Source organism: Trachinotus anak, unplaced genomic scaffold (genome assembly GCF_046630095.1).
Source record: "Trachinotus anak isolate AG129_WGS33_773 ecotype Australia unplaced genomic scaffold, CSIRO_AGI_Tana_v1 ptg000015l, whole genome shotgun sequence".
Classification (NCBI taxonomy): Eukaryota; Metazoa; Chordata; class Actinopteri; order Carangiformes; family Carangidae; genus Trachinotus; species Trachinotus anak.
In genome coordinates this window covers 12,311,834-12,431,000 of record NW_027273866.1, presented here as the reverse complement: position 1 = coordinate 12,431,000, position 119,167 = coordinate 12,311,834, and the positions used below count along the sequence as shown (strand labels likewise).

At 39.5% G+C, this 119,167-nt stretch overlaps 9 protein-coding genes and 1 long non-coding RNA gene across 25 annotated transcripts; 6 read left to right on the top strand and 4 right to left on the bottom strand.

The window, feature by feature from the left end:
- Nucleotides 1–331: 331 nt before the first annotated feature.
- On the bottom strand, nt 332–7,255 carry cdca4 (cell division cycle associated 4). 2 transcript variants are annotated; one of them, XM_071497649.1, is made up of 3 exons: nt 7,019–7,255; nt 3,308–3,445; nt 332–2,956 (listed from the first exon to the last, which is right to left on the bottom strand). In XM_071497649.1, the coding sequence occupies exon 3, from the start codon at nt 2,945–2,947 to the stop codon at nt 2,027–2,029; it is 921 nt and encodes a 306-aa protein (XP_071353750.1). In that variant the 5' UTR covers nt 2,948–2,956; nt 3,308–3,445; nt 7,019–7,255; the 3' UTR covers nt 332–2,026. The 2 variants fall into 2 exon arrangements, with proteins under 2 accessions (XP_071353750.1, XP_071353749.1); XM_071497648.1 differs by lacking the exon at nt 3,308–3,445 and having other exon boundaries at nt 7,019–7,250.
- A 3,932-nt stretch (nt 7,256–11,187) lies between these two features.
- ahsa1b (AHA1, activator of heat shock protein ATPase homolog 1b) lies at nt 11,188–17,370 on the top strand. Its single transcript, XM_071497644.1, has 9 exons — nt 11,188–11,419; nt 12,899–13,089; nt 13,422–13,504; nt 13,605–13,722; nt 14,735–14,826; nt 14,966–15,094; nt 15,264–15,365; nt 15,484–15,535; nt 16,233–17,370. The coding sequence occupies exons 1-9, from the start codon at nt 11,340–11,342 to the stop codon at nt 16,403–16,405; spliced, it is 1,020 nt and encodes a 339-aa protein (XP_071353745.1). The 5' UTR covers nt 11,188–11,339; the 3' UTR covers nt 16,406–17,370.
- LOC139632615 (dr1-associated corepressor) lies at nt 17,365–21,943 on the bottom strand. Its single transcript, XM_071497660.1, has 6 exons — nt 21,803–21,943; nt 21,123–21,195; nt 20,190–20,283; nt 19,382–19,498; nt 18,660–18,759; nt 17,365–18,143 (listed from the first exon to the last, which is right to left on the bottom strand). The coding sequence occupies exons 1-6, from the start codon at nt 21,842–21,844 to the stop codon at nt 18,117–18,119; spliced, it is 453 nt and encodes a 150-aa protein (XP_071353761.1). The 5' UTR covers nt 21,845–21,943; the 3' UTR covers nt 17,365–18,116.
- Nucleotides 21,814–31,698, top strand: LOC139632604 (phospholipase B1, membrane-associated-like). Of its 2 annotated transcripts, none has more exons than XM_071497637.1 (16): nt 21,814–21,948; nt 23,852–23,889; nt 24,858–24,948; nt 25,361–25,419; nt 26,041–26,108; nt 26,585–26,628; nt 27,057–27,177; nt 27,533–27,584; nt 27,684–27,764; nt 28,378–28,443; nt 28,747–28,838; nt 29,536–29,617; nt 29,855–29,956; nt 30,057–30,152; nt 30,557–30,628; nt 30,716–31,698. In XM_071497637.1, the coding sequence occupies exons 3-16, from the start codon at nt 24,918–24,920 to the stop codon at nt 30,830–30,832; spliced, it is 1,083 nt and encodes a 360-aa protein (XP_071353738.1). In that variant the 5' UTR covers nt 21,814–21,948; nt 23,852–23,889; nt 24,858–24,917; the 3' UTR covers nt 30,833–31,698. The 2 variants fall into 2 exon arrangements, with proteins under 2 accessions (XP_071353738.1, XP_071353737.1); XM_071497636.1 differs by lacking the exon at nt 21,814–21,948 and adding an exon at nt 23,229–23,681.
- Nucleotides 31,699–32,397: 699 nt separating this feature from the next.
- On the top strand, nt 32,398–65,613 carry larp1b (La ribonucleoprotein 1B). Of its 8 annotated transcripts, none has more exons than XM_071497592.1 (20): nt 32,398–33,183; nt 35,705–35,766; nt 38,673–38,729; nt 39,860–40,091; nt 42,203–42,376; nt 43,767–43,892; nt 44,237–44,405; nt 47,237–47,381; nt 47,902–48,079; nt 48,831–49,012; nt 50,349–50,423; nt 51,888–52,247; nt 55,747–55,861; nt 56,214–56,383; nt 57,622–57,728; nt 58,537–58,697; nt 58,944–59,088; nt 61,214–61,323; nt 62,712–62,839; nt 64,094–65,613. In XM_071497592.1, the coding sequence occupies exons 1-20, from the start codon at nt 32,823–32,825 to the stop codon at nt 64,367–64,369; spliced, it is 3,333 nt and encodes a 1,110-aa protein (XP_071353693.1). In that variant the 5' UTR covers nt 32,398–32,822; the 3' UTR covers nt 64,370–65,613. The 8 variants fall into 8 exon arrangements, with proteins under 8 accessions (XP_071353693.1, XP_071353699.1, XP_071353694.1 ...); XM_071497593.1 differs by having other exon boundaries at nt 32,399–33,183; nt 55,750–55,861; XM_071497594.1 differs by having other exon boundaries at nt 32,400–33,183; nt 39,860–40,085.
- A 954-nt stretch (nt 65,614–66,567) lies between these two features.
- Nucleotides 66,568–75,033, top strand: pgrmc2 (progesterone receptor membrane component 2). The gene is made up of 3 exons (XM_071497658.1): nt 66,568–66,954; nt 70,370–70,525; nt 73,287–75,033. Exons 1-3 carry the CDS (start codon nt 66,612–66,614, stop codon nt 73,382–73,384), a joined length of 597 nt encoding a protein of 198 aa, XP_071353759.1. The 5' UTR covers nt 66,568–66,611; the 3' UTR covers nt 73,385–75,033.
- Nucleotides 74,682–78,380, bottom strand: LOC139632619 (uncharacterized). The gene is made up of 3 exons (XR_011693600.1): nt 78,226–78,380; nt 77,760–77,948; nt 74,682–77,007 (listed from the first exon to the last, which is right to left on the bottom strand). It is a non-coding gene; the product is annotated as an uncharacterized lncRNA (long non-coding RNA).
- asmt2 (acetylserotonin O-methyltransferase 2) lies at nt 76,766–83,012 on the top strand. Its single transcript, XM_071497642.1, has 8 exons — nt 76,766–76,893; nt 77,802–77,976; nt 78,295–78,424; nt 78,711–78,779; nt 78,883–79,001; nt 79,933–80,070; nt 80,387–80,509; nt 80,797–83,012. The coding sequence occupies exons 1-8, from the start codon at nt 76,813–76,815 to the stop codon at nt 81,006–81,008; spliced, it is 1,047 nt and encodes a 348-aa protein (XP_071353743.1). The 5' UTR covers nt 76,766–76,812; the 3' UTR covers nt 81,009–83,012.
- A 679-nt stretch (nt 83,013–83,691) lies between these two features.
- jade1 (jade family PHD finger 1) lies at nt 83,692–97,119 on the top strand. Of its 4 annotated transcripts, none has more exons than XM_071497602.1 (12): nt 83,692–83,709; nt 86,131–86,213; nt 86,620–86,757; nt 87,635–87,702; nt 88,752–88,909; nt 89,702–89,886; nt 89,996–90,207; nt 90,781–90,948; nt 91,627–91,743; nt 92,707–93,309; nt 94,562–94,679; nt 95,126–97,119. In XM_071497602.1, the coding sequence occupies exons 2-12, from the start codon at nt 86,165–86,167 to the stop codon at nt 96,244–96,246; spliced, it is 2,937 nt and encodes a 978-aa protein (XP_071353703.1). In that variant the 5' UTR covers nt 83,692–83,709; nt 86,131–86,164; the 3' UTR covers nt 96,247–97,119. The 4 variants fall into 4 exon arrangements, with proteins under 4 accessions (XP_071353703.1, XP_071353705.1, XP_071353702.1 ...); XM_071497601.1 differs by having other exon boundaries at nt 83,697–83,837; XM_071497604.1 differs by lacking the exon at nt 86,620–86,757.
- A 2,657-nt stretch (nt 97,120–99,776) lies between these two features.
- Nucleotides 99,777–118,445, bottom strand: nsd2 (nuclear receptor binding SET domain protein 2). 4 transcript variants are annotated; one of them, XM_071497589.1, is made up of 23 exons: nt 118,217–118,445; nt 116,090–116,737; nt 115,366–115,534; nt 115,004–115,167; nt 114,293–114,526; nt 112,460–112,679; nt 111,815–111,874; nt 111,385–111,494; nt 111,018–111,126; nt 110,768–110,883; nt 110,428–110,517; nt 110,076–110,202; nt 109,523–109,723; nt 108,325–108,504; nt 107,250–107,406; nt 106,913–107,115; nt 106,587–106,690; nt 106,180–106,449; nt 105,271–105,387; nt 104,634–104,775; nt 104,401–104,507; nt 103,892–104,090; nt 99,777–103,721 (listed from the first exon to the last, which is right to left on the bottom strand). In XM_071497589.1, the coding sequence occupies exons 1-23, from the start codon at nt 118,259–118,261 to the stop codon at nt 103,405–103,407; spliced, it is 4,089 nt and encodes a 1,362-aa protein (XP_071353690.1). In that variant the 5' UTR covers nt 118,262–118,445; the 3' UTR covers nt 99,777–103,404. The 4 variants fall into 4 exon arrangements, with proteins under 4 accessions (XP_071353690.1, XP_071353688.1, XP_071353692.1 ...); XM_071497587.1 differs by having other exon boundaries at nt 115,004–115,170; nt 118,217–118,444; XM_071497591.1 differs by lacking the exon at nt 118,217–118,445 and adding an exon at nt 116,903–118,190 and having other exon boundaries at nt 115,004–115,170.
- Between the last annotated feature and the right edge of the window lie 722 nt (nt 118,446–119,167).

Below are 119,167 nucleotides of genomic sequence, written 5' to 3'. Positions count from 1 at the left end.
CCCTTTATCCTTATAGACATGTGTTAAATTATGTCATAATTAGTGTATCAATTCCTGATTTATGTCCAAAAATATGTTTTGTGATGTAACCTTGACATTTGACCACCAAGATCTAATGAGTTCATCCATGAGTTAGAGTTAGTAATTTTAAGGTATTACTGAGATAGTGTGCTCACGGGAATGGGATGGAAAACCTGAAAACATAATACCTAGAGCCAAAGCTGTCGCCCAGGTGGAGGCATAAAAAATAAAATCGAGATTTATTGCAGAAAAGTAAACTGTTTATGTCTATAAAGCAAAATAAGTGATTGAAATCACACACAACAAAATCAATAGTTGCACCTTTTATTATAAAAAATATTTACAAAGATGCTACAATGTTTTTTCCTTAATATAAAAAATGCATACATTTTACAACGGTAATTAGTCTTTGAAGTTCTAGCTCCCATTCAGACCAGAGTGACATCCTTCAGGAGTGTTGCGGTAAGGTATCAAGCGTGTCGTAATACTGTATTTTAGTCAATACATTTTGTTTGCCTGAGTTAATTTCTTCATCATGATGATAAGGAACAATTTCGAAAAATGCATTTGATTTTCCACATCTTTAGGAGAAAGGCAACTGTTTGCATAAAGGAATTAAAGGACATTTGAGTCATATACAATCATTTTGAAACACGTATGACAGAGCTGCATAGTGATTTGAATAGTAACCCGGTTATTATTATTACTAATAATAAAAAATGTGAGGAATAAATAGGTACTGCATTCAAAACGGAGGGCAAAATTTGGATAAATACAGTTTCATCGGGCCAATGAAGTCAATATGGCATGTCTGTACCTAGATATAATAAATACAATAAATAAAAACAACAATAAATTAGATGGGTTAACACAAAGAGTTCTTCATTTGTAGTTCTAACAAATGACAGAAAGAAATATGGCTTCTTGATGCAGTTATCACCCCGGGGTTTCTCCAAATGCTTCAGGAAAAAAGCTGCTATTATTATTATTGTTATTAGATCTGTAAAGAAGAGGGGCAGGAAACTTATTTCGAAATTTGTCAGCTGGCTCCTGTTAACTTACCAGAAACAGACAAATCTTAACCAGCGTTTGGATGGTGGCTGGCGGTAGTTTCACTGCCCTGCGTAAAGCTTTAGAGAAAATGAAAGAACAGCGCCTATAAAGTGTGACGGTGCCAGACTTGACACCTGTTACAGTCGACTTGTTATACCAAACCATGGGAAGACACTGTCTCGAGTCTGGCTACATTAAAATTTTAAAAATCGCCTGGTAGGGAAAAAAAATAATAATAATATCAAATGATACTTGCAAAATCCCCCAGCTGTATAATGCAAAAAATATATTTCTATATACACATACGTACATATACATATATTCCATTCATAATTGCTCAAATCTTTAGGAAAATATGCATTGATTCATAGATTTGGATTTACAATTTGTTCTGGTTTCTGATGCATGTAGTGTGAAGAATTGTTCCTCAGTCCATGTAACAATAAATAGAAATGGACAAAATGGCAGAGAGTATGACCAGGAGCTAGTATGACAGAATGAATGACAGACGTAAACATGGAAAGTACGTAAATAAGAATGCATCATGGTATAGGTAATTATCTTTGCCTTCTCACAGATATTGTTGAGTTTTGGATTTCATCAACAAAGTAGGAAACTAACTGCTTTGCCCACAGGCCTGCATGGCTTGTGAATCCCCAAATTTATTGATTTCACCCTCAATACTTCGACTGCCAATTACATTTTCTGAATAAAAGATGAAGGTCCAAACTACAGCTGCCGACTTGCCTAAGTGACTGTTAGAGGAGACTAACTACATCTCTAACAGCCAATCCCAAAATCTACTTGGCTGTGCTGTTAATTTCCCAAATTGTCCCAAAACCTCCAACAATTTCCATGTGTAACAATACCACATACAGAACATGCACATGTACTGTGCATAGTCTGGAAAGAGTCTGTGGGATCAGTACAGGCCAGAGGAATGTTCTGAGTTTCAGGATCCCACTATGATCTCCATGATGTGGTCCAGTTCATTCAGGTCTGACCTGCAGCTCGAGCTGGAGCTCAGGGCCGTCGGCCCGTGAGAAGAAAGGCTCTCCAGCAGATCGTAAGGCCCCATCTTGGGGGCGCTCTGCATGCCTGTCAGCACCGTATCGAGGTCATAGTAGGAGGGGTCCACATCTGAAAACAGTTCCTCGAGCGCAGGGTCAGGGGGCGGCGCTGGGTGCTTGATCTCAAAAGTCCCAAAAACCTGCTCCCCTGTCCTGGAGTCTGCGCTCAGGTGGTCCCGGTCTCCCTCCTCTCCCTCCGACACACACTCCTCGCTGTCCTCCTCATCATCCTCCTCGCACTCGCCATCTTCCTCTTCCTCCTCCCAGCAGGGCCCCATGCCAAAGGGTCCAGCCAGGTAAGAGGCAGAGGACAGCTGGGGGGAGACAGGCGACAAGGTGGACATTGTGACCTCTGTCTCAACGTCTCCCTCCATCACCACCTCCTCAGAGTGGTAGCCTTCCTCCAGACCAACCACTGAGAAGGGTTTAGGGCTCTGCCCAGCCTGAGCTGCTGCATCCGTCTGCCGGCACAGCACCTCAGTGGCCACCAGGCGGTCGGCGGGACATTGGGCAGCTGCCAGGGCCTGGGTCATTATCTGCCAGGTGCCATCCTGGGTCATCTCCTCCTGGATCTGCCGCACTGTGTTAGCGATGAGCACTGAGCGGCACAGGTTGGGCTCCACCAGCATGTGGCAGAGCTGCAGCTTGATCAGTGACATGTCAAGCAGCGACTGCCGCTGCAGGCTGTAAGAGGACGACAGCGTCCGAACCGCTGCAGATGATCCCGCCTGGCCCTGGTCGCCGCTGGTGACCGGCTCCTCCCCGGAGTCTGAGAACTTGCGCTTGGTGCCCTTCGGGAACATGTTGTCTCTCTGTGATGATGGTGAGGAGACAAAAACAGTCAGACATCCAACAGCAAAACACTTCTGAGCATCAAAAAATGTATCACACTGACAAACACACAAAATGCCTACTGTTCTGAATTTCACTAGCTAGAGTCATAGTGAAAAGAATAAGTGCCATGTAATTATTAATGTATATGTGTGATGTAATGAGGCTATGTGGTGTAATATGTGTGTATGGACATGAGGGAGCTAGCGCTATAATCTGCTGCACAGCAGCTGTGACTTTATAAATAAACACTACAGGCTTAAACTCTTTGTGAATTAAGGTAAACAGTAAATTGTTTGTTGTAGTTGTTTTTTTCTTAAAGTTTGCTATACCTTTCCTGTTGAGAGGCACAGGCAATAGCAATGCAGCTTGGTCCCGGCTGCAACGCTTCAAGTACTTTTGTACGAGCGACAAGCAGCTTTTGTTCAGCACCATTTCTGCCCATTTTAGGCCAGTCTGAGGCAAGACTCCTGCTGGGCGGAACAACCACACTTTTAACAGACCACTGAGCCACCGAAAATAGCATGGTTACCAACTAAATGCGGACGCTGCATCAAAGTAAGCACAGACTAGAGAGACCTTTGTCAGAAAACAAAAACAGCACTCAAGTTACATGATCAGTGCACTTATATTCTTTCCAACTGCCACCTGTGATCAAGAAAATCAAAAAGATATCCTAATGAATAAGGTGCTTTTAAGGAGTAAAAGTGATAAGAATATGAAAAACAATAGCATTCACAATATTCACAATACAGTATACCACCATGAACCACTAGTATTTACAAGAGATATCAGGTTTCCGGGTCTACACACGCCACGCTTCAAAACTAGAAGAACAAGATTTTCACTTTCTCTTCACTGAGGAGGGGAAGAAAAGTAGAGTCAACTTCCTTATCACACACCACTTCGAATACACAGATGTCTTACAGGAACAAAACAACACTCCTGCTAACATTAAAGGCCCTCTGACTGCTCAAAATGAATGGGGTGAAAGTAAAGAGGAGACTGAGCTCTAAACAGAAGCCTGTGGCATTTAATTTTCCATCAGACAGAAAAATAGTGCGCAGTGTCCAGCTGTGTCTCCTCTGTGTAAAACCTGTGGGCAGGGCATTTGGGTGAATGATTCCACTTGCTTCAAATTTCTATTTGTGATACAGTTTTTAAAAAAACAATCACAAAAACTTAAACCAAGAGTACAATGAAAATAATATTCATACATGTTGCACTCCAAAGCACAGCATTAGGGTTTACAAAATGGACATGAACAGCAAAGAGTTGTTAACAATTTTACTGCCCTCTTTCTTTGGAAACCAAAATGAAACTAGATGCACAAGACACTGCGGTTTTTGTCACAAATCATCTGCAAACAAGAAGTCAGAATTTTTTTTTCTTTAAATTTTCATTTACAGTGCCAGGCAAAACTAAGGCCCTATAACCTGTGCAAATTACATAGTATATTTATGATAAACACAGTCACAGTCAGGGATGTAATGCAAGATTTTATTGCCAGAAACTGTGATGACAAACCACCACATACTTTTAACATTTAATCAAAATGTAATCAAAAACAAAATCAAAAAAATGAGTGATTTCTAATCAAGTAGAGCCTGATTATACACTCTTTCATCATCCTTCAAGAGAAGGAGTTATTGTGTTTCTTTTCACACATAAAACCTGACATTAAATGAGAAAGAATGATTAAATTAGAGCTATTGTCTTCACCTGATGAGTGAACTAAATCAGCACCACATTTTAAGAAGTTACCATCCATACCAAAAAAGAAGTGTATCTAATGGACACTGAAATGGCTTGGGAGTCTGGAGGTCTTTGAGTCCTCGCTTGCATAGAATAACATTTCCTGACAGTGGACAGAATAGGAAAAAAGTCATTTATGAAGGTGCCCGGAGATCTAAAATACAAAAAGTGAGAAAACAATTATGGACATATGTTGTCTTCTGACATATGTTGTCCCCTGTTAAATAAGAGACACTAGAGAGCACTATCTCCCTGAAGGAAAAACAACAACTTGTAAAAATTCAAATTGAAATACAACCAGGAAGACCTACAATCTGAGAGAAAGCACACGGTACAGAGAAGAGAAAACAGTTTGGGATGTGAGAAAGTTTTTTTTTTTTTTTTTACAGGTATAGTGATAAATATGTTTTTTGAACACCCAATAGTTTAGCATTTTGGGGTTAAATCTCAAGGATTTAACTTGAATTAGGTTAATTGTAAATACCATAAATCTACAGATTAATGGTCAATAATTACTTTCTTTAAAAGATCAAATTCAGACTGGAAATGGCTTATATCTTCATCACTGTGATCAGGCACCTGTAGCAGACAAATGTCACATCCTACAACAGTGTGCACCGTGTTTTTCACATCCTGTAGGTCTATCAATTCTCAGACCAACAGGATGTTATTATAACCAAAATCTCAGATACTAATATAGCTACATTATTTTCTTAATGAATGCCTTTAAATGTATTTTTAGGGTTTGAAACAAGTAGTTCATTGACAAAAAAAAACAAAACAGCAACATTAGCAATATTTTCATAATCAATCAATTTCTCTCCAGTTAAGACAATTGAAAACTGAAATTCTTTGGGTTTTTGAGTGGTGGACGGTAAAAACAAGATATCTGTCGTACTCACTTTGGTAGTTTTCGATGGGAATTTATTTGTTGACATTTAATAGACTAACAAATACTCAAAGAAAATCATCAGGTTCATCAATAATGAAAATGATTAGTTGCAGTCCTTTATTTTACAGCATGTTCCCGAAAACCATAACTGATGGACACAATAGTATGAAACACAGCAGATTTACACCAAATATCAACACCTCAACAACAAACAAAATGCCATTTAAAATGTTTTACACATTAGAAACTTCATTTTGTATGGTTATTGTGCTATTTCATGCACCTATGGAGTTTAACATTAATACGTACTAACATAAGACCTATCTTGTCTGCTGAAGATGCTTAATTGTAGTGATTGAGCTCTAGATCATTTCCAGTACAAGTGAACCATACGCACAACTTTCATTTAAACCCTACTGTCTTGTCATGCCCTCAATAGCAGATTTAGTCACAAGATTTAACGAGAAAATGCTGACATATATGGTGTTCAATAACTTCTGTCTAGCAGATATCAGGAAATGAGTAATAAAGTGCAAAGAAAATTAATATGGTTGAACAGCACTTCAATCAAACACTACTGTTAAACGATTATATATAAGTGTATATGTCAGACAAAGCTGCTAAATACAGTGTTTGGTATAAAACATTATTACCACGCCGAGCACTTGCCTTGTTCTATGCTAGGAGCCAGAAGCCAAACAAAATGCAGCCTCGCTTTACGTCAATGGCTCCTAGCATGGCCCATCCCCCACTGCACACCGAGAGCCCAGCTCTTCCAAAGCTCGCCGTACTAAATTAATAATTAAACTTAAAAACACGGCAGCATTAACATTCCCATTTTTTCCCCCCAGCAACCTCGTTCTGGAAACACTGCCGGTCGGCAAATTAAAGCCGGTAGAGCCGGTTGTGAGGAGCGGGTGGGAGCCGCTGGCCGTGACTGCCGCATGCTTTGTCTTTTCAGCATCGGAGCCACCGAGCGACAATGAGGCCATTTTGCGCTAGTAGCTAACAGTTAGCCGGCTAGCTATGCTTCGGAGCTGACTTACGAGCTGCCGCTGGCTAACTAGGCTAAAGATGTTCAGTGAAACGGAAAAACGATGCCTCCGTGGGGCAACAAAACGCTTGGCATTCGTTTCACTTTGGCCTTCTTTGGCAATTTCCTCTAACTCCCCCCCACCATCACCAAAAAAAAAAAAAAAGAAAGAATGCTAGCAAGCTAATTAGCTAAAAAAGCGCCCACCCACCACCACCCATCCTCCGCGGTCCTTCCTCCTTTTCTAGCCAAAAACAAGAGTTTTCGCCGCGGCTCGGCTGTTAAGTTCCCAAAAACAACAAACCGCCGCCCGGATGCCCGGTAAAAGCGACTATCGCCGGGCGGCTGGGTGGCCGTACTCACCTCTTGTTTGTGTTATTTTACTCCCGTCTCGCTCATAGGATCGACGGCAGGGAAAGCGGAGATCAGGTTCAGATGAGATCATTCATGCCACGGCTTCAAAAACTGAACTACCTCTGTCCTGCTGCTGCTGCGGAGCGGACGGCAGGAGGGAAGGAAGGGAGGGGGAGGGGAGCCGACAAAAGCCAGCCATATGCCTGGGATTCCTCTCTAATGATTTCTGCCTGCTTTTCTCTCCTACTAGCGCTTTAATGTGGCAAACTAGTGAAAGCTTTGCGATCGGCATCAAGAACAAGAATAAAAAAATAAAAACAATAAAAAGATTTTTGGCTAGGCGTTCCGCGCATCACATTTACATTTACTTACATCCTTATCAGAAATTAAACTACTACAAAAATAAATAAATAAATAAATAAATAAAAAAGTGGTGGGGGAGTTATTTATCTTTAAGTAAAAGCGGTGGTAAAAAAAAACAACTAGGTCTTAAACGTAAATAAAAGTAGTTGTATAAGTGTAAAGAAGCTTAAAATGGGAATAATCAAGTAATCCTACAAGTATACAGCTTGAATAAATGTATTTAGTTAGTTTCTGTCATGAGTAAAAGTTGTAATACCCAGTGTGGAAAGTAACTAAGTACAATAAGTACTCTACTTAAGCACAATTTTGAGGTAATTGTACTATATTTCACACTGAAATATTACATTCCCATACTCCATTACATTTATCGAACAAATATAGTTACCAGTGCCTTCCTGCTTTATAATCTTTCATTAAAAACATTATAATAAGCTTTTAAGAGATAATGCATTGATGAATTAAACCACTGGTTCTAGACCATTTTTGTAAAAGTCGTAATACTAGAGTGTAGAAATACTCTGTTTGAAGTAAAAGTCCTGCATTCAAAACTTTACTTGAGTAAAAGTACAAACGCATTAGCATCAAAATATACTGAAAGTACCAAAATAAAGACTACGCTTTGAACAGGATGGCCCATTTCAGAATAATTTATATTAAGACTGTTATATTTCAATGGATTTATGTTGGTATCGTTTAACGTTGCAGCAGGTAAATAACAAAGACATCTCACAATAGCCCGAAACTCAGTACATCTACACCAGAACACTACATCCTCAAAGTGAACAAATACAGTTTAAAGCATTATTAACTTTATTGTGTCTGCTTATCATGTTGTTCTGTGCACCCACAGTGCCACTATTACAGCTGTTTAATAGATATATTTAGATTTTAAGATGTATGTTATCTGCTACAGATGCTTTTGTTGTAGTAGTGATTGAGATTTAGATCATTTCCGATACAATAAAATCATAAACATTAATTAATACAACATACTCCTATTATGTTCGTATTTAAGAGCCTTAACAGTAAATTTAGTCAAACTGTTTTAACACGATTTAACAAGAAAGTGCCAACATCCTGTATGTACGGTTCAAAAATGTCTCTCTAGCAGACATCAGGAAATGAGTAATCAAGTGTCCCTGACTGCATCATGTAAAGGTGCAGCTAATTTTAGCTACTCTATGTACTGTGTGATAGTTCAACCTGTAATAATACATTAATATAAATGTACCACTAGTATGTTAGTTTCTGTCATTGAGTGAAAGTAGCAATACCAAGTAGTGAAAAGTAAGTACAATTACTCAAATACTGTACTCTAGCACAATTTTGAGGTAATTTCTTTACTTAAGTATTTCAGTTTCTGCTACTTTATACTTCTACTACTTTTTATTCCATTACATTTATCTAATAGATATAGCTACAAGTACCACCCCACATAAGGATGTGTTTGTGGCCCCTTGTCACATTTCAGATGTCTATGCCTTGTCAACAGTTCCAGTGAAGAGAGATTTCCCCTCTAAACTTCTCAGATGGTTTCATTTAAATAACTGTTTGAGGCCCAAACAGGCAGAATTTTCCACTGTTCCACAAAAAATCAAGGATTAGAGAAAAGACCATTTGTTTCTTCTGCTTTCCTCTTCTACCCTCAGTCTAGGAACCACTGGACTAAATCAACTGACTGTATGTAACATAAAATATCCATTATTTAGATATTTTATCCAAACAAGGTAAAGCAGGTAAAGCAGTACACACGTTTTTAAGAATATGGGTCAGTGCTACCAGACCACATCAGGGTTATCTGAGTTCACATCATGTTCAGATCTCAGTCATCGTCAGCAGGTGTAAGTGTGGTTCATGCAGTATGTTCTCATTCATGAAACCACAATTACAAAACAGCCAAAATCCCCAACGTAACAAGTCATATGTTTGACTGAGAGCTTTTCTAAGAGCTTTATCTCAAAAGTTTTTGGTAATAATTTGTATCAGTGACAAGGTCAATAATCTCACCACACTGGCAAATTTTAATGTGAAATAACAAATGAATGTACATATGAAGATTTATGCAGTGAATTATGGACCTTCCTTATATACTTACATGCAATTGATAGATACAGATTACAAATTGCAGAAAATGGGAACATGCAAGTTGGTTTTATTTGTGCATCTTGATACAGATTATGTTTTTAATGCCAAGTGTCAATGGGGTCTTTGTTTTCCTTTATAGTTGGGTTCGAAAGCTTCTAAATTGCAGTTTGAATAAGGATTAAAAACACTGCTTTTCTCCCACTAAATTTTCCCTTTACACAATTTAATCACTGCCATCAGCCACCCTCAGTCTTTTCAGTTGTCTTTTTTCTCTGTCTAGATGACCACACATGCCACACTTTGAATCTGATTGGTGTAATTACCAGTAATTAGCAGTGCTGGTGATGCTCATTACCTCTGCCATGGAGGTTTTTAGTTTTTGCTCCTGGTAATTAGTTTAATCTGCCTTCTTATTTACGATGTAGCTCAGAAACCTAACAGCAGATTATAAAATTTGTTTGAAAAAACTGCTGATTAGGTTTCTTCACTGCTCTGGAATCTCACAGGTACAGTAATTATGCTTGACCAGCCCTGGAGGGGGTGTCGTGGAGGGTCATACAATTAATTTCACTCAGTTTAAGTGGTAGAAATTATGTCATCCAAGTCCTTTCTCCTTAACATACCACTTGTTTTCACCTCACACCCAGATTGTACCACCCCTCCATGAGCTCTGACCAGTAGTAGGCATTAATACAACGTCATGGACATGATCCCTTACTGACGTCCCACCTGTGAACACCGTAAAAACAATAGAGATAGTAAAATATTTTTTCCCATGTCAGCAGTAGAGTTTCCAGTGACTTGGACTGCAGCTCAAGGGGAACTGGCTTTTTGAAACTAGAGTAAAACAGCACTTCCCTAACTGTCTAATATGTAAATTCTGCTTACCGGAGGAATTTGTTTACTGTGAGTCATGTAAATGTGAGGGAATATCATTGTAAGGGTTTAACTAACAGTTATTTTCATTATTGATTTATCTGCCAGTGATGTTCATGTCACTGCTGTAGCGCCTCCCTTTATCTGTAAAGGCCCCAACACGAAAACATTCTCATTACCTCTACTCTCCGGTCTCATAAAAACACAGCACTTACAGGGTCAGGTCGCAGGACACTGTGTGTGTGTGTGTGTGTGTGTGTGTGTGATCTGAGATAGGTCTGTTTAGATAAAGGACTAAATCAATAAATAAAATTTCTAATACAATATTCCTGCAATAAATCCACCTTCATGAAGGTTATAATGTTCAGTTTTTATTAAACCTGTTTTAGAGAGTTGTTTATTCAACTATATGATCATTTTGAGGGATGTGCACAGCATTATCCAGAGATTTGTCTTTTTTGTTATTTAGCTCGGGTTGGACAAAATACTTGAAACACCTGTCACTGCACATACTCTTACCTTTCACATAGATCAGTGTCCACATAAAACTTCAGACTGAATCAATTTCTGTTTGTACATGAACCATTATGGAAAAATCTATTGGTGGAGTTACAAACCATGAACAGCCCGCATAAAAACTGTTTGAATAGTGTTCAAATAGTGGATTCTTCTTATTTTTATTCAAAGTAACAACAAAAATACTCTCCTTTTTGAATTTGTTACTTTCCCAAACTGTGTTTATCACGTTTGTAACGTCTGCAGATTTTCCAGCAGTCTTCCTTCTCGACGCGGAACTGTTCTTCAGAATAGGAACCCTTCTTCCACAAGGTTCTGTTTCCAGCATTTTCTGTGCACGGCGAATAAACGGAGGAGCACCGCTACAGCGAGCCAGCAGCAGCCAGAGGCTTCTAGAAACAACGTGCACCGGGACAGTCACCGGCAAACACACTTGCTCTCCGCACAAAACCGTACACTTCATAACTTTTTATCGTCATTTTGCTGGCTAATGGCTAAGTGGGGAGAAGGAGACCCTCGCTGGATTGTAGAGGAGAGAGCCGATGCGACTAATGTCAACAACTGGCACTGGTAAGATGTGATGAAAGGACATTGACTGCTAGTTAGCCTGCTAATGCTAACATCACACACTCAGCTCGTATTACTATGAAACTACAGCTGTTATTTTTTGATTTTGTTCCTCCGTGCATGTTAGTTAGTTTTACCAGCTCGTCCACAGGGAGCAGTGAGTGTTATATCTTAAGGATCAGTAAAGCAAAGTGTCACATTAGCCGAGCTAATCTTATGATCATTTTCAAATTAGCTTCGCCTGTGGCTAGCGACTGTAGCTTCAGATGCGTCTGTTGAGATTGTTAGCCATTTGTAGTGATTTCACAACACCCTGGCCCACTCTCTGTCAATACACCAGTATATCTGTGTAATAACATGTTAAACAGATCGATTTTATGGTTTGTAAGTTTCCATCTACTGCTGTTAGACCAGTATGAAACACGTGTAGTGACCCCCATTTACATAGAGACTATAGATTTGATCTTGTAGTTTGCATCTCCCTGAAAATGAAGGATGAGATTTTGGTGTTTTGACAGTTGTTTCTGTCTTGTAGTAGGCACACAGTGTTAAAAATGACTTTGAATATTGAGGTTGCATCACATACTCAATACTGAACTGTAGATGGAGAGAAATTGTAAAAGTGCTGCAGCAGCCACTTACATCACTACAACAGTAGGGTAGGTACAGACCACCAACAATGCAAGTCAAGGCTATATTATATGTTGTTTATGCAGGTCTTTAAAAGCATTTCACTTGCGAATGCGTTAGGAAATAATGTCAGTTATAAAATGTGTCCGTGTCCTCAGTACCATTGTTACAAACCTCAGAAATTCATGTATCAACCTTAAATAAATGATCTGTTCATCCATTCATTTCCTGCTTTACATCCAGGAGCAGGTCTTCTTTAATGATTAATTAGTGATATTATTAGCATTTTTTGTTACAAACAAAAGGGTAGGGGTGACAAAAACATAATATGTTTGTTAATACAATTGGCATCCACGATCCATCTTTGGTCAGGATATAACTTTGTTTTTCCATGTTTCTGTTTTTAGATTGTTGATTATGCTCCTTCTTGCCTCCAGGCAGCTGTTAGTTTGTTTGTTTTGCGCTCAGTGTAACAATTAACTTTAAGGATGCCTGAGATGAGTGATTCATCACATCATTTTAATTGTGTAGTTAATGAAACAAATTCCCAGCTGTAAACTCGGCCAATGTAACTGTGACAAATAAGAAGGAGTGGACATGATGTTCACTGGTTAGGCTGTTGCCAAACCACAATGAAAATGTATAAAAACCACCAGCAGCATAAAAAGAGATACCACTGCTGATTAAGTCATCTAGTATAAAGGTATTGTAATAAATTAATTAATGTGAAGAATAGATTGTGGAATTGATTTTACCATTGATTCCCTTTTCCAAGCAGCTTGCTGTTCAACTGTAAAGCTTTAGTGTCAACTTGTGTGCAGATGACTCACTCTGAGTTCTTTTTTTCCCCAGGACTGAACGAGATGCAACAAACTGGTCTTCAGACAAATTAAAATCACTGCTCATTGGGTTGAGCGTGGAGAGCGAAGAAGGGATGTGCGAGGTGACCGAAGTCAGCAAGGTGGAAGGAGAGGCCTCGATTAACAACCGCAAAGGGAAACTTATATTCTTTTATGAATGGAACCTGAAAGCTACTTGGACTGGTGAGTAGAAGACTGTTTGTTTTGTTTAGGGAGAAATGTGGTTTAAATTATATTTATAAAACTGAGGATTTGCCTGCTAATGATGACGGTCCACCTCGTTGCTAAGATATTGTGCCACTGCTGATTAAATACTGAGGAAACAAACAGGAAACTAAGCTCATTACCAGTGTTTGTTTTTATATTTCATGACGTTGTTCTCTTTTTTTTTTTTTTTTTTTAAATAGGACAGATCATGACTAAAAATTCATCAGCAGCATCTTTGTCATGAGCAGTATCAAAATAAAGAAACATATATGAATCTTTACTGACACTTATTCCCCTTGTTTTACCAGGAAAGTCAAAATCAGGAGTCAAATATAACGGAACAATTGAAGTTCCAAACCTGTCTGATGAAAACGACATGGAGGACCTCGATGTGAGTTTCACCACATAACTCCACACATGTAGTGATTTTAACTGACGGGGTGGAGTAGGGACAGAGTGGTGGTGATGCCTCTCCTGTGATGTTTGTCTAGATTTCTGTATCGTTGAACAAAGATGAACCCGACACGCCGCTGAGCAAGCTGATGAAAACGAAAGGAGCGGAGAAAGTGCGTGAAGCCCTGGGAAGCTACGTGGGGTTCTTAAAAACAGGCGAGTGACACCAGACTCATGGAGGAGTTCTTAGATTTTAAAGTTCAATCAGACAAAGACAAAACATAAATAACAAAATGGGGTCAGCTACCAGCTCCTTGTCAAGGTTTGTGTGGATGTACTGTATATACCTGATACCTGATTAATATGATCAGAAGAATTACTGATTAGGCCTTTAACTGAATCTTGGTTAAGTTATGGTCACAAGTTGTTTTAATGGTTTATGACCCATAAAAGCCTGGATAGTATTTTTCATGTGTTACAAACGGTTGTACGGACAAATAAACACATTTCTAGATTAAAAAAACAAAACAGAAATGTCAAATATAAATAAGCTAAACATCAACATTTTCATTTTAAACAAAAAGAACTATCATTTGAAGATGTTAAAGTAATGTATTTATAAACTGAAGATGTTAACATAATATCTTATAAAGTGACGTGAAAATTAAGAAAAGCACAGAAAGTGTCACCTGTGTGATTTAGATGCAGCATTTTACATCCTCCTGTCTGTTTTATCGTGACCTTACAGTTAAACTTTTTTTTAAATGTCGGCCAGGCAGCTCAGACAGAGGAGCGTAGACTACAGTACATGTTTACATATAAGACTTTTTACGTAGCTCAGTTTTTGTTAAATGCTTATCATCAGTGTATGAGAGCATTGTATGTTTAATATGTTCAGTTTCTATCTGATATAATGTGTTTGACACATAAATGAAGCACGTATTGATATCCTTTCTGTTTGTCAGCTCTTCTCTCTCTTAAGCTCATGTAGCAGTGTTTTCTAAGCCTTTATAATGAGACCATTGAACATTGTTCTGTCTTTCCAGACAGTAGAAATTAATTTCACAGTATTTAGTATCAGTATTCTCAACAGTTTCCTGCATGATGCAGAGTTTTATAATGGAATTCTTTGTATTTGCTTAAAGTGCACTGTTAAAAATTCTTAAAGTTGAGGAATAATGAAGATAACATTGCTCTCAAGCTCAAGTTTTTCCCCTTTTAATTGCAGAGTTCACACAGGGAATGATCCTGCCCACAGCCAACGGAATGGCCAAGCTGCAGTCCACATCGCAGTCCAAAGCCAAGCTGAATAAAACTCAGGTTTGTGCTGACACACAAGATCTTCAGCCATCAGACAAAACTCTGGTCCCTAAATAATTAACTGTAACAGAGACATTTTTCTTGCAGCAGTGCAGCAGATCTTCCCTAACCAGACTTTTGTTCTTGTTGTGTTGAACAGATTTCCTCCTCAGGCAGCACGGCTGCTCCAGTCAACACTGGAGTCAAGATCCCCACCTGTAAATTCAGCATGAAGGAAACGTTCCTCACCTCACCAGCTGATCTCTACAGGGTGTTCCTCAACCAGGAGGTGAGCTTCACCTGCTGATCCTCAGCATCGCAGCTGATGCAGCTGGAAGGACGGGGTCAACAAACACAAACTTTTTCAAGCACTTAACAGAAATTTGATCGGACTTGATCTCAGTGTTTGATTCCAGCTTCGTGACTGAAGTGTTTATATCGTGTGTGTGTGTGTGCAGATGGTTCAGGCGTTCACACATGCTCCAGCCACGGTGGATGGAGAGAGGGGCGGAAAGTTTCGTCTGTTAGAAGGAAATGTTTTTGGGGAATTCACAGAGCTGGTGAGACAAACTTTCATCATCAACACTGTAGTGTCATAGATTATTTAGTGATGTAGGTTTGTATTCATATTAGTTATTGTTTATTCTGAATGAAAACAATACTGTCCTTTGCCACCAGGTCCCTGATGAGAAAATAGTTATGAAGTGGAGGTATAACAACTGGCCCTGTGGTATGTTGACTTCTTGTTTTTACATTTTAAGAATAATTTTCTCGTGCAAACTGTGCATAACTAGCAGCAACAGAAAAACTTTTTACATGACATGTTGACTTTATTTTATTCAAACTGAAATTAACTGATCTTTTGAAGTGACTCGTGCTGAAACAACAAATTAAAATATTAATTGATAATTTTAATTATTTACTAAAGAAATTTAACCAGTAAAAGCAAATATTTGCAGGTTTTTTCCTGCCTGAATTGTCTCATATTCTCATTATAGATTTGAATATATTGTGTTTTCTTTTTTGACTGTTTGTTTAGACAGAGTGTATAGTTTAAAGACATGAGTTGAGGTTATTTACAAAGCACATTGACCATTATTTTGACATTTTATATTTGATGATTAATCAGAAAAGTTCTGTCAATCAGACACAACATAACTGCAGTTTACCGGACAGAAAATAAATGTCATTGACGGCAAAATCGTATTCATCATTGGTCTGAAAAAATGTAGAATTAATTGCATTAAACTAAAATAACTGAAACTGAAATGAGAAACATCTTCTGCCTCAGTGCTGCGTGTCAATAAATCCTTTCGTTGGATATTTTATATTTACTATACTGTGTTCTTTTCTAATAAAGTTTATAGTAAACTTTGCCGTCCAGCCTCAGACACTGATGGTAACGCATCTGTTCTCCTGCTCCACAGAGCATTACGCAACAATCACGATGACCTTCTTGGACCGGAGCAGCGAGACGGAGCTGAAGGTGGAGTGTCGAGGCGTCCCGGACAGCGAGGAGGAGCGGACGAAAGAGGGCTGGAAGAGATACTACTTTGAAGCTATTAAACAGACTTTTGGCTACGGAGCGCGACTCTTCTGAAGGCGACGTACTGTAGTACTGTTTCTCTTTTTTCTGTTTTTTGGATTTTTAAACTTTTTGTCCGTTAATATCTCTGGCACAAAGCGTCCCATTGTGAGCTCATAGCACGAGTTAATGAAAGAGATGAAATAGGTGAGGCCAACCTGTCACCTGTCTGTGTCTGTGTAAATGTTTTAATTTCTGAACATATTTAAATCTAGTTTCTCCCCTTCAGTATTTGGGTCAGTTGTTCAAAGGAGCGTAAATGAACTGTGCCTCTGGGACTCTGGATGAAAAACGCATTGAATAAAGCAAAGGAGAATTTATTGAACCACTAATGCAAATTGGCCTTTACTTCTATAAATATGTAATTATTGCAAGAGTTAAAAATAAATGTCGGTTTTCTTTTATTTGAAAAATATTGTTGCTTTGAAAAATGAATGTTTATTTTTTACTTATTTTACTCTTTTCAAGTGTAACTGTAGTGAAGACGCTTTCAGCCAAGATGCATGTTCCATTTCAAACTTTCAGATGGAGGAACGACCACTGGACTTGAACCTTACTCGTGTTAAAGCCTAGCACCACTGTACTTTCAGTTGTTTCACTGAGACTTGATTTCATGCACATTACGAGCCAAGCGTCTGTCTGGGGCATCAGTTCAGCTCGGACCTTCAGCGGGAGCGTTAACGCAAATGTTGTCAGTGCTGGAACATGAAAACAGTTTAAATCTCTTATGCAGGTAGCTAGCGTAGCAACTAAAGAGAGATGTTTTGCTATATTTGGCTTCAACATGTAAATTTCCAGTTAAAAAAGCTTTTAGAACAAAATTGCATCTATTTATTCCTCATTTCATCCCTTCACAATGTAAAAAGATTAGTTTCTTGGAATAAACCAATCCCTATATGTATGCTCTCAATTTGTTTTTATTTATGTGAGCTCATCTATTCACTTCCTCTCATTAAACTTCTCAATCAGAAACGTGGAAATGAACTTATTTATTTATTTATATATTATTTATTTTCACATTTCATTTGCAAGTGTTTTCTGCATTTAAAACATTAATTTACAAGTGCTTTAAAATTGAAACAATAGAACCCACAGAGGCCACTGTTCAGCTCAATAAGCACTTAGTTTGGTTTTACAGATCAGTGCAGGTCACATTTTTACATCTCTTCTTAATGGAAAACAAAATTTAATAAGCAAAGTTGAAAAAAACTTTTCACTACGACGTCAAATTACAGTGAAAAAAGATGCAGAGTCAGAAAATCTCGTTTCTAATTGATATATGCAAAAACCACAGATGTAGTAGAAACAGAAATGTGCTGTACAAATGAAGTTAAACAAAACATTGCTGATTAATAATAAAGTCATAAACTTTATAATTTCAATTATTTTCTTCAGTGCAAACTAAGACACATCATTCAAGTTCTTCATGTCCTCCTAAAACACATCTGCTACAACTTAAAGGTGAAGAGCTTCATAACAAAACGCCACGTCTTTTTTTTTCCAAGAAAAAAAAGTATATCCAGAAACTGTATATTAGCAGGCGAAGCTCTAACACAGCACAAAACTTAAATGCTTTTCCCCCAAAACTATTAACTTGTAATAGTGAATCACTTTTTTCTGACTGAAGTGATGAAATAAAGCTTAAATAAAGATAAAGATAAACAGAAACGACATGATGGAATGACTGTTAAGTTCACAGCAGTTTCCTGTGGTTGTAGACTCACAGTTATAAGCAGATGTAGAGCTCCGACTCCTGGGGGAGGGAGGGAGAGAGAGCGCGAGTCATTATCAATTAAAAAATGTATACATATATATATATATATATATATATATAATAAAAATGGAGACACAACATTATCCTTCCCTCAAAATCTTGTGAAGTTAATAAACTAAGCTCAGTCAAAGGAACAACTTTAAATTTACACAACAACATCATTTTTCTCTGGTGCCACAGGACAAACTTAACATTTCTGAGCCCACCTGATGTAAAAATGTAAGAACAGTAAAGTTGTCTATGAATTTAATGTAATCTACATCTCAGCCCCATGGGGCCGCTGTTGTAACCATCACCCACCAACAGAACCTTACACTGCTGAGGTGCCACTGAGCAAGAACCTCCTTATATCTAACCTGATGTTACAGTGGCTACAAACAACAAAGACAAGCAAAAGAAGGTCCTTGTTGTATCTTTGGAATAAAAACATAAGCTGCTTTGTTTGCATCTCACAGGATGAGTGTGAGTGAGTGTTTTCAGTCTCGGGATACGTACACCAGAGCTGGAGTCGTTGTCGAAAGAGTCCAGGCTCCTTCGCGGCAGCGTTTCACTCACATCAGTGGTTTTTTTAACTGAAATTTCATGACGTTTGGTCCTGGAAAACACAACATGTAAAATACAGATTAGAAAAACAGAAAATGAATCTGTCATTTTCATATGTGACTATTCATTTTGGGCTTTTTTCAAGGGAAAAAAAGCTTCTCAAATGTAAAGATTAGCTGCTTAACCTGGTCTCATGATATTAATTGAACAAAATAAACGATTTTAATATGTGATATTGAGCTCTGATAAATATTTTTACAATTTCTTTTTTATATAAAATAATGCAAATAAACATCGGAACCCTAATATAGACAGTAGATACAAGACAAAGATCACTGTTAGTTTCAGACTGAAGGGAACTTGTAATTTAGAGCAAAGTTTCAATGAAAGATAAAATGAGCCTTTATTGATCCCTAGAGGAGAAATTCAGGTGTTGCAGCAGCACAACAGAAGTTCAGATCAGAAAGATATAATAATAAAAATCAAAATTAAATAAATACGTTTTCAATATTTTTACATTCTGTAAATTAAAAAAATCACTAATTGAGAAAAAAAAGCCACAGATTAATTGATAATGAAAATAATTCTTATTTACGGCGACAAAACCGTGCATGGTGTTAAAAGTGAAACCCTTCAAACACTGTAACACTAATACTGTGCAGTCCAGTCTCTACCTGTATAACGGCCATATACTCATGCCTCTGTTGTCCTTCTGGGCTGCCGTAGATGTCGCTCGCTCTGCCAGGTCTTTCAAGAAGTGGAAAAGCTTCTCTGACTCAATGCACTGCTTCCTAAAAGATAACACACACACACACACAAAAAAATCATTTTCCACTCTTCATATAACATTTAACATTTTCATTTTAAAAATCTATGTTACATCCTAAATATTTTGGGAATGTCACACCAAAAAAATTGACGTAAGTAAGTTTATTCAAACTTGTCAGTACGCAGACTTAATTTTTTAAATTTTGAGTGTACTGTAAAATTGAGACTGCAGGTGGTAAAGAAAATGTAATTATTAAATCTAAAGTCTGTTGTTTTTGTGAGGTTTGTTTGTAGCAGCCAACAAAAGTCACAGTTTGATTAATATCCACTAGTAAAATTTAAAAAAAGAGCAAAGTACAATGATTTACTGTGTACCAATACCAAATAATAACTACACTATGAAGATAAGTATGTAGTACATACTGCATACTATTGGTTTGGCATATAGACAGTGAACACACCACAGCTAAATTAGTCCTGATTCGTTCTTTAATTCAAATTGACATAAAAATATCCAGTCAGCACAACTACAAAAGACAAACTGCATTACCTGGAAACAGTCAATAAGTGGATGTATATGAACTGACTGACGGACATACACTCATCATGCTAAATAAGGCAAAGATACAGTAGTTATATCTTGGGTGTAGCGTCATGAAGTGAGGAAACATAACCGTCATGCCTCTGTGAAGGTGGAGCAGCAGCCTTACTTACATGTGAGCTACAGACACGACTGTGCTGAGCTTCGACTGAGTGATCAGACAGGTTTTGGTCAACAGAGACTTCAGGAACATCTCCAACGCCCGGGCTGATCTCTGCGGTTCAGGACCTCACAGCTCCACAAAACCACACACTTCACTACATCACTTCGGTTTAAACACATCTCTGCACGTCTGCTCTGAGAACACACGTACTGTTAAATTAAAATACAGTCGCTGTCTTCCACCAGTTTGACAGTTTCCCCTATGACAGCAGGAAACAGATTTTAGGTACATTTCTCAAATCATTTATTGCTGCAGGACTGGTTCTTGTTTATTGATGCCTCATTTAAAAATAAATGGTGTATTAAACCGAGTAGGTGGTGGCTTTCACTGCCTCAGAGTGCTGCAAAACTTGAAAAAATACATCAGTTCGAGTTTCAGTCCACAGTTTTAGTGTCCAATAATAGTCTCAATGCAGTTTCAGAGACTTCTCCAACCTGACAATAACATACTTTATACAATAATGCATACTTAGCATAATTTGTTTGACATTTTTCAATTCTCTTCCCATAATATCCCTGAGTTTCAGTAACTAAAACACTAAAAACAGCAAAACTATAGCACATTCTCAAGTAAATGCAAATTAAAATTACCATTAGAAACTGGTTATGCATTCAGTATCAATGTTAAGAACAGATTTTGATTTGGTCTGTATTCAAGAGGTGTTGCATGTCATGTATTAAGAAGGTTCAGCTAAATAGGAGGGACTACAGTTCCCAGCATGCCGAGCAGTAATTCAGGAAGAGCTGGAGGAAGAGAGGAGGAGAGGGCAGCTGCAAAACAGATGGATGAAAGCTGAATTAAAACCTGGTCTCAGCAGTGATCAGAGCTGCACTACACTGCACTTCTCAGCCAGTCCTGCACAGCTGCAGGTGTCAAAGGATACAGATGATCACAGGAACCGCCATCGCAATCCTCCCCACCTCTGTGTCCTTCTGCATGATCTTTTTGACACGACTCTGGGAGCAAAAACAAAAAGATTTCACTACAGTAAACCACTGAAGTTAAGATGCTGCATTCAAGTGCTCCTCGTAAGCTCTTGTTCCCTGGATCTCAGGTCGTGGATTCAGTTTCAGATGAGTTGATGAATCGCTCAACATCTATTTAAAGACACAAAAATTCATATTGCATGATTTTAATCTAGAAATGGGGAACGTGTATGTGCATGTGGACTCCAAGATGAGCACTAAGATAGTCCAAAATATCTGGAGAACAACATGAGAAAAGTGTGGGAGGAAAAGAAAATATCCGATAAGCCATGTTGGTCACCCCGCATACACTTTAGAGACCGTCCCTAACTTCATCTTGTCTTCCCTGAAAGATAAAATATTACCTGTGCAGGTGAATGTCTGAATAACATAAAACTATCCTAAACCCACTGTTGACAAAGCGCCGTGTTTACGCAAGGCGATAACCAAAATCTCCGACAGCCCCTGAACGCAGCGGGTGCCCCCACACTCCTTGCTAACGTGAGCGGAGTTAGCTGTTAGCTGTTAGCTGTTAGCATGTAGCCCGTGATGTGGCTTCTAAACAGCTTTAAATCCCCAGAACAGAGTTCGTACTCACAGGAGGGAACCGTACACTATATCTTCTCTTCTGTCCGGGCATTTTACTCGCTTCAATCGGCGCGAATCGGTCACATTTTTCATGTTTTGACCGCAAAGCGCCGCTGAGTCCATTTGTTTACCTCCAGCAGGAAGACACCTGAAAAAGTGATGGAGAAAAACACACACACACACACACACCTGAGGTCAACCCCCGTGACCCCGACAATCACACCATGACCTTTGATGATCAACACAAATATATTTGGTTCAAACTAAGGGCTTTTGAGGTTTGGTAAATGCCTTATTTTACATTTAAAGAAATCCTGTTTCATTATCAGCTATTCATTTTGTTGGGGGGTTAAATAAAGTGTCTGTTTAAACACATAAAATCAGGAGAAGTTCACATAAAACTACAAAATGATCCCAGGCAATTGTTGATTTGAGTTGAAGATGCTCCTTTTGTTTATCTGAACTCTTTCCCATGTTATTTCTAATTCTTGCCAGTACACTCTCACGTTCACATAAATATGACTTTGACACATAAAAGCATTTGTATTAGTCTGTTTTATTTCGGTGTAATAATTGGTGTTATTTTATTTATCAGGAAAACCAAACACATCACTGTGCTTTAAAAGTGGTAAAATGTTAATTGTCAGTTGAAGTCCATGGAGAGGTTGATGTTAAGAATAAAAACAAGCAGCACAAAAAATTACAGCAGGTTTAAAGTGGCAGCAGAAAACTAAATGAAACCTGTTAACAGCAAACACCAAAAACAGTGGTGGAGACTGAACATAACAAATGACACAAATGTACCATAACAAGCAAATACTCAGGAAGAATGACACACACTCAGAAACACAAAATGATAATAGCACAAAACATAAAAAAATATTTGCCAATTTATGGAACCGTATTTCACATGACCCTTTCAGTTGCGTCTGACCCTGAGTCAGTTCAGCTCAGCTGAAGATTTGATTCCTTATTTTAAGAGTTGGTCTCATATAAATACATTACAACTAATAATATACATGAGAAGATGTAGCTTTCACCATAGTCCCTTTAAAATGAGACAAGAACTTGACTTAGACCTGACTTGGTGTTAGACTTGGTATTATTTTTATTATTTTATCCTGAGTGTTATTTCAGCAAAGTTTAACTGGTTATCTTAAATATGTACGATGTCAGTGCTGAGATTCAAATAATCACTTTACTTTGAGTCCTTTTGTTTAGCATTTATAAGCAGTAAACAAAGGTGTAACAGATGGTTTATAACACACTATAATGTCGCTATCAGCAGATTTTAAAGAGTTAATTAATGTACAGTGTTTGCCAACAATAACACATTCTCCCATGAAAACATATTTTATATCATTACAATTTAATTATCTGTTTATACTCCAGCCTCCACTTCTGGCTGTCAACAGGAGGAGTTATGGTTGACTAATACATAGATACATACATACTTAATTATATAACTTAGCTGTTTACGACTATATTATAGTGTTTAATAAACCCTGTATTATATATTTATATAGTGCTTATAGATACTAAATAGGAGGATTTAGAATAAAAAGTTGCCAAACAATCTGCTGGTCAGATGTTGGAGAACTGAAGACCACACAAAGCAGACCTTTTAATTTGGTCTTGACATGTTTATTATCAACACTTATCTACAGTATATTACTGTTTCTGGAACACTCTGGCTTTGCTAATGGCTACAAAGGTCAAAGATAAGACTCATCATTATTCATTTCAAAGGTTGCACCACTCTAATGAAGCTTCCGACCTGCAGGACAAAACTCTGCATTATTAATTCTCGGTTTCTTTATTGGAGAACGGAAACATGCTGCACTCTGTGCTGTTTGCAGTTTGTGTATTTGCCACATGTCATGTCAGCGGTAGGTGATAAAATAAATGTGATTCTGTCCTGGTATTTTCTTGTTCTGTTTGTACTTACTGTGAAACTCATCAATCTCAACTCTTTTATTCTGATCTTTTGCAGCTTCTACAGTTTAGATTTAAACAGGATCTGAAATAAAATATGTTTATTTTTTCTTCTCTCTTGCAGGCTACACATTGAGAGGAGAGGAAGATGCTTTCGACCAGGTATTGTCTCTAAGACATTCAACACTGCACAACCTGATGAGATTACATTACATTACATTGCAACAAAACAATTTAAATTCTGATTTAGATCTGTGTGGTTTATCTTTCAGCAGAGAGCAGCTGTAATCAGTCTGAATATGTTAAATACATGTTTGAAATATAAAGAATATTTTCACAATGCAAAGATATCTGCAGAGATATTTTTTTATTAAATCTCAAGCAAGCCACATAAATTAGTTGCCAGATGATGCAGCAAATTAGATTTTTACTACCATAAACATATAATATATTATGAACTATTATTTTACAAATTTAATTGTTTGATAATGCATTTTGTAAATTAATTCATGTAAAGGTCAAATAAAGAGGTTTCATAGCAAGACGCATGCACAGTCTGCTGCTTTAGACATAATAAAGAAGCACAGTAAAACCTCTGACTGTAACCACTCAGTAGTGATAGGTTGCTCTTCTTTTAACCCTAAATAAGGTTAATTTAAGGCCACCTAAGAGTGTGTTGCTGCATCAATTTGCATATTAATGAGGTAAAACTGAATTAAAAAAAAAAAAAAGAGTTGATGATAAACTATTTGTACCATGAGAATACATGCTCTTGAGTCACAGAGATCATAATGGGACATAATCTAATTCAAGTACCTTGTGTGTCTCACCTTTATCTAAGCAGGAAAAGCCTCATGCGATTAAAAATTTCTTTTTCAAAGCAAGGATTCACAGTGAGCTACATTATTAAATATGTGTTAACATAAGTGTCCACAGGCTGGTTTCACATTCAAACCCTGAATGAATAAACACATCAGTCACACTATCACAGTTCATGTAACACTAAAGAAAGTTTACCCTGAAGCCATTCCAGCCCGATTCAGATCAAATGAAACGACTTTAATGCCATCATCGCTCAGCGCTCTAAAGGCCACATTAACAGTGAATGTGTCTGTGTGGTTTTCCTGCAGGGTGTCTTTGGAGCAGATTTTCTCCAGCGTGATCTGCATCCTCTGTTTCACTGCCCTGATATGAGTCCGTCTCCAGACGTCCCCACCTCAGGTGACTATCACTCACACTAATATTAATTAGTGTTGGTGGTCCTGCATAGCAGTACACCTGCACTGAAGTGGTTTATACATAAGAAAAATGAGTCCTTTACTTTATTTGTGTCTTTTTAAATCCTTGATCCTGATAAAGTTTAAAGTCTGAATGTTACATAGGTCATCTGTGTGCACGTGAAAGCTGCAGGGCATCTCAGAAATTCAGATAACAGTAAGAAATAAAGCATTGTTTTTATGCCTAACACAGATACTATTTTGATTGTGCTTTTAATATTGCACAAACAAGGCATGAAGGGAAATTTACCAGAAGAATAACGCACACAGATTTATTTGTATTATTTATTTTATAATGTTTATTGGTGTCTTTGATTTTTGTTTTTCTATTTCTCCTGGTTTTTCTTCTGTTTTAGTTGAATATGTCAAAGCTGCAGACGTCAAAGTCATCGCTGCACTGGGAGACTCTTTAACTGTGAGTCAAATGGTGCTAAAAAACAAGCATTGTAATAAACTTTAATTTGGGCTTTTGATGATTTAATTGGGAACTTGTACTGGTTTGTACTGGCGGGGGGAATCATTTCAAGTTTGGGTGTTTTATTGGATGCAGTGGATGAAATAATAATCCCATCAGCTCATTACTTTGAAATGTTGATTCATCCTGCGTCTTTTCACAAGGTTATTGGTCGGGTTTTATTTTAAACCCTTTCACTAAGATATGTTTGTATTTCATGACATTTTATGCAATGGCATTTTTTATGATGCCACTTTTCCTCATAAAATCTTTATCCATCAGTCAGGACAAACAGGGCAGAGCCTCTGTGGTTATGTTCATGATTGTTGACTGGTTCAGACCAAAGCAACAGTCAGTCCCATAACGGACTGTGCCTTGTTTGAATGTACAAACCGTTAGATAACAGATAATAATGTCCTGCATTAGAATCATCAGTCAGGATCTTCATATACTTTGTGTTTCCAGGAAGTCAAAGTATTGTTTTGGTCTGGGAATGATCTTTTTTTTCTTTTAAAAGAACATTACTTTTGTAACTGTATTCCTGTATTGTCAGAGAATTGTCTGTATGTGTTTTTATTGCAGACAGCTATTGGTGCCAATGGATCAACAATTTTCTCAATACCTTTTGAATTTCGTCAAGTGTCGTGGAGGTAAATCAGGACCCCAGCTAAGCCCATGCTTCATTTGATTTAATCTTTTTACTCTATTTTATCATTATCTTTGTTTTCTTGTCTTTGGTGTTTTCTCATTGCAAATTTATGACATTCACAGTAGCTTGTTTTATTTTTATTTGATTTTTTATGATAGTCATTTATTGTTCTGTGTGTGGATTTATTGTATGGAAAGTGCTTTAGAAATAAAGTCTGATTGATTGATTGATTCTCATCTCATCAGGATCTCCAACTCTCACTTGACTCAGTTTCCTGTCAGAGATCATTACGTCATTTATACTCAACCATCCCCTGCTTAAAACGCTGTTTGTTCTTTATCTTATCTAACAAGTGACATTATGACTGATTATATGGACTTGTTATATAGAATTTTGATATGATGAGTTAATTATCACGGTATGTTTTTATTGGTTTGTTTATTAGAAGCTGTGTTCCTTCTCTTTCTTCCTCTGTAGCATCGGAGGTTATGGGACTTATCAAAATGTCATTACACTGGCAAGTAAGTTCATTTATACTTTATCCAGTTTAATGAACACAAACATAAAGTATCACCAACACAGAAATAGTCTAAGTGGCTGCATTGAGTTTAAGACCCCAGCTATCTGGTTTAGCAAGTTAGCTTTGTAGATCTAAACTAGTTAATGAATGAAAAAAGCAATATCCATAGATTTCAATCTTTTCTCCAGTTTCTTATGCAAGTTTGTGGGAAAGTGATTCTGTGTCTGAGATTATTTCTGACTCCAAAGAAACTAAATCTAAAATTAAAACCTCCCAGGATGACTTTGCTTGTTTGTGCAACAACAATCTAGGTCAACATTTTAACAATGCTTTTTTTTAAGTTCAAAATCAGAGGCTCATTTCTGGTTTTTTGGGGGTTTTTTTTCAGATGAGCATCTCTAACTAATTCATTGACTCCTCTGTTTCTAGATATTTTTAAACTCTTCAATCCCAAACTGCTGGGTCCATCCCCGGTGATGACGCTCCACGGTCACCCCACAACTGTCAACGAGACCGGCTTCAACTTCGCCGTCACCGGCCACAACACACTGTGAGACTGTGACTCTGTTTTACTTTGTCTCTCTGGTTTTTCAGTCTTGGATTTTCTCTGGTGATTTTCCATTTTCTTTGTCTGTTCATCCTCCAGTGACCCTCACTGTTGATATTTTAGAAACTCAGCTGTGATTGGAGGGAATATTAATACTTTATAAGTGAGCTGGGAGGAAAACTTGTGATTTTGTGGAGCTGCTGTATTACTCAAATCAGGGAGAGTATATTTCCAATAAGTTAATGTTCGTACCACAGCTATAGTCCTAAAGCTCCAATATTAACACAATTAAAACTGCAAATTGTTTGATATATATATGATTGTTGATTTGAATGCAGACTGTACTGTTTTCCTACAGGAACGTCTCGGATCAGATAAGACACATGATTGATACGTTCAAGTCTTATCCAGTAAGTCTCTGGGTTCAACCTTTATTTTCTATGAGATGAATTTTCCTCTTTGTGCACCAGCTTCAGTTCCACCATAGTGACCCAGAGTTTCTTCTTCAGGGTCTGAATTTCCAGGAGGACTGGAAGGTGGTGACGATGCTGATCGGGATGAACGACATCTGTGATTACTGTAAAAACAAGGTGAGGAGGGGCCGGTGTTTTTAGCTTTTACAAGAAACTGCAAATGAATTGTTTCATTTCAAATTGAGGCACTTAAATATAAAGTTAACACCAGATGAAAACCTTGGTTTTTGTTGACATCCAGTGTTTTTGAACGTCTCACTTTGCTTCAGTGATGTGACGTCACGCTCCAGGGTGTGTCAGTTCACGAGGACATCACTGCTGGGTGTGGTTACCGGTGTAACAATGGACACTTTGACCACACCCATCGGCTGTGCCAGGTGTGGTGAGAGATGAAACTCTGAACCAGAGAGAGCTGAGAAACACTGCAGACCAGTTTGGTGTTAAACTCATCTTTAAATCTGATAAATATCCTGCTGAAAATGTCAAACACTGAAGGTTTTCTCACCACAGTTTTATTCTTGTCAGGATGGAAAATCATAAGATTTTTGTTATCATTTATAGACGATTCTCTAACTTGTCAGAGACAGAGGAAAGAATATAATATATATTCATTTTATTAAAATAAAATGAATGAAATACTCAACATTTAGATATTTTTAAAATGAAAAAAAATGAAACGATGATAAGAATAAAACTACATGTGATCCTCTTCCTTTCAAACTTTCCACAGACTTTGTTTTCCCCCGACAGCTTCATCCACTACATGACAGAAGCTCTCGACATGATGATGAATGAGGTAAAAAAAAAAAAAAAAAGAATCAGAGATTAAATGTCTACAGCTGCAGGCTTCATGGGGCTGTAATCCTCATTAGTGCCCAGTCACATCTGGAAATGACAGTCGCAAAGAAGGTGGTTCTTGTTTCATCTGGTCAAACTGATCACGACGACTCCACTGAGAAGAACTGAATTCAGTCAGAGGATTTCTTCAGAGTTTGTAGAATAACAGTTATAAATGCTGTCTTACATTCATCCAAATTCAGAACAACCTTTTCTTTGTGGCTATAATAGACATTTCAGCATTAAGGTCGTCTGGTTTCAGATCCCCAGGACCATCGTGAACGTGGTGCAGATTCTTCCCATGAAGCCTCTCAGAGAAGTTCAGAGGCCAACTCTGGGCTGTCAGCTCCAAAAGTTTGCTAAAACATTTTCTTATTTGTTCAAGTTTAAACTGTTAATTAATAAAACATCAGGATCTACCTTTAACACTACATTTTATTCAAGATAAAGTGTACTACTATTTTTAGATAAGAACGTCTTTGTTACACTCTGCAGAATGAGCTTTTTTTTATCATTGTAAACCTAAAAAATCCAGAACAGGGACCAACTAGCTTACTTGATTTCCATTTTCAGGAAGTTAGTACATCTTCTTAATATATAATTGAGCTTTAAAATATGATTAGACAAAGAAGTGGCCAAAACTTTATCAGTAAACAGTGACAAATTATATTTATATTTATTTACTTATTGTTTCTATTAATATTATGAACTGTTGAGTATTTATTAATTAAATTATAATAAGAAAATATATACTGTAGTATATTATGATATATATATATTGCAGTATTACATCATATACACTGCAGTATTACATCATATATATATACTGCAGTATTTCATCATATGTACATACTGTAGTATATCATCACATATACCGTGGTGTTTCGTCAGTGCTGTAGTGACTAAACCAGTGGATCCATATCTCACCTGTCTGACTTCAGTGTCCAGATCTGATGAGATTACAAGTCATAACAGATCTAATAATCTTATTATGTTTTAACCAGATTAAATGATAATCCAGTGGTGTGATAATCTGATAATCTGCTCACAGGAGATTCTGCTCTTGTCTGGTTCAACCTGAAGAAAACTCCCCAGAGCTGAAGGAGCTGGTTGAGATTAACTACGAGTTCCAGGTGTGTGTGTGTGTCTGTGTGTCTGTGTGTATGTCCAGTGAAGCGTGTAGTGTTACTGTAATTGCGTTCAAAAAAAGTTGTGGTGGGCAGTTTTTAAACCAGGCTCAACTACAAGCAGAGCCCTAAACTATAACCTGGATGTTATTAATTGTTACTATTAACCCTTTTAACGCACTATTTGACACAGTGATAGTCTTGACTTGTTGTCTTTTTAACGTTTATTTATCTTGTTTATAGAGAAGATTAGAGAAGCTTCTGCACAGCGACCGGTTCTTCAAAAAGGACTTTGCTGTTGTTCTGCAACCTTATTTAAAGAACGCAGGACCCCCGAGACTTCCTGTAAGTCAAACACACACACACACACGCACGCGCACACACACAATCTTATATCTTAAGTTTTACATTTTTCACTGTCTGACATCCTCTCTCTTAACTGCAGGATGGGACACTTGACTTGAGCTTCTTCACGGCAGATTGTTTCCACTTCACAGTTAAAGGACACGAGGAGCTGGCAAAGGGGCTGTGGAACAACATGGTAAAGGTTTAGATTTTTAAGTTGTTATAACTATGTTTATGCAACTGTCACAGATAGTTATACTCAGGTAAGGGTTTGGTTTAGATAAAGTTAGGATCTCGGCCTGTAAACACCATGTAAGGATGAGATCACAGCAGGTGGTTAAGATGAATATATTGTTATTTCTGTCAAAAGTTTGAGTAAAAGTGAACTAATTGGGTTGCAGACAGATGACAGTTTCTGTATGATCCATTTGGAGCTGTCAGAGCTGTAATTACAGACAACTCTGTAACAGTGCTGATCATTTTGGGACAGAAAAGGCTCAGAAATGCTGTTCTTTTCTCAACATGGAACTACCACAGACTGTCCCTCAAAATAAATGATTATGATACTGAACCCGTAAATTAATCAGGATGTTTCTTTAGTTCCAGCCTGAAGGAGGGAAAGAAATGATAAAGACATTTGAAGAGCCAATAAAACTGATCTGCCCTCCAAAGGTAAAACATGACACTTTTTAAATGTGATCTCTCTTCATGAAACTGCACGAAAGTGGTTTTGAGCACATTGTCCTCACTTTTCTGCAGGAGCATCCTTACATCTACACCAAACCTCGAGCTGCATCGTCTGCAGCGGCACCGAAATGTTTCTCCTTCATGCTGATGTCTCTGATTTCTGTTTTTGTCCCGTTTCATTCACTATAATCCAACACAACAGTGCCTGGGCTGAAGATCTGAGTCCTGCAAGAGCCACAAATCCTAAAACATAAACACCAAGGGAAGTCTAAAAGTATAAAACAAAACTTATAGTATTTATAATTCTCATCACAGATCATTGGGCAAAAGATATTTTAAATCATTCTGTTATTATTATTGTTTTTGCTTTTGTCTTCTATCAGTTTTTATCTGACTGTAAATTATTATAAATTGTAGATTTTTTCTAGATTTTAATTTGCTGTTATGTGTGAAGCACTTTGTCAAACTTGGTCCTGAATAAAAAAAAAGATGACTGTATATTACACATGCTGTTTCCCTCATTTGAATATGATTATATCGCAATTTTACGATCTCAGTTTGTGCTGTCGTATTTTCTTTGGCACATTTGTCGTCATGTCATCAGGAAGGTTTTAATGTTCAGTTTGTTTTGAAACGTTTACAGTGTTTGTTGATTCAACTGTGTGATCATTTTGGATGATGTAGATGTGGTGCTGTTGAACTGAACTGCATTATACAGAGTTTCCGTTATTTAGCCGGCCCTTAGTCGTGTAAACAGGTACAAAATAATAGAAACACCTGTCAGTGTAACACAGTACAGTTCACCAACACCGCAAACAGCATCCTCCAAAACAGTTTCAACAAAAACCTAACATTATAACCTTCATGAAGGCAGGATTAACCTAATAACCTGGCAACTGAGTGTACCCTTCAGTTTATTCAATTCAATTCAATTTTATTTGTATAGCGCCAAATCATAATATAAAAACCCAACAGTTCCCACAAAGAGCAAGCGCTTGGCGACAGGGGGGAGGAAGAAACCTCCAACAGAACCGGGCTCAGGGTGGGCGGCCGTCTGCCTCGACTGGTTGGGTTTAGGAGGAGAAAAAAAAGGGGGGGTGGGGGGAGGAGAGAGGAGAAAAGAGAGAGAGAGAGAGACCAGGAACAGCTGTGCAGGTAATGGTGTTATCAATAATAATGACAGGTAACAGTGGTTAATAGTAATGATGAGTAGTGGTGGATCTGGATCCTGCTGCTCCAGAGGCAGAGAGACCTGCAGAATGAGGAGAGAGAGAGGGAGAGAGAGCCCAGTGCATCATGGGAATCCCCCAGCAGTCTGGCTCTATAGCAGCATCACTAAGGGATGGTCCAGGACATACCTGAGCGAGCCCTAACTAAAGGTAGAGAGGGGGTCTGCCTCCCGCTGGTTCCACAGGAGAGGAGCCTTAATATACTAACACTGCAATATGTTGATATTAATCATTATTATCAAACGTAAACATTGGCTGTCTGCATATACTGAACTAAGACAAGTTCATCCTTGTCCAGACACCAGCAGGGTTGATTATAACTCTGGAAATCATCATCAGTTTTTCCTATTTCTTTCCTAATAAATCCCTCCTTTTATTTTGATTCCACATGTGTATCCCAAACTCCTTTCCAAGTGAGATTATTATATAATTGTGATGTGACATGCTGAGGTGTTCGCGGTGCAGTGCCGCGGGCGGCCGCTGGGGGCAGCACCGCCTCTGTTTACAGGCGGAGCGGCAGACGGCACAGGCTCCGAGCTGGTGGCGTGGAGTCGGAGCCGGAGACCGAGAGGAGGTCGCTGTGGCGCTTTGTTCAAAAGAAAAAAGTTACAGAAACTCGCAGGTAAACCCGTTCGGCTTGTGTCGTTTACATGGTGACAGACCGCGGACTCGGAGGTGACCGCTTGCTGGTATGAAACAGTCGATAACGGCGGTAAATAAGTACATTTAGCTCGGACTCGCTGACTCCTGCATGGTCGCTAGCTAGCTAACGGTTAGCTACAGGAGCTACTCGGTTAGCTGGCTAGCGAGGTCCAGCCCAAAAGTTGTTTACCTCAAGTTGTGGATGTGGTCGCCCCCTGAGCTTTTCACGACTTTTCTCTGGGATAAGAGAGCAAGGACCAACAATTCACACTGGATTTAACACCGTGCGCTGTTAGGAAGCTAGCAGGATGTCCACAGAGGTCGAGTGTAGTCAGGTCGACTCCGGTTTGACAGCGGCCAGCTGCGGCGGAGCGGAGGAGAAGAACCAAAACAAGTCCGAGGGGCAGAAAGAGCAACAGGAACAGGGGCAGAAAGGCTCGGAAAAACCACTACAAGAGGGCCACAGCTCCGAGGCAGCTAAGAGCCCGGCGGACACGCACAAGAAATGCAAAGAAAACGATAAAGAAAACGACCAAAGCAGCAGCGGCGCTGACTCGGCTGTCGAGGCGGTGAAGAGGAAAGTAGTCGAGGCTCCTCCGCCGAAAGTCAACCCGTGGACCAAGAGGACCACGGGCAGAGTACCCGTCAACATCAGCTCCCAAGAGAAAGGTGAGACGGGTTTTTTTTATTCAATTCCCTCACATGATAGCAGATTTATTGAGTCTAAACTTTACAACACTACAGCCACAGCTCACAGCTCACCCCCCCCCCCACCCCACCACCACCTCCTCCAGGCTGAGCACGCTGCTGCAGCATTTTGACTGCAGAAAAGTCAGCTTTAACCCGCTCTCCTCGGGCCTGTCACACCTCATTTGGGCTTATTCAGAGCCGAATGAGGCGCATGAGCTTGAATGTCAGCGCAGTGGAGAGGTGTTGGTGGTGGCGTGCAGCCTGTGCCCCATCCCCCTCCGGAGCACCACGTGTTGATTGCTGACAACTGCTACTTCTTTAGCCCGAAACTTAGCCTCTAACATCGGGCTCTCTGGGCTGCCCCCCCCTCCCCCCTCCTCCCTCCTCACTACCCTTCTTCCCCAGTCTTGGAAATGCCAGTGACACAGCGGCCAAAGTGGTTTAAATGCAGCAAAAGGGGGGGGGGAAACCTCAGCTTCAGGTTTGTGCTCGGTGTGGAGAGGCTAAGACAGCCGAGCTAACCTGCTCCTGCTGCTGTACAGACACGTTCTGCATGTCCAATGGCCTGGCTGCCTGCATCTCCTCCCACCAGCCTGCTCCCCACTGCCACCAGTGAAAGTGCAAGTATGTGAAGAGGTGGCCAGACAGGTTAAGTTGGAGTGTGTGATGGCTGTGAATTAATGTATGTGTTTATCTGTTATGAAGTATTAGTTTTTGTGATGCACCTTTTAATAATTCACTGTATGAAAATTATACAATCATCACAGCTGCCTCTCAGAATTTAACACACCTGCTCAGACTGACAAATAAGCAAAAGATTAACCATTATAAAAACTTTATAAATGACAAAAACACGTGGAAAAGCAATTAATACATATTTATAGATTATTTTTAAAGAGCCAACAATTTAAAGAACTGTTAAATAAATTAATATTGATTACTTTTCTGATTGGTTCCTCAGTTGTTTTTATAAAATGACAATAAAAAAAAGATGTCCGACCAACAGTTCAAAACCCGAAGATGTTAATTTCCCCCCAAAAAGCAGAGAAAAGTAGCAAATCCTTGTATTTGTCAAGCAATAGATGCCAGTAAATGTTTGTTGCCATTTTAGCTTCATTAATGAAACAGTTATTTGCTTAAAAGAAACTTTTTGAAATAAACTAACAACAATTTTCATTAGTTTCATCTGTTTTTCCAGACTAACTGTTTAGTTTATAGAAATTTAAGAGTTTCCCAAAGCCCCTTTTGATACCAACAAATAATGTTTTGTCAACTGTGAGATTATAAGTTCTTAGATCCCAAGGAAACATCTTAAAATACCTCATTTTTTTCCAACCAACAATCTAAAACTCACATCTGTTAAATTTACAAAGATTCAAAATGGAGAAAAACAGAGAGAAGCCGCAAATCCTTTTATTTGAGAAGCTGGAACCATAAATATTTTTGTAACTAGAAAACTATTTGTACTTGTGACTTGAACAGTAACAAAAATTAAAGGGGAACTCCACCAATTTTACACATGAAGTTTGGATAACCTGTCATAGAGATAATAGAAGACACTGTTGCATTATGGGAAACATAAGATCCAGGGTTTTTGGTTGGTCTCTCCTGCTTCCATTTTACCGACTCTTTTTCTTTCCTACAGTCCCAACTTCATGGAAGTTAATTATTTAATTTCTGGAGTACCCTTTTAATAATTGACTATCGGATATCAGAATTGGATTGATTAACTTTCTGTCTATCTGATCAACTGATTAAATATCTAATTATTTCATTGCCAGTTCTAATGTCGAAAAGAGCAAAACAGTTCATGTAACATGTAAGAATTTATTGATAAAACGACTGATTCATTTTGTGGTCACATTTATTTGGTTGGCTCTGAAATGAAACAGTAGTCCTGTTGAATTCAGGCTGTTCAACTAAATTTGAGTTGTGAATGTGTGTCAGAGCCCAGAGAGAGCAGGGGAGCTATATTTGAAGTGTTCAACTCTGGCAAGAGCACAGGCATCATTTTACAACATTACTGTACAGGCAGCTCTGTGGGTGGACGTCTGCAGGCTTAGTCGGGCATACACCCATTCATGTGGAAGCCTCGGCCCCGAGTCTCTTATCAATCCGACCATCCTCTGTCGAGCGATAGGGACTGTCAGGCTGCAGCGGGCCACTCCCAGCCTGCAGCTGCCTGTGGAGACGCAGCCGCATACCGCCACTGGCTGAACACAAAACACCCTCAACTAGTTGATTTACTCGGTCCCTTGAGTTAGGGGGTATTTATTCTTTCTGTACTGACAAATTCCCATTGCTGCACACACAGCACAGCATGCAAAGAGTACATGACTTGACTTTTCGACTCCAGCGTTGAGCAACCTTCCAGGCCGGCGGCGTGCTCACTGGTGTTGCTGAATTAACACTGTGTGACAGGGATTAAAACTCTTTGGATTTAGGCCTGTTCTGGTAAATGTCATGATGTCACTGTCACTCATTGATTCTGTGTCTGCAGATCAACAAAACGCTCTGAAAGTCGTCCGTGCCAGCAAGCCCAGAACGAGAAAATCCAGCAAGGTAATAATTTTCTCTCTTGGTTTTTACTTGTGTTTTTTCCCTTTAAATCTTTCAAAGTTTCTCTGTTAGACATTAAAAATGTCACAAATAAGAAGTGTCCAAAACCTCATGACAGGTTTAGTGTCGTTATTATTCATCATTAGTTGTGTGGAGTGCTGCCTGGCTCTCACTTGAAAATAAACCAACATGTTTAGCTTTTTTTTCCTATGATCACATGTTCACATTTCACCATTGTAACTTCTGCCAGGTTGTGACTTGCTAGATGGGAAATTAACATCTGTTACTAACCAAATGTTAGCGGGTCTAAGCTGCTGACTGGTTGTTCTGTTTGCTTTTCCAACCAGTTTTTCCACTGCAATTGTTTGAAATTAATGGTTGGAAAATGAATGGTTGGAAAGAGACCAAATAATATGAAATGTATCAAAATTTTAAAGCGCATTTGGCTCATCAGCTTCCAAAAGGTAATGGTGATTTTGAAATGGGGAAATGTTGACATCTGTAACTGTGGAAAGGAAATAGTTTTGACTTTGTGGTTTATCTTCAATGCTTAAGTTTTTGTACAGAGGATTGGTACATTTTCTTTCCAATTTTTTATTTCTTCCCTTGAAAATGTTGTTATATATGTATAGATACAGTGGGACACATTCACCTGACTGGTTTTGACCTTCCCACATACAGTGCATTTTTCCTCACATTGTACCCTGATGACCCAGAATGCAACCTGCTGCCATTTTCATGGTCAAAGTCAAGTCAGTCACATGCCAGAGGAGACGGGTTGAATACACACAAACAGTTACGGCCAGAAGATTCACAATATTCACACATATTTTTTATAAATGTATATCACAGTGTGGGAAGTGTTTGCACTCAAAGACCAAATCCTTTGAATGTGTGAAGTACAAACTTAAAAATAGAAAGTTTTGTTAGTTTTGAGTTACAGCCTTCTCAGAATTAGGGCAGCAGTTGAGGATTATTTTCATTATTGATTAATCTGGTGATTATTTTTTCAGTTAACCTGTAATCTATAAAATGTCACAAAATTGTGAAAAATCATCATCATAGTTTCCCAGAGCCTCCAGCGATGTTTGCAACTGTTGTTTTTTTTTTTTTTTTTTCAAACTAACAGTCCACAACCTAAAGTTGTTGTGTTTACGGCTGCAGCTAATGATTATTTTTATTACTGATTAATCTACCAGTTGTTTTCTCAATTAGTAGTGACTTGCTCTATAAAATGTTAGCAAATTGGATAAACATCCCATGGTAAGGTCCCAAAGCCCATCGCAGCGTCATAAAATGTCTTGTTAGACCAATAGTTTAAAACCCAATTTATTTAGTTTGCTATCATAATAAAATAGGAAAACAAGGAATTATGACCATTTGAGCTGGAACCAGAGCCTCAAGTTTTTTGCTAGTAATCGATTAACTGACTCATCGCTGCAGCTCCAATTCAATGTACTATTTCATGACCAGAAAAAAAAAGCAAATCCTCACACTTAAGAAGCTGCACCCAGAAAATACTCGACATTTCTACTGAAAAAGTAACTGAACCAGGTAATTGATTATCAAAATAGTTGCAGATTAATTTGTTGAAGCTGACGAATCATTGGAGCTCTGCTCAGAATCATTCATTTGGATGAGGACAGAATGTGTGGAAAGTTAAGATCCTACAATCACAATATGATTTTGATAAAAATGAGACGCAACAATAATATTGAGCCCAACATCCTGTTTTTTTCCCCAGATTTTTCCAGTAAATTCTGATACAGCTGGATTCATTGCACATGATATGTTGTCATTATGTTCGTTCACATGTGTCGTAAGCACTGCTGGATTTAAGTAGTTTTAAAAAAGGCGGCTATGCAAATGTTTAATGAGGACGGAAATCCATTCATTACGTTTGTTAGAACACAATGTGTCTGGTGAGTAGCACTGAATGTAAACAGAAGCCTTGTTTGTTTACTCCACAGGGCAAATTTAATTCACTGTGAACTCAGTGTAAACAAAACCCAATTTAAAACAGAAAATTTCAACCTGCTGCTACCCCCACATGGACTTCAAGGTCTTTTAGCGCAGGCCGTCACAAATTAAGTAAATGTAAGCTATTAATGTTTTCTTTGTAAACACAGCAATTATGTTTGATAAGAGGCCTGTTAATGACAGTTGACAACAACAAACAGATTTTTCAACTGTAAGATCAGTGGTGTTTGTTGATTTACCTCAAATCTTTGTGGTCAGAAATGAAAAATTGGGCTTTTAGCTGCTGTAGTTTGTCTTTTGTGTTGATTAAACACAATCACAAATCTTTATTTTTATGTTTTGTTTCATCTTTCACTAGTAAGAAAGAGGAAAAAAGCTTTTTTTCTGATTTGGGTGAACTGACCCTTTAAGCATATGTTCTACCAAGAGAAAAAAACGCTTCAGTCAGTACACATCCAGCAGTGAGAGTTGGTTAAAAGCCAAAATAGCCTTAAGGGTGAATTCAGTTTTTTCCATCACTCTTGTATCAAAAACACTGTAAAAAAAAAAAAAAAAAAAACCTTTTGGATACTATCCCTAGTAGAATGATCATCATCATAATGTGTTTAATTTATATACCCACCTACTGTGCAGCTCTGACCCTCGTCTGTCTAACCTTGATCTCATATCAGATTGTCCAAATTTACAACATTGACGGCTCTGGAAAGTGACTCGGCCTGTTTATCGCTGTTGTTTGCAGTGTCCCCACAGTCGGAGCACTGACCTCCTTTTTCTCCCCACTGGTCTCCAGCAGAAGGGCACTGAGAGTCTGCCTGCTCCACACACTGTTGAAATAACTGCAATGAGTCCAGGTGACAGGGGTCGACGTGTGAAAGCCGAAACGATGATTTGTTGTTGTTAATGTCTCTGTTTCTGTCTCCATTTTACAGTCAAGTGACTTCAGTGACATCACAAACTGGCCCACTCCTGGTGAACTGGCCAAAGAGGTATGGTGTGTGTGTGTGGTTGCATGTATGTGTTATGTTGTCAAACCCATTAAAGCCCATGTTTAGTGCTTGTTTCCTGCTGCTTTCACCAGGCAGACTGGTTGGCTCACAGAGACGAGCTTTTCTGGTTTCTGCTCACTAGGTGGAGCACTAAAACTCTGCAGTCAGCCTCAAAGGTGATATGGTCCAAAATATTTGAAGTCCATAAAAAAAAAAACAACACAGTGCAAATTGTTTTCACATGCCATTAATTCTTGAGGTATTCTTCACAATTTAGAAATAAGTCGTTGAAAAGAAAATGTTCCTCGGGCACTTTCTGCAGAGCAAGGAGAGGAATCCTGAGTTAAATTTTTAAATGTGTACGCAAAGTGAAATAAAGACTAATGAGTGCCTGAAAACCTTTTTTTCTTTCCTCTAAAGTGGCATCTTTTTCTGATCTATATAAAACACCAAGAACAGGGCACATTGGTTTGCTCCAGGTTAAGCTGTTGACCATGAACCACAGCAAAGAGCTTTGTATCTTGTTCTCCTTCTCCTTCATCTCTCTACTGTAAAGTACATGTTTAACCAGCTTTAAAATCAGCTATAAAACCAGGTAGGTGAACAAAGAAACTTGACAGTAAAGAGCCATTAGACTTATAAAATTTAGCAAAGTCCAACTGAGACTCTCATAAAGAGCTGTGAGAATAGTTTTTAGATTATTAGAGGCATGAAAAGCTTTTTGTTTATTCATATGTCACAAGAAAAATGAAAAATACGAGAAAAGACAATTAAAGAAAATAAACACAACTTTCTGTAACAGAATTCTTCTTGTGTCGCTTAAATTATTTTGTGACCCTTCAGGCTTTTCTTTCTTGGGACCCATTGATCCAAACTCTATTCTGATGAGAAATAACTCTGATACATGTCGATCTTTAGTCCTTGAATTTGCTGTGAATGTGTTAAATCCTTTGCTTCAGGAGCTAAAGCACAAACATAAAATGTGATTTTTACAAAGGAGCAATGGACACAGAACAAACAAGCAACCACATTTAAAAAAAAAAGGGAAATGATTAAGAATTAAAGGCCACATAAAGTTTGATTGTCCTCTAAAAATATGATTAAGAGCTGTTTTATTTCCATTTTTCCAGCAACAACAAAATGTCCTCAACAACAACGGAAAGAAGCCTTCCTCCTCACGCAGAGACAAGGAGAGGAGGAGAGAGCGACCGGAGAGGAAATCAGAGAGCAGCCATGACGGGGGTGAGAGCAAAGAGAACCAGGAGGCTCAGCGGGACCCGCTGGGAGAGCTGCCCAAAGATGGAGAGCCCAAGGTGGGACAGGACGCCAAGAGCGCCAGCCTGAAGAAGAGAGGAGGTGAGGGTGAGGAGATTTTCTCACTGGGTGAAGCATGTTCAACAGCATCCTTTAAATTATCAGAATAAGGCTGCAGCCCTGATTGGGTTTGATTAATTCACTTTTCATCACTGTCCTGTGAAATAATTTATCTCCAGAATGTCAACTTTTCTTTAACCTTAAAAAAAATATAAAACTAAGTAGAAAAAGAAACGGAAACCCAAGGCACTCTAAGGATTTCCTTTTGTGTTTCTACTGGTTTTCAGTCCCCAAACCCAAAGACCACCTTTCGACACATTTCTTTTTTTGTTCTTCCTGATCACTTTGGACTCTTTGTCTAACAAACAAAAAACTAATTTTAATAAACCAAAGAGGGAGATGAACGTTTTTCACCAGACAGTGATTTGTATCTGTGATTGCTGCATCGGGGGAGCATGTCAATAACTGTATTGATCAGTTGATAATTGGTGGTTGATTCAGATTGGTGCATGTTCTGCTGTGATTATCTATTTTTCTCACTTCCACCGATTAACTCCATCTTTACAGACGTTTAAACGAGAGCAATAACAGACACCGATATATGTGGAGGCTAAACAGATACAAACTACAACATCAGTTTTGTACCTGAATGAGATGAGAGATAATCAATCGCCTGTAGGTTCTCACAGACTCCGAAAATCTTTTTTATTTTTGTTATTGAAAATGTGTTTTAACTGAATATAGATTTAAAATGAACTACAACATCCGGCGAGGACTTCAACATATTAAAATATTACACCAAAACACACAGTGATAGACAGTTATGGGATATGTGTGTCAGATTTTGTTAATTCAATTAAGTATATTAATAAAGTTATAGTAGTGCTGGTGGTAGTAAAAATAAAACAGTGCTGCAAAAATGTTAAGAGGATCTTACCAAGGAACTACCCAAAATGAATGACACTACCATCTCACTACGAGGTCCATTAAGTAGCTGTTCTGGAGCTTTCAATTGTATCACACAATTTCCCTTTTGAAGCAGATGGAGTTTGTCCTCAATTTGTAGATGCGTTTTTGAGCTCTTCAGGTTGTCCTAAAAGCTGATCCCATGTTTCTTGACTCATGGTCTCAGTTTCCACCAAATTCCATTAAAACCTGTCAAAGGTATAGATCGACATTTTGGGGAATACACTTATTTCTTTCTTGCCAAAAGTTAGATTATGAGGTTTAATACCGTTCTCATGTCTGTATGTAAATAAATTATATGAAGTGTAGTTTAACTTTCCTTAGCTTAGCATAAAGACTGGAAACAGTGGAAGGCTTTATTTAGCTAGCTATTCTCCCCTGTTTACACTCTTTATACTAAGCTAAGCTGATCAGCTACTGGCTGTTTCATACTTCAGAAACGGACTTGTGTGAGGTATCGATTTAACTCCTCATTAAACTCTCAGCAAGGAGCGTAATTCTTTTAACTTGTTTTATTTTCTAAAATGTTTCCTGCTAATAAACTTTAAAACAAACACACAGCACAAAAGACCTACCCTTCTTGGTGGAGTAAATCATTTCACCAAAGATAATCAGTAAATTAATGATAATTAGTGATAAATATGTTGGTGAATAAGCTCTCCGTTAGGTTTAATTCTGCTGTACAGTACGTTACATGTTGGAAACATCTCATAACCCTGACTCATATTTCTTCATGCCCCGAAGATGAGACTGATTGATCAGTAATAATACAGGTTTACGAGCTGGAACTTGACTCACATTCTTTGAATATATGAATGATGAAAGGATGAAAGTTTTGTAAAAGAAAATCAAAAGGTTGAAAATTATTACCAGGGTTTCACTTTTATATTGTGTGAGGAGTCTTCACGTCACAGCTCAGCCACTTTGATTGTCTTGGGTTGGGAGTGTTACTTTGAGGGAAATAATTTACCAAAAAGAAAAACTTGAAAACCATTAAAATGTTATTAAATTTGATGTCCTGCTGAGTGTCTGAGCCCTGATACATTTAGAGCATCATCCTGAAGTTTCGTCACCAGTGAATCTTTATCACAGTGATTTAATTTTAATTTAATTTGTTCCAAAAATGGAACAAAATTTCAGCATTTTCGAACAAAACTCCTCAAGCTGTGTTTCCGGTGTGCAATCATCGCTAGGTAACAAACGTAAGTGGGTTTCTCTGCCGCTGGAGGAAGCGTCCCGGGATGACGGCGACAAGGCGCCCAGCAGGGGCCCGACACGCTTGGACACAGAGCCCGCCAGCGATTCAGCTGACCCCACGTCGCCCAATCACACGCTCCATAATAACAGGGCGCATGATAGCAGCAGGAGTAAGTGGCCAGCAGCTCACTGTTTTCTGTTCACGCCTTCAGTGTCTGTTTTGCTTTTTTACTCGCTGGTTTGGCTTCGCTGTTTGCTCTCTGCCTCTCTAATAGCACTTCGTGTTTGCTCTCCACTTCAACCAAAACTACCATCTGTCGCTACAGAATCTGGAAGCCTTTTTTCTATACTTACACATGACATATTGAAAGCATGCTAGAAAATACAAATTAAGACTCCTGTAAACCGTTAACCTGAACAAAAACCTCAGTTATTAATTTGTTTCACTAAACTTTTGCATCAGATTGGTGATTCAAAACCTGTTAGGTCTCTCTGCCTTTATTACTCATCAGATTTTCCATTGTTCTACCAGCAAAAGAGACTATAAACTGGAAAATTAAAGGTTTCTTTTTTCCATGACCTGGGTTTTATTTTAGTAATTTCTCTTGGATATGATAACGTTTGACTCACCAATTTTTTCTGAGATTTAAGGACATAACTGGAGTCTCAGCAGAGGAAGTGAGATCTTCACACAGGTTGTTAACAAACTCCCACAGAGTTGGGGAGAGAAAATAAAATTAAACATCAAATGAGTACCCAATGGGTTCAAGAAAGTCACCGTGAACTCCAGCGTCCTCGGTTCGGGTCCAGCTTAATTTTTAATCATTTTGCAGGCAAATTCTTGGTTTATCCTTCATCCACAGTATTCTGCAGTGGAGGATTTTTACACACATTTCAGGCCTTCTCCCTTCAGAATAGAACCAAGAAGTTAGTCAATTTATTAATTTCTCAAATAGAAAATCAGTTGACACCGATTCTGATTATTGATTAACCATTTAAGTCAAGCAGAAATTCATATGTTTGGAGTGTTGAACAACACAAAACATATGTCACCACTGTTTGACACCACAAAGGATTAATCAGTTAATTATAAAAGCAACAGGCAGATTAATCAATACAGAAAATTATTGCAGTTACTTTTGATCACCTCCAAAAGTGAATCAGATAATCTGACTAAATTGAAAGTTTATTTAGAAGCTGTGTGATGATCTGACTGTTGGCGTCTCTGTCCCTGTACGAGCTGTTTGTAGTGATGTTGCTTCTCCCCTGGATCTAAACAGCCAAAGTGTATATAGAAAACTAAGATGGAAGAGTTGATAGAAATAATGGACAAGACTAAAAAACAAAAAACACTTAACTAGAAGTAACTTATCAAAGTGTTTTGCTTGTATGAAGCTGCTCATGTCTCCTGAGCTCTTAGTAGCTGTTAATATAATTCCTCTTATGGATTTATCAGATTTGATCAGCCCCTTGGAGACCTTTAGGACTTCTGGATCGGGAACCACTACATGAACTAACTGTAAGATCTGACAATGTGCTTTAATGTTTTCTTGCTCACAGGTTGGAGAAGAGAGCCGCGGGACTTTGGGGACGATACTGCCAGCATCAGAAGTGACGGTGGGAGCGTTCGTGGAGGAATACGAGGCAGAGGGAAAGGTCGCGGACGCGGGAGAGGACGCGGACGAGGCACGGTTTTTAGTTTCTCCAAGGTTTCCCTATGGATTAGAACCATACTGTACAATCATGTTCACAGCACAAAGCTTCAGTCAGGGTTTGAAAACTTTTGTAACAACATGAGGAAAAAACTGAGATCCAGTTCTGCTTTTTGGAGACATTCCTGTACCAGAAGACATTTCAGTTCTTGGCTGTTTGCCTTTTTTTTTACTACAGACAAGCTAAAGAGCTGCAAATTAACTGTCGACATAATAAATGTTTTTGCAGCTTATGGCAGGTTTTAATTTCCCACAGGCTATAGAGGATTCACTAGTTGTTTCTCATATTTCATTTCTGTTTGTCTTGCTCTCTCTCAGGTCGATATGAATACTCTCAGAGCTTCCGCGACTCTCAGTCGTCTGACGGCTCCGTTCAGGTCGCCACAGAGTTCAGCACCAACATGGTTTACTATTACGATGACGGCAGCAAGGTCCAGATGTACAAAGTGGATGAAAAGCTTCTGAAGGAATACATCAAACGTCAAATGTAAGTATTTGACAGCTTTGTTTTTCCTTTTCTTTTCTTTTATTTTAAATCTGGGAGGCTGCATTTCTGCAAGCAGCGAATTTGCAACATTGGAGCTTTAAGAAGCAACGTTTTGATAGGAAGAACTGATTCAGGTTCCTAAACCACCACAGTTTTTCATTTTAACATCACAAATTTATTCCTAATCCAGCAGCCTTCATATGAACAATAACTTTGCTGCTGAAACAGCCAGGCAACTCATGATTGACAGAAAATCAGCCAAATCACCAACTGTTTTGGTTATTGCTTGATTTCCTCAGTCTCTTTTCGAGCAAAAATGCCAAATGTTCACTGGTTGCAGCTTTTCAAATGAGAAGATTCTTTATCTTATATGAAATCGAATTGAATTCAAGCTTTTGAGCCATAAATAAGACAAAACAGGACATTTGAATGCATCACCCTGGCCTCTGGGAAGCTGTAATCAAGATTTTTCTGCAGTGTTTCTCATCAGAATTGTTGATCAATTAGATGGGAAAACAACAAATGAAAAATGAGAAAGTAATGACAATAATCAGTTGTTGCAGACAAAATAAAACTAAATTAGAAAATATCTAAGAAACCAAAAGAGGATGTGTTTTTGTATTTGTTTGGGGCAGGGGAATGATCATGTTTCATTAAAGGGCTGTCACATGACTTCACATTACTCCTAAAAGTCGTGACTTTTGGAAAATTAATACATAGGTAATTTATTCCATCTAAGTTTGCATAGTTTTTAAACCAACATACAGTATTTTGGTCGCAGCTAATAGGATTTGTGACAAATAGATTTCCTCAAAGCTCTCTGATAAAGATCCACTACTTTAACTGTAAGATAAAAACATCTTTAACCTGCATCAAACGCATCCCTTTCAAAAGAAACTTTTAAAAGCTTTAATTTATGGCACTCTCTAGGACCTAATTAGCTCTTTTGTGAAGCAGGTAATAACATTTTGGCTTCAGTCATTTATCAGTATGATGCAAAATCAAGGCTGAAAAGGTAGAAGTTATGTTTTAACCACCAGCTTCTGTTGAGTCAAGATTGTTTCTGCACAGTGTAGATCAGAGGTGTGAGGGAGACAGTGTTTTTAGTGTATAAAATCTCCTGTGGTTTGCGATGTGTCCTGCAGGGGGCAGTGTGCCCTCTGCGCCTGACTGACAACTTTGGCCTCATTACTGAAGCAGACTCAGGCTAGTGGAGGCTGAGGTGGACTCCTAAATATAGCCTGAGTGCCTTGGAGGGGACAGGGGATGAATTATATGCAGGCCTGAGCAAGGAAATGTTAAAAAAAAAAAAAAAAAAAAAAATTCAGGGAGGAGGGTGAGGGGAGAGAGAGTGATGAGAGGGAAGGGGGGAGGAAGAGGGGAGACATTCTTGTCTTCTCCTCTCTCGTCTTCCTCAGCGTTATTCAGGCCGCTCACTCAGCTGGCGTTACTCCACATGAAACGACCACACACCGCCTGCAGGCTGAGCTCGACGTACAGACGTGTGTGTGTGTGTGGGGTGTTGGGTGGGTGAAGGGGGGGTAAAGGGGGGGTGGGGTGCCTTTGAGTGGTGTGACAAGTAATAGAGAGATTTTCCAGTCTGCAGATTTGGTGCACCAGTCAGGAGATTCTACATGTATTGTGACTTCCACAAGAATTTATAAGAACATTTATATTATGATGTTTAAATTTCTCTTCTTTTTCTCTCTGTTGCTGACATTGGCCGGATACTGAACCTCAGTACGTGACTGACAGACTTGACAGTATCAAAAACTGTCACGTATCACAAGTATTGAGTATCAAGTCAGATTTTTTATCTTGTCCAGTTATTCAGATAATCAGATGAAATCAAATTAAAAAATCTGCTAATTTTTTGACTATTAAGTTCTTGTTCTGCTTCCTGCAACATTTGATATTTTGATAACATATGTTAAATTAAATCAAGGGTTTTGTAGAAAAACATGTTTCTATTTCTCAATATAAATGACCAAAAATTCACATTTTAGTATTGGTACTGAAACTTAAATTAAAAATTATTACAGTTATTGTAACAGTCATTTTCAGGTTCTGGTTTTGTGGTGGTGCAATGGTTTAGATGCATACATAAACTGTGGTCTCAGCGTCATTGGTTCAGTTCCTGTGGGGGAGCTTTGTTAAATCTCTCTCCTCCTTAACATTAATTGTCTGTATTTCTATTGTGAACCATCCAATGCAGGTAAATGACAAAAATTAATCCTAAAACGCCTCCAGAGCCAAAGGTGATGCTAAACAATCTGAAATCAAAGCTATACAATTGACAACAACAGGATAGAATAAAACAGCAAATTAAAACCAGAGAATATTTAGCGTCTTTATTTGATAAATGACTTTAAGTAGTTGAGTATTGAACTTGTGTGGTCAAGATCGGTGCAGCAGAGTTTAAGATATCCTGGCTTTTAGTCTTTAGAGTGTTTCAAGCTCCACGAGACACTGCACTTCCCTTAATGCAGCTGGATAGCATCTTTCATGAGACCCTTCCTGTCTGGTAATATTTCATACTCAGTGCCTCCAGAGGATCGTTTTCTCAAGCAGTGCAGCACTAACGATGACTGCTAAAATGACTATGACATTTAAAATTGGTTGAATTATTAGTTGATTATAAAAACTGCTTTATTGACTTTTAGTATATTGACTAAATAGTTCATTGGCTAATTGTTTTAGCACTAGCAGCTACATTAATACTCGTCTAGGAGCTGCTCTCATGGCTTCTGTTTGTGGCTCTAATTTTCAGACGTTATTTCTCAGTGAAAGATTTTGATGAGCACTTATTGTACCACGCTGTCTTTCTCCAGTGAGTACTACTTCAGCCTCCACAACCTGGAGCGAGACTTCTTCCTGAGGAGAAAGATGGATGCGCAGGGCTTCCTCCCAATCTCCCTCATCGCCAGCTTCCACAGAGTCCAAGCCCTCACCACTGACATCAGCCTCATCATGGAGGTAATATCACAGCATCAGTCATGAATGGAGTTAAATTAGACCCCTCGCTCTAATGCTAGGTTTCAGCGTTGCCTCTGGGGATCAGTTTAATTAAGTTACGTAGGTTTCACTGTTTGGCTCCAGGTTATGTTTCAAGTCTGTTGGGTACACAGATCTCAGGATAACTTGCACCTTCAGTTGTGTATTTGCTTTAAACTTTTAATCCTATAATGAGACAGAGTAGGTCAAGAATGAGATGTTTACTGAATGATGTTTGATCATCAAATAAAAGTTCAGGAAAAGTAGTTTGTTAGATTTAAATATACAGTATATAGCATATTTTGCTATTGTGATGTTCTTCAAATTTAAATTCTTCAAACATTCAGATCTGTAAATTATTTTTGCAGCAAGGCAACATAGAAAACATGAAACAAAAACATAATACATCACTTAAAATCACTGAAAGTGCTGCTACTATGCATACACTTCATGGTTCTGAGAAAATGTGTTTGTCCTTGTGTTAATAAATTCTCCTCCCCAGGCTCTAAAGAGCAGCACAGAGGTGGAGCTGGTGGACGACAGGGTTCGCTGTAAAACCGACCCGGAGCGTTGGCCCATCGCTGTCCCTCAAGTCGTGGGTTCCCCCCGCACCGACTTCTCCCAGCTCATCAACTGTCCTGAGTTCGTTCCTCGACAGACCCTCAGCTCCACAAACTCTGGTCAGTGTTCAGCTCAATCCACCAAAGTGATGAGTAAAGGCAGAGCTTGGTGGTTTTCTCTTCAGAGTTTCCTCCTGTTTGAGTAACTTTGGCTAAAAACTACAGTGAACAGCTTGTTTAGTAAATTACTGAGACTTTTTTACAATAGAAGCTATGCATTCGTGACCCACATTTAAATATTTATGTCCTGAGTAGAAACCAGTTGGTCTGGGAGGTCAGAAAGTGAAACAGAGTCACAGTCTGTTGTTGCTTTTGATCTTATCATGGGATTTGTTGACACTAAAAAGAAGATCATAGTATCGCCTGCCTTATCCGTTAAGTCATTCACAGTTTTTAGTTAATAATTACTCAGTTGTGGACACAAGTGATAACTCCAGGAGTCTGAATTTATGCTGAAATGATATGTTTATTATTCAAGCAGTTGAACTAATACTCTGCCAAACAACTTAACAATAATAACATAATAACAAAAGCTTTACCTCTGATTCCTGCCGGGCTTCATAGAAACATATATTTCAATATATGTAGTAGATATGAGCAAGTACAGCAGCATGAACTGATAATTGACCTTAACTTCCCCTCCTTCTCTAATCACATTTATTGTTGATCAACGATGCAGAGTCTAAAGCAGTGTTGAGGCTCCAGACTTTAGCACCTTGTTGCCTAAATGAGAGCTGACAGCGTGATGTGTGATTTTAAAGCCGTGCTGAAGGTTGTGTTGAGTGTCTGTGTGATGTGTCGGCTCTTTTAGCTTCATCGCCCGTAAAGGAGACTCCTCCCGAGTCTGCTGGGCCTCAGGACTCAGCTGAGCCCGGCTCCAACAGCCAGGAGTCTGCCACAAACGCCAGTAAAGATGCCCCCGCCCCTAAACTGGACCCTGACGCCTGGATCCAGGTGGAGAAGCGACACAAACAGCCCTCTGGGAAGGCAAAGGTACGGAGGATGAAGGAGGGAAAAAATCACTAGAAACACTTAAAGGCATTTTAAAGTCCATGGTTCAGTGTCTGAATTTAACCATTAAACACAGAAGCAAGAGGACAAATTGATAGATTATTAAAAAACATCACCACTCCTGTTGCCAGTGCTATTTAGTGACCATGATATGAAGGCTATTTCATGTCTCTGTAGCATTTGTTCTTCTCACTTTCACCTGTGTTTTCATTGTAATTCATCTCTTTTAAAGGATTATTCGACCTTATTCCTATTCTTCTCATATATTCGAATCTCCATTGTACGTAGGAAAAGATAGATAATAGAAGTGAATAATGAAAACAAAAACTAAATGGAAACAAGTAAATAGCAACAATCATGCACAGGTGAGGAAACTTAATCAGTCAGACACTCTTTAAACTCTAGGTTTGTCAGATTTCTTTGGAAAATAAAACAAAGGAAAACTGTACAATAACTGTTCGAGTTTACAGGCAGATCTTCTGCTCAAACTTTGACCCCTGCAGCTCTGCACTCACAACATTACCCCCGAACAGACTGATAATAATCTGCATAAACTGTTTGCTTGTGCACAGCTTGTCTGATAGTCTGACCGACATGTTTCTTAAAGTTTTCATCAATTTTATTTGTATGATGCCAAATCAGAAATTAAGTTGTTTCAGGGTACATTCATTTAGAGCAGGAGTTGATTCTACTCTTTATTTACAGAGACCCAACATTTCCCCATGAGCAGCACTCTTCCTAGATTTCAGAATGTACTTTGAAATAACCTTTAGAAGTAATGGCTATAAGTATAAAAATAAGTTTGAATTAATTGAAATGATCCTTTAAGTTTGCGTTAATATTGAGATATTTAGCAATCAAGGCTACAGAAATGTGAAAAAAGGATAAGAGATCACAAAAGCTGTGCAGTTTGTGTAGAAATCTGCCATTGTTTTGCTCTTATTGTTAGGTTTACTGTAGGTTTAGTGTACGGTGGCCTTCAGGGACAAAGTTTGAGAACAGGAAAGGGCCAAAGAGTATCCAAGGAGTTTTGGTATTGTCTCAGGAAATGAGTGGGCATTGTAACAGGAAGTTTTCAGGATGCACAGTCGGCAGTAAACCAGGCCAGAGCCAAAGACTATTTACAACTCTATTTTAATTTCAAATCCAGACAAACAAAGGCGGGAAAATGAAACATGTCTGAGCATCTTTCATCCCTTCCATCATCACTTTTCTGTTCCTCATTACCTGATTTCTTTCTTCCTTCCTCTGTTCACCTGTCGTTCTCTCCCCTTTTTCTGTCTCTCTGTCGTTGTCTCCTCCATCTTTTGACCGGCAGCACGTCAGTGATGATGTGTGTGCTGTCGGCACTTCTCCACCCTCACCGCTCCCACCTGACCACCTCCCCTCTGCAGTTGAGTACTTCCTGCTCTCACTCGCCCATCTCACCTTCTCCTCCCCCGCTTCTTCCCTGTGCTTCTCATTTATTTCATGTCTCATATTAACAGCCTTATTTCCATATTTGCTCACCCTCACTAATCATATGATCATTCAGTACTATTTATTTTTCAACCTTTTAACTTCACCTGTTAAATTAAGAGAGTCACCAATCATCAGTTTCCTCCGTTGCTCCGTTATCACATACGTGTACAGTGAAGTTCTACACTTTGAGTTATATTAAGAGACTAGCACCATCCAAAGTATGACTACTGACCTTGTACTTAGATAAAACATTTTAGTGGCTGTGAAAAAGATATCGCATTACGTCAATGTAACTGATACAGGCAGTTTTATTTTTACACTGCACAGTTTTCCATTGTGCAGTTTTTAGCTGTGCAGTCACATTAAAAAGCTTTTCTGTAGTATTTTCCTGTAGTTATTGATTGTAACTTTTCGATCATATAATATCAAATTGTACCAAATTATAGAACACTAAAGTTCAGTTCTGGTAAAGTTGTTGTGCAATAATGTGATTCAGTTTGTTTCATAATCTTGGTTATTGATATTCTGGCACTTTCAGGTAAACCTTAAAATTAAGATATATTACATTCTGTAAATCCACAATTCCACCAACAATAAGGCAAAACAAGAGAAAGGTTTTTACTCCCAACTAAATACAATAGAATACAACACAATAACACCACATAGTGCAGAAAAGGTTTTTATGTCTATCTGTCTTACAACCTAATTGGCATCAAAATTAACAGCAGACTGAAATGATTAAATATCTTTTTCAATGTGCCATTCTTAAAACACATTTGTCCAATAAATGATATATAAAATCTATTAATAAAGATGCTAAGTGTGTTTTAGTTTCAGTTTCAGTTGCTCGCTGATTTCCCCTCTTCAGTGAGCTTTATTTTTACTGCACTTTTCAAAATAAAAGTTACTAAGTGCTTCTAAGTCCTACGAACTACTTCACATTAAAAGCTGACCCTTTGTAAACCTGCACATCCTGTCAAATTATATTGGTTTTCCCTTATTCTAAATAACTTTGGATACTTTCAGGTGGTAATTTAATATTAGAGGATATAAATATTTTATAATATGTGGGTATTTTTTGTTTAGTTTTGTTACAGGTACAGTATTGTTTGAGCTTTAAGGCAGTTATGAAAAATGTACCACTGAGCTCCTTTAAAATCCCTGAATCAGACGCAGTGGGAAGAAAAAAGCAGAGAGCAGTTTATAGTAACGATATGTCAAAAGTCTGCAGGTGAACAGTGTCAGCAGAGCATCATATTGGTTTTAGCAACATTTTGGAACAGTAGTAAATGTTCAGCTGTTTATAAACATCCTCTATTTCTATCATCTCCTCCTGAAGTTGAATGTACGTCTTGTCTGGTCCTTTGTTAACGGCTGTGTTCACTGTGTTGAACAGGGGGACAGTAAGACACCTCCTCCCAGCCACCAGGCTCCTCCACCGGCCGAGCCCGATCAGGAGGAGCTGGACTTCCTTTTCGACGAGGAAATGGAGCAGATGGCACCCAGGAAAAACAAGTTCACGGACTGGTCAGACGAGGACGACTCGGACTACGAGCTGGACGACCAAGATGTCAACAAGATCCTCATCGTCACCCAGACCCCTCCTTACCTCCGTAAACACCCCAGCGGCGACCGAACAGGCAACCACGAGTCCCGAGCCAAGATCACCGCCGACCTGGCCAAAGCCATCAATGACGGACTGTTCTACTACGAGCAGGACCTGTGGAAGGGAGAGGAACAGATCGAGTGCAGCAAAGTAAGACAAACATGGTGTTTCAAGTATAATAATAAGAACGTTTTGATTTTTACTGACTAATTATGGATGAAAGAGTTTGGGCTTTAGCTATTAGCCATGGGTTTTTTGTTTTATTTTTTATATCCCAAGTATATCCCTCTTTAGATTGACAGTTAATTAAAAATAGGTAGGAAACAGGTGTGAGAGAGAGGTGAAGAAGAACCCTGACAGCAGCCAAAAGACCACCAGACTGAAATTTACACCTAACACATGTATTTCAAGTCATGTCTGAAGAATCAGGCTTTTATATTACACCACTCCTCACAGAAAGGGCAGCAGCGAGTATGTCACAAGATCCTCAATACATCTTCTGCTTTTACTGCAATTTCCATTTAAAAAATGGTTTATAATTTCTATTTATATACACAAATACAACACAAACAGATGTGGAGTTGTTGGAGAGCACTTGGTTGTGCTAAGCTTCCTCCTTCCAGTCTTTTTGTTGAGCTAATGTTGACTTTATCAAACTTATTTATCTTGGTAAGACTGCAAATAAGAAATTCATATTCCTTCAGCTTTAATCTTGTTTTTCAAGAGGAGAAATTTGTCTTTCAGCCAGACAAGTGACACAGATAAAGTATGATATAAATTAATGTATATAGATATATAAAACACAGGCTGACAAAACAGTCTGACTGCAAATTTATTTTAATAGCTTTTGATGCTTAAATAAAAGAGATGATGTTAAAGCTCTAAGTGAAGACAGAAAACTCTCTCACTGAGAGTGTCCAGCTGACTTAAGACTCACTAAATTAGATTGTTGAGGTTGTTTGGCCTTTGCAGCATTTGATTCACTTCCTGTTATTGAATCCGCTGCTCTGTTGTTAACAACTGAATTTTGCAACTTTGTGCAGCTACAGTCACTTTGACCCTGGGTCCACAGGGTCACACTGTCCACAGCTGAAGACAAAAACACAGTGCATCAACAGCTGAACTGCTGGACACAAACTATGATGCTTTAATAGTTTTATTTTTCATTCTTATTTCACAGTTTGAACGATAGGAACTTCTTTCTTTCAATTTTATTTGTGACAGCAGGGAAAATGTTGTCTGAGAATCTGTACTTCACAACAGCTGTTAAATATAAATGTTTATTTTATTGGTGACCTCTCTTGAGACCTATTGAGAATCTCACCCTGGATGTCAGTGGACTTGACAAAGAAAGATAATGCCACTGATTTCATGAAGCTTGAGTTACATTAGATAGTTACTCGTGTTGCATAAATATAAAAATGCTCTGCAGAATCTAACCTGGAAATTTAATTTCCTTTGTATTCCACATGTAAGCAGCCATACTTTGACTCAAAATGACCTTTTGTGTGTGTTGTGATAACTTGATTTCCAACATGTAGAAATTTTACACATCGTGTCCTAACGCAGGAAATCACATCTACACATAACATTTAACAAAAAATGTACATATAATATGTTCACTGAGAAAAAAACAGAAGCAAAGATGGATCTTGGGAAATTTAAGCCAGTCTCATGAAATAGTCAGACAGTAAAAATGTTAAATATGAAATAAAGTTTAAAAAAAAGGTGCTCTACTGGTTTTATCTGCTGTTGTAGGATTTAAGATTCAGAAGCTCAGTGCTGCTGACACTTTGACATAAAGACTCCATGACAGAACTGTTAAATCTCACGCTGTGTATAGTGGGACCAAAATAAATTACTACTTGTACGAGCCTCCAGACTACATGTGTGTCACACAGCTGCTTCCAGAGCTGAGCGACCTGCTTTTTGGAAAAGCTCTGTGTTCTGCAGAAACACTGTGGAAACACTGTCTACAGGCTGCATAGCGTTATTTAATCTTATTTTATTACAGGTACTTAATGCTTCAGGATCAGAGTGCAGCCTAGTTTTACAACACTGCATAAATGTTGTATAGTGATTCTCAGTGATCCATGTACAGCTGCAGACACTTGTCCTTTATTATAACTTTAAAATTTATACCACAGATTAAAAGAACAAATTGAAACACAAAACTCTTATCTCTGTCATCAGCTGTTGAACACATCCTTGTAACTTCTCTAGTGAACATCCTTTATTTCTTTAATGAAACTCAGAACAAAAGTGCAACGTTAGTTCAGAAAGTGTGAAGTGAAAGTTGAAAAGAAGGACGTGTGCAATGGCTCCAAGTCACCCAAAAGTTCACAGTGAAATACACAACAAATACAAGAAATGATATTTAATTGCTTTGTTGTATGTTGTTGGTTTTATTGTATGTATGCAGGCAAAACTGTATCACCCTCAGAAAAGTAAATTCTAACTTCAGAAAAATGAAATGAAATGGAAAGGTCAGATTAAATGGAGCCAATAATAAATATCTTTCATACTAATAAGATTTACAGAGTGTAAACGCTGAAAGTGTCGCCCAAAGGTGACACTGTTTGAAAGCTGAAAATCCTCAAACTGTGAAAATCTTTCTCTTTTTGGTTGCTGACGTTGGTTTTTCAGAGTAGTCAGCTCATTCTGGCCTCGAAGGTTGTCAATAATGTCTACATATGTGTGAACTGTCACGCCTGAACACACACACTCCAAGGTTAACTGGCTTTCTCTCTCTCTCCCTCTGACGCTGCTGTGTAAAGTTCAAAGTACGCTGCACAGCTGCTGTGTGTCACACAGGCCTGCGTGGCTGCCGCCGCTGGCATATCATGTATTTTTACCACCATGTTGCACCGTTATCAGTTTAAACAGCCTGTAACGCAGCCATAGAGGTCACATTATTATGTATTCATATCTGAGTGTGGTGCAGGAGTACTTTGATTGTTCACATTGATTATATTCTCCTACAGTACAAAAACCTCAGAGACCAAAAAACCTTCATTTACATGTTTGTAAAAATTTAAAAACTGTCATTTTGAACAATTTTAACCTCAAGGTATTAATGATTGTTACAGCAAATTAAAACAAGGGATGCACCTAAAGATTATTTTTGTTAATTAATTTTTAAGTTTTACATTTTGTTAGAGTCAAACATTTGATGTTTTGGGTTTTTTTTAATTAAATTAAAATTATCATCCAATTATCATTTGATTATTTAAATAGTTGCAGAGTAATTGTCTGTCGATCAGTTAAATCGGTTAATTGACTAATTGTCGCAGCTCAAATCAAAATACTTCAGCACACGTGAAAAGTTTAAAAGGACGATTAAAATGTATTAAATTAATGATAAATTTATACAAGTTCAAATCACAGTCAAATGTGCTTAATTCTCAGGTCATGATGTAAATAAAAATTTAAAATGTGCCAATTTTCCTCTTACGCAGGATCTTCAAAAGTTTATTTCACGTCTGTTTTTGGCGCTTTAGGTTCGACTGTTGCCTCCTCACTGCTGGTTACTTAAAATATTTCAGGAAAATGAATCTTAAATCTCTTGTTAATAAGAAGCGGCTTCATTCGTCCTCTGCTGTTCTTCTGACTCTTTTTTTGACTGTATACATGTTTCTGTGTTCCTCAGCAGGAAGTGGAGCACTTCAAGAAGCTGAACGTCATCAGTAAAGATGAGTTTGACACACTTGCCCCCAAAGTGCCCGTTGACCCAAAACAGGAAGTCCCACCTCCTCCCATGCCAGGTGTGTTGATGGAGCTGCTAGTAACACACAAGCTGAACAGCCTGTCTACATTTGTAACCACACTCTTGTCATATTTCTTAGACATCTCCCTTTGCTGATGCCATTTTGTTAATTTTTTCATGACTTCCTTTATTTCATTGGGATAATCCACTCAATAACAATACTGCTTCCAGTGGGTCTGTTCTCCATATGTTAAAAACAAACAATAAGACAATTAAAATGCATCAAACAAATGATCAGTCGATCAAGTTTTCTGGTTTGCACATTTCAGTCAAAATAATCAGTAGATTATAATCAAAGTAGTGTGAATCTAAGTGTTTTTGTATTTCTTGGAAACAATGTGTGTTCTCAGTGGACAACGGAGCAGAGCTGGCCCGCTCTCTTCCAACAACGGTCCCAGAGTCGCCCAGCTCTCACCAACCCCGAACCCCTAGAACACCTCGCACCCCCGGACGCCAGGACCCAACCAAGACGCCCCGCTTCTACCCCGTCATGAAGGAGAGCGGCACCGTCGATGGACAGGTGAGCTCTTTTTCTCCGTATGTACACGTGTGGAACCACTCTTTTTTATCTGAGAGAAATCATGAGATTTCACAGATTTATAAAAGCACCAATAACGATCAACCTCAGAAGTTAAGAGCATTTTCTAACAGCATTTCTACAGACGCTCTTTAAATTCAGCACATTTCCCAAAGCAACAGTCAAGATTGAGTTCACACTGTTAACAGGTTCTTAACTTCAGGTGTCTGTGGTCAAAAACACCACCAGGACAGAACAGATAGACACTTTAACATTGGTGTTCACGATAAAAAGAAATATATTTTTGTTCATTTAAAAATGAACAAAAAAAGCAGTTTTTGTTTCCTCCCCCTGTGATTAAGGAGGAAGCTCTCGTTATCATTTCTAAGTGTCTGTAGTTGTGATGCTTTCAGGAAACACTTCTTAAACTTAACAAAGCTACGTTCATCTTAGCCCTAAGAGGCTTTTGGTAAACGAGGGCCAGAAAAGAAAGATGTTTCAGATGCACAAAATAATGATTATTTTTTCAGACGCTTCTCTGATGGTTTGCCATTTTAGTTGCAGATTACTGTATAATTTAACAGGTTGACCCGTGGCAGCTGGTTATGAGTGATAACAAGCTTCGTTTCAACAGAAATTTTCTCCGTAATGACAACAATCACAGCAGAAAACAGATGCACAGTTCGCTAATCTGCTGTTCATTTATTCACTGATTCCTGGTGACATTTGTGCTTTCTAATTTAAATATTACTATTTTTGTTTGTGCAGTTACTTAATGTAACCAGAGCTTTTTCCTGTTGTTCATAGTGAAGCAGGAGAACTGTTTAGCAGGTTTTGTACTTGTTTCAGTATGAACCTGATCTACAGTGGCAGGCAGCGACTGCCTATTGTCTGTTTTGCATGTTTACAAAGATACGTTGCCAAAAGGTATCAAGTAACATTTTCAGAACCATCTCTGTTTGTTTTCACCTGCTAAGAATCAAATGTAGTGTCAAGACCTCATGTTAGATCCCACCACTGAGGCTTTTTTTATGTAGCTTTTTTTTTATAATCTATGGTTATACACAGTGTGAGGCCAACTTCTCTCGTCTCTCTAATTTAAAACAAATTGTAAAACTACAAATTCAACTACAGTTCAATCAATTATGAGAAACTTTCTGTATTAAAACCCTGCCCTGTCCTCGTGAGCAGCTTTTTGTAACGTATGAATGCGATGAATCTGTTGTGATTTTCCATTCCAGATGCCAAGGAAGAAGAAGACCCGCCACAGCTCCAACCCTCCTCATGAGGCCCACATCGGCTGGGTGATGGACTCCCGGGAACACCGACCCCGCTCTGCATCCATCAGGTCCGACTGCTCGTTTCAGTAGAGCCTCACTCCTTCATCACTGTTGTTTCAGTTGTAGATGACACAGATAAAAGAAGAACTCAATCTGGTCACTTCCTCCTTTCCCTCTGCAGCCATTGCCCATCCACAGTTGACCTTTATTCACTTCTCTGTGTCAGTACGCGCGCAACATGATGCTAAAGTGCTTCACACAGCCACAAATGGGTATTACTTACAGATCTCCAGATCAAGTTATTTTTGCCTCGGGTCATTTGATATGGAGTTCTGCAGCTACAGAGTTTCAATGTGATTATTACTCAACACAAAGGACCATGCACAGTTAAAAAGCCGTCCAGTTTTGACAAGAATCCCTTGACAAGTGCATAGATCTCATAGTAGTGTAATAGCATCACATTAGCAATTGTTTTAGCTTTTTATTCCTTAAAAAAATGACAAAACAGTAACTTAATCTGTGTAGATCATGATCATTAATATAAAAAATACTAGAAGGGCACTCCGCCAAGGCCAGTGTCACATAACATAAACCAGACATCACAGAAAAAAACTTCAAATTCTTAGTAAATGATCCTGATCAGAACAAAATTTAATGAGTTCTTCTTTGGCCCGTGTCCCACCTCTCAACCAAGCTTGGTGCAAATCGGTTCGTTCATTTTTATGTCATCCTGCTGACAAACAAACATGGATGAAAACATAACTTCCTTGGTGGAGGTAATAAAACATGGATCTAAAGTGAAAGCAACATTTGGCTGAATTTTTAAATCTAAAGACTATCTGAATTTTATACCTCTTCATCCTCTTCCTCCCACAGCAGCTCCAACGCCTCTCCATCAGAAGGAGCCCCGCTGTCAGGAAGTTACGGCTGCACCCCCCAGTCTCTGCCCAAATTCTGGCATCCATCCCACGAGCTGCTGAGGGACAACGGGTTCACCCAGCAGGGATACCACAAGTACCGCCGACGGTGCCTTAACGGTACAGAACCAAAAAGCTGATGCTCATACACACCTGCCTGCTCTGTGACACCTGCCCATGTGTCACATGCTCACAACTTTTAGACATTTCAGAAAGAATAAGAAATAATCTGGTTTGAGTCTGAAATCATCTTGTTTTTAATGTTTCATTTTGTGTTTTAATTTAGATTCAAACAATCTCCTGTTGAGCATCTGTGTATTGAAGATGTGAAGCTGTTTTTGTGATGACTGAACTGATGTTTTTCAGAGAGGAAACGGTTGGGGATCGGCCAGTCTCAGGAGATGAACACTCTGTTCAGGTTCTGGTCCTTCTTCCTGCGGGACAACTTCAACAGGAAGATGTACGAGGAGTTCAAACAGTATGCGGTGGAAGACGCCAAAGATAACTACAGGTGAGGCGGAGGAATGAAACTGCTGATGAAACGCTGAGCCCCATGCAAATACATTTCTACACCTGAAGCAGCAGATGTAAAATATTGGCTTAGAAATTCAAACAAACCAAGTTGTGGTGAAATGTAGCCCTGGAAACAAGCAAACAGCAAACATAAGTTGATTCACCTGCGTCATTAATCACACCTTCACATCCTGAAGCCTTTCTTTAATTTAAATTAGTCTCAGTATGAAAACTTCCTCCTTCTTTCTTACTGGTAACAATTAATCCTAATAATGATATGTATTCAGGCTGCGGGTTACAGTTATTTTTCAGTTAACTGCTCAGTTTATTGAATGTTAGAAAATAATGAAGAATGACCTGAAGTCTCACAAGTGCAGAAGCTCATTGGCTTCAACCAAAGACAAAAAACGGAGCTCTTTGCATTGTAATAGTGGCTCAGTATAAAATCTCTCATAATAAAGAGAAAACAAATTTATAATCACAGTATCTTTATCTGTAGCCGCCTTTATAATCAATGTAGCTGCAGGAACTGATGTTCTAGCTTGTTTTGGTCATCAGGACAATTAAGAGTTTTAGCTAAATGTTAAAGGCTTTGTTTCAGTGTGTTGAGTGTAGTAACTGTGCAGCGAGCTGAGTGCTCATCCTTTTATCAGAGTGATCTCGTGAGGGCAGCTCATGAATCATTGTTAAGTGACCTGTCAAAATGCAACCAGTTACTGTTTCAGTTGATTTTGTTGCTATGGAAACAAGTGTGGGTCCAAGTTTACTTTCTGCCAACTTTTGAAAAGCAGACATTAAAGCGTCTTTAACAATGAAGTGGTCTGTGGGAGCTGGACTGGAGGACTGACAACAGGTAGATCAGATGACCTTTGTGTGTGAAGCTGCCTGAGAGGCCTGACGACCAGAATGATTTTCCTTTTCGTTCTTAAGCTCTTTTTTAAAATGTTGTCGTGTCGTCTTGTTGGTTTATATTAGCGAGATAATCCTATTCTCCAAAGAATAGACCATTTAAAATGGATGATGTTAATAAATATTAATACATTTTATTTATAGGTGCCTTTTAAAGGCACTCAAGGACACCTTGTTGTTTGTCTTCTTAAATGATAATGATTATGGTGTCATGAGATACAGATATTTTAATAAATGAAGAGATACTTTGTTGTGCTAAGTTATGATATGATGATGATTTGTTGGTGAATGCAGTGCACTTTCACACTTCAAGGTGGTGTCTTGAAATCGTTTTGTCTGATCAGTAGTTGGACGCAGACTTTTAACATTTTTGCTTGATAAATGGCTCATTCATTGTAAAGAATTTAAATGATTAAAATGTTGACTGTTGAGTGAAGAAACATAAGAAGTTTGGAAGTTTTTTCAAGCTCAAAGTAGAGTAGAACAAAGATTCGATGAATAATAAAAACCAAAAAGTACTGAAGTGAATTAAAAAAACATAAGTACAAGATGTGCACAAGTGAAGCTGTGTCAACCAAAAAATGGAGAGGAGTGAAGAAAGCGGTGAGCCACAGATTAGGAAGACTGGGGTTTTTTCATGTTAATGCTCCCTGACGACTGCAGAAAGGATTGTTTACATGCACGCGTGTACACTCCTGTCTGTGTAAGCTTGGCTAATGGATGACCCCTTCAGTGTGTCTGCAGAGAGCTGCAAGGTCATTATTCCACAGCGGAGGGTTAACAGGAGGCTGCCTGTTTGCAACACAGTTTGCCAGAAGCACCTTCACACACCTGCCAAACCCACATTCTTGTCTAAATAAGTGGGCGGCTCAGGGTGTGTGAGCAGACATTTAAACAACCCCATCAGCTGTTTATGCAGCAGCTCGCATCGAGTTAATTTAAGCAAAAACATGTCAACTCGTCGGTCTGGTTCCTCTGTCAGCTGCATTAAAGTCGTTAATAATCTGTGAGAAAAAGCTGCTGCTGTGGTGAAATGTTGGATACACACGTGGGAAAATGACTGGTACACTGAAGATCAGTTTACAACGCAGTAGTAACATCACACAACACCCTGTCCGTGGCAACATACCAGTGCCTAGAAGCTACATTAGAAGTCATTTGTGTAATTGTTAGAGAGGTCAGAGTGCAGGTAAATATTTGTGTTTCCCCTGCAGATATGGACTGGAGTGTCTCTTCAGATACTACAGCTACGGTTTGGAGAAGAGATTCAGGTTAGATCTGTTCAAGGACTTTCAAGAAGAGACCCTCAAGGACTTTGAGAAAGGTAATTAACATCATTAAGGAACCAAGCTGTCCCAAAATTCACCGGCCACTTCCACTGTTTTAACAAGATTTTCAGAATAAAATCACATCACTGTTACAGGTGATTTATAGAAACATAAATTGGGTTTTAACACTATTTGTTAATTTTTCCTAATTCAACAAAACATTGTTGACAGTACAAACAACAGAGTGAACAAGTGAAGACTCCATATCGAGAGTAACAAATAGTTGAGTCATATATATTTTATGACAGAACAGTTGACCCTTTATATCATAAATATTTGGGTATGGGAGTGTATCGCAAAGGTTCAAGCATAAAGGCAAAACTAAACCAACAAAAATGCAATAAAAGATAAATATGTTATTAACAAATATTTATTTCATGCATGAACAATGAAAGTCCAAGTCAAGATTTTTTACCCTGTGTTTATATACTTAATTAGACATGAAGAAAATATTTAGAATTTTATTTTTTAGTTTATATGTATTTTTCATGATGTTTTTGACATGTCCATGCAGCTGGACAGCATGCATGTTTACTAATCTGCAATAACAGTGTAATAGATAGAACAGAATAGAATATAGTGTATTTTTGTGAAAACTGTGAACATTTAATGTCAATTTCTTGCTGTAACACAAATCCTTTTTCCATATTTTAACATGTTCTGCTCTTGGATATGGAAAAACAGCCCAAACTGAAGTGAAATTAAAAAATAGTTATTCTATTTAATAAGAAGACAGATGATTATATATGATTACAACTACGTTTTATAGGATGAGTTGTAGATAACAAACATTAATAATGATAATAATAACACTAATTAGTGTGTTATAAACCATTTTGTCATTGTTTATTATGCTGCTTACAAATGCTAAGGAGGGAGGGTTAAAGTAAAATAAAGTGTGAATATTGTGTAAATCTGCTTCATCCGACTTAAAAGTGAACTTTGCTGAGTTTCATTCCTCTAAGCTGTGAATGTGTAGTTGTGTGAAAGAAAGGGAAAAACAGGATTAAAGTCGATTTCTCAACCCATTCCACCGCTGTGGGTGACTCAGTGGAGCAGAATGGAGGACTGCCAGTAAACGCCTCAGCCACTTATTTCCAGCTCATTTATTTTGGTGTTCAGTAAAACCATTCGAACCCAGGGAAATTGTTTGTATTCGATTTCTATATTAAATTGTCTGCAGCAAGTGTCATAATGAATTTGAATCCAAGGTTAGAGGGAAACACATTACATCCAACCAAAGACAAAAAAAGCTGAGCTATGATCCAACAGCTCAGAAGAAATAAGGAAAAAAAATGAGCTGTTGATAATGTACCTCTGTTATTTAAAAAGTGCTGAAATCTCTAAATGTTTGCATTGAAACTATATCCTCCTCCTCCTGCAGGTCAGCTGTATGGACTGGAGAAGTTCTGGGCCTTTTTGAAATATTCAAGGATGAAGAACCAGCCCATTGACCCAAAGCTGCAGGAACACCTCTCCCAGTTCAAGAACCTGGAGGACTTCAGGGTGGTGGTGAGTGTCCAGCGAATTAGACCAGGGTCTGGTAGCTGAATGTCACAGAAAAAAGAGAAAGCAGCGTATCTTCACAATCTCCCATCATGTAATAAAGTCAATAAGTCAAATGGCTTGTGTTTAGTATAATAACCAATATATTTATATTTCTACTCTTTGTTTTTTGGATTCATGAAAAAAAAAAAAAAAAATAGTGAACATAAAATTCAGTGTTTGAACTACACAGAAAACAAACACATCTTATGACGTGAAGATGTTTGAACACCGTCCTGTAACACATTAAATCTTCTATCTTTGTGTAGGTTTGGTCAGAGAATAACATTTATATTGAGGCTCTAATTTATTGTTTTAATGGATCAGGTCATAATTTGTAAGAAAAATGTCACATCTTTTTTGTCAGTAGTGACAGAAACGCAGATGAAGGATATGTTTACAGTAAAGCTTGTATGTTTGGGCTCAAGTGAATCAGCTGCATTTCTGAACATAAGAGATGTTGATGATAGAAGTGAAAGTGAAAACTTGATAACCAGGCAGCCATTTTGTTAGTTCAGTCTGACACTGTTCATACTAACCGACTTCCTGTCGGGACGGAGGGTTTTTTTTTTTTTTTTTTTTTTCTCAGTTGTGAGTGACGTTTCTATCCCACTGTTGATATTGGCAATTATCTTTTAAACACATTGATAAGTTGACTTATGAGCTGCTTCGATCGCTGAACAAATCTGAGATGTAGGCAGTGAACCGGGTCTAGAGGCAGGCTGGAGACGAGTTCTGTCCCAGTACTTGTGCTCTTTAGCGCTTTAGTGTTCGTTTACTCTCCAGAAACATGATGCACACTCCTCTTAACACTGCTGTTCCACCTCAGTCCAGTTGTTGGAGGTACTGCTCCTGTAAGGACCAACAGTAATCCACAGATATGAGCCTCCACAGATGGTTATTACTCACTATCAAAAATCTCTTATTCTTAATGACGCTGATCAGACTGATGCTGCACATCTGACACTGCCAACTTAAATATTGAAGAACATTTAGTTTTATGAATAACTTGGAAAAATTCCTTAAAAATTTCATTAGATTCAAAATAGTATAACACTGTCTCACTAACTTACATTAGACCTCCTGGATCACTGGATTTAATTACTGTATTAATAGTAATAGTTCTCTTGTAAACACACACAAGGACATTTGGACAGACCGACTATTATCATTGTGTCCCTGTTTCATTATAATTCTGACCTTTGACCTCCATGTCTGCAGCCCCCAATGGGAGAGGAGGGAGGCAGGAGGAGGCGTCACTCATCCTCGGCCGGGGATGAGGGGAGGCGTCGGCGACATCCTTCCAACACTACCTCAAAGCCCACACAGGCCTCCAAATCCTCCAGCACCACTGCTCAGCCTGCTGCCGCTGCCAGCACCGCTGCACACAAACAACCCAAAGACAACGCCCAGAAACCAGCAGCAGGAGCAGCCGCGCAGGCAAAGAAGACAGAGGGCGGAGCCGGGAAGAAGGAAAGTGTTGCACCAAATAAATGAAAGCTCCCTTGTAGAGGTGTGGGTTTGGATAGAAGAGATGCAGAGCGAGGCGGCGGCGGCAGCAGCTCTGAGCTCAGCGTTCGCTCTTTTCAGCGGCAAACTGTTTGGGTATGAAGAGAGACTGAGCGTGGTTGACTTAATTTGATTGTTTTTATCAGTGCATTTCATTTTAAAGCAAGCAAGCAAGCATAGGCAGTGAGCTTGAATCTGTGCGCCTGACAGCTCATAATGTTTACAGAAAAAAAATGCATTCCCTGCATTTTGCCTTTTGTTCTCCCACATGCCAAAACTCTTCAACAAGCCTGTTGATCTCCACAATATGTCAACCGCTCTGGTCTGTAAAGAGCTTTTGAACTGTGATTCTAGTTTGCCAAGATAAGACATACTGCAGAGTCTCGTGTGCCTTAAGCTGATTCACCAGGACGACTGGAGGGCGATCAGTGACAAAACAGTCCAAATTTTAAAGTCTTCCCAACTGATTCTTTGGGGGTTTGAATGTGTTTAAAACTGACACCACTCGCAGATTTTTTTTTTTTTTACTTGAGACATTAATATCTTCTGTTTTCTTCATGACAATCAAAATTGACAGCTGCAGTCATAAATTTGTGAAGGACTGACCCCCTGAGGCTGCTGCTCCGTAACAGATGTGCCCTGATGTTTTTTAGACTGACTGACAGGCATCACAGCTGAACTATCATGTTGGTTTTTAATTAAAACCAGGAAAAATAATGACAAATTTATCTGGGAAGCTTTACATTAAGTCCCGTTTTACAACCAGAGGTAGTATAATTTATTGTTTTATTTTTGTTTTTATTTTTCCATTTACTTGATTGATGGAATAGTCTTAGGTAATCAGTGCAGTTTTAAATGGCTTTTGCTATTGAATATGATTTAAAAAAAAAAAAAAAAAAAAAAGTTTCTGCTGGAATTATGGGTGTGCGCTAGCATCATAAAACTACAGTATATTTTAGTTTACTTCATATTATGTTTGAGGCTTGGTGCTCTAGAGCACTTTAATTGTTAACTTTCCTTTTCTTCATCAGTGGACTTAAAAGGTTTTAGAGTTGAATTTAAAGAAAAAAATGTAAATACTATAAAAAATCATTTGCTATTCAATTATCATTTTGATTTTAAGAAATGATTTGTTTTATTGGTAATGTGGTTTTTGAGTGTGTTTTAGGCTAAAGCAGTGCATGTCAATGAATTGTAAAATGCAAAAAAATATAAAATAACAGTTGATTGTATGAACTTGTGTTTGTGTGATCTGTTCTACTTTCTTAGTGACCTAGCTCTTCAGATTTTCACCTCCTCTACCTTTCGATATTCTCTGGTGTTACTGAGGCCGAGTCATCGAGCCTGATCAGCAGGTTTTCAGTCACAGGAACTGAAATTCATCAGCTGTCATCACCTACTTTTAAAACTGTCCGATGATCAGCCGTAAATATAAAGTGAGCGGAGAAGTGTTTACATAAAGTGTGCAAACAGCATCCAGATAACAGCTGAATGAAAAGAGCAATACAGGTGAAGTTGAAAAAGTGAGCAGAAAAGTAAAAAAACAAACACTGAAATAACATTTAATAAAAACATTTGTGATCACAGTAACGCCGAATAATGTCTCATAAAGAAGAAAATTGCTCCACTTGTACTAGAAACTCACTTTTGGCTTGTTATTTTACTTTTATTCTAATTTAGGGGCTGTTTTTACGCTACGGGTACTAATGGAGGGACATAATTCAACAAGACTCGAGTCTCAATCTCGACCAACTCTTAACAGTGGTAGGCGGTGCTCTGCTGCCTTCAGAAGTTCCTCGGAAATCTGATATGCCACATGTGCTGTGGTTCTCTGTTTAAAAGTCAAACCAGTGCAAAGTTTTAACATATGACTTGGGAATAGTTCATTTAGATTTGTGTTTCCACGGCTCCATGATAGTAAATGAAATATCTCGAAGTTTTGAACTGTTGGTCAGACATTTAAAACGTCACCGTGGACTTTGGGAACTAGTAATTTGGTGGCATTCTATAGACAAAACGATTAGCCCATTAATCGACGAAACAAGCTGTAGGATGATCGATGGGTGAAATAATCGTTAGCTGCGGTCCTGTATTTAACGTGGATAGCTCTACTCTGCAGCCAAGAACACGATGTAACGAGAACAAACGCTGCTCAACTAGTGGTTCTGTTCTTCCGACAGAACCTGAACGCAGCATCAGCCCAGGGGCGGGTAGGCGCTAACTGTGCAGTATGGCGGACGATGGAGACAGTTCGAGCGGACCAGTTGACACAAGCGGCGGGCAGGGGGCAGCGGATGAGTCGGACGGGCTCGGCCTTGGCGGGATGTTGCTGAATATCAGTATTTTGGTTCTGGTGGTGGCGGTCTGTCTCGCGGTGTACCGGCGGTGGGGCAGGCGGCTCGGCTGCGACGCGGCCCAGGGCGACGAGGCCTCGGCTCTTCCCAAGATGAGGAGACGGGACTTCACTCTGGAGCAGCTGCGGGAGTACGACGGACTCCAGAACCCCCGCATCCTTATGGCTGTCAACATGAAAGTTTTCGATGTGACCAGCGGCAAAAAGTTTTATGGGAAAGGTGAGCGGTCAGTGGGTAGATGAGGACCTGGCAGCCGGGTGAGTTAGCTGACATGTCCCGCTTGTGATGAGTTTTCCAGAGTCAGAAATTTGGGCGCAAACCGTTGAGGTTAGCTTAGCTAGGTCTGGCTTTGTCCGTGCTTTTGAATGGGATGCTAGCTCTCAGCTAACTAGCACAGCTGTCTTGGGGGAAAGGAGGGTCACGACTGCTGCTCTGATGTTTGAACAGCTTTAAACTTTATGCTTATGTGGTCTAAACCTGCGAAACTTTTTGGTCAAGTTAAAGCTGGGTTGCAATGTTTCAACGGGCTAGCCTGCTAACGTTAGCCTGTTAGCTTGTTGACGTGCACAGAGACACTGCACCGTCTGGCTGTCTGGTCTGGACCCGCCGCTTGTTTACAGTGATGGGACTCGCCGTGCATGGATATTGGAAACCGTGCACGAAGATTTTAACTTTATATGCCACATATCTCTGTATATTTGCCTCTGTAGCGGCTATTTTCTGCAAAAAAGACGTGTTTTAGCACCTGCGGCTACTAAGTATTCTGCTGTGCAAAGTTAAACACATAACTGCAGCTCAGGAATGAGAACAGCGTTTGTGAACAAATATGAAAACGCAAATATAACATTTCTTTGCTTTCATAAAGCATGTCTGAAGCCCCGTAAGTCTTTTCAACATGTCTGTCTTTCTTTGAGAATCAAAGCTAGCCTGCCAATCCACATTTTCTTTGACCTGACTGACTCACAAATCACCTCTGTAATACACTATAATTATTCAAACACACTCCCAGGAGACTCGTGTGTCACGTCTGCTATCCCACACCGCCAGCACCCAGCCATGTAGGCCTGAATCTGTCCAGCCCTCCACATTCTGATACACAGACTGAGAGCCACGCTGGAGTTGGCAGGGTCATATCTTGAATAGTCCAGTTGGTGTTCATCACATCTGACTTGGTGCTTATGACTTGTTTGAACAAAAATTTTGAATATTTCTGGATTCAGCTTCTGGAAAATGTGGATTTGTTGCCTTCCTCTGTTTTATGCTGTTATAAATTTGAAAAGATGTTGGTTCTTTCACAACACAAGGAGCTGAAACGAGTATTTGCTGACAGTTATAGACCCAATTATTAACTAGTAGCTGCAGCCCTGTATTGCTGGTTAGAGGAGAGTCCTGCTGGCTTGAGCTGCCATTTACAGCTGACACATTCAAGTTTTTCAGACATTATCCTAGCAAAAATCTAGCTCTTCTTTTGTTGTGAGTGATTCAGGACTTTAAAGAAAGACAATATGATTCTAATAATAGGCTGTAAGACAAAAATATCAGTATGTTGCCTTTTCCTCAGGCTTGCAGTTAAATAGGATTAGCAGTTTATCTGTAAAATGCTTGTTCGTCTAGTTGTGCAAGGTAAAAGCACATCTAATCTTCCAGGTGATAAGGCGCCTTTGCCTCATGGACTCTTTAACAGTGCTTTGAACAGTGGACAGAGTTTTTTCCCTCCTGCTTTCTGTTGCACAATTAGAAGCAGAAAACCTGAGGGCCTGTAGAGTTTCACATGCTGGTCAGATGTTGTTCCCACTGGAAGATGACGTATGATTTAAAGGACTTCATGGCAGGCCTGGGGCGTTGTTAGAGAAAGTCTGAATATCACCAGTGCCTTAAAGGGGATATTAAATGATATCATTCCGATAACTGGAAGTTCCTGAAGATAAAGTTCCTGAAGATAAAAGACGTCATTTCAATATCCTCTACTTGAAATCATGAAGATATTTAAACATGTTTTACTGAATTGTTATTGGTAGAAGTTGCATGAAAGGACAGGCAATACTGGACAAAAACAAATATCACAATGTTTTTAGCTGAACACCCTAATGTTGGTGATATTGTAGCTAAAGCTTCATGCTTTCATACCTGGCAACTGAGAGTCAATCCCCATGGACTCCCGTGTTAAAATGTTCAACTTTAAAGCAGAAATGAACATGTTTACAGCCTGGTTTAAAAAACGGTTTTAGTCTCTTTAGCTAATTTCCTCCTTGACAACTATACAGGGGGTGAATTTTTATATAACTCACCTGTTAAAATTTTATTAAGTTACTAAAGTGAAAGTTGCATAATTGAGGGTGTGGCCACAAACCGGCATGCACCAAAGTCTTTGCTCATTTTTGGATTCGTCAGGAATAAGGCAGAGTCAGGCAGTGCCAAGATGGTGATGGCGGAGCAGCCCACTTCCAAATCATTCTTCAGAAACCATGGAGGCTACGTCCATCTTTATTTACAGTCTATGTTCAAAATGCAAAGATCATCTGTTCACTATATTGTAAGACAATGAAAAGTACATATCTTTATCACAATTCTTTAAAATAATAATAATAATAAGAATTGTTTTATACATTCATCTGTTATTTTGTTTTTATCCACTTATCTATTTTATATATTTTTGGAACCTTTTTAAGCCCTTACTGTTGACAGACAGTGGAGAGATGAGAGGAAATGAGGCAATGAGAAATCCAACAAAGGCCTCCAGCTGGATGTTATGGGCTCATGGTCGCCTTCTTCACCCTTAAGCTTCGGGGGCGGCTGTGTTTTATGAGTTTATGTCGAAAAATAGAAGTTCATAACGGCAGATATATCGTTGTTGGATTATTTCAAACTTTCAAATATGGACATCAGCATCAAAAGTTCAGCATCACTTGGCCTTTATTAAGAAACAATGATCAAAGTAGTTGCCAGTTTAATTCTCTGATGATGGACTAATAGATCAATCGACTAATCATTGCAGCTCTAATTATACACTAATGGAGTCTTAAAGACCAGTCAGAGACAGGGTTGTGATCACAAGACTCCTGTACCATATCACATTTCACATCACAATTCCATACCAATATGTCTTCCAGCTCCAATAAAAACGTGGTACTAATGCAGGGATCTGCTAAGTCACTCTCAACACAACAATCCCTCTTCAGAGAAAGAAAAGCTTCTCTAATTTTTCCTGGAGCCAGAAGCCGCTGCAACTGTGAACTCACAGCATCTGTACTGTATTCAAGTGGTTTACTCATTAGCAGATCTGAAAGGCTTTTAATGTGAAGCAGCAGCAGCAGCAGCAGTCACATGACATAGGTTTGACTTAATAGGTTAACTTGTTGCTTGGCTGGGAAGGTATTTGTACAGTTTTACCACTTTACCACTTCTCGGTCCATCAGTTTAAAGCCTTAAAAGAGCTGACACTGAGCCCAAATCAGGGCAGGAAACTGACCCGTGTGTCCACTGGCCCCTGACTGGTATATCCAAAACCTCACTAGCAACACATACACAGCATTATGTAGTAAAGCAAAGGGTCTCAGTCAGCATGATTGTAAGGCTGGGACATGAATACTAAAGTAAGAAACCTGTTAAACCCTCATTTGTGTTTGTTTTACAGATGGTCCTTACGGCATTTTCGCGGGCCGGGATGCTTCAAGAGGCCTGGCCACTTTCTGCCTGGAGAAAGACGCCCTGCGGGACGAGTATGACGACTTGTCAGACCTCAATGCTGTACAGATGGAGAGCGTGAGGGAGTGGGAGATGCAGTTCAAGGGTAAGATGGTTTTCTGATGCCTGTAAAGAAAATGTCCCTGAGATATTGATTTGTCTCAGATGTCATTGATGCATCCATCATGTTTATGGCCTGTCCCACTGTGTCTCTGTCTGTATCTCTGCATATTCACTCAGGCCACACTGAGGATACGAAACACAAGCACAAGATTGAACTGAGCTTTGTTTGTAAACCTCTGCTAGAGCATCCACTGCTTGTGTATGTTGTGTTACATGTTGAACAACGTGATTAAGTCAGACAATGGAAAGTACAAATACTACCATTTGTGCTTAGGCACAACTATCCATTGCATCGTATCCAAATGTATTTTTAGTTTTACTTCATATTCAGAAACAAATCTGCCTCTTCTAGAATTGATTTGTATCCCAGTTATTTTCTCAATCATTTAATTTTCGTTTGGCCTGTATAACATCAGAAAACAGTTTAGAATGTCATCACAACTTCCTGGAGTCCAAGTTGAGGTTAGTGTCTGATATTGTCCAATAGGCCAAAATCCAAAGATATTTAAAGAAAACAGAGGAATATATGTCCATCACAAGCCCAAAGTGACATCCTTTATTATTTTATTTCTTGTTTGTGCAACCAGCAGTCCAAAATTTTCAAATAATCGATAAGTTGATCAATAGAAAATTAGTCTCCACCAATTCTGATAAGCAATAATCAATATCATTGTCAAGTAAAAATATAGAACATTTTCTGTTTCCTGCTTCTTAATTGTGTGGAGGTTTTTAATGTTTGTTTTGTTGGGTTTTTTTTTGTTGTTTACTTTATGTGATTGTTAACAAAGATACCACCATGGGCTTAGAGAATTAGTGACTGAATTTTTATTTTTTGTATTTTGTAGGTTAAACGATTGAGAAAAGTCAAAAGAGTAAACAGTAAGGAAAATAAATGTTAGTTACATCCCTAATTGAGTTTTGTATCAGATCATAAGAAAAGCAGAAAATATTTATATTTCAACCTTGAAAACAGTGAAAATCCATCTATTATCAAAATAGATCCATTATTCAACAGATCATTTCATCTCCATCAATAGGTTATTTCTGAAATGTGCTGTTGAACCAAACTTGTGAGTGCATTTCTGACAGACGTACAATAAGCCCAAACTAAAAATATCTCCTGCCACCACATCTGCAGAAAAACAGTTACAACAGGAAACACTGAAACTGGACGGAAACAAAGGCCTCGCTTCAGAGATTTGTGTTTTGCCACATCATTTATGTCACAATCCAAAGATTTTCTCGAAATATAGCATGACTTTTACTCCTAACATAGTCTGTAATTTAAAAAGTTTTCTCAAATGTGCTTTACCTCAAATCTAATCTTTAATTTCAAAGTCAAGTGTTGTTTTTTTAGGCTTGAGTGTCTAATTTTGGGCTGAAACCCTCTAAGTCAGGCTCTGCTCACTTAAAGGAGAAGTCTCCAGGACACTGCAGCAAGTACGGTTGATGCTAATTTAAATTTAAAGCTGGACCGAGCAGCTTTCAAAGTTGGCTGCTCCAAGTGGTGACTGATTAAATTATGTAAGAAGATGTCAGTAAATTACTGCCAGCATGTTTATCACACTGGCTGTCCAGTGTTCTCTCTGATGCTCAGGGGGAAACTTACGGTAAAAAATGACTCGTCTCAGTTAGCGAGGAAAGGTCGTACAGCTGTTTGTCAATCAACATTAATCATCAATCAATGAATCTGCAAGTTTTTATTTATTTATTTAGTTGTTGTAATTCATTAATTGTTTGTGCCACCGTCCAAACAAAAATCACAAATATCCTCTGGTTCCAGAAGATTTGCTTCTTTTTTCCTTTTTTTATGTCAACACCTCTGTAACAGTGTAGTTCTTAGTTCTAAATGTCGAAAAGAAACTCGGCTCAGTCCATTAGGCAGAGAAAGTGGTGTCTCAAGGGCCCTTTGTGCTGACATGTAGATCACATGATTTATTTTTCTTCAAAGGACAATATTGGTTCAGTGCAGTGACAACATTATCATCTGTTGGGCTGAATTTTGTAATTGTTTTTTTTTTTTCCCACACACACATGCTCCTAAACACATTTTACAATTCGCACCAATGTGATGTGACTGGATTATATTTGCAACAAATTATTAATTACTTAGGGGTTACACGTTTTCCCAGAACCAGAGCTGACATTTCAAAGAGCTTGTTGTATCTGACAAACAGCCCCAAAGACATTCACTTAACCACCATGTAAGTTAAGCTGAACCAATCAGTTGATTGCTTGAAAAGTCGACAAACAGTTTTATTAGTTGAGTAACCATTTTTTTTATTTTTCCAAGCAAAACAAATCACTTTTCCAGCCTCTCAAATGAGAATATTTGCCGCTTTTATTCATTTATATAGGCTGATTTACTGATAACGAAAATAATTGTTAATTACAGTCATCAGTACAGTGTAAGACAATAAGGCAGCAAATGAGCCAATATCAAATCAACGGACATTTTTGTATGAAAATGCCTCAAACTATGAATCTATTTTCCAGTTAGTTTGAATATTAAAGGTTTTAGACTTGTTTTATATTGAAGGTTTTAGACCCCCCCCCCCCCCATTTTTTCACTTTCTATAGATTAAACAATCATCAAACTAGGGGTTAGTTGCACCCTTCAATTAATTTTTGGTTGATTGACCGAATGATTCAATGGCTAATTGTTTCATTCTAAAGTAAAAGTCATAGCAGCTCTATGAGGACGTTGCTCCTGTTGAGGCCTGTCTTTGGTTGATATCTTCCAGAAAAATACGATTACGTTGGGAGGTTGCTGAAGCCCGGAGACGAGCCATCGGAGTACACGGACGAGGAGGACATCAAGGACCACCTGAAACACGACTGAGCGGTTCCATCACACCAACCAAAGCCAGGAGCCCCAAACAGCTGCGACAGACCGCCCCAGACCCCCAGACCACCTCCTCCTCCTCCTGCCCCTTCGATCTACCTGCCACTCTCTCTGCCTGCCCCGCTTCCCAAACTCTTCACCCTCCTGAGTCTGTTCCGGTGCCGTGGCTGTTCTGGAAGGACGGGACTCAAGTCTCAACGCCCAGACCTCCCTCCCTCTTCATCCTACAAAGATGACCACCAACAGAAAGCAATTGGAAACTTTCGACGAGGGGCTTTTTTTAATGACAGCAAACGCGTCTGTGGGGAGAGAGGTTGTGCCATTTGATGTATTTGAAACAAAATCACAAAATATGTAGGGGAGAGGGAAGGGGATACGTGTGGTCACTGTGGTCGCCGCTGAGCGCTGGGTGGAGGTTGGTCGGAGTTAGTCAGAAACTCACTGGTCAAAGATGATCAGTGGATCGGGATGGGGAAACAGATTTCTCTCTTTTTATCTGTGGTTTAGTCACATTGCAACTGAAACTGCTTCAGCTTTGGACAGCTTATCTATCAATCAATCATTTCTGTTTTGTTTTTTTCTTTTTGTTTTTCTTTTTGTTCAATCATCCCCCCTTGTTAAGAGGGCAGTGCTGTGGCCTAACCAAAGGTAATTGGCGGGGCGTTGCATTTTCCTGTTGTGTTTGTAGTGTATGCACTACTAGTTTTCTTTGTTTGTCACCATGTGATTGTATTTGTTGAGTAGCATAGAGAGAGATGGAGGCCGGGAGGGAAGGCTATTTTTTTTTTTTCTTTTTTTCTTTTTTTTTTTTTTTGATGGGGTTGGGGGGGATCAAAGGTCCTTGCCATATGAAACCTGTTTTGAATCACATCAGATGGACTGAATCACAGATTGGGAATATAAAGGGAAGGTTATAAGGCAGTCCTAATCAATCGACTCAATTGTTTACATGCCTCACAAGCCAGCTGCAAGTCTGTAGATTCCCCTGGAAATGGTCCAAGTATTAATTGTGCCTTATTTTGTTTGTTGTGTCAGTCCTGACTGGTCTAACAGAGGAGGTGAGCGAAGGGATGGAGGTGTTGGTTTTTCCTAGACTCAGTGCCCCAGACTTTAAAGAAGGCATACGTTCTGGCAGTCGTCCACACACAGACTGTAATATTTCCCCACATCACAAACTTTGTAAATAGACCGTATGAATTACTCAGTGTTACTGCCATATTTATGTAGATGATGAACTCCATATACGTATAATGCTATGTCGTATTGGCCAAAACCCCCATGGTTTGTGTGTTGGTTTTTTTTCTTTTTTCTTTTTTTTTGTTTATTTGTTTTTCCTTTCAGTTCTGAACTTCTTTTTAAATGTGTGAATTTCCAAAAAATAATAAAAAAAAGGAGTGTTGCAAAGTGCTGCAGGGCGGGACCGGGAGCTGTTCTTGCGAATTTTTTTTTTTTTTTTTCTGAGACGTTGCTTATCCTGTAAATATATCTATCATTTTATTAAAGCATGTGCAACAACCAAGTGAGCTATGCCGAATTCCCACCACGTCATGTATTTAAATGTTGGGTGTGTGTGTGTGCGTGTCTGCGTGACAGAGGCAGGAAGGGATTTGTTCATGCATAATAAATCGATTTGGTTAATAATTGAAGATGTCTGGAGTTTATTTGCTGTTAGAGAAGGTATGATTGAATATATAAAAAAATATTTTTTTAGTTCATTCAAATGTTTACCAGTAAATGTCTTCGATTCAGGACTGTTTACTCCACCTTTCAACAACTGGTATTAAGGTGTAGATAATAAAATGCAATCTCAGCAAATGAGTGATACTGAGATAATGATTTCCCATCACATCTTTCAAAAATAGAGATGTGGATTTAACATGCAGGCTGCTTCGTGACAAACTTCTGGGTAAACAGTTATTATTAACACCAGATGTTGAGAAGCACAAAAGGAAACTGAGAAATGCAGGGGAAAAAAAGTTGAAACAAACCAAAGCAGATCAGTAGAAGAGAAGAAGTTTTGAGATTGAGGCTGTTAATGGCAAATAGTTCTTAACTTGTGATTTTGATCCATTAATTATGGGTGGCCAGAGGGGGGACGTGCACAAAAGATTCCTAAATGTTTAGACCACACCCTTCATCATATAGGAGAAAGAAATAAATGTGAAAACAAATAGAAATAATATATTGGAAGAAAAATATGTACTGCAAATATATATTGTGATCTGTAATATGGTATGTAATATGTGTTTATAAATCAATAGAGAAAAAATATAAATTAGAGCAGAAATTAAGTTATATCATAAAAATATATTGTAGAACTGCAAGGACTATTCATATAGAGAATAGTAGAAAATATGTTGGAAGGATAAAGGAATGGGGAAACTCATTAATATGTGGGGAGATAATTTAATCAAATAATAAATAATTAAATGTGGAAATATGAATAGGAAAATAAATAAATGTGCATAATAGATGCATGAACCACACCCTGTCCCCTCCCCCCATCATGAAAAAGAAACAAAAATAAAAAATATGTGGAGTATTAATTCAATTCAGTACAGACATAATTTAGTTTGGAACTGAATATATAGATGAATTAACATTTGCAATAAAAAAATAAAATGTAAATATATAAATGTTAAATGGTAAACATTATTTAGCCATTCATCACCCATTTATTTATTTATTTCTCTGACAAATCTACATTTATTTTTTTATTGTTAATGTTTATTTATTTGTTCCTTTTGTGCCACTATAATATTGCCAATAATGAATATTTTAAGGGGTTTGCCTTTTAAAAACGGCTCCTTTACATTAATGCCGGGTTAGTTTGAGGAGGATGTTTCTTTATATCAACCACCGACTCACCGACACACACGTTCACCCACTTGCGGACATGAGGTTGTGGGGGTCACCGCTAAAAATAACCCGCCCGACAGCGGCAGCAGCTCGGCAGCGCCGCCTCGACGCTCCGGCTGATCCTGGAACTGCACCGGGACACTGACGGATCTGTGTGTGTGTGTGTGTGTGTGTGTGTGTTTTTAAGGTCTCTGTTGTTGCTTGTCGACCTACAAAGCCGAAGCGGATCCTCCGGCATCACGTCCCGGAGCTGGGGTGTGTTTTGTCCGCTGATGATCCGACGGCGGCTCCTCCTCCACCCACCCACCGACATCTTGGCTGCTGTTTTCGGCTAAAAACAAAACTCCCCGAATTTGCACCACCCTCCACAAAAAAAAAAAAAAAATATCCCGTCCTTCCCCGGATCCCAGCACCATCTCGCCTGCTTCCCAGACGACAACACCGGGTGAGTGATGATTCAGAAGACCGACGAGATTTGTCCAAATTGTCAGACACAATAAAGTTGTGTGATTCCTCCGGGAAGAAGCGGCTCTGCTGGGGTCTGTGTCTGCATCAGGAGCGCAGCCATGGCCGAGCATCTGTCCCAGAGTGAGCTGGACTACCCATTCAAACTTCTGGAGTATTTCAACGGCTTCAGGGTCTCAAAGGTGACATTTCAGAGATTTTTATTCATTTAATATATATTTATATTAGTTATAGAGGAGTCAGCCTGCCTGGGTGTATCTGGGGTCCCACTTTCTCATGAGGAAAGGTGTTGTAAGCTGTAAAATGAATAGATTTATGAATGGTCAGTAAGTTGTGTTGCCAGGTTGTGGGCAGTAAATCCTCCCTATGCTGTTCATTTTGTGATGGTGTTGATTCAGCTCTATGGTCATTCTGGAGGATGGGATCCTGTTGAATTGCACTGGTAACTGATATCAACAAGGAAACGTGACATTTTCTTGCTGATTACTTTTCTTTTTGTCAATCTAATCATTAATTGTCCAGCCTCTCTGCATTCAGTGTCTGTTTAGCCAGAGGAATTCCTTCATGTCTATAAAACACAGCACAGCTGATCCTGCCGGTGTCACTTGCGGCCTCTAGGCTTATCAATCGATCAGCTAGATAGTCTTATATCACAGCCACACATATTTCCCTTCATTGACTTCCTGTTACGTACAGAATTCAGTTCAAAATCCTCACTCTCTGCACCATCGAGCCTCCATTCAAGGGATCTACTCCATCCTTACTTGTTTTAAGACTTGATGGAGCTTCTGAGGCTGCAGCTCCTACGTTGAGGACTGCTCTACCTGCACCTCTAAGGTTTGCTGATTCTGTGGAGTCATTTAAAAAGCAGCTAGAGACTTATCTGTTTAAAGGGGCTTCTGGGTAATCTGTGCATACCCGGTCTGTGTCTTATATATTTTACTGGAGACTGTGTTGTACTCTTCTGTTGTTTGTTCACTATGTTTTTGACTGACACCACCGTTTCTACAGCCACACTGTTACCATTGCTAAAAAAATCTTGATCTACCAGAGCTGAGGTGCTGATATAGCACTGTCTCCGTCCCTCCAGGTGATATTTTCAGCCTGTGAGCTGGGAGTGTTTGACCTCCTGCTGAAGTCCCAGGAGCCTCTGAGCGCCCAGCACGTGGCCCGGGAGCTGGGCACCAGTGTGGACGGGATGGAGCGGCTGCTGGACGCCCTGGTGGGCATCGAGATCCTGGAGGTGGAGACCGCAGATGGGACAGGTGGGGATGAAGCAGACAGTCTGAACTGCTATGTTAACTGTGTATCAGTGTAGCAATATAAACTACATGGTCAAATGTATGTGGACACCTGTAATGCTGTTTCCCTTTACTGCAACTAAGGGAATTATCCCATAAAACCCCAACCAAAGATTTTTATTTTTCCATGCATCCTTAAGGACTTCTGGTCCATGTTAGCGTAAATTTAGTTTATTATGACCTTGGAAACAGCAGTTAACAAAATAATCTCACCTCAGTGTCCATTTAGTAGCTGCTCTGGAGCCTTCGGTCATTTGATGTGAACGTCTGTTGTTGAAACAGCTTTCTACAGCAGCACTGACGTGGCGAACCTTTACCTGGCCAAAGGCAGCATCAAGTCTCTTCACGACATGATCATCTACCAATCCCAGACCATCTACCCACTGTGGAACAACATGGTGGACGCCGTCAGGTTAGTGGGTTCAAGTGGAAAAAGGTCACATCATTAAACTGAATAGAGACCAAACATTTAGCATTTTACAAAGCTTAGTGAAACCTCCTGATAGCAGAAGCACTGGGGTTTTTATGGCTAATTAATTTTCAGACTAAAGCTGTGAAAAGAGGTGAAGTTATGTGAGTTAGATAATAGCCTCTAGAGCTGCTCTGCCTCTGGGAAATCTTTGCAGAACTATATAAACTCCACAGAATGAAAATAAGAACAAACGCTGCATCTGAATGAGTCATTTTCCGCCCCGCAGGGAGGGGAGGAATCAGAATGAAAAGACCTTCGGCCTTCCACCAGAGGATGTTTTCCAAGCTATCTACAGGTTGTTGCGGAGCTTGTTGCTGCGAATGCTTTATTATATCATTTCATCAGTAAGTAGTTGAGTTTGAAGATTCTGTGTTTGATCAATAAAATATCCCGCGCAGATCAGAGGAGGAGATGCTGAAATTCATGGGTCTGATGAACTCCTCATGGGTTCTGGACGGACACGACATCGTGACGGCGTTCAACCTCTCGTGCTTCCAGACGATTGTAGATCTTGGAGGTGAGAGGCTGTAAGGTCAGGGCTGCACTGCGTTTCACTGAGGTTTCATTTGGTATGTATTATATTGCAGCAAACAGCATTTAGATCTACACAAGGGGTCTGTGTCTCCAATGTGTTAATATGAAATTACTTTACTATGAGAGACACCTTTCAGGTGATCCTACCTCATGTAAAAGATGTCGTCGTAAACTCGTTCTCAATAAATTCTATTCAGAGGAATAGAGGTAAAAATATATTCAGAGTGAACTGACTGTATACAGTTAATGTATGAGCTGTGGTTATTAAATAATGAGACTAAAGCTGGTTCGACTTGTTATTTAACAGCCACGCCTGGTATATAATTATACTGCGGGCAGCTGATCAGCGGTTTGCTTGCTGTTTTATGTGTCGTAGTTTACTGTTATAAACCCTGAATGTCTGGTGTTCCTCAGGGATCCGTTTTTGGTCCTGTATTGTTTTTTTCTGATTGTTATCACTGCGTCACATTTATACATATATTACATAATAATGATAACATCTCCCTTCACTGCGATGTAGATGATATCCACCTTAAACATACAATTAAACCATACACTTATTGTAACTATATGATGTGGCTTTATTATAGTACTTGATGCTTCAGCATAGTTCAGGGCAGCTAAAGGATGCAACACAATACATATCAAATTTGTGATAAACAAGTAGGGTCACTCCATGAAATACTGATTGTTTAACTCCCTGTCAGTGAAAATATCTTGATATATGATTTATTAACAGCTATAAACATTTTAATTGGTATTATTCACCATCTGATGATGCGTGTTTGATCATGAATGTTAAAATTTTTCACAGACACAAAAAAACTGAGAAATTGAACATTTTGATTTCACACCAAACAAAGTGAATATCTGTTGTTCATGCACTGACATTATTCTGTCTGCATACTTCCCAGGTTGCACTGGTGCTCTGGCTCGGGAGATGGTGAAGGCGTATCCCTCCTCCTCCGTCATAGTGTTTGACCTCCCGCAGGTCGTGGAGTCGGCTCAGAAACATTTCCCTCAGGAGAACGATGCCGTTGTTTTTCAGACTGGTGAGCCCCATTCAGCCTCTTTCACCACAGCAGGAGTTGACTGCAGTGCTGCTGATTGTTTCCACTGTCAATAATGACCTTTGATCCTCTGCTTTAGAGAGGCACAGATTCAACTTTATGATAACAACTAAAAAACCTCAGCCATATATGATCATACAGGAGTGAATCAACACGTCTCTGAAACAGTTTCAACAAAAACTTTACATCATAACCTTCATGAAGGAGGATTTATTGCAGGACTGTAGGCGACCCTAATAAACTGGCACCTGGCTGTATGTTTAAAAACGTTTCATGAGCTTTCTGTTAACGTACGTAGGAGATTTCTTCAGTGGTGAGATCCCTGCTGCTGACCTGTACGTTCTGGCCAGAATCATTCATGACTGGCCTGAAGAGAAGTGCCTGACTCTGCTGAAGAAGATCTATGACACCTGCAAACCAGGTGAGTTTAAAAGCAACCCTGTGGAGGTTTTATGTTTGGTGACAAACACCCTCAGCCGCTACCCGCATCGCTCGTTAGCAGGATTTAATCTGTTTGCTGTCTACATGCATAAAAAGCATATGTTGTGCAGGTACAGGTTAATACTATGGAGCATTATGGACTTAAGACTTTGTTTTTCAAATTTTCACTGGTCAAAGGAACATAAAAAATGCACAGCTGATGCTTTTGAATTACTGTATTCTGTGCTTTTTTAGCACTCACTGTCTTTGCTGATGTTTGTCCTCCAGGCGGTGGCGTCCTGCTGGTGGAGGCCATGCTGTTTGAGAACAGACGAGGGCCCGTCATGGCTCAGATCTTCTCCCTCAACATGCTGGTGCAGGCGGAGGGCCGCGAGCGTCCGCCATCACAGTACACCCACATGCTCAAGAAGACGGGCTTCCAAAACGTTCAGGTGTGTCGAACTGGCAAGTCCTACGATGCCATCCTGGCCACCAGATGAGCTCAGACTGTCGAGAGAGGCATCCCTCAAAAGTCTGGGAAAGTAAAGACTTATCTTGAACATTTCCAGGCCTTGAAAAGGTGAGAATAAGAACATGAAACTATCAGCTCTGAAACTGTCATGCACATGGATCTCTGTTATATATGTTGTGGTGAACCCCAGTGACTTATTTTTCAAGGTTTGCACTAATACAAATATTTTATGGACTGAGGTAGCTAATGGATAATATTTGTAATAATACCATCCTCTGTCAGTAATACTGTAAACATTTTACTGCATCTTTGTAAAGAATCAGATCAAAGTGATTAAAGCAGTAGAGTCAGTCAAAATCAAACTGATATTAGAATAAATGTGACATTTGGTAAATGTGCTTATTTGTCTTTCTGAGTGTTAGATGAGAAGATTGATATGTCTGATAGATATAGCAGTGGTATCAATCTTCTCCTCCAAGTCTCAGTAAAGAAGGGAATGTGTATTTCCTCTAAATGTTTCCCATAGACAGCCAAGATGCACAAGGTTCAGTTATTTGATATTTTTTTGCTGATATTGATATTGATTTTTTTGGAAGAACCAAAATGCAAATACAGGCCATGCTACTCAGGCTGGCCTGATGTTTTTAACAACTTGTTAAATAAATGTTTTTATTTGTACTGTTTTTTAAATGACATGCTCTTAGAAAAGGGTCACAAAAATATATCATATTTGCCTGAATTACACACTAAATTATTATTATTGACAGATTTGGGATAGCCTTTTAAGAATATTGGATCAATATCACATAAAGATAGTCTTGCAAAATATTTTTTACAATATATTTTATAGATATATTTTATAGATACATAATTAAACAGCAACATTTCCATCTAACCCACAGAGTGATATGTCTGTGTTTTCCAGTTAAAATCATCAGAAAGACTGTAAAGATAAAATCATTTGTTTATAACAAACTGTTGAAGGATGTCTGCATAATGTCAGTGCACATTATTTTTTTTTTCCTAATATATTTAAGTCAATAACATAAAAAAAAAAAACAACACTGTTACCAGTTGTCTTCCATATTACAAACATGATAACACTGGTTATGTACATAGTTCTGCATCATTTGTATGTAATTATCCATCAATGGTAAAGCATACAAGAAAATAGGGTAAAAGGGTTAAAAAAAAAAAAGGGAAGTACAAATAATTTCTCAGTCGGAGTAGAAAAGTCTTTCATTCCATCTCATTGCTCGAGTATCTGCTGTAGGTGGATATTAATGGTCTTTGTGTGTCTGTTCTTGGAATCGACAGTCAGAAAACCATATTCAGTTTGTGTGTGTTGATTTGTTTTCATCTATTTGTCATGTATGTGGAGAGAGGAGGCGAAGATTAGGAAAAATATGGATATTTGAACTTGAAAAGGTGAAGATGTGTTCTGTGTGTTGTGAGCCTCTATTTGTTTTGATGAGTTCAGGGTCTTTGCTGGTCTTCAAAAGTTTTCATTTTTGTATTTTTGAGAGAAAAATGTGTTTGTTCTTGGTGATGCTGTTTGTGTATTTTCTTTTTTCTCCTGTGGACAATGATGATGCTGCGGCACTCTGAGATTCTGACAGCAGCAGCAAGTGTGGACAAACTGTTTCAAAGTGAAAAAAACATAAATAGTTTACCATATATCAGTTTACATCATCTCAGCACCAAATAGCTGCTAAACAGATTCTGCAGTAGATAACAGTGTGAGAGGAGCAGTGAGAGTTTATCTTTTTAAATTGAGATTACAGATGTTTGTGATGTGCATGTGTTATGAGGTATGAGTGCAAAATATCAAAATGTGCAATAGAAACCTATGACACAGTTTTTCTCTATCAACACATCGTACCATAAGCTTGTTTTTTCTTCTTCTCATGGTTCCACTAAACTAATGTTGACAGCATGCATCGTTCATATTAAATCATAAACACATGATGTTTATTCTCTGTGAATGGTTCAGTTTTTTGTTCCTATTAAAAGATATGCATGTGTAAACAACTCCAGTCTCTTGTTGCAATTTTCCATGATGAAAAATTGTCTGTACTTAAGAAACTCTTTTTCCCCACAACTACTGAATTTTTCTGCACGTTTTCTGATAATTTCCAGCAAATCGTTGAGTTTTCCTTTTCTTTCTTTTCTAAATATACAAAAAGCTTTAAAAAGCATTAATGACCCTCAAAATTAGGCGACTGGTTCAGAATCTGTGAATACGAATCTGAAGATTTCCCTCTAAGTAAATAATTTAGAAAACAATGTCATGAATAAAGTTGAATTTCTTGAAGCACAGGCAGATTTTTTTTTTATTATTATTTTTTTTTTGGTGTAGTAAACTTTTATTGCAGGAGCAGTGTCAGTCTATTAAATGATATGTTTCTCAAAATTGTAGTTGAAGTTTTATTGGTGGCCTGTCCCTTTAATAGATGAAGCCGTACTTGCCAAAAAAGGAGTGCGTGTCAGCCAATGGGACGGCTACGGCATCCCGCTTGGGAAATAATTATGTTCACATTATTATGTTTGTTGACGCTTAAACTGGCAACTGGGCAACGTAGGTTTATACTGCGACGCTCGAAGCATAATGATGATGCATTTTTTCCTGCCTTAGTCCTTTGGATCTGTTGGATCACTGGCACCGGGAGCGGTTCAGGGGTTTCTGCTGCCCTCCAGCGGCCTACAGGCGCATCTGCAGCCCGGGATAGGTAACCTCCTCCCCGGCCGCCGCCGCTCCGTGTTTGTGTATGTGGAATGCGGGTCAAGCGGAACTCAAGGCAAAAACTGCGCTTCACATCAAACTCAAACACCGGCTCGCATCGGCCTGACGTGCTCTGTATGTACTGTCCACTTTATTTTCAACTCTACATTCATGTGCATATCTGCCAGACTGTTCTTTGCGGGCTATTTGGGCGAGTTAATGTCTGTAGTATGGTCGCACTAGCAGTCCGCTAGGAAAACGCGACATCGTCATTTAAAATGGCGCCAAGAATTAACCTCATCCAGTGGATCGCTGGTAAACCTGCCACACTGTGTCCTGCTGGCTAGCAACAACATTGCCGTATACATTAACACCTTTCATTTGTGTGTTCACGTTGAATTCATTAACTGACCCCTAAGCTTTGGTGGATATCTAGCTGTGGCAGTAGGATTTAATGAGAAAGGAGGAGCAGAAACCCCTGTGTTAGCGGCATTGACTTGTGCTAAATACAACTACGGTAATTTGCGTGTAGCTTAGCCTCCAGCTAACTAGCTTGCCGATACTGGTAACTATCAACGTCATCTAAATGTAATGTGCAGGCTGTTACTACGCCTGTTGAGAAAAAAAAACATCCTGATATTAACCTTTTTCTTTGGGGGCAGTTTTTATTTTTTAGAGTGGGGTATTTTAATTTAACGTAGTGGAGCATTTTGAGAAAAAAAATGTTAGCATAAACAACATTTCCACTTGAGGCGCCGGGTGTGGGCCCGCACGTTGCATAACGGTATGGGGAGATTAGCAATCTGGCTAACATTAGCCAGCTAGAGCCTGTAGTCTAGTTACAAAATGCAATGCTGTGTTGTGTTGTTGCTTTGAAGCAAATCAAGATCAAATCGTAAACACACAATCTCGCCTAGTGTGTTTCACTGTGACGCCGGGGTAACACAAACTAGAGGATTTGATTTAGCCAGCTGTTTGCTAAAGTTAGCCGCTATCTAGTTAGCTTCCTGCGGTCTGTTTGTTGGTAGAAGGGGCGTCACACAAACCGTGGCTAGCCCGCTGTTAGCCTAGCCATCTAAGACAGGGCTAGCGTCTTCCCCCTTGTGCATGCTGGCAGCAGTAAACCCTGAGATATTTCCACCTGTCGGGAGCACAGAGTCCAAGCTGGTGTGTTTTTGCACGGCGCAAGCGGAGCTCATAGCGCTGCAAGGCGTTGTTTCCTGTCTGTGTTGCATGTGGTAACTTCTTGTTGTCATCAATGGAAGAGTGTGTGTGTGTGTGTGTGTGTGTGTGTGTGTGTGTGTGTGTCCCATGGCTGGTATGCTGTCAGTCCAGCAAGGAAACAGCTGTTTTAAGAAGTGATATTTTAGTAATTCACAAGTAGAGTAAGTTAACTTAACTTGAATTCCTATGAACCAAAACACTTTTTTTTTTTTACTGATTGGCATCTTAAATAAATACATTGCCTGTTTTCAGCCATCAATATGCTTTTAATTCTGGTGTAATTGTGCATCATTGGCTATATTAGCCTCATATACATGCACACTAACACTTTCTTTTAGTCTAGCTTTGCGCTACAGTTTATGCCAGTTACATCTCTGTATGACTTATGTGTGTATTTGTTGGTATTTCGTGTTTGATTTTTTTGTGTTTTTACAAGCTAGATTGCTAAATTTCCTTTGGGATCAATAAAGTATCTATCTATCTATCTATCTATCTATCTATCTATCTATCTATCTATCATTTGAGCTGAAGTAAGGGTTGTATTAACTTGTTCATTGAGTATCCCGGGATTGATTAAATTCAACCTGTATTCCTAACAGATGGGGCTGCCACTAATGATTATTTTCAGTAACAATTTATCAAATTATTATTATTTTATTTATTATTATTTTAAATTATTGATAATATTTGCTTATTCTTGTTTCTCGATCGTGAGGATTTGATGCTTTTCTTTGTCACACATGACAGTAAACTGATTTTTGATTGTGGGGTGGACAGAACAAGACATTTGAAGATGTTACTTTGAACTGTGGGAAATTATAATGATGTCATTTTTACTATTTTCTATTCTGTAGACAGATCAGTCAATTCATTGAAAAAAAAATATCAGCAGAATAATTGCAAAACAGTGAAAAATGCCCTTCATGATTTTTTGGAGCACATGGTAGTGTCATAAATGATCTTGTTTTTACTTACCAACAGTCCAAACCCAAAAATATAAAATTTTTATAATGTCAGACAAGGACAAGCAGCAAACTCCTGGACCTGGAACCATAAAATCTTTTTAAATGATTGTTTGATTATATTCCAATTTATTAATTAACTAATTGTTGCAAAGTTATTCGTGCCAGTTTTCGAGTCTGAATTCTTATCTTATTCATAAGTGTTGTTTTCTTTATCTTAACCCTCTGCCTTGTTTGTGAAGTGTCCCTAGGCTGGAGCTCCGCAGATAGACAACGATGAAGAGAAGCAGGCACCCCAGCAGCAGTGATGACTCCGACAATGGAAGTAAGCAAAATATTGTTTCTGCTGACTCATTCACTCTAGGCCCAAATATAGACCTCAATGAGGTCATTACAACCCGCCACTTTCCTTAAATTCAAAAGTGGAAGTGCAAATCAGTAATTTAAGGTCAGCAGGATCAGAGGAAACACTAACTTTTATTCTTAAATAAAACAAAATCTAATTTTGGAGTAAAGTAAATTGTTACATAAAGATTCAGTATCTTTGACTTTTCGTCTTTTCATCTGTAAAGGTAACATCTTTTTGTCAGCCAACTACTTTTTCTGTCCAGTGCTAAATAACCAATTCATATTGGAAGTGCACTTTCTTTGTCAAAGTGGTTGTTTTGTCCTGAAAATGTATCTTCCATCTCGTCATTATCAGTGTCAGTAAATCTATACTTCATGTTCAGGAAGGAAACAAAGAGAAAGAAAAAGAAAGAAGGGCGGCAGATGGACAAAGAATAAGGAAAAGAAGGTCAACAGTCTGAGAAACGGGAGACAGAGTAGGGACAGGAGGCACATTTGGACCTTTAAAGACATCCTGGCAGGTCAGGCAGACAGGCTCAAAATCTGAACCCAGTGGCGTTGGTTTTATCGTCCATACATTCTCAGATGGGTGGGGTTCTTACCACATTATACACAATGCTGTGGTAAGTTGTTAATTACAGAAAAGCACAGACGTGTGTTGATGCCTCCCTGTGATTGTTTGGGTTTTCTCGATGCGCACTCTGGTATTAAAACGAACCACAGAGCTCTTACTGTAAATTGCTTTTAGCCTGCTCTCATTCAGAGGTTTGTGAGGTGAACAGTTCAACACTGTAATTTATGACTGAAGAGTTAGAAAGACTGAAGTAACTCTGTCTGCTGATGAAGACTGCAAAATATGTCTGAGAGCTCTTGGAAAACTAGAAAGTGGACCTGAAGTTAAGAATGTCTTATCAAGCTATTTCCAATGAGTTTAGAATATATTTCTGACAAGATAAGTTAGGGAAACTTAGCCCTGCACACGTGGACACATATACACAGATTGAGTCTATTATATGTAAAATACACCAAAGTGTAAAATATAGTGTTTTTAGATTTGAGGTAAAAATTCTTCAGGCGTTTTGAGGTCCCACATTTAATGCTGATGAAGGCTTTGCTTAGTTTTCTCCTGGTTTCATACAAGTGCAGCAAACTGTCAGTAATTTTATACTAAGAACAACGTCAAACAAGTAAGAAGTAATGAAATGAAACAGAAAACAGAAAATAGCAGTTGCACCATTTTGACTATCCAAATGAGCCTGGCATGTGTAAGCTTCCCCTGTGGGGGAAATCCATACGGTTTTGAGAATGTGAGGTTGTTCATTAGAGCAGCAGCAGCAGAGACAGACGGAGGAGACATGCTGAGACCTCTGTTAACCCTCTGTGGCGTCTCTCCTGCAGGTAATTCTACCTGCTGGTCCCAGCATTCATCACAGCCGAGGAGGGGCACCGGACAGAAACCCTCCGAGGTACGTCTGCTCATTCCAGCTCATAATCATGATGCTGAATTAGATTAGATTTTTATAAAAACACATACAGTTCATGTCATCGACTGTCTTCCGCTCTCCTTTTTGTACATATAGTTATATTCATCAAAAAAAAGACTTGGATAAACATTTTTGAATAATATCAGGAACATTTTTAAAAGTATCTGTATAATTAGTTTTTATTTGATGCAGTAATTTATGTATTTTGCCACATGAGACAGTGAGTCATGGAGAGTGCAAATGTTTCGCTTGTTATCTGTTGTACAGTCTGTGGACTTGGTCCCTGCAGGCCACTGTACACTCCGTTTGTCCACTGGCCAGTTAAATTAAAGCAAAACAATCGTTCTGGCCTAAGCAGGATCCTGATTGGCTGGCTGCCGTTCGGCTGGCTGCACACAGTCTAGTAGTTTTTTTTAAACCTGTGTAAACACTGATAAACAGTATCTCTATGGAAAAAAGGCACGTCATTGAAAAAATGACTAAACAATTAAGCAGGGCTGCAACTAACCGTTATATTCATTTTTCATCATCAGCTGATTAATGGTTCAGCCTGTGAAATCTTTTAAACCAAAAACAATTTTTTTAACAGTCCAGTAGCCAAAAATATTTAAATACTAAATTGTATAACAAGGAAAATTAGCAAATTCTCACATTTGAAGATCTGGAATCATTGAATTCTGAGCATTTTGGCTTGAAAAATTACTTAAACAATTAATTGATTTTTTTTTTAAAAGTAGTGTCTGATAAGTTGTCAAATAATCGTTGTAGCTCTATAATAAAAGTTGTAAAGACAATTATTGTCATATGTGTTGTCTAGCTTTCCAAAAATTTAAATAAGCACACTTTAATGTTTTAATGTTTTCACTGAAGATTCAAATCTTTTCAGGCAGCTCCTCCTTTTCTCTGACACATAAAAGTATTCCTCTGTGCAGTCACAGCAGCACTGCAGTAATCAGCCACTGTCACCTGCTGTGGATTATAGATGCAGTGAAATTGTTGTTGTTGTTGTTGACTGTTGTAATGTGCTGCAGGTTTTCAGGACGGACCTGATCACCGCCATGAAGGTGCACGACTCGTACCAGCTAAACCCAGAGGACTACTACGTCCTCGCCGACCCGTGGAGGCAGGAGTGGGAGAAAGGCGTCCAGGTCCCTGTCAGCCCCCAGTCCATCCCACAGCCTGTCGCCAGGTAGGACATAAGGATCGCTGTAAAACCTCCACTGTAGGAGAGGCTCATAAAGTTAAGATGCTGCTGCTTTGAGCAGCATTTAACAGCATTTCTTCTAAAGTCAGTGCTTTGCTTCACATTTTACAGGCATCTACTCAGATAGTTTGGCGTAATGACAAAAGTTAGACTAAAGTCAAATAACAAAACCTGTGTAGACCTGAGTCACTCAAATAGAGACTGAAAAAGGAAACTTTAACAAGCATTTGGACCAGAGCTAGACTGATGTACCAGAGGATATTAGCTTATTCAAGATTTCTTGGTTTGGGTAATATGTCAAGTCAATAAGTAAGGTGATTTTTGCTTTTAAAGATTTCCTGCTCAGTGTGTATCTGGGTTAAAATTTAAAACGTAGGGGCGTCTCGATGACCCAATGATTAGGGCATGTATCAAATAGGCACAATGAGCCCTGAGCAGCAGGTCCCCGGTTTGACTCCTGGCCAACAGGGCGCTTTATTACATTTCTCTAAATGCAATCTAATAAATCTAAATGCTTCTATGTCAAGATTGTTTATTTATATTATGTGTTTATGGTATAAAAAAGAAAAAAAAAAGATTAAAAGCCCATGTATTGTTACAAAAACTTAAGTATCGATAGCACTATCAGTCTTAAAGTCAGGCTTTCATTTGGACATTTCAGGTGAAATTTTTGCATCTTTGTGTTAAATGGCACTTCCAGTGTCTGAAGGTATTGTACCGTCCTGTATATGTAAGAAAGTAAATTTAAGTGTCTCTGTCTCTGGCTGTGTTGTGCAGGGTGCTGGCAGAGAAAGGGAAGGAGGTCATGTTTGTCAGACCAAAGAAATTGATCCGGACGTCTGGGGCTGAGGCATTGGGCTACGTCGACATCCGGACGCTGGCAGAGGGGATGTGTCGCTACGACCTGAACGAGGAGGATGTGGCCTGGCTGCAGATCGTCAACGAGGAGTTTGCTGAGATGGGTGAGTCGCAAAACAAACGGAAGTCTGTTGAAAGTATAATGGCAACAAAGAATTAAAATAAAACTTGGCAACAAACAAACTGTGAAACGTTGCCTCCGTCTGTCTGCAGCCATGCCGCCGCTGGACGAGATCACCATGGAGCGAGTAATGGAGGAATTTGAGCGCCGCTGCCACGATAACATGACGCACGCCATGGAGACGGAGGAGGGCCTGGGCATCGAGTACGACGAGGACGTTGTGTGTGACGTGTGCCAGTCGCCCGACGGGGAGGACAACAACGAGATGGTGTTCTGCGACAAGTGCAACATCTGCGTCCACCAGGTCAGAAGTCAACACACAGACTCTCTTTAACTCAGTTAACATGAGGGAAAATAACTTTATTGACAGGAACTCTTCACTTTGAGGTACTAAAATCAGACAAATACTTTTATTGAAAAGAGCGAAGCTTGTTACTTCAACCACGGCTTAAAACAGCGTCAGACACCATCAGCAACATTGACTTTAAATCAGAAAGAAGCAGAAACATGAAGCATTTGGCAAAAATTTGAAAAAACAATGAAATCCAATAACTGTAGAGGTTCCATAAAGTCTCATGGTTTGTAATAGTAGACATGAATTATGACAAAATCACAGTGGGATGTGTAATAACGTGGTAGCGCTCAGACTAACTGTGGCTGCCTGAAGCTTCACTGTGGTAAAAAGCAAAATGAAAATGACTCGTCTTACATGTCAGATCAGCTGTTTCTGTGATTTCAACACAAACACACACACACACACACACACACACACACACACACACACACACGTCTTCATTGCTGCTGCTGTATTGATTGTTGTTGTCCATTGTTGTTTTACTGTCTGGAAGCTGAATGTCTGTGTGTTTGCGTTTCTCAGGCGTGTTACGGCATCCAGAAAGTCCCGAAGGGCAGCTGGCTGTGTCGGATCTGCGCCCTCGGCATCCTGCCAAAGTGCCAGCTGTGTCCCAAGAAGGGTGGAGCCATGAAGCCGACCCGAAGTGGAACCAAGTGGGTCCACGTCAGCTGTGCCTTGTGGATTCCAGAGGTGAACACAAATTCTACCTGTACACAGTCACATTGTAGTTACATGTCACACTTCCTGTTTTTGCAGCATTATTAAAGTAGCTGTTCGTAAGTTTTGAGTTGCTACCTAGCTAACGTTAGCATTAACAGCTGTCTCTATCTTCTCTATCACATTGTCGTCTTCTCTTCTGAAGTTAACATGCTAACCAGCTAGCCCCTTTAATGTCTTAAAGCTTTTACTGTCTGTAATTCTCTGACACTGACCTTGATTCAGATTGTTTTCAAATTTTCAAACAACTCACACTTGAGCTGGAAAAGCTGATCCATCGCTGCCAGCACTTTTTACAAATTAGCATTTTGATCACTGCTTCATACAAATGCTCATATCAGAGAACTTGATTCTGCCTCTGCTTGTAAAAAATATTTTTGAATGTTGTTTTGGTGATTTATTGGACACAAACACCTTCACACACAGTTGTTTGTGTTGTGAAAACAGCATGAACTCTGAAGGAGGTCGGAGGGTTTTATCCCACTGCAGCAACAATGGCTGAACATTTCTGCACACATGGTGGTGATTTATACAAACATCCACCTCTCTGCGTGTGTTGATGTGTTTGTGTTTCTAACTGAGTCAGCACCACCTGCGCTGACATTCGAACAACACGTGTCTTTATTACTCTGTGTTTAATGTGCTGTGCAGGTGAGCATCGGGAATCCAGAGAAGATGGAGCCAATCACCAACGTGTCCCACATTCCCAGCAACAGATGGGCTCTAATCTGCTGCCTGTGCAAAGAGAAGACCGGAGCGTGTATACAGGTAGAGTCACCGCTCACATTTCACTCCCACAAACACAAAGACTTTTAATTTAATGAGACGTGAAAAGCAAAGCGTGACCTCGCCTGCTATCAGTAAGTGATACCCTCAGTGTGGTGGTTGTTAGCGCTGCGGAGCGATCACAGCAGGCGTGATGCTGCATCTGTTTCCTCTGCTGCTCACAACCAAACACGTGAGAAATGAAATTGTAAAGACTTCACAGCTCACCAGGAGGGAGGAGGCAGCTCATCAGAGAGCACATTTTTTCAATAAAGCAATAGACAAATTTAATACTTGTGGTATAAAGAACCAAAAACCGTCTCAGTGTAGTTTTACATCTCCTCTCCCAGGCTTTTCTCTGGAGCTCTAGTAACAACAGGTTGGTGAAGCAAGGCTCAGAGCCTCTCTCCTGATTGGTTCTGTCTGTTTTTTGAGTGACCTAATAAGAATATAGCACATTTCAGGTAAACACTCAGAGAAACCAAATCCTATAAGGTTGGATGGTGGGTCCAGGTGGGCGGGGCTTGGGGCATGGCTGACAGCGGTGACTGGTTTGTTGACATCACAAAGTTGCAGGCTAAATACAGGCTGTGTGCATTTTTCTGTGGACTGAGGCTTCGATACTTTCACAGTATTAATATAGAACCTAGACCTGCTTTATAATCAAAAAAACACATGGACATCTACCTTTAGACTATATGGGTCTTTAGAGTGCCACCATAAAACTTTATCAATGTCAACTGATTAATAAGTGAGTGTAAATTAATGTATTACCAGAAATAATCCGGGTATAAAATGATGATTTTATGGATCTATTATCAGGTGTTGGATTATAGTGCAACCAGCAAATTTGCATGTATTACAACTGGAAAAGAAGACAAAGTAAAATCTTATCTTGTGTCAATAGGAAACATTTGATGTGTTTTAACGTTTAAGTCTAACTTGTCATTATTGTTGCTGCTTTAGTGCTCAGCAAAAAACTGCCGGACTGCCTTCCATGTGACGTGCGGCCTCCACGCCAGCCTTGAAATGAACACTATCCTCACAGAGGACGATGAGGTCAAGTTCAAGTCCTACTGCCCCAAGCACTCTGGGCTTGAGGGTGCCGAGTCCAGAGATGGAGACTCTGGGGGCGAGGAGGAGAAGGAGGGCGCCAGAGACAAAAAGGGCAGGAGGAGAGGCAGGGTGAGAGGGGAGGAAGACGCAGCCTCCTCCTCTTCATCTTCCTATGTGGTTCCTCAGCTCATCGACAGAGCGCCTGGCGACCCAGAGAGTCTCAGCAGCCGCCAGCAGGACAAGAGAGTCAACCTCCGCAAGCTGAAGCTGCAGGAGATGGAGGAGGAGTTCTTCCAGTTTGTGGAAGTAGAGGAGGTGGCCAGTCACCTGAAGCTGCCGCCGGAGGTGGTGGACTTCCTCTACCAGTACTGGAAACTCAAGCGCAAAGCCAACTTCAACCAGCCCCTCCTCACGCCCAAGAAGGACGAGGAGGAGAGCCTGGCACGCCGCGAGCAGGAAGTGCTGCTGCGGCGCCTGCAGCTCTTCACACACCTGCGCCAGGACCTGGAGAGGGTAGGTTTCCACTTCATCAGCATCAGCACTCACAGGAGCCCAGAGAGGAGCAGAGGCAAGAAGGAAAATATCATGAAGAGGAGGGAGTAAAAGAAATGTTTGAAATAAATTTAAATCAATTCAGAGTGCAGTGTATTTTTATTGATCCCCAGAGCAGCAATTCACATGTAACAGAATCAGGCTGAAGACGCAGGAAACTAACGAAGCAATTAGTGTAACTGTGCAGGTCTCAGTGAAGAAGTGCAGTGATTGGTTAAGAGAAACAGGAAGCTGTAGTGTGTGTGCTGTACATAAAGTGAAGGTATATGTAGTAAAACATGGAAATATACAAAATAGATTACCAAATAAGGCATGTTAAATAGACATACATCTTTAGTAATGCTGCAACTAACTACTCAAGATGTGTTACTATTGATTAATCTGTTCAGATCAATAGAGTAATTGTTAAGTTTAGTTTAAGTTTATTTATTTGCACAATTAACAAACAACATTATGCATTAGTGGAGTGAACAGGATTGTGCTAGAGAGATTTTAAAAAATGCAATTAGCACAACTTAAAGAAAAAGAGAGAACTAGAATAATCAATAATCATATACCACCAACTGCTAGAAAAAATACAAGCAGAAAGATGTTTATATTTTGACTCCTGAAATAAGCCTGAAACTTTTAATTTTTGTCATGATGATGATGATGGTAAATTTTCCACAGCTGAGTTCCCTTGTATCTGATTGAGAGATGTTCAATTGTTCAGTCTGTACAATGTCAAAGTCTCAGCGACATCAGCCCAAAACTCAAAGATTATTTCAATTCATAAAACAGAAAAAAGCAGTAAATTATCAACTGTAATGAAGTGGAACCTGGTACGTGCTGTAGCTGCAGAGAACAAGGATTTTCATCTAATATCATCTTAATGTGTTTGAAGAACAGGAGCCAGGACTAGAACTGACTACAGCTGCTTGGGTCTCAGACCAGGACACTTGTTTTGTGTTTTGTTTCTATCATCTTACTGCTCATTTATTGTGTTTGTCCTTTTACCCCAAAACACAACTTCAGCCATTGATGCAGCTCATATAAATATCAGCAACAGGGTGATAGCTTGTTAGCTAAACTGACAGCTATAACATAACATGCAGGCTGCATTTTTACAAGGTACCTCAGCTAACGCTTGCTTGCAGGAAGGTCACAGGTACTGGTGGGTATATAGACTGCTCTTGGTCTTTATTAATGTCCCTGTGCTCTTGCTGCTCTTAAGGTTCGTAACCTGACCTACATGGTGACTCGGAGGGAGAAAATGAAGCGCTCGCTGTGGAGAGTCCAGGAGCAAATCTTCCAGCACCAAGTCCGGCTGCTCGACCACGAGCTGCTCACAGGTCAGTCGACAGGACGACACGAGCTTTAATAGCCATATTCATGATATTAATAAGGCTGCTTTCCTTCATGACAAAATGGCAAATGTATGCAAGATGAGAAAATAATGACACTCATGTTCAAAGTGAAGAACTGTGTCCTGCTGATGAACATTAAATCGTCATGAACTAGTTTTTAATTTGAGCCCAAAGGGAATCCTTCATCTGAGCAGAAATCTGCAAGACATTAGAAATGTCTCTTCTCATTGCATAGATGTAGTACTTAGTTCTTAAGCCAAGGTCTTCTACAGCACTGAAGCTTTGGTGATGTGCCTGCCAATGCCTCCAAACAATGAGAGGATTCGGATTCAAAAGTTTTAAAGAAATTTGCAGAAGCAGAGGATCATGTTATCATCATTTCTCTGAAAGTCAGTAGAGTATAAACATGGCCTGTACTCTGTCTGTTTCAGGTGATCCCTCAGCGAAGGATCTGGAGAAGCTCTTCTCTCTGGGCTGGTTATCCTCTCAGGGCTCCCAGTCTCGCTCCTCCTGGAGCCACTCGGGACTGAAAACCAAACGAGGCTCTTTAAAGCAGGAAAAAAGGAAAAGCAGCGACAGAAAAGGCCTCTCTGACTCGCCACACACACACAAGAAGGACAATCTGAGCAAACCACTGGAGACGAAGGATAGTAGAAGCTCCCGATTCAAAGAGGCGGGGCCTGCTGAGGCTGCAAGTGATGCCAAAATCCAAAACTCTGACCTTAGTCAGGAGATCCAGCTCCCAAAGCTTCAGAAGCCAGAGGTCATTCAGGAAACAATCGCCATCAAGCTGCACAAACTTGAGAGCAGGAAAGGTCCTCGGAGAGAGGCCACATTGCCAGAACATGAGGCGCTGACCAGAGGGAAACGAGACATCGACCACGAGCAGGAGGAGAAGAGGAGGAAGAGGAGGAGCGAGGTGACAGAGAGCTTCTCCAGCCAAGTAAAGAACAAGCTTGGGTCGAAGCATCTGGAGAAAACAGTGTCCATCAGGCTGGTGGATATCAGAAACTCTGACACCGATGATTACTTCTTAGATGAAGGCATGACCAAAAGAAGCTCCGTCTCTCTGGATGTGACGGCCAACACTAAACTTAAAGCCAGCGCGGCGTTAGACGCCACCACCACCAAACCCAACGGCTGGCTGAGGAAAGCCCAGTCTGCCAGCTCCCACACACACAACGGTCCTGTGAGTGGACACCTTAAAGGCTGGGGGAAGTTCAGGATCCCTAAAAGGAGCGAGAGGCCTCTGACAATGAAGGAGCAGCAGGAGGAGCAGCAGCAGCAGCAGGAGGAGGAGGAGGAGGAGGAGGAGGAGGAGCAACGCAAGCCACTGCTGAGGCCACTGACTAACACGCCGGAGCCGTCATATCCCAGAACACGACTCCGCACAGGGACAGAAAACGACGGCTATGCCTCAGACTCCAAGACGGGTGACGGCGACGTGGAGGCCTGCTTGAAAAGATGCCACTCCCACCAGCTGAGGGGCGACTCGTCACTCAGCCGCCGCTACGGGTCTGACATCATCCGCCGAGGCGTGCTGGCCTCCTGATGGCGGAGCAACACTTTGAGAATAAGCTGCACTGTGTTAGTGGGACAAGGACGACGGTCGCTATTTGTACCTTTATTTTTTTGGATGAATCATGAAATGCCTAGAATAAAAACAGAGCTGATATTTATTTTTTATTTGTAACATATGTAAAAGTGGGAAATATTTTACTTTTTACTTTATTTTGAGCTAGTTTTAATTTTCTTTCCTTCTCAAAGTAGGAAGATGTCAAGTTGCCACTTAAACGCTTGCTGAGATATTTACAAGCAAAAGCATCAACTAGGGAGAAGTTGTGATTGTTGCTTGGGACCATAAGCTTGCAATGTAATTTGTTTTTGGCATAGTATTAAACTCGGCCATGAGTCGGTTGCACTTAGTCGAAGAAGCTGAAACAGATAATCCTTACCACATCAGCAACATAGGACTATAGGTCTGTTTCTTTTTTTGTTTGTTTGTTTTTTTTTAAATCAAGCTTCAACAGCTACAAACAGGGAGTCCAACTGCCCTTTTATTGGTATTTAAACTCCAGCTGTCATCGTTTCTTCAGTCTATGTCCGAAGCTCAAAATTATGAACTGAGAAACCACAAAAACGACGACAAGAGAAAAAGCAACCAGACTGATGTTTTACTCGTCATCAGCACTTAAGTGTAATTGAACTGCGATCGTATCGTATCCATCATGTGCCTAACTTTTATTTGAAGCGTTTGCACTACGAGAGGACGGCACAGGTGTGAGGTATGAGTAGAGTTATTTTTACACTGAAAAATTACAAAAGCGTTTTGTACCCTCGGCCGCTGCTGTACTACTACTGTTATGCAAAATGAATCTTGTTTTGTCTTTGTCTTAAAGAGGAATAAACACTCTGGAGGACTAAAGTCTGTGAGCTCTGTCTGATTCTTCTTCCTGCCTTTGTATAAACTCATTATGCAGATTCAAACTTGAAAATGTTTTTCTAAAATTTGAAGTTTTTCTAAAGATATCAATTGAATGATTAATTGATTAGGTCAATCAAAGGTCAACAGATTAAGTCAAATTTCAAGCAAAAACCAAAAAATCCAGTTTCTCTTAAGACTTGCTGCTTTTCTGTTGTATAATTATTTATCAATTATCTGAATCTCAGGATTTGAACAATACAAGACATTTGAAGACGTCACTTACAGGTCTGACTTGTAACAGGCATTTTTCAGTAATTTCTGACATTTTATTTACGAAATTAATGATTAATCAATTAAATAATCAGGTTAATTGATAATGAAAATAATTTAGTTTCAATCATATATATTTTTAGATACCTTACTTTCAGAAATATTAACTTTTTTTTAAATTGAATGTTACATGTTATGTATAAGAAATTAAACTTTCCCTGAATAACATAATCTAAAATAGAGAAGAAATAACCACAGTTGCAGTGTGATTACACACATTTTAGAGCAATGATTGATTATTGTTTGGTCTAAGTTTATGGACAAATGTATGATTTAAAAAAAAAAATAACCTACAGAACTGATCCACAGTTTCTAAAATTACCAAATGTGTCAGAGTTTTGGGGTAATTTTGAAATATTCATGAGATCCAGCATAATTCAATTATAAGACCACATAGGATGAAATTTAAAATCTGTTTCACTGTCAAACTGTTCATTAAAAATATTACTTTGATATAATGATCATATATTATATATATCTTTTTAATACTTACCAGCACTATTGAACAATAATTCCTAATCATATAAATAATTACATTATTGCTACCTCTTCCTGGATACGTGGCAGAAAATTGATCAATTAACAGATGAATAATAATAAATTGTAATGATTAGTTACTTTTAGTTTTCTAGAATTTACACTTTTACTTCGTCCATTACAAGACAATGAGTTTTAGCCTTTAGCTGCTGTAGCTGCAGCAGAGACAGTTCGGACTCAACGCAGCGCCGGTTGAAGGGACGCATGACCGACGCCATGACGTGATGACGTAGATTCTATCGCGACACTTCCTACCGTCGCAGCCATGGATGTATTATAAGACTTAAGAGAGGTAAAGGAATAGGAAGGTCTTATAACACATCCATGGTTGCAAGCACACCTGTCAAAGCAGTCGCTCCCCCTTTGTAGACAGCTGAATTGCAAAGGTGGGACGCGTCGCGGTCATATGACGTCATGCCGTAGCTGTCCCTTCAACCGTCGCAGCTGTACTGCGTGTCTGATGGTGTCGACTTGAACACCACGATAAAAAGGATTTAACAGCCACCTGCAGCACGATCCACTGTCACAACAGCCGTGCTTAGTTTAGAGGTGTACGTCTCCCAGCAGCTCACACACTGAGACATTTATAACAGCTCTTTTTTGTTTTTGTTTTGTTTTTAGAGAAAACTAAAATGAATGATTTCTATTCATGACCTGCAGATTATACAGTAAACCTCGAGTATTGTCCCCCTCTGAGATTTCTGCCTCCACCATGTAACAGTGGAGGTGAATTTAAGTCCAAGCACTGAAAACAACACCAGATCTCCCTCTTTAAATGGTGTCTCCATCACTCTGGATAGTCCTGCGATCACACTATTGGCAGTTTTAATTGGACACACTCGGCTTCAAGTCTCACAAATGAAAATATATTAACTGAACCTTAAATATCTCAGCGAGTGGATGTTTAGACTTTAAGAACAAGAGGCAATAACAAGAGCTTATATGACTGTACTGTCGTCTGAATATAACTTTAGACAAATATAAAAACTCAAGTTTAAAGGATCAGTTCACACAAATCACAAAAAGCAACTCACCTTGGCCTCATTGTGTCCAACCATGCAGACAGTTTCAGTTTCAGCTGAGCAGGTTTTCAGATGCTATCAGTCTCAGATTTGTGTCCCCACCCTAATACAGTGGAGGTAAATGGACATTTTTAACGTGTGTTCAAAGCATTGGAAGGACTAATACTACAGATGGATGCAAAACAATGGAGGTGAACACAATCTTACTTTTTTGTATCATGCATGGTTCGATACCACTGCAGATTTGGTTGGACTGACCCTTTAAATTAAAACTCACTGTGCTGCAATTTAAATATTTTAATTTTGGTGAAATACTCTGCTGTTTGTTCTATAAAGTTTTAGGAAATAGTAAAAATAATTGTTCCTCAGTTTTCCAAAACCGAAGTTAAACTTCAATTTTTTTCCCCAACCAGTTGTTTTTAAAAGAGCAAATATTTTAACTTTTTTTTCAAAAATAGAATTTATTTTCAAAATAGTTTCCAATTAATTTTGCTGATCAACTAAAATTGTTTCAGGTCTGGTCAGTGGGTTTAAACAGGAGAATTTCACCAGAGATTAACTGTGAAAATTAAAAGTGAAGGTGTAAAGTCTTTACAGAAAAGTTAAAGCAACATGTTTAAATAAATCTCTAAAACTAATTTTTAAAGGCTTCTAGGCAGCTTTCATTCTTTTAGATTCATTTAAATTAAAGTCACATTAAAGATGTTTAAGTGATAAATGTAAGTATCAACACTGGATAGTAACAGAGGTCCAGCAGAGCAGCGTCGATGCATGTTCGACCACTTTTTATTGCACGATTCATCAGATGTGAGATCCTGCACAAAAGTGTTTTAGCATTGCATCAAGAAAAAAAAAAAAAAAACATACAATGTCAGAGAAATTGTATATTTACAATAGATGCATCACTATTACCACTTATACATTATGTACATATTAGTCACTATGACAGTAGTTACAGAATGAAACCCCTACGCACACATTACACTTCAGCTCTACAGGGAATTACAGTGCTTACAAAAACAAAAAACAAAACAAAAAAAAAACTGGCTGGACTACATTCACTCAACACAAATCAAGGTTAGGATGAAGATTGTTACTTAGAAAGTCGCACAATACTCATACTTGCTGCACCTCTGGACATGTCCCATTCACATGCCCTGGAAAAAAAAAAAGGTGCAGTTATTATAAACAGGCTCCTGTTGTGTCTGTACAAGTCCAATCTGCTTTTTGGAGACGTTTTAGATCCTAGAAGAAGAAAAAGAACAGATAGTGGCTTTAAAAAAAACAAAAAACAAAAAAAAACTGTTTTGGACAGATTCAAGATAAAATACTCAAACGTTTTTTTGTCAAATATGAAATTAAAAAGGCACAAAAACAAAACGTCTGTAGCCGTCTGTAGCAGTGTTACTGGAAAGAAAATTCACAACCGACCCAAAACAGAGAATGGTGACATGAACTCTTCTGTTTGTTTGACACAGGACAAACTTAAATATTATTCAGTCAAAAACTAACTTCAGAAACTTGCATTAATGACTGCTGGAGGAAAACCTGGTGTCAACACATCTGCATGTGGACTAGAAATTGTGGACAGCTTTTGTTCTTCTTGTTTGACTAACACTTTTCTGGGATTTAAGATGGTATCAAATCTCCAAGTATGGTGGCCACTTTAGGACATTTCAGACTCAGTTTAGTGTTACTGTAACTGTTTAATCTGTAACTACATTTAGGCTCATCATTTTCACATAAAGGGGAAGCTACATCTGTAAGGCTATGATGCAATTATTAATACTGATGTTAGGAAAGGTTGGCACCTCCACAAGGGACCATGAGGTGAAGCTAAGGGTCATTAGACGATAACTGGACCAGAGGGTGGTGCAAAAATAAATCATGCTGGACAAATATTTATTTCTTAAACTTGTCTCTAAACCTCTTCAGACCTGTGAAAATCAAATGAAACCATCTGAGAAGTGAAGTCAGCCAGGGAGTCAGTGCCTTTAAAAACCTTTTTCCTACACTCTGTGGCTTCACCATCAGTCTGTGCAACATCAGTTAATAATCAATCATAATCATACAGGCGGTACTTTCATTGTCTATGAGGAAAGGCGAGACTGGAGATGAGCCTAAATCAATCTGAGTGGATGTGCTCACATAGTACCTTGTAACTGTTTCACATCAACAGAAACCCTCCAGACGGTTGCACAAGTGCAGAATTATTCCCATGAGGATTAAAAAAAAACAAAACAAAAAAAAACATTAGTGCTGCAGCCAATGATTACTGTCTTAAATCAAAATGCCAGAAAAACATCCAGTTTCCTTCAGTCCAAGGAGATGTTATAAAAAGTACTTTTGTCTGACCAACAGTCCAAAGCACAAAGACGTTCACTTTAGGACAGGGACAACAGATTTTATCTGATTAATGGACTGTCTAATTATTTCAGCTCCAATATCATCAGATTTAACTTTACAAAGGACTTCTCTAATGGACTTTAGGGTTTTGATTTTAAAATATGTGCTGATTGTATATAGTCAATGTACAGCTGTGCCTCTATGAGCAAGTTAATTTTAAGTCAGTCATATCGGGCCTTCCCCTGTTGTAGTTATGACTTGGATGTTGATGAGAACAGTATTTATCAGTCAGAACCTGATGATTACTGTAAATTGAACACAACATGAACATAGAATTAGCATGATAGGCTACAGACAGTTCTTTATACTACACTGGGCTTCTGCAAACATTGGTCTCAGTGCAGTCATAAATTCTGGCCTTCGGACACAGGGACGTGGGCAGATGTTCACTTTTACACGAGGCTGATCCTCGAGGCACACAGATGTGTGAAGCATAAACAGGGCTTCACTTCATGTTAACGTACAGCTGAGAATTAAGGGCAGATGGAGCTCTCGGAAAACTGAGTCTGACAAAAGTTGAAGTCCGACAGTCCTAAATTGGCCACAGTACTTCTGTGTCAATGCTTTGTCAAGTAAAAACATGAAGAATTAGGCAAAATTTGCGTTACAAGGCGTTAGCCAGTGTGCCGTTAGTAATGTTAGAGTATTCAACAGCAAGCAGGACGCAGTTCTGAGACTAAAAACCTCCTGAGGATTAGAAAAAGTTGAGGTCTCTCTTTGAAAACCTCCGTTACAGAAGAACTACTCAATGACCTTATCACCAATAAAAAGCCCAGCCAGTGACACTGGGAGGCCTTCAGATTTCAAACAGCATGATGTGTGTATTTATACATACAAATCTTTGTACCTCAGATTTCAGATACTTCAGTGGAAAAACAAACAGCACCTTGAGGTTATGACTCAACAGTCGACTTAGGAAAAAAAAAAAAAAAAGGTTCAAGAGAATCGCTGTCATTCCTTCATTTATCTGGTTCACCCAGTGAGCAGAGAGCGTCAAAGACCTTTAAACCTCCCAGTAGTGTTTTTTTTTTCGTCAGACGGCAGTTTAAGAGCGCTCTCGCTTTAATACGTTCTGTAATCCCTCATTTTCTGGACAGGCAGGTAGATACATGGTTTGTAGCGCCATTGTTCAGCATCCTGATACAAAAAAAGATTCAAATCTAAAAAATAGAACTGAGCTAAAACAAAATAACAGGTTGTAAAATAGCAAACACATGTCTACAGTTAAATGTAACCTATGGCTACGGAATAAAAATAAAGAGGTCATCTGAGGCCTATCCATAGTGTCTTGGTGTTTGATATTACATCTGGCATATATATACTATATATAAAAATAAAAACAATCCATTTGGCAGCCTGTTTGATGTTTTACACTATTCCAGTAATCATAATTTTGGTCTTTGATATACACATATATAGATATAGCTATAAAACTCTGCTGTTCAAAATCATCCGTGTTGAGTGAGGAGGGGGGACTGAGATTCAAGTGAGCAGACGTGACGCTGCCGCTCAGCATCACGTCCGACTGCTTTAGTTTCTTTTCTGCAGAAACCAACTGGTTTCTTTTGTTATTCAAAAATAAAAAAAGTCAAATGATTGAAACAAAGATGAGAAAACAAAAATAAAAAAGGCAGTCTGGTTGGTGGAGGAGTGAGTTAGAATCCACTAGCTGAAGTTTCCTGACCTGCGCTCGCTCTGCTGCTTTGTGCTTTACCACAGATGGTTTGCCTCAGTGCAGACAAGTAGAAATAAACCTGAAAATGTTTAAAAAAAAAAAAAAAAAAAACAGAAGAGTTTAAGCGGCAAGCTCGAGGTTGTCGCCGAGCATGTGAGAGATCAGCGGCATTCCCTGATGACGAAGATGTACAGTGCCTTGGTTTTTGTGATCTTCCAGACAAAATTACGTGGGGTTCATATTTGTTCGTGAACGGAGAAGCAGGTGTCAGAGCCTAGTTTGGTCTTTTTGCTCTCTGAGGGGTCAAAGGTCACTTCAGGCCTCTGCTGCTTTCCTCTTAGAGCCCTTTGTTTTTGCCTCAGCTCCTTCCGCCTTCCTGGAGCCTTTAGGACGACTGGCGATGGCGGCAGTAGTGGCGGTTGTTGCAGTCGTCTCCAGGTTGGCGTGCTGATCCTGGTTGTCTGTTCCCTCCAGCTCGTCGTGCTCCTGGCAGCACAGTTGTCCCGTCGGAGGCCAGGGGCGCAGCGCCCCCTCCTGATGAGCCTTGCAGAAGGAGTTGGGGCAGAGCTGGCAGAAAGCCTCAGAGTTTTTCCCGCAGACGTCACAGTGGTGCCAGGGGCAGTCCCAGCGGCCTGCAGAGGGTGAGGAGGATGATATAGTTAGAATATAGAGCTTCAACTACTTTTTTATTATTATCGATGAATCTACTGATTATTGGTTGACATTAAATGTCAGTAACAGTGAAATATGCGAAAGATGCTGTGATGGCGGCAGCGTTAGTTGCATTGCTGTTGTTTCTTACCAAAGGGTCTCTTGGTGAGGTTCAGGCAGGACAGGTGATAAGCTTTGGTGCAGGTCTTCTTGTCACAGAGCACCAGCTGTCCTCCGTCTCCACAGCGGAAACACTCGTCCTCAGACTTTTTCTTTCCCTCACTTTTCCTCTTTTTATACTTTCTCTTCAACCTCTTCCCTTTTGGCTCAGCTGTTTGGCCGTTTGAGTTCTGTGGAGAAGACGCCACGTTGGAATCAATTTGAGCAACATGGGCAGCAGCTCTTGTATCATATATTTAAATTCACTGGTATTTTGACGTATATAAATTCTTTAAATTAAAAAAAAGGAACATTTTCTAAAGCAAGAAAGAAAGTGAAAATGAAAAACACTCCTGAATCCACTTACTCCCTTAATTACAGAATAACTTGTATGTATGTAATTTTTCCTTAAACCAGCCTCAATCACTCAAAACAATGGAAACATCTGGATATGATGTGACGCAATCCCAATTTAATCATAATTATGATTATGAAGCTCACCTTCGGACGATCACCAAGAAAACCACTACAGTTTGGGGCGCCGCAGCGACAGACCGTCTTCTCATTGCCGAGGCAGTCGAGGTTGTAGTTAAAGGTCAACTCAGTCCCTGTGGTCCAAGCAAAAAAATAATGCATAAAAAATAAGGACCATAAACAGGATGTGCACGTGGGCGTATTTGTAAATGATCTGAAATCTGTCGACAAAGCTGCAACTTGTTGGCAACTCGTCTCACCTGCAGGGATGTCACAGACGGCGAACAGGCCGACCCGTGTGTCGCCATTCACCGTCCACTTTTGCGTCTCACAGTTGGGCTGACAGCTGTGGTTCATGAAGCGAGAGTAGTTTCCCTTTGGACCAGCATCGATGATCCGATCCTTGGAACAACAAAGAGGTGGAGGCGTTCTGAGTCATTTGTGGCAGTTTATTTATTTATTTTATAAATTGTGATACTAGTGGTAAGAGACTGAAACAGGAATAAATTACAACTCCTGTATTACTTCTGTCATTATGTAAATATGTAATGTAATTATCTGTATTTGCATCTATATTACATTAGCATTAAGATCCATTTGTTTGGATTCCACTGGCCCCTGGTATTTGTAGTATTGACTACTGTAATGTTACAGTTGCCTGTTATGCAACATTCCCAATGCAATACCAGTTTGTTGCTGTGGCTCCCAGTAGAAATGGCACTGCTGCTGAGGAAGCAGCACCCCGACACACTGAGGAGCAAAGACCACTAGTCCCACTGTGAGTGTACTGGGGTTTAGACATTTGAAACAGCAGATACTGGGAAAAAAAGTGGAAATTTCTGTCTGGACACTACTGTTGACCCACACACACACAATCCAGACTTGGCTGGCACTAACCTTGTCAATGGTGAGCATATAGAAGTCGGTGATGTTGTTTTCTTGGGCGTACTTGATCCTCGCCCTGCACTCCTCCTCGTCGATCAGCTCTCCGATATATTCGTTCACAAACTCGCCCTGTTTGAGATACGCTACCATCAGACCAGAGACCAGCCGTGTACTGACACCAGGGGGTGTCCCGGGACGATCCGCAGGATTGCCAACGATTTTAAAAACGCAAGATAGTGGATACAAAATCCAGAAAATGTATTTACACCCCTTGAATGTTTTATGTCTTACAACATTAAATCAAAGGGGATTTAAAGTGACACAAGAGGAAAAAAACTCTTTGTCAAAATGCTTGTATGATAGTATTTAGTATAAAATACTTGTATAGGCACTTTGCTGTAATACATCAGGCTCTAGGTAGATGAGCTGCCAAAAAGACAGTTTAACTGAACACCACAAATGTTTCCTAAATAAAATAATGATACATTCACCAATATTCATTTTCTTTATAAAGCCTGTAACATAAAACACTTTTGATTATGTTCCCTCACACAGCACATTTTACAGATGAAAACTAAACTCGTCATTATTCTCTGGTGGAGAAATTCCAAGAAACTAAAACATGGATTTGCACAAAGAGAAAAAAAGCCTATAATATTATTATTATTGTTATTATTATTGTTATTATTACATAATATTGTAAACTCAGCTTATGCTCATCGAGAAAATACCAGTGTGATGATTTTTTGTGTCCTTCAGACAAAAACAGATCTTCATGTTTTCTGAATACATTTCCAAAAACAACATAGACATACTGATCTTTAATAAAGACGAATAAAGTTGGGTTTTGTTTTCTGGACACGAAATATTACCTAATACCTCTAAAAGACTGTTTTATGGTCAGGAAGCCTCTCTTCTCACCTTCTTGATGTCCCGCAGTGAAATCAGGCCCCAGCCTTTGCCGGGCGTCTTGATGATCTTGGTCTCTGGGTAAAGACGTTTGGTGAAATCCTGGTTGCAGCACCGCTCCCCGCTGGGACACACCTGAGGGTGGCACTCGTACTGCAGCATACGGTTCAGACACTCGGACTCGAACCCGCACGGCCTCTCGTCCGTCGGCTTGCAGTTACACTTGGGGATCTCAGAAATGTCTGCGGTGTAGACCTGAACCTTACCAAATGGTTTGTTGACCTGTTGACCGGAGGAAAAAAAAAGTAGAGACATAAGAAAAGTAATCGTCTTTTTAAAATCATAATTTTTTTAAATGATGCTATACATCATTTCTACAGAGATGAACGCAAAAAGATTCACAAGATAAAATTTCACACCTTGATGAATTTGTATGGAGGTGGTTTCCGGCTGTTCTCTTGTGCCTCCTTGGCCTCTCGTTTCATTTTTATCACCTTGAATCGAGCTTCAGCCTCCAAAAGAGCTGAGAAAACAAAACAATGTGAAGGCTCATTTCTTTTCATCTGTGGAAACAATCATCTGCATATTCAGGTTCAAAAATTAAAGAGAAACATTTTCTGCATTCATGTAGCAGCTGTGCTTTGATGCAACTTTGGTCAAGGTTCTATTCTTCACTTTTTAATGTGTTTTAATGATTAAATCAACTCATTAGAGGACGCTGCCTAAAATGTGCATTCAGCCGTACCATTCTTAAAAACTTTGCCGATGCCAGTCCTCTGGTGCTTGCTGCCCCTGTCTCCCTCCATGTAGGGAAACACTCGGCCCTGGTGAGTCCAGAAGTAATCCTTGGAGCCGAAGAAGAAGACGGGAAACTCTCCGATCTCGTGGCGAAGGTGCTGGATGTTGGTGGGAATGTTGCGGGGGTGGTGGATCTCAGCGGGCCACCACCTGAGAGGAAACAGCAGCAGTACGAGTGAGAGTTTTAATTCAGGGTCATACAGAACAAGAAGGTAGACAGCATTGTGGATTAAATTGGGAAAATGTATCATAAGAAAACAAGTGACAACTTTAGTTTCTCTCACCTGTATGTTCCTAGTTTGACCCAGATGATGTCTCTGTATTTGGGTTTCTTTCCGGCTCTGCAGTCGTTGCAGAACCAGCTCCCATCAGGCATAGCGATGTTCAGGCAGTCAGGGTGAAAAGCTGCTGGACAGGACTCGCAGCACAGCAGCTGCCCTCCTGCAACACAAAGAGAAATCCAATTAAACCTGGAAGACATTATGGATTTAGTTACGAGTCAGCAGCAGTAAAGCTGGCGAGCGAGCTCTAATTTACAGTTGAGTCATCTGTATGAGGGCGATAAAAACAAGCACAATAAAGTGCAAATGTTTAGTCTGACTCGCAGCCATGTACCCACTCATTAATCGACCCCACACGTTGTTCTGTGTGTTTTGGTTGACGCTGAGTGGATACATGCAGAGCAGTGACGCAGTGGCTCAGAGGCATTTCCACAAGATTTTGCGATGATAATAAAACTATTAGCAGGTAAACATTAAAGTAAGAAAACTGTTTTCTGTGTTTCAGTATCATTTCTCACTCACTGAAAAAAATAACACCCATTACAGCTGTCTCCTGGATGTAGGAGCTGGCTGTGATTTCAACTGAAAACTGACTCTCAGGAAGTGCTGCAGTTCAGCATTTCCTCAGTGATTTTCAGCAGCAGCCGCCACATGTGTGATTAATGGTTCCACACCCACTCCAGAGCAGCGTTAGTGCAGGAGGCTGTGCCAGAATAATTTCCCTGTTACAGCTTACAGAGATTAGGGAGATAATAATTTTTAGACTACACTGCTGCTCTGAGCAGCCTGAATGTGCGTGTGAACAAAATGTAAATCAAGAAAACAAATGTAAACAAAGCAAAGCGAAGATGTTTTCCAATCATCATTTCCAAAAAAGATAAACTTAAACATCCGCAGTCAAACATGAAAAGTATTCATGTTTATTAGTAGTTTAATATAAAACTTGCCATTTTCTGAATGAAATCTTGTTCTAGCAGCACAATAGAGCCTTAAAACGATTGCATTGTTGTTACATGGCTCATTGGTTGAGTAGACAAACTGTCATTATGTGGTTTCTCGTGACTGCCGTCTGACAAACCTTTGGAGCAGACGAAACACCAGCTGACGTTGACATGGCTGTGGTGGCTGTAGCCCTTCTTGGCGTTGAAGTGGTTGGTGCAGATAATGGCGGTGTTGGTGATCATCTCGCTTCCTGCAGCCACACACAAGTCGCCAATGTGGTAGGCCACCGGGCAGCGTAGACAGCGCATTAACCTACCTGCAACACGGAGAGCAGGACAAACACCGGGTTACACAGATATACAGCTACATCACACAGAAATCCAGCGTCATACAGTAGTATGAAATGCTGAATGATGGAAGCTGATGCACCTCCAACATTGTTATTGATAGGTTCAATTAAAAGTCTAACTGTAGCCTTTGGATATTTTTCCATTATACTGACATTAACTTGCGTCTCAGTCTAAAACTTGTTTTATTCTAGTTGGGGATTATCACAGATTAGTCACAAACTGGCAGCAAAGGACAACTGCATTATGTTTCATCAGTGTCTTGTTTTCATTGTCACAAGATCCAGTGTTGTAATCTGAGCACACCACAAGCTTCCCAGGCTGATAAAACAAAGAGGAGAACCTGTCTCCACTGAGAGGAGCAGCAGTGGAGGCCACAAAAGACAACTTTCTACAAACAAAAAAACGTCTCCAGCTCACCTCTCATTTACATTTCATGCTTGCTACACTTGTATGAAGAACAACTTAGAAAATCTGAAGATGTCAAAAGTTGTTTTCTCTACTCCATGCACCTTTAAAAAAGGTGAAGTTGAGCCAAAGTTTTCTACTCTTTATCTACTCTCTTTGTGAAAAAAACTAATATTAACAAAGTTTGTTTTTGAATTTCTCACACATTTCCTTTTTTTTTTCAGTGTCTTTTCCTTTATAATACTAAACATGTCTGTTCTGAAACTCTTCAAAATGTCAAGAAGTTCCTGACTGATATGGGTGAGGATGGTGATGATGATGATTTGTTTCCTTTACAGTTATTGCAATGGACAGCTGACTCAAAATATTCCTGCCCACACAGCTTTAAAGAAGCTTCAATAAAGTTTCATCCTCTGATCTGACACGTACGTGCAACAGCCTGATATATCTCAAGATAAATAAGTTTCAAGCAGCTCCTGACCCCTGTCCTGATCACCCCTCAAGTCTGAACATGTCTCAGAATTAAATGTATAGGAACGTAAATGGTAAAAATTAATGTGTCATGTTGCAGCTCCTCACCCTTGGTGGACTTGTGCTTGGTGCTGCAGCTGTAGTGGCAGCTCAGGCATGTGTGGAGGGGGCAGCGGAAGCCCTTGTTGTCGAACGAGGTGAGGGGGTTGAGGCGGACGCACGCCTCATGGTAAAACTTGCCGCAGTGTAGGACATGGCAGCGACGCACCTCGCCCTCCGACTGCTTACAGGTGAAACACGAGTGAATTCCTGACGAGATAAAGAAATGTTAACAGTTGAACAATTACACAAATGTACATCAGAGGTTAACTCATAATGCAGTGCTGTCATGTTGCCCTTCCCATAATAAAAAAAAGGTAATTAATCAAGAAAAAAATAACATTACCTGGTCACAGCCTCTAAAATGATAAAAATTAACTAATTAAATCTACATCTTGTGGCTTTAAGAGTAGGTGAGAGAATTAAAAGAAGTTTTGTTAATTTTATTGACCTGATTAACTTCCATTTATTAGTCAAAAGGAAAAATGTGCAGCAGGAGTTCCCCTGTAACATAAAATACCTGCCCAATGACTGTTTCTTTAACAAAATGTGAACGTCTCACCTGTGCTGCACTCTTGACACAGCAGCTTGTCGTCAGGTTTGAAGGACAGACCCAGACAGTGCAGGTGAAACATCCCACAACATTGACCTTCGCAGGGCACCAAGTCCTCACCAGCCTGTTCACACCTCTGTAGGAACCAACACACACAGATCAAAACATAAGCAGAGATGCAGACATTTCAGTGAATGCTGTCAGAATTAAAGATCAGAGAATGACATGGAAACCAGGAGAACTAGAGAAGTTATCAACATGGTTAAAGCTAAAAAGATCTCTATTCCACACATGATTAGAAAAGGATGGAGACTGGTTTAAACCACTTCACTGATATATTTGTATTTAGTCAAAGACCTACCTGACAGACAAACTCTTTTTTCCGTTCACCCTTCTTCGTCCCGTCTAAGCTGTCACTCGGAGAATCCGGTCGTCCTTCACTCCCAGAGCCCTGCAGCAAACAAAGAGTGATGACTTTGAATAAGACAGTGATGATCAGTAACACATCCACAGCCATACACTAGTGCTGAATGATCAACGGAAGCCTGTGTATTTCCTTCACACCTGAGCCAATGTAGCTTTTTTATTGAAGAGTTCTACTATAAAAACCCTTTTAAAGCTATCCAGTTCTTTATACTTCAAAAATGTCTCAAAAATTATTCCTGAGGTCTAACACCACCTGACGTCTCTCTCTCTCTCACCTCAGGATCAGGACATGGGGAGGACCTCCTCTTCTTTGCCTTAGCAGGCGTGGCCTGGCTCTCTCCATCCTGTTTCCTTTTCCTCCTATACTTTGGTTTCTCTGTGTCTTGTTCATCTGTGAAGAGTCAAAATGTTGAAACTGTAATTACCAATTACTGCAGGTCCACAATAAAGCAGCTATGATGACAGTGAGGCCACAGAGAGGTGGGAATTTAAGAGAGAAGCCCAGCAATGGAGCTTGTTATTTACCAGTAAGAGGCTCTTTTGTCTTTTTCTGTCGTCTCTTGGTTTCTTTCACGTCTTTGTCAGTTTTCTTCCTTCGTCTCCATTTTTTCTCCACTCCCTCAGAAGCTGAGGCCTGGAAAGGTTTTTGTGATAACTAAGTAAATTAAGGTTTTATTCCAAAGGGCTTAATGTCCATTTTGGGCACAAAGTGGTTGAAGTTCCATATTAAAAATTATTCTGATTGCATCAAACACCAATTTTGTCAGGCATTTTCTTTAAACATGAATAATAAAAGTCTCCACAGTGAGGTCTTCCTCAGTGTCAACTATTACTATTCAACAACAGATGCAGTTTTGTCTCTGTCGTGACATCACACCAGATGGAAACTAACCTGTTTTTCTGCATCTTTGTTCATTTTGCGTCTCTTTTTAGGCTGCTGATCCTTGTCTGCTGCAGCATCTGTCAGCTGCCTTTTAGAGGTCTTCTTCCACTCCCTCTTGACTTAAGACAGAAATGTTAAAATGTGGTTTAGAATTACACATTTTTATCCTCTGTTATTAGTTACAACAGCAAATCCTGACAACATCGTCCAGGCAGCTTTCAGAGCGGCTCAAGGGTTGATTGAAAAGCTCGGTCCCACCTTGTGCCAAGCTTCTAAATCAGCTAAAGAAAATACAAAATGGGCCAAAATAAACTGTCACTCAGACTCAGGAAGAAAAATCTCATTCACCTGAGCTGTGGTTCACTTAAATAAGGCAGTGTCTACCTTTGTGTTTTTTAGCAGCACTACATTAAAATTAACTAACAAACGACTGACTCACCTGAGGAATCAGTCTGCTCTTTGGGAATCCCTTTCTTTCGCCTTTTCTTCACTTTGTCACCTACGACAACAAAAGGCTATTTTTAAAAATTTAATTCATTTAACAAATCTACACGGATGCGTCATCGCCATTTTCTCCAAATTAAATACAGATGAGGATCAAATTATTAGTCTGACTTGTGGGAGAGTAATGATTCAAGCGCTTTTATCAGCTCTTATTTCAAATGTTCACTGTGTTTTATAAACAGCAAATAAATAAGCACCAAATGGCCACTGAAATCTGGTTTTCTACACAATTACCTTTGCAAAAAGGATGTTGTCAACCAAACAAAACTGTACACAACCACCAAACAGCAATTTGGATACATTTGGATAATTTGCATTTCTAAGCTTTAGTTCTACTGAGGATAAGCAGTCACACAGCAGACATTTACCCTCTCTCTACAATCACAGGCCACATTAAGTGATAAATTCCATAACAATCCACCCACTTCACTATTTTACTAGCCACATGTGGCAATTTAAAGCAGGAGATTCCACAGCTCTGCTTTGGTATGTTTACCAGAGCTGCCACAGCCAGATTAAAGCAACACTTTACTGATTGCTAGCGTTGATCTGGTGCACAGGTTTTTAATTTTCAACCAACCTGGAACTGAAACTGGAGGTGAGTCTGGATCCAAAGCATCATCTGTCGAAGAAACCAGCTTTGATTTCCTTTTTTTCACGGGGTCAGAAGAGTTGTTGGTTGCAGATTTTTTCCTTCTTCTCACTGTCTTGGTGGGAGACTGAGCTTGTTTGGGTCTCCTCTTTTTCTTCTGAGGTGCAGCTGCTTCAGTTTGTGCATCTGGTGCAGAAGTGGTGGGATCCTGCGAAGAAAAAACAAACAAATGAGTTCAAACGGATCCTATTATACTTTTCTTTATTTTCTGTCATATATAATGTTACAACATCGGATGTTAAATGTGGCCAAAGTTTCAAATGCAGTAAATATATGCAAAAGTAATTCCAATCTGCTTTGAACATGAGGTTTCCAGTGGCTTTTTCTACGCCTGACATCAGCATGTCACAGATTTCTTTATACGGCTGTCGGGTCCAAGCACAGCTCATTCTCCCAAAACAGTCTACTTAAGTAGCATTACAGGCATTTAATGTGCTCCAGTGTACAAATAACCAATGCAGGTTTTTGCAGGTTGTTTGGCAACAGCAGAATAATTTCACAAGCAACGTTAGCTTTAATATTTCCCAACAGTAGATGTATTCCACTTCAGAAAGCTCATTTCCCACATGTACCACTATTAATAGAGAAATTATTATATAGAAATTGTGATTGAAAGAATAGATCCACTGTTCTGTCGCACAATAAGCAGCTTATGGGTGTAAGATTTACAGAACAGAGACGTCCTGCTGTAATATTTGTTGCTGTGATGTTCAGGGTCAGATTCGGGCTCAAACATGAACAGATGGATTTTAGAAGTTTCCATTTCCAGTCATTTATGTTCTGTTACTTGGTTTTACAGTTTGCACCCAGAAGCTCCACACTGATCAGAGGATGAGGTGGTGATCACAAGAGCTGGGCGCCCTGCCCCTCAACAGGCTTCTGAATGTTCAGCCAATCCAGAGAAAGTGAGCTTTTAAGGAGGGCTCTTAAGGAGGCCCAAGCTAATATTGCCTATTTCAGTAAGAGGCTCAAGTGAGGGGCTAAGAGACAGTTTGAGATAAATAAAGACCTTTTCTTAACTGCTCTAGTGTAGTCCTATAAAAAAAATAAAAATAGCTGTATGGGCCCCTTTAATGATGCTATCCAAAGTTGAAGGTTTTCTCAGGCTGTTTAAGTATGATCATGGTATTATCTTATTGGGGTTTTAAAAATATGTCCACTCCAAAATGTTCTTAGTATTTTTAGACTTTAATTTCTTTGCTGAACTTAAATATATTAGATAAAATATAAAGTGAAGTGGACTTAATTGTGAGTCAATATCACTCTCTACTTTGCTAAAAGATTTTTTTTTTCCTTAATACTATAAGTCTGAGGATGAATCAATACCCAGATGAACTAACAACTCAACTGTATTATGGGTGAAAAGCCATTTACAATGTTTTGCAGTCCCTTTCATTTTCTGATTTTTTAACTTTTCAAGACTTGTAAAATATAAAATGTATCATTCCAACATTTTTCCTTCTTTTTAAACGTATGTACAAACTAGATCTGCAACAACTAATTGTTTGGTTGATCAACAGAAATAAATAAAATGCATGACAAGCTTTCCTCCGATAGCACATATTAGTTATCCTAAGCTGTAAAGCAGGTGTATCTTTTTCTTGTCAGAAACTATTTTTTTCAGTAGGAAATTATTTAGATGGCCTTTGCCCCTCTTTCGTCATCCTCTCCTTTTGAGTTTTGTTCTGTGTACTTGTTTCTTTTTCCCTGTAGAAGTGTTGTCTTGGGACTGGGGGTGACTGTAGGCTCATGGAGACCTACCAGCAGGGAGGGAACATCTGGGCTGAGTCGTGACTCTATTTCCTGGTTTGTCTCGTCACTCTGTTTTGGCTTCAACTTCTCCAGGATGTGGGGGTTAAGATGAGGCCCAGCATCGTCATACAGAAATGCAAAGTTCCCCATACGCTCATCCAGTGACATGCTGAGGGCCTCCTTAGCCTGAATGATACCCATGTTCCACTGTGCCTGGAATTTACGGGGTACAGATGAAGGCGTCTGCATTACACAGGGAGAAAATGACAAGATTATACGACAAGTTACAAAAAGACAATACAATAATGATGTTTAATCACTGTCCTGCATGCTGATATCAAGAAGATACAACAAAAAATGTTGCTTTTACTGTGGGCACAATTTAAAAACAAGACTGCATTATTGCAGCCTATCTTGTTTGTTAATGTGGGTGAAAACAGGCTGAAACTGATTAAACTGGCTGCTTCTACAATGAGCTTGATGTTAATGGGGGAAAAGCTGAACAATCATCAAATTGATGTTTACCTTTTAAACCAACCATTTGACTTTTCTCTAACTCTGTAGAAATTTAAAGATGAGAAGGAACCTCGTATCAAGCATTTTATAGAAGTGCAATACTTCAATGGTGCAGGTTTTCTAAGTGGCGTCTTTTAATATGGGCCAATAGAGCCTATAAGACCAATTTACAAGGGCCTCACAGAAGAAAAGAAGCTGATTTACCTTTTTGTGGACGATGCGGGAGGCTGCCTGTTTGTTGCCCTGGCTAAGCTCCTGGTATTGATCCTCCCCAGTGTAGGACACCATGTTCTTCTCAAAGACATAGCCTCTCTCTGGGGCGTCTCCAAAATACTGTACATGGTAAAGGAGGCCTGACCTGCTATTGGCTGCTAAAAACATAATAAACCAAAATCAACAATGGTATAAAAAAAATAGATTTTTAAAAAAGGATATCTGTTTCATACACAAGATAAGAATAGTTATAATATAAGTACTTATTAAACAGTGATTCTTCAACTTTTAACTTCACAACACATCCCTTAAAGCCAAATTATACGAAGCAGGTGGTTGTGAGTTTATCTCACCTTTTTGTTTCTGTTTGAAATGATTGCTGATTTCTGGATCTGTGGTCACCATGCAAGGCCACCAGGGGTATCCCGACACCTTTGTCCAAACCACATCACCAACAGAAAAACGGATCAGCGAAGGAGACTCTTCTGCAACCTCCTCCATCACCTCTGGGATGAGATCAGGCTAGAGACGTGACAAAAGATTCAGTTAATCAATAGATAGAAATAGAAACTAATTAAGGTTGCTGACACCTTTTCCTTCCTAAAATCAATTACTTTACACACATGATCTATTTCAGACACACACATCACTGCCAGTATTTATTCCTGTAAATACTGGCACATTCAGTACACTGTGTCTCCAGCTCTGCATTTTGGTTTTAAGACTTGCAAATGTTCTATCAACGTGAAACTATTTCTACTTCATGTTTATCATTAATTTTCCCAAATTAAGTGTGCAAAACAATTTGAATGTTAATAGGTTAAAATAATTCAATATCACTGTTCACAAATATTTACTGTGTAGTCAGCTGTACATAGGAAATTTGGTCACATTTGTATGTGTGGTCTGTCCGCATAACTGTAGAACATTATTGTGTCAATGTTTGTCTTAAAACCAGTATTAGTTCGACATATTGCAGTGTATTGTAATGTAGTAACTTGCAAGAGACAAACAGAAATTGTATCTTAAAAAAAAAATTCATGCTTTTGTACTTAAAAATGGGAATAAAAGCAAAACCTCATCAGTTGTTTCAATTCCATCTACAGCATCTGTGTGGTCAAGTTGTTCCCCAGGGATGACAGAAGAACTGAGGTTTGGTTGAGGTTTTGGTTTGTTAGGTCTCCCCCGCCTCTTCTTGTCACCCTCTCTCTTCTCGGGTCCAGATATAGTACCTTCAATGGCCGTGTCCAAACTGGTCCCATTGGCGCAGCATGGTTCAAACAGTGGCTGCTTGACCACCTGGGGTATTGTCACCTTCAGTTCAGGTTCTGTAAGGGGACTGCAGTTGTGCTGATGGGTGCCAGTCGTAGCAGGGGCTTCAGCACCCTTCAGCATTGGTGGCTCTGGAGCACAAAGCTTGGGCAGCGTGTCTTGGTCCCCGTTCAGCACACGGGAGGTGAGGTCTTTGAGCCTCTCATGGCTGTGGTTGTTATGACTGTGGCCAGCCATCTTCTGAAGGACGCCGTCTTGTAGTGTGGCGGCCAGCTGGGCAGCAGCTTTGTCCATTAGCAGAGCTGGGTCACTGCTCATGTCCCCCCGACCTTTCCGTACACTGAGGGACTCTGGCGGCTGCTTCATGCTGATTGGGTTGGCTGGTTCGGGCATCGAAGGCAGAGAGCTACCTTTAGTGTCCATCCCATCTAACCCCCCTCCAGGCTCACTGAGCTGCAGGGACAAGGAACACACAGAAACTTCTCATTCCACAGGTTCACACAGAAATCATTAACAATATCTTGCAGCCCATTTTTGATGCTCTCACGTCTGGCTATATGTAAAATGGCATTCTGGGATATGTGCATAACATTAAACACTTTACAAAATGGCACTCACTTGCTTCAGCAGAGCATGAACACAGAGACTGAACGCAGACTGGAAGGCAGAGAGGGCTGCACCTGTCACATAATGTTCTCGCCGCCTAGTTTTGGATGTTCTTATAAGGTAGGCGAGCAAGTCGATTGACCACAAGTCTGAAGCAACAATACCTCAGTAAAAGAAAACCTATGCCTCAATGAAATCTACATCTATATGTTACACTAATGTGCAAGAGGTCAAGTCAAATCTATTCCCGATTACTCCCATGCATAAGAACAAAAAAAAAAAAAAAAAAAAAAAAAAAAAAAAAGAAGAAGAAACACTGGGCGGCGGAAAACCTCTTACCGCGACAATTTCAAGTTGGCTTTCTCCTGGAAAAGGACTAGCTAGCTGCTAGCTACAGTCTGTGGCAAAGCGGCAAGGAGAAGGCTGGCTGCAGGCTCCACCGCATGCAGCGAATGCCCGATAAGTGGGTGGCCGTGCCGCGTAAGCCACCGCATCACCGGCTAGAAAAGCCGCGGAAATGGAAGCAGCTGACAAGTCGGAGTAATGCTGCTGGAGTGCGAATAATCACCGGAATCGAACGTATCCCGCTTCAATTTAAAGCTAGCATATATCATTGTAGGCTGCGGTCGGGCAGCTGGCTTAATTGCAACATAACGACAAGCCGGCTGGACGTATCTCGTTAGGGCGAGCGTTTTTAAGAACCGGTCTTCGTTTTAAAGTTAACTCTAGCCTTAAAGAGCTCTGCTGGCAAAAGGTAAAATACCCACCCAGCGGCTACCCTGTGTCATACACGAAACAGGCTGCGACTAAATCTGATGTGGAAGCCACGATGTGGGAATCTCATGGATTCCAGCTATGGACAAGCATTTCCCAAAGAGTACAACCGCATCTCTGTCAGTGCTACAGTCAGCCATTACATTCCAGCAAATAGACAAAGCCGCCACCCAAAAGCTAAATGCAATTAACTTTGTGAATAGCTATCCTTCCCAATTAGAGCAAATACGTGAATAAACGAACGGGTGCACGGCTGGACGATTGCAGCTGTATGTTTAAACTGTTTTTCTATTGTTTCACTAATATACTCAATTTGTAGGCGCCATGACAGCTCGTTTCAAAAAGGCTAACCGTGCTAGCCAAAGCTAACCAGCGTACCATTGAAGCCAAGTCAAACTGCACATTTAACGTTAGCATAGCTAGCTAGCTTGCTAGCGGGTCCTCTCTTGCTAAAATGGATGGTCGGCCCGAACAAGTGTACTTGCAAAAACCCATACCAGCTACTACCCCCGGGGCTGACAATAACATGAAAGACCGTTTCTTTGTAGTTACCTGTTGAATCTCCTGTCGGTGGTTAAAGGGAGAAAATGTCCGCATTCATCCTGTAAAACGGAGGCTTTCATTCAAGTCGAATCAAAAGCTTGCGGGAAACTCAAACTCTCCGGCCAACCAGCGCGAAAAATACTCACTTCCGATTGGTCGGTGGCGGAGAGAGGATCCAACCGGTCCTTTCAAAAAACCAACCGTAGGAAGTGGCTGACCCCGGTGTCTCCCGGCTGTTATCACCGCTTCACCTCGTTTCGAGATTATCTTTTATCCTTAGTTTTGCAGCTATGATGTGTGCATGTTTATTTGCATAGAATATGGGATTTACCCATGTTTAAATGTTTCTGAACTAATGGGAATACAATAGTTGACAAGACCAGTGCGGGACATTAAGTCAATAATATAATATAAGTCGATTTATAATATAATATATCTAATATAATATATATTTACTATATATATATCTTCCAAAATCACCAGAGGCCTAATGTTTAGTGAGCACTCGGCCTATCCTGAGTATGAATCCTGCCACCTTCATATAGCAAAATGAAACTTCTAGTACAACATATACTTTGGTCCTCAGCTCAGTGGGGCCCTTATACTTCCACATCTGGGCTGGTACCAGCTGTTACCCTCAGTGGTGGCTGACAGCCAGAAGATTTTCTATATGTGTGTTGGGATGTGGAAGTAGCATCTCATAGTCATGTTGTATGTGGGCTGGACATGGCCCGAGGAAACGGGCAGAGGAAATACTATCTGTGCAACCGGGCCTCCTGTGCTGAAACATTACTGCATTATACAGATTTTCCATTATTTTCTCCACACCTCTTTAGGGGAGGCTAAATAACACTTCTTTATATAGTGCTGCAAAATACATATCCTCAAAATGGACCCTAATACTGAAACAAAAAACAAACTGAACATTAGAGTGCTTATGAAGGTAGGATTTATTGCAGG

Excerpts from the sequence above, each read along its gene's own strand:
- cdca4 (XM_071497649.1), bottom strand. The coding sequence starts at position 2,947 with ATGTTCCCGAAGGGCACCAAGCGCAAGTTCTCAGACTCCGGGGAGGAG.
- ahsa1b (XM_071497644.1), top strand. The coding sequence starts at position 11,340 with ATGGCTAAGTGGGGAGAAGGAGACCCTCGCTGGATTGTAGAGGAGAGA. Across the intron at positions 13,090-13,421 it reads CCTGAAAGCTACTTGGACTG|GAAAGTCAAAATCAGGAGTC; the intron begins GTGAGTAGAAGA and ends TTGTTTTACCAG. Across the intron at positions 15,536-16,232 it reads GTATAACAACTGGCCCTGTG|AGCATTACGCAACAATCACG; the intron begins GTATGTTGACTT and ends CCTGCTCCACAG.
- LOC139632615 (XM_071497660.1), bottom strand. The coding sequence starts at position 21,844 with ATGCCCGGACAGAAGAGAAGATATAGTGTACGGTTCCCTCCT. Across the intron at positions 20,284-21,122 it reads GGCGGTTCCTGTGATCATCT|CCCGGGCGTTGGAGATGTTC; the intron begins GTATCCTTTGAC and ends CGCAGAGATCAG. Across the intron at positions 18,760-19,381 it reads AGTATATGGCCGTTATACAG|GACCAAACGTCATGAAATTT; the intron begins GTAGAGACTGGA and ends TGTGTTTTCCAG.
- LOC139632604 (XM_071497636.1), top strand. The coding sequence starts at position 23,627 with ATGCTGCACTCTGTGCTGTTTGCAGTTTGTGTATTTGCCACATGTCAT. Across the intron at positions 27,178-27,532 it reads GTCACCGGCCACAACACACT|GAACGTCTCGGATCAGATAA; the intron begins GTGAGACTGTGA and ends GTTTTCCTACAG. Across the intron at positions 29,618-29,854 it reads AGATTAACTACGAGTTCCAG|AGAAGATTAGAGAAGCTTCT; the intron begins GTGTGTGTGTGT and ends TCTTGTTTATAG.
- larp1b (XM_071497592.1), top strand. The coding sequence starts at position 32,823 with ATGTCCACAGAGGTCGAGTGTAGTCAGGTCGACTCCGGTTTGACAGCG. Across the intron at positions 33,184-35,704 it reads CATCAGCTCCCAAGAGAAAG|ATCAACAAAACGCTCTGAAA; the intron begins GTGAGACGGGTT and ends CTGTGTCTGCAG. Across the intron at positions 52,248-55,746 it reads AACAGATCGAGTGCAGCAAA|CAGGAAGTGGAGCACTTCAA; the intron begins GTAAGACAAACA and ends TGTGTTCCTCAG.
- pgrmc2 (XM_071497658.1), top strand. The coding sequence starts at position 66,612 with ATGGCGGACGATGGAGACAGTTCGAGCGGACCAGTTGACACAAGCGGC. Across the intron at positions 66,955-70,369 it reads CAAAAAGTTTTATGGGAAAG|ATGGTCCTTACGGCATTTTC; the intron begins GTGAGCGGTCAG and ends TTTGTTTTACAG. Across the intron at positions 70,526-73,286 it reads GTGGGAGATGCAGTTCAAGG|AAAAATACGATTACGTTGGG; the intron begins GTAAGATGGTTT and ends GATATCTTCCAG.
- asmt2 (XM_071497642.1), top strand. The coding sequence starts at position 76,813 with ATGGCCGAGCATCTGTCCCAGAGTGAGCTGGACTACCCATTCAAACTT. Across the intron at positions 76,894-77,801 it reads ACGGCTTCAGGGTCTCAAAG|GTGATATTTTCAGCCTGTGA; the intron begins GTGACATTTCAG and ends CCGTCCCTCCAG. Across the intron at positions 77,977-78,294 it reads GGAGACCGCAGATGGGACAG|CTTTCTACAGCAGCACTGAC; the intron begins GTGGGGATGAAG and ends TTGTTGAAACAG.
- jade1 (XM_071497602.1), top strand. The coding sequence starts at position 86,165 with ATGAAGAGAAGCAGGCACCCCAGCAGCAGTGATGACTCCGACAATGGA. Across the intron at positions 87,703-88,751 it reads CCGGACAGAAACCCTCCGAG|GTTTTCAGGACGGACCTGAT; the intron begins GTACGTCTGCTC and ends AATGTGCTGCAG. Across the intron at positions 88,910-89,701 it reads ATCCCACAGCCTGTCGCCAG|GGTGCTGGCAGAGAAAGGGA; the intron begins GTAGGACATAAG and ends TGTGTTGTGCAG.
- nsd2 (XM_071497587.1), bottom strand. The coding sequence starts at position 118,261 with ATGCGGACATTTTCTCCCTTTAACCACCGACAGGAGATTCAACAG. Across the intron at positions 110,203-110,427 it reads AAAAAGAGTTTGTCTGTCAG|AGGTGTGAACAGGCTGGTGA; the intron begins GTAGGTCTTTGA and ends TGGTTCCTACAG. Across the intron at positions 105,388-106,179 it reads CACTGCGGGACATCAAGAAG|GGCGAGTTTGTGAACGAATA; the intron begins GTGAGAAGAGAG and ends TATCTCAAACAG.